General features: G+C 35.8%; 9 protein-coding genes across 16 annotated transcripts; 4 read left to right on the top strand and 5 right to left on the bottom strand.

The window, feature by feature from the left end:
* Positions 1–179: 179 nt before the first annotated feature.
* On the top strand, positions 180–2,391 carry LOC142624161 (uncharacterized). The gene is made up of 2 exons (XM_075797679.1): positions 180–236; positions 1,789–2,391. Exons 1-2 carry the CDS (start codon positions 200–202, stop codon positions 2,316–2,318), a joined length of 567 nt encoding a protein of 188 aa, XP_075653794.1. The 5' UTR covers positions 180–199; the 3' UTR covers positions 2,319–2,391.
* Positions 2,392–4,315: 1,924 nt separating this feature from the next.
* On the bottom strand, positions 4,316–9,607 carry LOC142626060 (small GTPase LIP1). 3 transcript variants are annotated; one of them, XM_075799834.1, is made up of 7 exons: positions 8,957–9,607; positions 7,554–7,645; positions 7,318–7,459; positions 6,202–6,506; positions 5,504–5,557; positions 5,270–5,400; positions 4,316–4,808 (listed from the first exon to the last, which is right to left on the bottom strand). In XM_075799834.1, the coding sequence occupies exons 1-7, from the start codon at positions 9,054–9,056 to the stop codon at positions 4,613–4,615; spliced, it is 1,020 nt and encodes a 339-aa protein (XP_075655949.1). In that variant the 5' UTR covers positions 9,057–9,607; the 3' UTR covers positions 4,316–4,612. The 3 variants fall into 3 exon arrangements, with proteins under 3 accessions (XP_075655949.1, XP_075655950.1, XP_075655948.1); XM_075799835.1 differs by having other exon boundaries at positions 4,316–4,852; positions 8,957–9,542; XM_075799833.1 differs by having other exon boundaries at positions 4,316–4,811; positions 8,957–9,542.
* A 3,517-nt stretch (positions 9,608–13,124) lies between these two features.
* Positions 13,125–16,955, bottom strand: LOC142623801 (putative WRKY transcription factor 51). 2 transcript variants are annotated; one of them, XM_075797258.1, is made up of 4 exons: positions 16,627–16,952; positions 16,361–16,507; positions 15,596–15,672; positions 13,598–13,697 (listed from the first exon to the last, which is right to left on the bottom strand). In XM_075797258.1, exons 1-3 carry the CDS (start codon positions 16,851–16,853, stop codon positions 15,636–15,638), a joined length of 411 nt encoding a protein of 136 aa, XP_075653373.1. In that variant the 5' UTR covers positions 16,854–16,952; the 3' UTR covers positions 13,598–13,697; positions 15,596–15,635. The 2 variants fall into 2 exon arrangements, with proteins under 2 accessions (XP_075653372.1, XP_075653373.1); XM_075797257.1 differs by lacking the exon at positions 15,596–15,672 and having other exon boundaries at positions 13,125–13,697; positions 16,627–16,955.
* Positions 16,956–49,067: 32,112 nt separating this feature from the next.
* On the top strand, positions 49,068–52,567 carry LOC142626057 (ras-related protein Rab7-like). 2 transcript variants are annotated; one of them, XR_012842444.1, is made up of 7 exons: positions 49,068–49,396; positions 49,558–49,584; positions 49,953–50,052; positions 50,167–50,313; positions 51,417–51,497; positions 51,574–51,733; positions 52,235–52,567. XR_012842444.1 is itself a non-coding variant. In XM_075799828.1 (7 exons), the coding sequence occupies exons 1-7, from the start codon at positions 49,338–49,340 to the stop codon at positions 52,296–52,298; spliced, it is 630 nt and encodes a 209-aa protein (XP_075655943.1). In that variant the 5' UTR covers positions 49,068–49,337; the 3' UTR covers positions 52,299–52,564. The 2 variants fall into 2 exon arrangements, 1 of the variants encoding a protein (XP_075655943.1); XM_075799828.1 differs by having other exon boundaries at positions 51,582–51,733; positions 52,235–52,564.
* A 3,548-nt stretch (positions 52,568–56,115) lies between these two features.
* On the top strand, positions 56,116–61,722 carry LOC142626409 (iron-sulfur assembly protein IscA, chloroplastic). Of its 2 annotated transcripts, none has more exons than XM_075800230.1 (3): positions 56,116–56,363; positions 57,782–58,000; positions 61,455–61,722. In XM_075800230.1, exons 1-3 carry the CDS (start codon positions 56,204–56,206, stop codon positions 61,595–61,597), a joined length of 522 nt encoding a protein of 173 aa, XP_075656345.1. In that variant the 5' UTR covers positions 56,116–56,203; the 3' UTR covers positions 61,598–61,722. The 2 variants fall into 2 exon arrangements, with proteins under 2 accessions (XP_075656345.1, XP_075656346.1); XM_075800231.1 differs by lacking the exon at positions 61,455–61,722 and adding an exon at positions 61,040–61,146 and having other exon boundaries at positions 56,131–56,363.
* Positions 61,723–62,621: 899 nt separating this feature from the next.
* LOC142626264 (uncharacterized) lies at positions 62,622–64,768 on the bottom strand. 2 transcript variants are annotated; one of them, XM_075800067.1, is made up of 4 exons: positions 64,363–64,768; positions 63,831–63,887; positions 63,412–63,516; positions 62,622–63,046 (listed from the first exon to the last, which is right to left on the bottom strand). In XM_075800067.1, the coding sequence occupies exons 1-4, from the start codon at positions 64,568–64,570 to the stop codon at positions 62,988–62,990; spliced, it is 429 nt and encodes a 142-aa protein (XP_075656182.1). In that variant the 5' UTR covers positions 64,571–64,768; the 3' UTR covers positions 62,622–62,987. The 2 variants fall into 2 exon arrangements, with proteins under 2 accessions (XP_075656182.1, XP_075656183.1); XM_075800068.1 differs by having other exon boundaries at positions 62,622–63,041.
* Positions 64,769–79,860: 15,092 nt separating this feature from the next.
* LOC142623463 (putative ATP synthase 24 kDa subunit, mitochondrial) lies at positions 79,861–86,009 on the top strand. 2 transcript variants are annotated; one of them, XM_075796884.1, is made up of 7 exons: positions 79,861–80,052; positions 81,226–81,319; positions 81,932–82,076; positions 83,438–83,548; positions 83,712–83,858; positions 85,032–85,154; positions 85,769–86,009. In XM_075796884.1, the coding sequence occupies exons 1-7, from the start codon at positions 80,014–80,016 to the stop codon at positions 85,830–85,832; spliced, it is 723 nt and encodes a 240-aa protein (XP_075652999.1). In that variant the 5' UTR covers positions 79,861–80,013; the 3' UTR covers positions 85,833–86,009. The 2 variants fall into 2 exon arrangements, with proteins under 2 accessions (XP_075652999.1, XP_075652998.1); XM_075796883.1 differs by having other exon boundaries at positions 81,220–81,319.
* Positions 86,010–92,866: 6,857 nt separating this feature from the next.
* Positions 92,867–93,921, bottom strand: LOC142624419 (uncharacterized). The gene is made up of 2 exons (XM_075797984.1): positions 93,835–93,921; positions 92,867–93,610 (listed from the first exon to the last, which is right to left on the bottom strand). The coding sequence occupies exons 1-2, from the start codon at positions 93,919–93,921 to the stop codon at positions 92,867–92,869; spliced, it is 831 nt and encodes a 276-aa protein (XP_075654099.1).
* A 294-nt stretch (positions 93,922–94,215) lies between these two features.
* LOC142625224 (serine/threonine-protein phosphatase 7 long form homolog) lies at positions 94,216–105,141 on the bottom strand. Its single transcript, XM_075798914.1, has 6 exons — positions 105,018–105,141; positions 104,325–104,406; positions 95,663–95,774; positions 94,796–95,559; positions 94,340–94,430; positions 94,216–94,227 (listed from the first exon to the last, which is right to left on the bottom strand). The coding sequence occupies exons 1-6, from the start codon at positions 105,139–105,141 to the stop codon at positions 94,216–94,218; spliced, it is 1,185 nt and encodes a 394-aa protein (XP_075655029.1).
* Between the last annotated feature and the right edge of the window lie 15,399 nt (positions 105,142–120,540).

The raw sequence follows: 120,540 nt of genomic DNA, 5'->3' as shown, positions 1-120,540 counted from the left end.
AACTAATCAAATCTCGGCCCTTCTTTTTAGGCACAAAGGAGAGTTGCAATTGCAAACCGACCTAGCTTTTTTTTTTTTTTTTTTTTATAAGCCGACAAAGCTAATACTTAGTAGTATACTGTATATATATACACGTAACATAACACCAAAACCCTCTCACAGCCCTTTGTTCTTGTTTCTACAGTGTCTTAAATTTCTTATGTTTCCACAAAGTACAAACTCTTCGTCCTCTGCTGGTACGTGTTGATCTTTTTTCAACTAGCCTTGATGAATATTTCTTTTTCGTATATATTCTTTCTTTCATATCTGTGTTTTGTGGATGTTTGTTTGTATTCTGAGTTTCATATATAGCCTGTGTGTGATCAGTATGTTTCTTGGTACCCAAGCAAAAACTATAAAGATACCTTCTTTTTTATGAATGCTTCTGGTAACAGTATAAAGACACCTTCTTTTCTATGAATGCCTCTTATAGCAGTATATATTTTTATATGATGTTTATGCATATATTATATAAAACACAATCGAATCTATTTGATCGTTAATGATTAATATTGCACTTGCACAGCTTCTGCCACAATGTAAATATATGTGGAATTTTGTATCTATGTATGAATTCTTTATGTTTCTCTCTCATTCACTTTCTTTTACTCTTCTTGGGGATTAATTTTATTATGTTCTTTATATAATACAAGTAATCACAAATAGAAACATAAACTTCTTCGGAAGCTTTTATAATAATAATCTTCGAATCTCTCTTGCATGGGTAGGCTTTGTGGTTATTCTAACCCTACACCACACTATCAGGGTTTAAAGCTTTATGGAATGGGTTTTGGGTGGGTTATGTTTCACCCCTTAAATTTTCTCTTTTATTTTGGGGGGTAAAATTAATCATGCTTGTTAGTTTTACTGGTTGCATTGATTTGCTACAACAATTTGGTAGGCTTAATTAGATACGTAGGTAGGCACTAAATTAGATTAGAACTGAATTTGGTACAACAACTGCAAAAAATTGGGTTGGAATTGGATTAATTGATCAAAGTTTGTGAAATCGATTTGCAATCTATTCTTAATAACACGACGAAATTTGGGATATAATAACATTAAATTTACTTAAATGAAATTTACTCGTTTGTTCACTTAAATTAGATTGTTGCATGCCGTGGCATGACATAAACAAAGTTAATGTTAAAGATATTAAAAGTTAAAACCCAAACCCATGATATTATTCATATCAAGATTCATGATATTATCCCAGTCCAAATTGTACTAATAATCCTAATCCTATTACTACGTATATATGCATATCTTGTTGCTGCCAATTATATATTATATATTATAATGATTTTGGGAGTAAGGTTGTGTTTGTTGTTGTTGTCTATGCATATAGACAGTAGAGGAGTTGGGTTCTACCTACAGATATGGGGTACTGCAAAAGGATCTAATCTAATCTAATTAAAAATAATTATTTGTCCAAGTAGTATTAAGATCTTAATTTGTGGGTTCAATTCACTAGCTCAATTTTTTGTCTTTGAATAAAAGATGTGTTCAACTCGTATTGTATTTATATTATAAAAAAAAAAAAAAATTGTAATCTTACTAGTATATGTTCTCAAAAATGGTACTCTCTCGTATCTCATTAATAATGGATCTCTTAATTAATGAGACATTATTATATAAGAAGAGAGATTCACAAGTGTGTTGAATCATTAGTTCATTACTCACTCCAAATTCGTATATTGATTGTGTTGTGTCTATTTGTTATCTAATAATTTTCTTATCTGAAAGCAGGCAAAACTCTTTCTTATTCTCAAGCATTAACAATGTCATCTTACGAGAAGAAAACCAAGACCATAAACAAGACCACCGAAAACATACCACAGCAGCAGCAGCAGATGCCAACAACTAGAGGAACAAGAGGGACAAATGAAAAGCGCACCTCAGTTGAGGCTTGGTCACCACCATACATGGATGGCAAGAGCAAGACCATAAACAAGACCACCCAGAACATACCACAACAGCAGATGCTATCAACAAGAGACAAGAAGCAAACCGAGAGCAAGACTTTAAACACACCACAGCAGCAGCAGCAGATGCTAACAAGAAGAGGGACAAATGAGAAGTGCACTACTTCAGTTGAGAATTGGTCACCATATATGGAAGGTATAATGCCAGAAAAACCAGAGCAAATGAGCCCAGAGATGGATGAGTTTCAGTATAGGAGGGCATTTCATCAATTTGTGGATGACTTCTTATATAATCCAAATAAGACAACTCGTCGGTTGCCAATTTTTGAACAACTATGCCCAGAGGAAAAATGAATATGGGAGAGCTTTATGCATTTTAGTCTTAGAGAGCAGGGAGCAATACGGACATGTTAACCAATCTAGGCACTTAATGACTCTTTAGCTCACGATAATTCTTTAGTGGAAAAAACTAAAAAGTTTAGCTTCGAACCAATATAGAGCTAAAGTTTGTCAATCTTTAGTTAGTCAGATGAATTTTGTATTTTTTGTGTAATACTCTATAGTGATGCAAATTTGCTCTACAAATCATATTCTATATTTCTATGTCAGGCAACTGGAATTCACTTGGAAGCAAATTCTTGCTCGTCATCAAGATGATTGTAAACGGTAAACCTATGCAAAAAGTTGTTATTAGCCAGTTCCTTAAATTCTTTCATAAAATAAATTAGAGAGAACTTTGAATCTTCAAGCTCCAAAATTACAGAATTTAATTTCAAATTAAAAATCAGAAAAGAACATTTTACATAACAACCGAGCTTTTGTTTGAGTCACAAAGCCAACTTTTACTCAATAAGTTACAAAATAAACTCTTGCCAGTTTGCCAAAACACCACTAAGATTAAAATTTAAAAGTAGGGAAAGTATAAGAGCATCCACATTCATTTTTTTCAATTCTATCATATTTTACCATCCAAAAAGCCACTTTATCAATTATACAATACTATTTTTCACTACACCCAGCATCCAAACTTCTATTTTCCTATTCTACTCATTAAAATAATATATTTTCACATTAAAATATATAAACCAACAAAATGTCTCTCAAAGAAACCCTGTTCCAAAAAAAAAAACCCAGAAATCCACCTTGTCACCACCACACCACCGGCTAGCAACCACCACCACAACCAAACTCACCACCAACAACAACCACAAGAAACAACTACCAAGAGGGGAAGAAACACAAAAAATTTCTACCACACAAAAAATCTTAACACTATCAAAAAAACCCAAATCAATCCACCTGCAAATCTTGACAACAAACTCAGCAAACCCAAATCAATCCACCACCCACCGATACACCACCTCGGCACCATCCCGAGACCCACGGCGGCTTAGTCACGGCGAGCACCCCGACCTGCCACATCTGCCTCCACATCAAACCCGAGCGCCACCAACCCATGAGACCCACGATCCACGGCGATCTCGGCTCCACCCCGATCCACCACCACGGCACCACCTCGAGACCCACGGCGAGCACGACACCACCCCGACCTGCCACATCTGCCTCCACATCAAACCCGAGCGCCACCAACCCATGAGACCCACGATCCACGGCGATCTCGGCTCCACCCCAATCCGCCACCACGACACCACCTCGAGACCCACAGCGAGCACGGCACCACCCCGACCTGCCACATCTGCCTCCACATCAAACCCGAGCGCCACCAACCCATGAGACCCACGATCCACGGCGATCTCGGCTCCACCCCAATCCACCACCACGGCACCACCCCGAGACCCATGACGGCTTAGTCACGACGAGCACGGCACCACCCTGATCCACCACCACGGCACCACCCCGATCTGCCACATCGAACCATGAGCTCCACCCAATATGAGACCCACGGAGGCTTGATTCAAGGGAAAATAGAGAAAAAAAGGAAAAAAGAAAAAGAAAGGGAAGACAGGGACGAGAGAGGGAGAAGGATTGAATGAGAGAATCAAAGAACTGAAAAAGAAAGAAAGAAAAAAAGAGATGGAAGAGATGAGAGTACCGGTGAGAGAGTGATAAGATAAAACAACAGTAAAACTAATAAAATAATAATATTCAGTTTTACAATGGAGCTACAATGCAATTTTATATTTAGAATTGCTCTGTAGCTCAATTGTTTTTTTTTTTACAATAGTTGCATTTTACACTTTTCAATGGAGCTGATGTTTTGGGCCTAAATTGTATAATAACCTTACATTTGCCATATGCCATCTTCGTTGCGGATGCTCTAAGTTTGCCATATTGTAGGTCTCAGCTTTATGACCATAAAGGTCAATTGGTACCAGAAGCACTCAAATATATATGTCAAGGTTCACTATATTCATTATCCAAAGTAATTTTTCACTTGTACATTTAAAAAATGCTTTACAAACAGAATTACTAAGAAAAAGAATTAAGAGAGTTCGATTACAAAGAATCACCTGTAGTTTCATGTTCAACAATTAATTATCATACACTTTAACTAATGGTATGACAAAACCCGCTCACTATGGGAGAGCCTGTAGATATAAAAGAATCAATAAAACGTTTAACCAGCATGGCAAAGAAATGGATTAACAGCTTATATGTGCAATCTTTGCAGCTAGAGGCAGCAATCATCACACGTTAATATCTGAGCGCTTTGATCTGGCATTACTGCTGAACTCTGAAGAGCCAGTCAGGGAAAATCTTGGGAGGCTGTAACTTTCTGAAACTGAAACTGGCTGCTGAGGATAAAGTGTGGGAGGTGGAGTGAGATTGCGTTGTGCTGGAAGGGGAGGAAGCACGTTGTATTTGTAAGGATCACCACTTAAGCTGCTGGCAGTAAATATATTGGTAAGCATGGCTACACAGGGTGACTGAAAACAAATTAAAAGTAGAAAGACAACAAATGATAAGTCAAAGAGTTCATGCTATAGAGAGAGAAAGCAGCATATCAAAAGAGTCAATCAGTAAGACTTGTAACTACCAATAAAAATACACTACCACACAAAACCCTTCATAGTAAAAGATTTCAGAGTTCTTGTCCTTTCCTCCATCTATTTGATGATTAAACAGAGGTAAACCCAAAGAGCTATTATAAACAAATAGAAATGTAATCATATAGAGTCTAAAAATCAATTACCATATTCTATCAAATGCAAAAGCTATAATTTTAATCAAGCATACTTCAGTACAAGATGATGCGGCTGACATCGATGATTATTGTGATTGTTCTATAAACAAGCTTTGAATTGAAAACAAATCAGAAATTGTAAGTGTTCGGCAGAGAGTACCTCGTATTCTTATAAGACTGATCCTCGTCACTTAAATCTTCATCTAAACGATGTGAGACTCTCTGCACTGAAGAAATAGACCAAGGAGTTTGTGCAGATAAGTCATCTGAAAAGTATCTTCTTCTGATTAGCTGAAACAAAGGGTTGACACAGAAGTTGGATGACATCCCAAAAAGAAGGGAAAGGAAAAGAATGGGGAGGGGCAAAACATACAAAATGAACAAGAATACAGACCGAACGAAAAAATTTCACCACAGCTTCCTTGTCATATCTTGCTTCTTTAGCAGCCTGCATATGTCCAACATATACACCATTACATGTATAATGTAGTATGACATACACCGTTACATAAATACATACATTGCATCAAATACTACTGTTTTAGTTTTACTACATGCTACACCTGCCTTTCAATAAAATAGTTTAGGAGTTAAATGACCATCAGGTCTTCCTAAATGAAATTATGCATGGAACCTTTTTTATTTTTAAAAATTGGTTGCAAAAGTCTTCCTAACAGACAAGATAAAATTACCCATAATTGAAAATGATAATAGGAGGATAAAGTACACTTTTGACTCTCCAATTTTCTTTTTCTTTTTCATTAATTAGTCGCAGTTCTTATAATTATACCATCTTGTCCTCCAATTTTTAACATCATTTCAAACTTGTCCTTCTGTCCAAATTTGTTAAGATTAAAATAAGACCATTAGTCCTGGAAGCTGACATTTCTTGTTTACATGGCAACCAAAAACACTTAATTTTCTGTATAAGAAGCCACACCTTAGCTAAAAAACATCACTCATGATACTCAATTATAGGGTCCATGTTGAAACCACTAATATAGCATTAGCCAAGAAGAAAGGAGAGAAAATACCCTAAGTTGAACAAATATTGATGCATGGAAACTTAAGAGGTTAAGTCCAAATTCTTACTGCAAGAAGGCCTCCACTGCCTGGAAAACTCTCAGTCAGCGGAAGTTCTTCACTGGATGGAAGCAAACCCTGCTTCTCAACCCACTGGCGAGCTGCATCTACAAGATTGCCACTGCTTCCTCTTGTACCCTCTTTTGCAGCAACATCAGCTTTGTTACCAATAACAATAAATGGGACAGGAAGGCCAAAGGGACCTCCAGATCCTAAGGGAGCTGAAAAGGTCCCATTTGCAGCAATCTCAGTTGCCCATTTCTGCAAGCTTGTTTTTGTCCTTCTCTGGGAGAGATCATGAACAAAAATAATACCTGCATCCAAATTTCATGCCAGAACCATAAGTAGAAACCATAGGATTGCCCTGTTTGCAATAAATATTGAGGCACCACTAGTTTCAATGGGAACTGAAATTCGGAAATGGACTTTGTCTCACCGTGGAATGATTTTTGTAACACTACAGTGATAATATCGGTATGCTGCTACTACTTATGAGAAATGTGAGATAATAAGAATTTTATAAATGGCTCCAGAAAGCTTCCTCTAAAAAGATAGACTTTTTATACTTCATCTTTGATTTTCATAGATTTACTTTCAACAAATTACCAAATAACTATGATCAAGTAACAAGTAAGAAGAATTTTCTAAATTATTTACTAAGTTTACTTTTCTACAGCATCACACTCAAGACTCAATGAGAAACCAATACTTAGTTGGGGCATATATGCATTTGTTACTCTTCACTTGATGTCAATACATTGGCAAATTGCAGGATGGGTCCAACTGACTAACCCATGGTTCTCAAAACTCGATTTTCATAGCGTGAAAGTCAAATATGGGATCATCACCATATAGAACCTGAAAGGATCAGGAGATGCAATAATGTCTAGTTATACACTGACTAGTGACAAGCCTAAGCAAGGTAGCGTATTTATTAACTAAACATATATATATCACTTATTGGAAACTACTATACTTTTGGAACAGTTTTTATCTTCTTCAGGTTTGACATACACATGTTCTTTTAGGACTTCTTTCTTTTTTTAGATTTGAGTCCTTTTGACATACACAATTAGCTATGAGGAGAATATGACATTTGTGAAAGGATGGAAATTCAGTAATCACCATTAATTTGTGAATAGAAAAGAGACCGGCAGTCTTTGTAACGATCATGGCCTGACACATCCCATAGTTCAACAAAGAAATCTCTCTCAGCATCACCTTTTATGCTACTTGAAGAGCTCCCGGAATATCCATAAGTAATGTGCTGGATAAAAGAAACAGCAATTACTCGGTGCAAAATTAAACTCCAGCACTATCTTAAAATTTCCTTGCAGAATTAAAAGAATATTAAATCTTACCTTCACACCAACAGTACACCCAATTGTTTGAGTAGGGTGAGTGGTGGAGGAACCTTTGATAATCAAATGAACAAGAGAAGTTTTCCCAACTCCTATCAAAAGGTTATGAATTGAAAATAAGTACCTAAGCATTAAGAGAAGTAACAAAAATAAATAAATAAAAGAATGCTATATGTACACACATACAAAAAGCAGCACTCATTTAGTGAAAGCAGATCATGGGTCTTCCTCCATTCATCATTGATTTACTTAGACTAGCATATCTCATGTTAGGCACAAGCACAAAATCGATTAAATGCCTATGAAAAAGCTGAAATTCAAATCACAGTCTGCATGCTTTAAAATAACTTCAAACTAACGCAGTTGCTCAGCATAGAGCCAATCACTGTCTAGTACAACCTAGTTCTGAAAACCAACATGCATGCGCATACATACAAAAACACACACACCTGGGTTATAAGCACCTGAAGAATTTGTATACTTCTTGAAATTATTAAGATCTACATTTCTAATCTTAATTTAAGGTAAAGGCAGGTAAGGTTTTGCCAAAAGTATGGCAACAGTTACCAAGTCCTCCCAACATACAATGAGAGTAGAGTTTTCTGGTAATCAAAAGAATAAACTCTAAGGCTGTTCTCATTGATAACAAGTCTGACTATATAATTCAATCAGAGTAAATTCTGTCATTTAAGTCAGTCATCCTACCCAGTGAGATTTTCAAGTCCATGCCAATGAGCTAAAGCTCAAATGGCAACAACTTTTGCCTGTATGAACAAGATGGAGGGTGAAATCATGCATTCAAAACCTACCATGTATTCTGTAACTTTCCAATAAGAAAAAATATATATGCCTGCAACCATCTGCTATTAAATACAATGATTGAAACAAAGACCACATACACTTCCAATTTGGAGTTTAAGAGTCATGGAATATCAAACCATCAATTAATATAGGTCTATAGTTTCATCTCTACAACCAATTTCATGGATCACCTAAGTTCTTGTATTCTTTTCTAAATGTCAGTAATCATCCGAGAATGAAATGAGATCTTGTATAATTACAGTGCATGGAAGTAAGAGTGAGAAAAATAAAAGTTCAATCAGTCTACTTAAGTTGCACTTCTTGATCCAGAGTTCAAGCGTTAATATAATCCAAATAAGCAAACTCATACAAATATTCACCTCCAATTCATCCAAATTGTTTCAAACAGAAATTAAGTCTCAGCAGCCCTATTCTATATATGGGGTTAACACATAAGGAAATCATTAAACATCCAACACACTAACACATTACCAGAACCATACAAGCATATATAAAACAACACATACCAAACGCAATCAAAATTGCCAGAACCAACATAGAGTTACAAAACAGCAAAGAAAGAAGATTAAATTAACAAGTACCTGAGTCACCAACAACAAGTACTCGAACCTGACCAAAAAGTGGTCCACCATTTTGCTCTTTGCTCTCCCTCTCCCTATCACGCTCCCCTCTCCAAAACATGTTTTCCTCCAAAAATCACTTCAAACTCCAAACAAAGCCAAACAAACAAAAACCCACCAACCAATTCGCTCTCCCTCAAAACTCACACATTCACAAATCTCCCCAACTCTAAGTCCCATCAAACAAACTCAACCTCCATGAAAAGCAACAATTTTTCCAATTGGGTACCCCGGATTCCAATCTCAAATCCATACTATGCAAAGATTAGCCCAAGATCTAAGCTAATTACAAAACCCATTACCATACATCCCCAAAAAAAAAAAAAAAAACCCAATAACCCCAGCTGCAACAAAATAGATCTGGCTACAAATCTTGAAGTGGGTCTCTTTGAAAATCACAAAAAATAAGAACTGGGTCAGTTAAAGAACAAGTTTAAGCTCACAAAACCGCAAAAACAAGAGGCGGGTCTTGCTCCAAATTGATGGTGGAGTTCAGTATGAAATAATAGACAATAAATAACAAGATTTGAAGGAATAGGAAATGAGTGGGTTTTTCGGTTCTGTTTTTTTTTTTTTTTTTTAGGGTCCAACAAAAAATGTTGGATACAAAATAATAAATAAAAAAAAAACGGTAAGCAAAATTGGTTTAGATCGGTGAGGCTCGAAATCCAACGTGGGTGATTGGATTTGCTGGAAAAGATGAACAACTTGGCAGGAAATGTGTTCACTCGCTATTGGTGCGTGTTGTTCACCTTATTAGAAGCGCGTGCATAATTTAATGGTTCATTCAATATTTAATATTAGTTAATAAATAAATACAGTAGGAAAAAAAAAAGTTTGAATTCAAGCATTTGTTTTTAAAAATCACCTATTTAATTGGAATTTGCTTTAGAAGAGATCAAAATCTAATCTGGTCATAAAATCTTTAATGCTGCGCTGCTGTATCAAAAATAAATACTGAGTGAACCAATTGGGTTGTCCGTTTGGTTTGCGCATCCACGTCCCCCTGCGTTTTTGGCTTTTTTTTCTTTTTCTTTTTTTTTCAAGTTCAGTGTCTCTTATTGTGTTAATGAGACATAAACAGTACAAACAAGCAAATAAACAGCGATTTTATTAATGAACAGTAATCAAAAATTTTTTTTTTTTAGTTTTCAGCAAAATAAGTGATATTTAAACGCATACAAGTGGTGTGAATTACCAATTGAGTTGGTTCGGAAATTTCATATGCAATATGTCTTTATGAGAGAGAATTGAGAATTAGGCTTTTACAATTATATATAGTAATAGAAATGATTGAGTTTTTTTTTTTTTTTTTTTTTTAGAGAGTTTCAATCTATGACATATGTTCCTAATAACAACTTTTTATTATCAGATTAAGACACCAATCGATTTTTAATGTATATGTGAATTGAACCTTAAATCTCTTATTTAATTATCAAAGACTTTACAAGTTGAGCTAATTAGAACCTACTATTAAGTTTTAATTAGTTTAAGGTAAGATAGAACGGATAGCATTATTTGTAACGCTAAAAACTAAATTAAAAATATATACATAAAAACAATTGGATTTTTTAAGTTTATGCGGCAACATTAAAGAAACTACTATCAAAAATCATTATATTGTGTAGGTTTTTTTTTTTTTTTTTTGTCTGAAACTTTTAGTTAAAATATAGTTGTCCCTAGAAAAGGTGAATAATTAAAAAACAATTCATAAGAAAATAATATAATTATTTAAAAGAAAAGGTTATTATGAAAATATTAAATTCTGTAAGGACGTGGTGTAAAACCAATGTTTTACCATTTTAATCACAATATGTCACATCATCTTATTATATATTTAAGAATAAGTACAGTCATGCCCAATTAATTTTAATATATATATATATATACACAACTAAATTGGGAGTTTATTGAGATCTTATTAAGTGCAGTAAGTGTGAGGACAAAGGCCCAAGATATGTTTTTGGGTCATGGGCTTGAGTCGAGGATGTTTGCTTGTCCAAGAACAGGTTGATGGTAATAATGATATCAAACTTAGAGCCCCGAAAGCAAATGTGGCGGATGAGGTGAATGTAAATAATCCGAGGAAGACTACCTTCTCGGCTGAGTGCAGCGAAAATCAAGTGGTACGTCATGTTAACTAGAATGATATTTTAGAAGGTCTTGGGGATGAAGATATGTTTAAAAAGGGCACAGAGAGCAAGAGAGGTAAAGAAAAGATCTTAGAGAAAATTGCTACCACCGCATTGAATACTCTATACCTAAGTCTCTGGCCGCATTTATGATGAAGTGATACTTGAGCAGTGATTTTTAGTCTTACAGTTGTTACCTAGGGACTTCCAAAAGAGGGAGATGGGACAAGTATCAAGGAGAGCAATCTAAGTCTAAAGGAATGAGGAAGGGACTATAAGAGAGGCAGAGAGCCTGTAACATAAGAGGGAGGAATTTTTGTAAAAGATCTTTAAGCAAGAATAAATATAAACATTTGGTTCTCGGCTTGAATCCGATGAGAAATTTCATCTTATAAAATTGTTCATCTATATTGTTTTGTGATCTTGGGCCATTGCCATTACCGTTTAAGCTCATTAGAATCAAGATTACTAGCCCACACTCTATAAATTCATTGTATTGGGTTCTTTGGGCTGACGTCCTCCTTCTTGCTGGGCCTAGGCTCAAATTGCGTCCTTATAGTAGGATGTATTGAATTTTAAGTAAAATACTAATGTAACAATCTCTTATTGAATTTTATGTAAAACTTGAGTTTTACACCTCATCCTCAAATTCAGACTCTATTATTAAATAGACGCATGACTATTCTGTGTTCGTTTGCTCGATTCTTTTATAAAGAGAAATTAGATTCAAATTCCCTTACCCTTATTGTTGTAACAAAAAAAAAAAAAAACCATCAGCAACTCAAACCCCTATTTATTTATTTTTAATGTGAGTACAAATCTCCTCACCTTTATTTGATGTAATTCAACAATAATTGTACACCATCATACCTAATCAAACCCAAATTTTTCTCAACCCAAAAAAATAAATAGATAAATAACCCCCATAGTTTCTATTAAAAAAAAAAAAAACCCATAGTTTTGTTTATTTAGGTTTGAATCTTGTGAGTTCCAATTAGCTTAACTGGTAAAGTCTCTTATGGTTGAATTGAATAAGAGATCTAGGGTTCAATTCTTATTTACACCAAAAACTGATTGGTGTCTTGGTCTGATTATAAAAAGTTATCATTAAGAGCAAACTCTGTAGGTTGAAACTATTTTGAAAAAAAAAATTTACAGTATTGTAAGGTTGAATTTATAATAATCATAAATTTCTTGGTTTAATTTAAAACTTTTGAATCTATAAAGTTTAAAATTACCCTTAAATTTTAGAGTTTAAAGATTAATTATCTTGTAAGTTGTTAATATTTTATTAGGTATTTTTTTTATACATATTAATTAGGGGTGAGAATTTTGAATCCTAGTTTCCTAGACATCTCCATTGAAAATGTCATTAAGTATTAGTTAATTTAAAAGTCATTGGCTTTAATTAGGTAAATTTAAAGGTCATTGGTTAACTGCTGTGTTCTTTTTCACTGCGGCATATTTTGTAGTCTTTTGTTTATGTGATGACCACTGAGCGATTGGGTCCAGGGGTGCTTTAATTTGTATACCCGTTTTATATCAATAAAGTTTCTATCAAAGAAAAAAAAACAAAAAAAGTTCACTAAATCTAATATATTTTTTGAAAGAACTGATGTAGCTCATTACCTAAAAATATTTTCTCTATTATTGTTGTTTTTTATTTTTTATAACTCCAATAATTAAGCTACATTTTCCTCAACCAAAAAAAAAAACTAAACTACATAGTACATAGCGGTGGTATGTATGTATCTTAATAATCAATTGACCTAGAATTTTTTTATTTTTATTTTTATAGAGTTTCAACCTATGACGTCCGCTCTTAATAATAGCTCTTTCTTATCAGACCAAGACACCAATCAATTTTTGGTGTAAGCGCGAATTGAATCTCAGATCTTTTATACAACTATGAGAGATTTTACCAATTGAACTAACTAGAACCCATAGTTTACCCAGAACTTTCAATTGTGCTCTTTTTTTGGTCTTAAATATTATTTTATAATGGTAGTATATAATTTTTTTTTTTCTTAAGTGAAACTGCAAAGTAGTACATAACTTCAATATACATAAAGTAAACCCATAAACCTGAGCTTATGGACAAAGTCTGGCCCCATTTGTTTTTTCGGGTACCCAGGAGCCTGAAGTGTCAGGCCCAAACTAGTGCAGTCAGATTCAAGCCCATAGTGGGCCCACCTAATGCCAAGTTGCCTACACAATAGCTGTTCCAAATTCCCAGCAAGTCCCTACTACTATTCTCTTTCCACATTATAAATTATACACAAAATGTCATTTCTGTCACACTTTGACTCTGGTGCAATACAAACACCTTGTCTAGAATAGTAACCAAGAAAAAAAAGTGGTGTGTTTTTCATGGCGTAGAAGAGTGGGATGAAGCTTGTGATGTCCAACCATTAGGAATCATGTAAGGCATCTGATTATAATAGACCATACAAGGACTTTCATGGTTGTGTGTTCCTTCATATGTTGTTATCACATAGCTTGAGTCATCTCTGTCCCTTTCGACCCTCTTCTTCACGTTACATCCTCCACTTGAACATTTGTAATAATTCCTTTAATTAAAAAAAAAAAAAAAAGATATTATCAATTAGAATTTTCTATCTCAAAAGATAAACATAGTAAAATTTCAAGTAGAAGTACCAAGTGCATGAGAGCCAAATATATTCCAAAAATAAACATAGTCAAGACTAAGGTTAATAAAAGGGCATAATCATATTGCTTGTCCATAGGATTCCCTTTAATTGGGCTATTTATGCAGTAGTTTTTAGTATTCTTACGTCAATTCATTACCACCACCCACTACTTCCAAGGTAGTTTCCTAGGAGTTATAGTCTTAGTATATGATAAGTGATGAGTTTGAACATTTAAGAGTAACATAAAGTCGTTACTTAGCAATCACGATTTTAGTATAAGGTAAGTCTTGAGTTTGAACATTCGAGAATAACAATGTGTTGTTGATTTGACTTGAAAACTGTGAACTTTTATCATCTGAAACCACTGGTATTCTAAGTGGACTCATATAATCAATGTCTCTTATCTGTGGTCCAGCTGCAAAATTTGTTTTTGAAATTTGAAATTTGAAATTTGAAAAGATGGCTTGGGTAGTGTTTGTATGCCTGTCTTGCTGTCCAATTAATTAGGCTCCAAATGGCCATGTAAATAGACCACATTCTTCCACAAAGATAATTCTTTTTGGACTAACACTTCACCATCATTCTCCTTCTCTAATTCAGCCCTCCCAATTCCTCCTATATTTCACCCCATTCTTTTACAAAGCTTAAAGCACATATACTCTAGTTGCTAATCTATCCAGGAAGCTTAGCCTCCTTACTCTGGACCCCAAGAATCATACTTAACAATTATTGACCCACCATTAATTTGAGATGCACTATATCCTGAAGTACTCTTCCAACAGAAAGTTCCAACCCACTGGGCAAGTGGGTAACTACCAACCAATGCAAGGCAGCTAATAATTATAAGAAAACTCCACTTGAGTCTTATAAATGACTGTAGGAAGGAATGAAAACTCCACTTGTAAAATTTAAGTACAACTTTTAAGGTGTTATCTATGGGTTTTTTTTTTTGTTTTCCTAATTAAAATTAACTATGTGGGTGAGGTCTTGAAACTTGGAAGTTGTAATTATATACAAATAAGTGCATTGGCAAATAAGTCACTAAGCTATATGGTTGTAGTGCATTGGACAAATCACTTGATTGAAATTAATTTGAGAATTGAAGGTACAATTAATCTAAGAAATTGTACCTAAATTAGTGAAAAATTCTGACACCAATCAAGTATTACACCAAAAATTCATTGACAAGTTGATGTTACTCTCTATTTATGTAACTATTTTTACATAAGCATATTAATAATAATTTCTTTTCAGCAGTGTATGAGTATAACTAGAATCGACAAAGCTATTGCGCATCCTGCACAACTCACCATTATCCTGAAGCTACCATGCTTTGCATAAATATAGAACTAAAAAAGTTGGACGACCATGCTTTTGCATAGGACTAGAACGGTGCAAAAGGTATGCAAACTAGAGTGATGTGTATGATTACTATGTTCAACTCAAGTTCAAAGTGTAGGGTTTATGAAGACCCAAAACTTCAGGTGAAGTTGGCTGGCTACAATTAATGAAACATTCACTATCATACACCTAATTATCTTAAGCATACATTGTACCACAAAAGTTATTGCTGTCAAGTAATCCAAAATCTAAGCACATGTGCTAATTAATATGCATAAGATGCATATCTTTTTGATGGCTAAGGAAGTGTATCTAAAGCTGTTATGTAAGAGAATTGTCCACTTGCTTGAAGGTGTTGATTGTGGTCTCAGACTCTTCCTTAATCAATTGTCTTTCGACACATGACAATTATTTTTTAAAAGGCAAATGGAGAGGAAAAATATTCTTTTCCTTTACTCCCTACTCATGTTCCTTACCTTCAGTATTGGAAGCATCTGTTTAGTGATATAATGATAATTATACAAGCCTCTTTGCCTCTTCTGTATGATGTTCCCTTCAATAGAGGCAGAAGAAATTACTCAGCTAAAAGTGTATGTCAGACAGTGGATGTGGGTGTCTTAAGTCCATATATATAGTGGCAACATCCAAAAGTATAGTACTAATATTATATCTAACAAGTTGTTATAAGAAACAATATCTTATATGTTATAGCCTAATCCAAGAATAATTCTTTTCAATTTTCAGATCTATTCTTAACTTACTGATAAATAAACAAACAAAATTCTTATGAGATAAGCAATGTCAGGTTGAACGGCTCCCATTGATCAACAAAAAGAAGACTCAAAGATGGCTTTTCAATCTCAAAGTGGATTAGCTACCCAGTGCTCATTATGCGTGTGAGAGAGACATAGGAGTGATGAGCCGCCTAATTAGCCAAAAATGCATATATCGAAGCTGGGGTCCATTGAAAGCATTTAAACCACGAGATCCACTGGTTATAACCCCATGCAATTAGCATAGATGACATCTACACAGATCCAATACATCACTGTTGGGAAGCTCTTTATATATCAAACCAATCCACCATTTTTGTTGAGAGAAAAAATACAGTTTATTATGCACATTAACCCATCTTTATCCAATTCTTTCACCATCTTAAGCAAAAAAAAAAGAGTACAACTATATACATAAGAAATAATAATAATGAATCATAAAGTTTGAAAATTCAAGAGTATATTTACCTTGGATTTGGGCTGTTTTTCACTGACTTCTTCCCATACTTCCTCCATTTAAATCCGTCATCCATTACCTCTAGCTCAGATTTTGTTCTAAATGCAACCCTATGACCCGCTTCCATCTTGTTTTTCTTAACCCCATCTTTGCATCTTCTACAAAAATTTAAAAACAAACAAAAAAATAAAAGGTTATTATTCTCATTTAACAAATACCCTAATATAAGCATGATAATAATTTTTTGAAAAAAAAGAAGAAGATTTGTATCACTTGCATGTTGTTGTTTCTTAATGTTGCACCAGTGGATCCACTAGAGCCCCCCATAACCTGTTCTGATGAGGCCATGCTTTGTGATGCTGAATCTTGGTCCACCCCATGATGATGATGATGATCCTCAAGCATCAAATACTCTGATAACTCAAAATCCAAAGACCAAGGTTCACTATTTCCAGTGAGGTTTGTGTTACTAAGGTTAGAATTAGGGTATTCAGGGTAGTCCATTGAGATAGCTAAGCAAGCAAGAAGCTGGAGATGGAAAGTGGTAGAGCTAGTGAAAGATGGGATATGCTTGTTAGGTGAGTTTCCAAAATAAATAATATATAAGAATAGAGAATATAGTTTATAGTACATATTATATATATATAGTGTTAAGAAAATTATGATATGTATCTTTTGCTTTTGTAGCTCTTTCTTTCATACACACTTTCGCGGAGAATTCACCGAAGGTTCTTTGCCATGGGAGCCACGTGTCACATCAGGAAGAGGGAGAGTGATGTCATGGTGATGACGTATAATCAATTTTATCATATGTACTGTAGGGTATTTGGGACCACATTGTAAATAATACTAGTTTTTTTTTTTTTGCTTTGGTAGGCGGCGGAATGTTGGTGAGCTAAGTGGTGTATTGCCACTAAAATTGTAGATAAGAAAAGCCATGATGATCAATACCACTACATCTCTTAGCCATTGGATTCTCAATTTTTCTTTTTACTTGTTTCTTATTAGACATTTGAATTTTCAACTCTTATAACTGTTATGGTCATGTTCTTTGTTTAGGTAAGTTTTCATGACAATCTTTAATAATAGTAAAAAAAATTATTATGATGTGATCTGGTTATGTGTTCATGACAATTCATTTTCTTATTAAAAAGGAAAAAAGGTACGGTATGTTGGTTGTTCACGAAGCATTTGACGAGTTCTCTTTGTGTGTATAAATGAGTGAAAAATTATAAGCCAAAATTATACCAAAAAGAAAGAAATTTGAATTGAAATCTTTTTTCTGGTTTTTTAGGATAATCCTAGCTATAAACATTGGTTGGATTTGGAATTGTAAGTATTTGTGCAGTAAATATATCTTCACCTACTAAATAATTAACTGGATTAAATAATTTAACAATTAAGAGAATATATGTTTATTATACACAATTAACATAAAGATTGATTTATGCTATGCTTATGGTTTTGAGCCTCTATAAAAATGTATGACTCTTCCCTCACACTTCCTTTAATATGAGGGGTTATTGTTTTTTTTTTTTTTTTGAGAAAGAATATGAGGGGTTATTGTGGATGCATGATTTTTGTTTAAATTAGATATGAAAAGATAGGAATATTATGATTTTCTCTATTTCACTTGAAACGAACATAGTCCATGTTCGAATTTTATTTTTTGGATTTATCATTAGCATGATATAAGATACATTTTTTTTTTAATGTTTGTAATATTTAATCTAAGAAATGAGATAAATCCATTTATAATAAAGATGATCTTTTTCTAAGAAGATGCGGGTTTGTTACAATCTCATTTTATATTAAGTGGATAATATTTCCCTATTATGATATTGGTCATTCGTAGCACAATATTGGCATGCAATTTTCTATTAAATTTAATCCATGTGTTCTAGGAGGTCAGAGGACTTGCACAAACTTCAGCCTCATGAAAGTTGTTCAATTTGTCAATTTTATATTCGTTATTGGTGACATGTTGGTCATTACATTACTTTCAGAATCATAGTCAGATTTTTTATTTGACCACTTAATCTAAACCATATATAGTTTGAATGATTCCCCTTTAAGATTGAAGAGCAATTAGGTGAAGAACCAATAAATGTTTGTTACCATCTCTTTCTCAGAAGTACCATATTGATACATAATGGCAATAAATAGTGTGAGTGAGATGTACGCTAACCCAACGGGCCATGGCTTGCAGTAGAACCTCTAATTTCTGAAGTCAAATTATCATGCACAATGGAAGGTTTCTGAAAACAGTTTATATACACATGTTATTATTTACGACATTATATGTGACTTAAAGATTTTCAAAGATCTCTTTCAGACTTGGATATTAGCCCTAAGCTCAAATTGCTTGAATGAAGAACGCATAATAGGTTAGAGTTCATGGGAGAAAATAGGCATTTGTTCCTAATTTACAAACTATGCAACAAAATGCCCTTATTTTAAAACTATTTAGCAAAATGTCACTGTTTTTAAAACTCGATTTTAACAAAATCAAGTTTATACATATTTTGCCACTTCAATTTTTTTTGAAAATTTAAGTGGAACTCGACATTGCTATTGTTAAGTCTCACTTAAAAATATACATAGAACTCGATTTTGAGAATATCGAGTTTTGCACATAATTTGATTTTGTTAAAATCAAGTTTAAAAAATAAGAGTATTCTGCTAAATAGTTTTAAAACAGATGCATTTTGCTACATAGTTTATAAATTAAGGGCAAATGTCAATTTTCCCAAGAGTTCATGTAAGGGGAGAAGGAAAAATGGTTAAGGAAAGAGGAAGCTTAGGGTATGTTTGGCCACTGTTTTTTTCCCTCTTATTTTCTATTTCCAAATACAATTTTCTATTTTTGAGACTTAAAAACTTGTTTGACAACCCAAAATGGACAAAAAACAAAAACTGTTCTCAAAACTCAATTTGTGAAAAAAACTGAAAACAAACAAAAAACTGTTTTCATTTTTTAATTTTCAAAATTCAATGAAAACACGTATTTAATTTGATAAATCTATCTCATTTAATGAGTTTGCATTAGAATTCAAATCCTAATAACAACATGTTTTATATTTTATATTTTTTTCTTCAAATTTTTTTTTTTTAATTTCAACTAACTAAGCATGTTTTTTATTTCAAAAATACAAGAAAATTGGTTTTTCTTTATATTCTCAAAACAAGTTTTTGAAAATAGAAAACAAAAATTGTTACAAAAAACATAACCTTAATTTTACTCCAACAAATCTCTTACTAATATATTTCAAATTTTTACTATCTACTGAATCCCAATCTCTTATACTTTTGGTTCATGAAATTTGGAGTAACTTCAATTTTGGCCTTTCAAATTTAACAAGTTTGAATTTTGGCGCTTAAAATTTCAAATGGAAACAATTTTGCCTCATTATCTATTGAGCTGGTTTGACTTTGGTCCCAAAAATTTGAGATTGGTCTCTTCTTTTGATACAAGATAGAAATTCTATTCTAACCTAATCTAAGTGTACATGTATGTGAAGCTCCCTCTTAGAAATTTGAATTCCAACAACTACCCCCACTCTACAAGAATTTTGTACTTATGAAATTATCATAACATCAAAGGTGCACAATGATTTGTTTTTGGTCTCTTAAATATTATGCTGTTTTGTTTTTAGTCTCTTAAATATGGTGTTGGTTTGATTTGATCCCTTAAATATATTCTTGGTTCGATGTGTTACCTTGATAATGTTGTGTGCCTCAAGATCCCATTAGTCACTTAAATAGTAAAATAGATTAGGGGACTAAACTATTCGTTTTATAAAAAAATATGGATGGACCAAATGTAGACTTTTTAAATTTGAGAATATCAGATCAAGTAGAACTTATACTAACCATAAAGTTTGAAATTTTCAAAAAGTTTCTCAGTTTATCAGAAAAGTTGAAAATTTTGAATATAATACATAAAGTTTCTCAGTGACATGTTTGTTGCGGAATTTTTAACTTGATTCATACTACATAAACAGTCTTTTGCTATCAATGAAGCCATCCCTAGCAAGCATCCCACAGCAAAAGAGGCCACCACAAAAGAGGTGCAGAGCTTAATTCGGCTTAATTAGGTATCCAAGGATTGAATGGAAAGCTCTATTCTCCCTCTAATTACTGAGAAGTTAAAACTTAAAGGTTAGAAGAAGAAAATAGAATTTAAATTTCAAAATCATTTTGTAATCATTTGGGACCGAAAAGCATAAATCTCTATTTGATTTGGCTTAGTCAAAGTAACACCTTTAATATATTAAACATCTAAATCATAAGATTACTTTACCATCTTTTTCATTCCTCAGATTCTAACAACCCAATAAAGCATTAAAAGATTACAAAGGAGAAGAAGAAGAAGATAACCATGACCGTTTCTATATATAGCTTTGAAGATAACATCTCAAATGATGCTATACAACCTACAATCAGCTCAATAAAATAATGGGAAAAGAACAAAAAGAAAGTATTAATCTCTTTTACTAGAGCTATAATAACAGTATATTTGCCAAGTTAAACATTTTTAACTTCAATCTTTTTCTTTCCTATACTTTTTTTTTTTTGTTTTTTGTCAGACTTGAAAATGACTCATATATAAAATACTGAGGGACAACAGGGCCCATGATATAGTAAGTGATAATAGCATAATATTCAGGGGGCACAAAAAAGTGGCAATAAGACAATAATGATAAAACCACATAGCTACACACTTTCCAGCTCTCTCTCATTGTTTCTTTCTTTTCCTTGTTTTTTGTCACACATTTTGTCTAGGCTTCACCAATGGTTATGGCCCATTCAGTGCACGAGTGAAAAGCTATAATTGACAGGATGTGTTGAAAAGGTAAGTTCATAGTTCATATCCCGGTACAGTCATTAAAATTAATTCAGTATTATAACATGAATCTATAAAATTTATACTGTTAAAGGCAATTTGCAAAGCCAGCAAGATTCTTTTGAGTATGTCATTAGGCTAGCTAGCAATAAAGACAATATTGCTTAGAACAATTTCATTCCCTAAAGCAATTCATGATAATTGGTGAGTGTGAAGCACGTGATCCAAAACTAGTGCAGTATCTTAACAAATATTTGGTCTAGCTAATAATCAATTCCCTCTTGGCAAATGACATATCTAATGCCCCCCCCTAGGGTGGCCACTGGCCAGGATTGGAGTCCTCAGTCCTAGAAGAGGCATGTACATGTTGGAGTGCACCAAATCCTTTGGATTGGGTTATGGGTTACATATCTGACAAAGGATATAAAGCACTTATTACAAAGAAAAAGTAATAAAAAGAAAGCTGTTCCAATTTCTTTAGCTAACTCTAGTAAAAAGTTAGAGTCGGCAACAGTTTTAGTAACATAATATATATATATATATATATATATATATATATATATATATATATATAAACACACATAAATTTTGCTTGTATTACCAATCACATAAAGTTAATTTATATGTGTATTACTAGTTATTAAAAATGATACTTGTGAGGTTCCGAGGACCCAAGAACCCGAAGACCCGAAGAAGGGAAGGTCGACATGCAGTAGGTAAGATGGAGCAAAGGAGTAAGGGAAGTTACCTGAAAATACCCGAAGATGATGTGGCATGGGCATTGCTGACATAAGGGTTACAAATATCCGAAGGTGGTAGGCTAATTTAGAGGGATGCATTAAATGCCCGGCAACAACCATTCTGGCCGCATTAATTGGAAGATACCAGTTCAATCCGTTGCATTAATGTGGATATGACCTGAACAGTGTTGAACGCAAAGTTAGAACTCTGCTCCATTACCGACGGACAGGTGTCAGAGGGAAAAACATAGTAGATTGTGAGGTGTAGGGCCATGATGAAAGGAGCAAATAGTATAAATAAGAGTCGGGACACTGTAGATAGGGGATTTTTGTTGTTGAACCCTCTCTACCAAATGTATTGTATGAGGACCTTAAGTGAATAAAGAAGCAGCAACGTTTTTACGCTAGTTTTATGAGTTTTTGGTCCTTACAATTGGCGCCGTCTGTGGGAACAACAACAACGTAACACATTCCATTTAGACGTGTATGGCGGAGGTGTATCTAGAAGGGGAGGAATCAGTAAGTTCAAGAAGCAGGGACGTAGCTGTGAGTCTCCAGCGTGACAAGGGGAAGGGACATACTTCGGGGGTGGTGAAAGCATATGATGGCGGTCAGGGGGCTGAGCAACGATCGTTAACTGAAGGGCATATGTCTCGCGACGATGTATTGCGACAGATGCAATCTGAGATAGCGTACTTACACAAGTGCGTGACTAGTAAGAAGCGAAGACGTAAGGGTAATGCTAGCTCTTCTAGTGATAGTTCGGAAGCAAACCCAGGAGGAATTCATCCCCCAATGTTTGAGCCTACTCGAAGTGTGACCCATGCCAGTGTGTCTTCGGGCGTTAGGGCAAAACAGCAGAAGGAGAGGAGGATGCCCGATACTGATGGGCTATATCGCGATGACGGGAGTGATGCAATGGGTAAAGCCCTGAGACAAATTGCCAAATCCCCTTTTGTGGCAAGGATAAACAGGGCAAAGCTACCTCGTAGGTTTTCTCAACCCATCTTTACTATGTATAACGGGAGGACTGACCCTGTAGAGCACGTTAGTCATTTTAGTCAGAAGATGGCCGTTTATTCGAATAATGAGGCATTGATGTGTAGAGTTTTTCCCTCCAGTTTGGGGCTCGTGGCTATGAGGTGGTTTGATGCTTTGGCAGAAGGTTCCCTGAGGTCTTTTGAGGAATTGACTAGGGCATTTGGAGCAAGGTTTATAACTTGTACTAGGATTCCAAAACCTTTGGATGCTCTACTGTCTATGTCTATGAGGGAAGGTGAAACACTCAAAACCTATTCTGACCGATACTGGGAAACGTATAATGAGATTGATGGGGATGTGGAAAGTGTAGCAGTGAGAACTTTCAAGGTGGGTCTTCCCACGGAGCATGGGTTAAGGAAGTCTTTGACAATGAAGGCCGCGATAGACATGCGTCAGCTTATGGACCGGATAGATAAATATAAACGGGTAGAAGAGGATCAGATGCAAAGCAAAGGCAAGATGAAAGGGTATCTGGAGAGAAAGGATCTTCGGGTAGGGGGGTTTCAAGGTATTCGGCCCAGACGAGACTTTACAAGCCATCCGAGGACCGCCGAGTCTCCTCTAGTTAACTCATTATTTAAGGAACCCGTGCATCACATACTGGAGAAAATTTGGCATGAGCCATATTTTAGGCCACCAAACAAAATGAGTGGAGATGCATCCACGAGAAACCAAAACCTTCACTGCCATTACCATCAGGATAAGGGACACACCACGGAGAAGTGCGAGGACCTTTGCGCGACCATTTGAATCAATTGATTAGGGCCGGGAAGATCAATCACTTACTGGCAAAGCCGAATGGGAATCAGGAACAACTCGATACTCGGAAATATTGGGGTCAGGCCCCTCAACCATCTCTAGGCACTATTAACGTCATCTTGACACAGCCGAGAGGAGACTATGGGAAACCTTCTCGGGTCATGACCGTTCAAAACAAGTGTGGGAATGAGGACATGGAAGAAAACCATCAAACAAACAAAAGAATGAGATCCTCGGCGACGCCTATTTTGGGCTTTTCTGATAAGGATAAAGAGGGAACGTTTCAACCCCACGATGATGCCTTGGTCGTCACCGTTCGTATCGGGGGATATGATGTGAAACGAGTCTTGGTGGATGATGGAAGTGGTGCCGAGATTATGTATCCAGACCTATTCAATGGATTAAAGTTGAAAGAGGAGGACTTGGAAAAATACGACCATCCGTTGGTCGGTTTTGATGGAAACCAGGTGATCCCGCGAGGAATGATTAGGCTGCCCGTGCAGGTGGAGGGTTCCGAAGTACAGGTAAACTTCATAGTTGTTATGGCATATTCTCCGTACACGGCCATTTTGGCTAGACCATGGCTGCATGTAATGGAGGCAGTTTCATCTACTTTACATGTGATGGTGAAGTACCCTATACGAGGAAGCGTGGGAGTATTACATGGTAGTCAAATGGTAGCCAAGCAGTGTCTAACGTCTGCCACTATTCATACAGGCCGAGGTTCGTTGGAAGGTGAAGTTCCTGGGACATCATAGCAATTAAAGGAGGTTGCTCGGGAAGTCGGCCTAGGTGAGGGTGAAGGCTCTGCCGAGCAGCTAACCAAGGTAATTATTGGGGAAGATGAAGAGAAATATTTTCAAGTCGGGTCCAATCTGCCGGTATAGGAAAGAGAAGAGTTGATTCAATTCTTGCGGGACAATATGGATGTTTTTGCATGGACGACTTATGACGTACCAGGAATTGATCCAGAAGTTATCTGCCACCATTTGAATATTAACCCCCATGCGACGCCTAGGCAGCAGCCTCGTCGGCGAGCATCTCAAGAACACGCCGAGGCAGTTAAAGAGGAGGTTGGTAAGCTAAAGCAAGCTGGTGCGATCAAGGAGATCTTCTATCCTGAGTGGCTGGCCAATACTGTCGTGGTAAAAAAGAAGAATGGGAAATGGAGAGTCTGTGTTGACTTTACAGATCTGAATAAGGCATGTCCCAAAGATCCTTTCCCTATACCCTGAATTGATCAATTGGTGGATGCAACTGTGGGGCACCCCCGAATGAGCTTCTTGGATGCATTCCAAGGGTATCATCAAATCCCTTTGTCATTGAATGATCAGGAGAGGACGGCTTTTCGTGCCCCTAATGGTAACTACCATTCACGAGTGATGCCCTTTGGTCTAAAGAATGCAGGGTCTACTTATCAACGAATGGTGACCAGAATGTTTGATGCGCAGTTGGGGCGTAATATGGAAGCTTATATCGATGACATGGTCATTAAGAGTAAGAGGACAGAAGACCATTTGATAGATTTGCAGGAAACCTTCTCGGTGTTAAGAAAGTATAAGTTACGCTTGAATGCATCGAAGTGTTCCTTCGGCGTGGGATCGGGAAAGTTTTTAGGGTACATGATTACTCATCGGGGAATTGAAGTTAATCCTGATCAAATTAAAGCTGTCTTAGACTTGCATCCCCCTCAGAATCCGAAAGAAGTGCAGAAGTTAGCTGGTATGATTGCAGCCTTGAACAGGTTTATATCTCGGTCCGCAGATAGGTGCCGCCCATTTTATCACCTTTTGCACAAGTGGAAAGATTTCCGGTGGACTAATGAATGCAACTTGGCCTTTGAGGACTTAAAACAATACCTATCTAGACCACCGATATTATCAACGCCCGAGAAGGAAGAAGTGTTATCTGCTTACCTAGCTGTCACAAATCACTCCGTAAGTCTCGTCTTAATACGGAATGATGATGGGGTTCAGAAACCAATATATTATGTCAGCAAGTCCTTACAGGAAGTAGAACAGCGATACCTACTTTTGGAAAAAGCACTTCTAGCTGTGGTGCATGCGACAAGAAAATTGCCCCATTACTTCCAAGCTCACACCGTTGTAATACTCACACAATTGCCTTTGCAAGCTATCATGAGGAAGTCGGATTACACGGGTCGTGTAGCAAAGTGGGGAACCAAACTGGGAGCTTATGACATCAAGTATATGCCTCGGACAGCTATCAAAGGGCAAATCCTTGCCGACTTCGTGGCCGAGTTCACGGAAGGTCAGATTAACCACGAAGGTGCCATGATGACAGTAATGCCCATTGGGCTGGAAAATGTCACTCCATGGGAAGTCTACACGGATGGGGCGTCAAATCGAAAGGGAGCCGGGGTTGGAGTTGTGTTAATATCTCCCGAGAAACTAGTTATTGAAAAGTCGTTGAGGTTGGGATTCCCAGCCACTAATAATGAGGCCGAGTACGAGGCTCTCCTGGTGGGCTCCCAAATGGTTAAACACTTGGGAGGAAAAGTAGTAAGGTTGTATTGTGATTCCCGATTAGTAGTAGGGCAAGTTAATGGGGAATTTGAAGCAAAAGATGAGCGAATGAAAAGCTATCTCAAGCGAGTTCAAGGGGTGTTGGGTTTGTTTGAAAGTTTCAAGGTACAACAAGTCCCAAGGGGACATAACTCTCATGCTGACTCATTAGCAATGTTGGCCACTTCACTGGGTTCGGAGTTACCACGTATGGTCATGGTGGAGGATTTACTGACTTCTAGCTTGACCAACGTTTCGGCAGTACGGGTTCACAGCGTTCATGTTGGTCCAAGTTGGATGGACTCAATTGTAACTTTCTTGCAGCACGGAATACTACCTGAAGATAGAACAGTTGCTGAGAAGGTACGAAGAAGCGCTCCCCGTTATTGGCTATCAGAGGAGAAAAAACTCTATAGACGTTCCTACACAGGGCCGTACCTGCTCTGCGTACATCCTGAAGCCGTGGAACCTCTGCTGGAGGAGTTGCATGAAGGTGTGTGTGGGAGTCATACTGGAGGAAGATCACTAGCTCATAGAGCCATGACCCAAGGGTATTGGTGGCCAAGCATGCAGAGAACCTCTCAAGATTATGCCAAGAAATGTGATCAATGTCAAAGGTTTGCGCCTAGCATACATCAACCAGGAGGTAACTTAAACCCGTTATCCAGCCCATGGCCCTTTGCTAAGTGGGGTTTAGATATCGTCGGACCTTTTCCTCGGGCACCAGGTAACAGGAGATGGCTCATTGTCGGCACAGATTATTTTACGAAGTGGGTGGAGGCCGAGCCATTAGCCAATATTAGGGATGTGGATGCGAGGAAATTCATCTGAAAAAATATCATAACTCGCTTCGGAGTCCCTCATACTTTGATTTCTGATAATGGGCTCCAATTTGATAGCAAGGCTTTCCGACGGTACTGCGTAGAAATGGGAATAAGAAATGGATATTCAACACCGTCCTATCCTCAAGGAAATGGTCAGGCCGAAGCAACAAATAAAGTCATCTTGGCAGGTTTGAAGAAACGTTTGGACGATGCCAAAGGAGGCTGGGTAGAAGAATTGCCTCATGTGCTATGGGCTTATCGCACTACACCCCGAAGATCAACAGGCGAGACTCCCTTTTCAATGACGTATGGAATGGAAGCTGTAATACCATTAGAGTCGGGCTTTCCCACTCTGAAGTCCGACCAGTATAACGAAGTGAGCAATCATGAGAAGATATATGATTGTTTGAATACTATTGAGGAAAGGAGAGAAGTGGCCAGTGTGAAAATGGGTAGTTATCAGCAAAAGCTCAAGCGGGCGTACGACAAGGGAGTTAGATCCAGACCCAGACCCTTGGTACCAGGTGATTTGGTGCTAAGAAAAGTAGTGGGGGTAGCAAGAAATCCGGCTTGGGGAAAGTTGGGTCCTAATTGGGAGGGGCCATATAGAATTACCTCAGTAGCAGGTATAGGGGCTTACCGTTTGAAAGATCTGGATGGAAGGGTGGTTCCTCGCCCTTGGAATGTAAATAACTTACGACGTTATTATTATTAAGAAAAGAGTTTCCTTTTGTGCTAAAGATGTGTGTGCATGGTTCCCATTTGTATCAGTTCTGCATTAACAAAAATACAAGTGTTAAACTGACCTTAGTGCTTGTTCGGCTCCTCGGGCCACAAGTCTAAGAGAAATTAATCACTTGCAAAAAGCATAAGTGTTAAACTGACCTTAGTGCTTGTTCGGCTCCTCGGGCCACAAGTCTAAGAGAAATTAATCATTTGCAAAAAGCATAAGTGTTAAACTGACCTTAGTGCTTGTTCGGCTCCTCGGGCCACAAGTCTAAGAGAAATTAATCACTTGCAAAAAGCATAAGTGTTAAACTGACCTTAGTGCTTGTTCGGCTCCTCGGGCCACAAGTCTAAGAGAAATTAATCACTTGCAAAAAACATAAGTGTTAAACTGACCTTAGTGCTTGTTCGGCTCCTCGGGCCACAAGTCTAAGAGAAATTAATCACTTGCAAAAAACCTAAGTGTTAAACTGACCTTAGTGCTTGTTCGGCTCCTCGGGCCACAAGTCTAAGAGAAATTAATCACTTGCAAAAACACAAGTGTTAAGCTGTCCTTAGCTCTTGTTCGGCTTCTCGGACCACCAGTCTAAAAAATTAAGCGCTTGCGAAAACATAAGTGCTAAACTGACTCTCGTTCTTTTTTGGTTCCTCGGACCATAACACAGGAATTATAAATCCAACAAGATCACGGCTAAAGAATCTTAAACATCTAAAGCAGTAGCATAAATAAATCATTAAGTCTCGTTGCTCGTTATCATATGGGATTTCATGCCTTCTCGCTCAAACGTCAAAAGGTTGAGTAATGAAGTTATGGAACTTAGGTTAAGCTTTTCGCGTTTCTTAAAATCACAAGTATAACGAACAAATTAAAGTAATATTATGATTTTTTTTAGTAAGCTTCTGAATGCGTATAAAGTGACAGGTGGATGGTAGCGCATTGAAATAAGACTTGTGTATGAAACAAAAGAGAAGGACTAAATATTAATTTCTTAACAAATACCCGTTACAAAATTGGGGCAATCATGTAGCCCCTTACATCCGTTAAAAAAAAAAAAGTAAGGAAACAACAAAAAGAAGATGATAGAATGACTAGGCAACAGGCTGCTTGTCCTTCCTTTTCTCTGGTTCTTTATCTTTTTTCTTCTTTTTTGGCTCTTCAGCCACATCACCCTCAACTACCCCTTCCACGGACTGAGCTGGGGGAGAAGGGCCTTTTGAGGCTGCTGCATCAGAAGGATCAGGAACAGGAACAGGCTCAGCTGGTTCACTTGGTGGCATGGGGGGATCAGGGGCAAGCCGTAATGCTGTAGGATAGTAAATACTATCTGGAGCTCGAAGTTCAGCATCGGCAGCTACCCCAGCAGCGTCCAAGGCATGACCCCATACCTCCAAGCAAAACGCCCTAGCAACACCTTTGAGTTGGGCGGCCAAACTATCCGAAGCCTTTTTCATTCCTGCATCGTATGCTGCTTGTTCCGCTACGGCCTGTTCCTGCTCCTTGGCGGCCAGTTTCTCTTGCGTCTGCTTAAGCTCAACGACAGTAAGAGCGAGTCTACTTTGAGCTTGTTTTTGAGCCTCAAGAGCAAGGTTTGCTTGTGACTCGTAGCTTTTCAGGGCCGACTCAGCATTCTTGTGAGCCTTTTCTACCTCGGACAGGTGAGTGAGGGTCTCTTTCAAGTTCAACTCAGCTTCTTTTTGTGCCCTCACTGCCGCCTCGGCATTCTGATCAGCTTTTCGGGCAAGATCCAGTGAGTGATCTACCCATTCCTCAGCCATAAATGAAGCTTGGACCGCCTATGATGTATTCGAGTAAAAAAAAAAAAGAGTTAGTCATAATAAAGAGTTAAACTCATGTATAAACTGTGCAAAGGCTTAAAAAAATACCTTGGCTAAGTCCTGCTTCAAAGACAAGAAAACCTCCCTCTTACGGAAGGATCGTAATTCTGCCATATCCTCTGGAAGGCATAGAGCATTCTCTAGACACTCGGCCACCAGGCTCGAGCTTCCCTTCTTGGGGTCCCTCAGGTTCGCGTCATCCATAACAGGGCTGCCCGAACTGAGAGTGAAGTTGGGTCGCCAGGCTGACGCCTTCTTTGTAGGCTCACTACTGGGGTCCTTAGACGAACCAGTAGGAGCAACTTTCTTGGAAAGGGCTTTCACAGCCCTGGTATCTTTAACGGAAGGGTCGAGATTCTCCCCTTCTTCGATTTCTATCACATGCTTGCTACTTTAGCCCCTTTTCCGTTTCTTATCTGTCGCCTCCGAGGAAAGTGCACGGGTAGTGGCTGGAGTGATCGGACGAGGTGGGACCGGAACCGCCGGTGAAGAGTCGCCTGCGTGCGCCTGCAGCAAGGCCAACAAGTCGGGCTCCTTCTCTTGAAAACCCATTTCGCTGGTTGACGGATTGGAGCTGGAAGGAGCGTCTGGACGGTAGAACACCTCAAAATCCTTCTCGGTCACCTCGGGAGGATTTGGCTCGGGCGTATCAACTCTTTCCTCGGCTACAAGGTTAGTAGCCTGGTCCAAGGGGGGATAAAGTAACTGGGCCGCAAGAGGGGCTGGAAGCTGTGCGTCTTGAGTTCCTGCAGGAGGAGGTGCGAGCAGTAGGAATCCAGGGGCCGCAACGTCAATCCGAGCTAAGCGTAGATCTCTTGCTCTGATTACGTTCTTCGAGCTTTGGAAACGTTTAGTGGATGGTGTGTACCCGAGGATAATGTGGGCTGCTCGGAGTTGTCCGTCCCGGTGGACAAATATCTCTGACCGAAGAATCCGGTTTAGATCAGCTCGATTTACAGCAGATAAATTCGGAGCAGTATGGAAATCGTCTGCAATAAGGAATGAAAGGGTTAGAATGAATAAGTTAAGCAAAGCAGAACATATGAAAATTTTGGCCATTCCTAAGTGCCAGGTCAGTCTTCGGAAGTACTACCTGGCGTCCCTTCTCGGGTTGGGCAGTGTAAGCCATCATGCCAGTTGCCCAAGACGACAAGGTAATCTTCGTCCATCCCTTTACTCGAATCGGGTAAGCAGGAGATCAACCTAACGGAAGGAAATCTACATTTCATGTAGTATTTAGTCCTATCCCCTTTTTGGCAGTTGTACACCCAGTTTACATCTTGCCATGTCAAATTGGTCCCCATCTTTCGGTTAAGCGCGTCTACGCATCCTAAGATTCTAAGGACGTTTGGGGAACATTGTGAGGGGGTAAGCCTGTAGTTTATTAAAAAATCTCTGGTTACCCTACCCATAGGAATTTCCATGCCCCCCTCGATGAACGCAATCATGGGAATTAAAACGAACTCAGGGGGGCGAGGTGCGAGTGGAATTTCTTCTTCCTCACAATACGTGATGTTTACGTCATCAGGGATCCTATACCGGTTTTTAAAGGCAGCCTTTGCCTCATCCGTGTTTACTAGCTTAGCATACCTACCCATTAATCCCTGCGGTAAGAGAAGAGAAGCAAGCAAATAGAGAGAAATGAAAGGAAAAGGAACACACCTCTGAAGATCGCTAAAAGATGGTCCTCGGGAGCTCACTCTTCTTTCAATCCTTCAAAATGCCAAAATGAGCCACATCCAGCCAAAGGGTGTGCTTTTATAGGGGAGGGGTAAAAGAAATAAGAGCGGTAACTTTCCCGCTCATAATTGAAAGCGGGATCTGAACCGTACATTACCCATCCAGCCGTAGAACGTGCGCGGGAAAAAGAAACGCCAGGTTCCATAAATGCTCCATCGTGGGATACGAGGCGCCAGACGCGGGTCATGGGGTAGCGAAAAGACGGCTATACGTGTGAAAACAAAGGGAAGGTAAGAAGCGTGTGTAAGGTGTTAAAACTTGGTTATTAACTAATCATTAATAACTCAAGTGTTAAAGGGGCTATTGTGAGGTTCCGAGGACCCAAGAACCCGAAGACCCGAAGAAGGGAAGGTCGACATGCAGTAGGTAAGATGGAGCAAAGGAGTAAGGGAAGTTACCTGAAAATACCCGAAGATGATGTGGCATGGGCATTGCTGACATAAGGGTTACAAATATCCGAAGGTGGTAGGCTAATTTAGAGGGATGCATTAAATGCCCGGCAACAACCATTCTGGCCGCATTAATTGAAAGATACCAGTTCAATCCGTTGCATTAATGTGGATATGACCTGAACAGTGTTGAACGTAAAGTTAGAACTCTGCTCCATTACCGACAGACAGGTGTCAGAGGGAAAAACATAGTAGATTGTGAGGTGTAGGGCCATGATGAAAGGAGCAAATAGTATAAATAAGAGTCGGGACACTATAGAGAGGGGATTTTTGTTGTTGAACCCTCTCTACCAAATGTATTGTATGAGGACCTTAAGTGAATAAAGAAGCAGCAACGTTTTTAAGCTAGTTTTATGAGTTTTTGGTCCTTACAATACTAATCATTTTTATTATCATGATAATTTGTAAATTTTTAGTAATAAAAATTGAAGTAACTTTAATGTTTTCCTTTCACAATTACTGATATGAGCTATTGTTGTTATGGGTGCATAATAAAAAATATTGGAGCATATAAAAGAGACATTGCTCTAATTACAAGCATTATAAAAATAAAACCATGAAAAATGTTGTATTCCGCACATTACTTGAAGATGTTACAAACTAGGTCCGCACATTACTTGAAAATATTACTATTATATTGTTGGATGTTATTAACAAACTAGGCAACGGAGTCTTGTCCAAAGGCAAATATTACTGGGTTCAAGGATTTACTCATGGAGGAAAACCTTTACTTAATTACTGAGGCAGGAGAGCAGGGACGCTTGCCTTTGTTGATTTTAAGCATGAAGGATAACAATCATCAAAGAAAACCTGCTGTTGTTTTTCTTCATAGTACAAATTAGAACAAAGAGTGGGTGAGGTCATTGCTAGAGGCATGCGCTTCTCGGGGATATGTAGCCATTGCCATCGATTCTCGCTACCATGGTGAACGTGCCAGCAGTAAAACCACCTATCAAGATGTGTGCATTTTATGCCTTAACTTTGTTTTTCTTGTACACAGTTCAAATTATTTTTTCCATATGATACTTATGAATCTTGCAATTCTTTTATATGGACTATGGGCTCATAAAGACAAGCTCTTGACTACAAAATAAGCTAAGATGTTACATACCATTTCCCATTTTTCTTCTTTGATATTTTGGAGCGAGAATAGTTTTGAAGAAGATCATATTTCTCTGACTGTTTGTTTCTGATTCTAAAACCAAAAACAAAAAAACAAAAATTATTGTTTTTGTTCCTGTTCCAATAAAAAATTGTTTATTCGACTAAAACAAAAAAGAAGTCCTCATGTGACAAGTAGACCGTTGTGTATTTATCATGGGTTGACGCCCTGTTGCCAAAATAAGACACTTTTCCTTTATGATAAGGTTGATTAGTATTTTATTCTCAAAAAAAAAAGGTCGATTAGTTTTGAGCTTGAATTTGCCACACAATTGAAATTGAAATTGAAAGTGAAATGAAAGCCTTGGTTCCAGTCAAAAGGGGGCTGGAGGCAAAGGTCAATTAAATTAGGGTACAGTATGGATGACCATATGATGACAAATGAAGGAGTTACTAGGAACTCCTATTGAGGCACATCCATTATTGTCCATCAAGTCATCAACCTTTTTGATTAGGAGAAAATTGATGCGGGAAAGTCCAAGGAAATGCAATTGAGGACCATGACCTTATCAGTAACTTTCTCCTCTCATGTCTAGATTCAAGCCCTTATCTGTTTTCAATATTAGATTAATGTTAGAAAACAGGAAGGAAACTTCACTTGACAGCAATGATGCTTGTCACTTGCATGTTCATTTCAACCCCCCAATAAAGTCAAGAATTAAAATTTTACTTTTTTTTTTTTTTTTTTCTATTTTGCTAATAATAAAATTTCCGCATGAAGTCTTTTTAGATCATTGTGTTTAGTAACATTTCAAAGAAGAAAGTTCTACGTACCCTCTCATAGTGTCTGGATACATGATTCACAGTTCCACACACAATTATAGCATTCACACGTACACTACTAAAGAAATAATGTATATATTTAATTCTTGAAATATCCTTTCCCTTAAGACTACGAGAGGTAGACCTTAATCGTCTGCTTGGATTAAAAAGGATGGAGAGAGAGTAGAGTAGAGTTAGCTGAAAACTACAGCAATTTTGAGATATCCTTCCCCTTAAAGCTACAAGAGGCCAACTTTAATGGCTTGTTTGAATTGTAGAGGAATGAGCAGGAATAGAAGGGAGTAGAATAGAATTTGCTAAAAATAGCTATAATTTGCAACTAATTCTACTTTATTCTCCTCCCTCTCCCTCAATTCAAAAGAGTCTAAGGGCAGGAATAAAAGGGAATAGAGTAGAGTTTACTGAAAAATAGCTATAATTTGCAGCTAATTCTACTTTACTCTCCTCCCTCTCTCTCAATTCAAAAGATTCTAAGGGAGATCGCTATCTCATGAATAGTAGCTAGAGAGATCAAAGTCACCAGAGACCTAATTTGTCCAAAATGGACAACCTATTTAGATTCCGTTAAAGGTGAAATGGGAAATGTCAAGGGATGGGACATCAATCTTTGGATCTTTTCTACCCAAGAGAACAAAATAGCAAAATGTTTAGTTAGGAATGCCCAATTCCAGGTTCACAAAGTAAAAAAAATAAAATACACAAATAATTATTTTTTAATAAATTTTAACTCAATTATTTATAAAATATCAAAATGGAACTCTAAGTTTTTTTTTTAATTATTTCTTAATGTTTCATTTTGCTAAATTTAAATATGATAATATGTATAATCAGGGACGGAGCCAGGACTTAGAGTTAGGGGGGGCGACTTTGCTGCTAGCTGTGTGCGGTGGCTTCGACCCTTGAGTCTATTTTTTTACTACTAAGGATTTTTGTTAAAATTTTTTTAAATGGCTAAGTTGTTTGTTCTAGGTAAAATATATTGATTGGACTTAATTTTTTTAGTTTTATTATATTGGTAATTTTTATTGTTGAGCTAATTTTTTTGAGTTTTTATATTTTGTTTTAGATTTAATCTATTAATTTTTTATGTCCTTTAAAAAGTGAAAAATGCTAAAACTACAAAATTTTTACAAATTGCTAATGTGATAAGTGGTTATTGATATATAAAAAGTTATGCAAGTGTACGAACTAATAAGAATTTGCTACCTTAATAGTTTGTATAAACATTGTAAAAACGTTTTTGGCTATAAGATTGCTCTAAAAAGAATTAATGGCATTATTAAAGGGGGCAAAGTGTAATTTTATTGAACAAAATTGTTAAACTTAGTACCTATTAATATAATAATATTTTTATAAAAAAAATTAGGGGGGGCCATTGCCCCCCCTAGTCCAATAACAGCTCCGCCCATGTGTATAATTGAAAATGCTCGTTCTATCGTTCTTGCAATAGAAATTGGTATATCAAGTATAAATGCAACAACTTTATAACACAAACTGGTAGGTTATTGAGCTTTTAGTCCTTACTAGTCACTATTCATTGGCACAATTAACAAAATTTTAACAAAGCTTTGAAATCTAGATGTTTCATAATGGTGAAGTACCATTTTCAATTGTAGTTTTTCATAATTTACGAATTCTTGCATAAAAAAACTTATTTACAAAAAAAAAGTATCATGAATTTTTTTAAAAAAATTCATGTGCTTCTTAAAGATCTAGAGTTAGACTAAGAAAATCAGCAAGTTTCATAAATTTCCTCTAATTAATAGAGCTATCTTTTAATTATGGTCTCTTGGTAGTTCCATCACTTATTTGAGGAAATTTCTTATTTTCATTATGAAATGTGCTTATAAACACATTCAACATACGTGGGTTTCAGTTAGCTCAACTAGTAAAATTTTTTACTAGTTTTATCGTTTTTGCAATAGAAATTGGTATATCAAGTATAAATGCAACAACTTTATAACACAAACTGGTAGGTTATTGAGCTTTTAGTCCTTACTAGTCACTATTCATTGGCACAATTAACAAAATTTTAACAAAGCTTTGAAATCTAGATGTTTCATAATGGTGAAGTACCATTTTCAATTGTAGTTTTTCATAATTTCGAATTCTTGCATAAAAAAATTTATTTACAGAAGTATCATTAGAAGTAAATGTCATAGGTTAAAACTATCTTTAAAAAAATAAATAAATAAATAAATAAAAACACATTCAACACAACGACACATGAATTACATATACAACACAACTATCTTATCTTCTTCTTTTTATTTATTTATTTTTTAAAAATCTCAAGAGTTTTCACAACACAAAAAAAAAAGCTCTCACCTACCTCTCTCTCTCTCTCTCTCATTGTAATTTTCTTTGCTTTCCCACCTTTGTCTTTGTGTAAAAGTCTCTAGTAAGACCTTTAGTAACTGTTTGGAACATAGGGTTAATCTTTAATAAAGGTAAGATTAGAGAGTTAAGTTTCATCCTGCTTGTACCTTTCATCCTCTTTTTGTTGAATTTATCTTTTTTCCGCCTAGTTTTAGGATTTCAATCTTCCCTCCTTATTAATCTGTCCATAAGCAAATTAAAGCGAACATTGCTATTTCACAACTAACATCGATCTTTGACCTCTCAGACTCCGTGTGTATTCTTGTTTTTCTTTCCCACCTTGTCTATATATATATATAGACTCTGATTAGTAGACATATACCTCTTTTTCTCCGTAGATGTCCTCCACCTTGATCCATTCCCACTTGCTCTTTTTCTTTCAGACATGTCAGACTAACATCCGACATGTCCAGCATCCAATTTTCTGCAATTTAAATCAAGGACATCATACTCTTTATATATATTCAAGTACATCATTTGAAGAGTAATGTTAAAAGATATTATATATTTTAAGACGTACATTTTTTTAAATAATATGTAATTGCATGTGTCACAAATCATTAAAAAAAAAAAACTTTTAAACAATAAAAAAAACGAATCATTAAGAAAATTTAAACATCTATTAGTATTAGTTTGTCAAAGTTCATTAATCACATTTATAACTATACTTTGTAATCATTTCATTTTATAGTAATCATTTACTAATTTTAGCATTTTCCATATTTGAAAACCAAAAGAAAATAAATTTCTGATATGATACCAAAACAAAAAAAAAAACAAAAAACCCATAAGCTATGACCAAGGCTAGTCCTAAGCCCTATTCTATGACCCACAACACAGGACAAAAAAAAACGCTAAAATACAAGCCTCAATGGTCCATTTGGATAGAACTTATTGTTAAAAACTGAAAACTGAAAACTGAAAACACTATAGTAAAATAATTTTTAAATGTGTGAATGGTACTACGAGACCCATTTTTAATAAAAAATGATTAAAAAAGTACATGAACAGTGCACGCACAATATACACACAGTATGCACATGAGCACTTGTCCCCTGCAGCAGAAAAAAAAAAAAAAAAAATGTGGACGCAGCAATAAGCTGATCCAAACCAGCACTCAATGTGACGTCCCTCAATGGACGACAGTCACGAGTCACGACACTCTAGAATGGCATGGATTCCTATTTCCTACCATCTGTGTTTAATTCATGAATGTGATTAAAGTGGGTAGAGATCCAAGGAACCCTTACCCACCCAAGTGAGAATTTAGGCACGTGGAAGAGATGGAACATGGGATGCCAGATGCCAGATGCACAGCACAATAATTATTTATTATATGCAACTGTTGAGAGAAACATTTTTTTTTTTTTATACATATATTGAAAATAGATTCTCAATTTATTCATAAGTAAAATTGTTTGTTGGGTGGGGGGGATCCAACTATTGCTCGATCGAACAGACTTCCAACTCCAAGTTGAAGTTGGCACTTTTGGTGAAGTCGGTCAAAGCTGAGATCATATATCCTTCATACATGGGCAGCCTAGCTAGTGCTACTTTACAGATTGAAAAGGGCATGTCATTTGGTGACTATTGACAATTAACCAACACATAGGTTATGCCAAGTTCTGTCCGCTTATCTAAACATTTTTAGGTTGTACGTGTTTTATATATATATATCTACAACTTTAGGACAAGATCAATTAATTTCACCAATTATGAATCAAATTGTTACAAAGGCCAATCCCCCAAAAACCCATGGAGGATATGGAAAGAAAACATGGAATAGACATGCATCTTCTTGGACATAGAAAGAAAATGAATACAAGACATTATTTAATCGTTTAAACTAAATTAAATTACTAATTTAGTATCGAATTATTGGGAAAAATTCAATTTAGTTCTTAAATTATCAATTGTGCTAATTTAGTGGCTCAATTTTAATATCAAGTCAATGTGATCCTTATTCGGTCAAATGAGCGAGAAATTGATGAAAATTAGGACTAAATTGACTTGATTTTAAAAATTGAAACTAAAATTGATATTTTCTTATTAATAATTCAATGATCAAATTAATAATTTAAATTTTATTAATTTATATATATAATAATAGTTGAAACTGAGAGAAATTCAAATTAGAATCCTAAATTAGAGTTTCAATTTGTGCCATGTGTCCTAAATTATTTATTCTTAAAGAGTTTTATTTTTTAATTTTAGAATTGAATGTAGAACTACATCATAAATATTCATTTAAGTAAGTTATTAAGCACAAAAATCAAAGAGTCTAGAATAAATGAATCGTAAAAAAAAATGTTTCGCAATAATAAATAAATGGACAATTTACATTTTATATCTAATAATATCCTTATAAAGATTTTTAAAGAGTTAACAAAATATAAAAATGACTATCAATAGTATTTAAATTATATATATAGGAATTATATTATGCATTTTATTGTATATCTTTAAATGTATCCATGCATATGCATGGGATTACAAGCTAGTATATATTAATAGGTAAAACTTAGAGAAAATTCAATTAGAATTTGAAATTAGAATTCAATTTTACACCATGTGTCTAAATTTATGTGGGAACCACACCATAATTATCTACTTAAGTTTGTGTCATGTGTCCATTTAATTTTTTTAATCTTTTGCGCCAAGTGAGTTAATAAGTGCAAAATACTAAGAATTTAATATTAATGAACTATAAATTAAAAAAAAATCAATCACATATACTTAATAAAAATCTCTATACATTCTATTTTATTAAAAATTATAAGAAAAAAATAATCATAAGAAGTATTAAATTTATGTGAGAATTTTAATATTTAACTAATTGCATTTTGTTTAAAATAATTTGACTAATTATTTATATTTTTATAATAAAAATTGTGTTTAATTTTAAATGCATCCATGTGTTTGCATGGGTTACATGCTATATATATATAATTGTATTTTAAATTAGAATTCAATTAGAGTCTAAATAATTGTGATTTTTTTAATAGTACCTGGACATTTGTAATTAATAATTTAAATTTTATTTTATTAATTTTAACAATCGTTGTGCTGGCAAATGTTCACCAACTTGACATTTGGGTTAAAATGAGCAAGACAAATGCATAGTCATATGCATTAGTTAAAATTAATGTTTATAAAATACGATATATAGTGTGAAACTATGAATATTGTCAATCAAGATCCTGTAAATATAAATTTAGATATCATCTTAAACTTTACTCTTGATTTAGACAAGATTTTAAAAATATGTTTCACATGCAAAATTTTATTTTTTTTCAAATTTATTTTTTCTTGAGAATGGCTTTACCGCAAGGGACATTTCAAATTAGTTCTCCCTATAACAGCATTCACATTGAGCTCAACAACTCGTTTATTGTCAAACTTTAGTGAGTGTTGAGAATAAAAGAAAGAATATAAATTGTAGAAAGTACTATAAATTATATAGTTTATGTATGTACTGTGCATCGGAATACATAATGAGAATGCCTAAAAAAAATTTAAAAAGAAAAAAAAAAAAATTTAGGGCTAAGTAGTTAACTCAGGGGGAGACAAAGAGATGCCTGATTGAGACTCAAATCAAGGACAATATCATTGCCTTTGATTTTAGTTCATCAAGGGTATGATACTAGGGTAATTATAGGATACTTTCGGAATACCATAAATGTATATCCTCTCTCCCATAATTGTGGGTCTTACTAATTAAATTCATGGTAGAACCCACAATTCATGTAATAGGAGGAGTACACATTTATAGTATTCTTAGAGTATTTAATAATCTTTCATGATACTAATACATATTACCAAATTTACTGCAAATGAAAAAAAAAATTATATATATATATATATATATATATATATATATATATATATTGTCATAGGTATTAACATAATCCCTCAAACTTGAGGTGGCATGGAAGAGGTCACATGGAGATCGGAAACAAAATCTTGGAGACAATTTGGCAATTGAGACCTAGCGAACACACCAACTAGTTGGTCTTCAGAGGAAACAAAGTGTAGGTGAAGACTACCTTGCTAGAGATGATGGCGAATAAACTGACGGTCAATTTTCATATGTTTGGTGCGCTCATGAAAAACATCATTGTAGGTAATATAAATGGCTTTGCAATTGTTAAATTGAGAAGCACCTAGACTCAAGAACCACTAAATCTAGAGGAGCTCAAACTTGTATTACAACAGACTTGGAATGCAAGATATCCAACATAAAAAATCGCTCCAAATTCCCTCAAACCAACCCCCCCCCCCCCCCCCCTTTTTAAACATTCAAATGAAGTTCATTAAACCCTTCTCATTTTTCTATCACTTCTGTCAAAAAAAACCCTTCTCATTCCCTTCCCTTTATTGTCCTCTCCTCTCCCTCTATCCAAACATAACGTTATTATTATTTTTTTTTAAATTAATATTATTCTTTGCCTTCCATTGTCTAATTTATTCATTTTTGTGTTCAAACCATATCCATTCCTTTTAGAACTAAGAGAGATTTTGTTAAGATTTAAGATTTTAAATGTTAGATGGTGCACAATTTGCTTGAAATTTTTGATCCTTGGCTTTTGCAGCTGGTCTGGAAGACTTGAATATTGACTTGAAATTCTGTGTTCAGATGGTGTAATCGTGTTTGTTGAGGCCTTTCTACCACCACCAAAAAAAAAAAAAAAGAAATTTGTTAGTGCATTGATTTTTGTTGAAATGTCTTGAACTTATAGAACTTCCTCTTCTTGTAATGCAGCTTTATGAGCATGCATTTCTACATTAGAACTTTGCGGGCGAGAAGAGGGACAGTGAAAATTCTTCTCTCCATAGATCTTTCAAAAACCTCTTTTCTTTTCTTTTTTCTTTTTTTTTTAAAGGTTAATTTATAAATTATACCCTCTAATTTTGACATTTTTTCAATTATTTCCTCCAAGTTTTTATTTTATTTTTTGAGTAGTTGACTTTAATATGTTTTCAATTTAAGTATTATATTTAGTTTCGTCCAATCTTACCATTAATTTTAGTACTTACTTTACTTTCTAGCTATACGACTTCATATAGTGGAATTAACAGTATGGATTGGATAGAGTTGGACGAAAAGAGTTCACTTAAAACAAATAGGGGTAAAAAGGGAGAAAAATCTAAAGGACTTAATTGAAATTGGTCAAAGTTAGAAGTGTAATATTTAATTTAACAAAAAAATCTCAACCATCAAATTAAGTCTTTTTTTTTTTTTTGAGAAAGATCAAATTAAGTAGAGAAAAAGAAATCTTTAGTCATATGAAACATTTGTGCCTGTTAAGTTCAATTTGACTCGGTTTTTATAGTAATTACATTACATGTTTGCCTTTTAGTAATGACATTACGTAACAGAGAGAGAGAGAGAGAGAGTTAGTTCCACATAACTAATTATTAAGGTGAAGAAACTAAGCTGTAAAAGTTAGGTACTCAAGAATGATTGACCTATCTCACAGTCTCACAGTCTCACAGATTTCCTCCTGCCTTTGACAATATTTTTGTTTTAGATTCTTGTAGTCTTTCTTTGTGGTTCTTACTTATATTAGTAAATGTTATAATTGTCTCTTTAGTAAATGTTATTTGCTTTCTTTACTTGGAAACTTTGGTGTACGTTTTTAGACCCCTTAAACACAACTATATTAACCTAGTTATTTAGCCAAGTGATTAACTTAGGTAAATTATGCAAATCTAGGTTAACACATATAAATCATATCATTGAAACAGTGCGGAAAATAAATAACACAACGATATGATAACTCAAGATAACCAAACCGAAAAAAACCTAGGGAGGATTTAACCTAACTATCCTCAAGATAAAACGAATCCACTATGAAAGAATTGAAATTTACACAATAAAGACTTAGACCACTAACATCCTATTACTACCTCGAGTAGGAAACTTACTACCTCGAGTAGGAAACTTACTACCACGACCACGTGACAGCTCCGAGTCTACAGACTACTTCTTTCTCAAATTCACAAGAAGTACAAGCACTCCCGCTTGTATATCTTTAAGCTCTTAATGTAGCAACTGAATGATCATCAAGTTTTTGACATAATCTTGATTCTTGATAACCCTAAGTATATATGAAGGCAAACACCTCTAGATCTCACAAGAGATTCACATACACAGCATAAACAACAACTATAACAACCTTGAAAACGTGGCTAGGGTTTTCCCTTTTATACCTAGAGCAAAACATAAAACCCTACACGTCAAACGGGCTTGAGCTGAATTGGAAAAATTCTGCAGAAAAACAATCTGCACGAGCTTTGATCGATCGACTCTAATTTTCGATCGATCAAGCCAGGCAAATTTACACAGTAAATCCTGCAGTACACTCGATTCCAACTTTACACATAAACATACTTTGAGTAAGTCTAAAAACAAGACTAAACATTTTGATCATGGTTTGCCAACATTACAAAATGAAGTTCTAATACATTTGAACCTAAAGTCTTAGAACCCAACATTTGGTTAGCCCAATATGCTAGAATAATCAATAATATATATATATATATATATCTCAATCATGGTTTATAAATCTATTCATTTAGCAGTTGAATTCTATTATCTTGCTTGTCTAGATAAATCTTTAAAAGTTGTTTTCCCTTGTATAATTAAATGGCTTCCCCTTCTTGAACATTTTATAAAATTAAATACAAATGGAAGTTCTTTAAATAATTCACAAAAGGCATGTGCAGGTGGTATTTTGCATAGTAGTTTAGGTTTTTGAATTTATGGTTTCTCTTATACTAGCATGAGACACAGAGTTTAAATTTATCTCTCTTGAAATTGATTATACTACTGTCATCATTTTTTTTTTTATACAAGATAGAAATTCTACTCTAACACAATCTAAGTGTATATGTGTGTGAAACTTCTTTTTGGAGACTTGAACTCCGACCCTTGCTTCCTACACTCCACAAACACTTACTTGTGGAGTGATTATTGCACCAAAGATGTGCGGTGGTACTACTTTCGTCATTTGGCTAGCCACTAATGGTGTATTATCACTGAATGTTGTCCCTTTAATTTATGATTGTAGGAACCTTATGGCACGAGCATGGACCATCCATCTACTTCATATATACCGTAAAACTAACAGATGTGCGAATGCGATAACAAAAAGGGGTTCCCAACAGTAGAGTAAGTTTATAACACATGCCCAAAATTTTTTTTTATCTAGCTTTTGTTTGGAATATGAAGCAACTTGAGACCAATAGACTGTGTTTTTTAGAGACTTATAAGCCTGTTGTTGTATAAACTTTTTAATATCTAAATAATAGCTCCCTTTTATAATTTAATAAAAAAAAATTGTTTATTTAGGAATACCCATAAATTATGGGAAAATGGGAGAAGAATAGAATCATAGGAAATAAAAATCTCGTAACAAGATATAATGATAAAAAAGTTTTTTTTTTTTTTTTCTGAGAAAGGAATTTGTATTCTTATCAAAAATCAAAAATTGTTGTGGATCCAAATAATGGTCTATGTTACAATTTACCACGTAGACACATCAACCCAAATATTCTTATATGGTAGCGTTACTAAACTATAATATTATGGGAAATATTAACCGTAACAGATTAGATCCCAAATGATTTATATAATAAGTTTGGACACATGAAAAACTACAATAAGTAGAATTATGCAGTACTTCAATTTGTAAGGATTTGTATATGATTTGTATTGTGAAAGTGTAGAAGTAAGAATATAAAAAAGAGTAATGGTAGGAGGAAAACTTTTGACACAATTTTGTCACAATTTGTTCATATAATTATGAGTTGTAAGTGGTAGAGTTGTGAACTCATATGAACTCATTACTTTTACTCCACTGCTCACAACTTGTCACGTGGGCAAGTTATGGCAAAAATTATATTAAAAGTTGTGATTCAAGTATTTTTTTTTTTATATAGAAAGTAGTTAGAATCTTACAATGGGAGATCTGATTCGTGAGCAACAACATGCAAGGATGATTTTTGCCAAGAAGGCCCTTTATTCAATAGAAGAGAAAGCCGACAAATAACAGTTATAAAGATCTGGTGGACGAATTTGATTTACATAAATGAGAGAAATTAATCAAATTATACCATATATATTTTCATATCAGAATAAGTTTTATATGTAAGACTCGCAGTTGAGACTCATTCTTATATAAAAAAGGGATTTGGTTAATAAGTGCCTTCAAGACATTTGTTAATAGATTATTTTAATAAAGTTTTAATGTAACTTTTACTAAAAATATTATTAAAAAAATTATTTTTTTTTTCCTTTTTCATAAAAGATTTATAAAAACAATTCCTAAAATTAAACCTCTCAGAGAATATGTGAAGTTTTTTTTTTTTTTTTTTTTCGACTTATGCACTTTTAATGGTAACTCTTTATCAGGCCAAGACACTAATTAATTTTTAGTATAGGCAGGAATTGAATCTCAGATCTCTTACTCAACCATTAAGACTTAATCAGTTAAGCTAACTAAAATCTAAAAAAAATATGCAAAGTTATGAACTATTACTCACAGTAAATTTATAAGAGCACTTGCAGCAGTGGAGCTAAATAGCTATATAGCTATATAGCTATTTTAGCTCCACCAAAACACAAAAAATACCCTTGCAGTAGTAGAGGTATAGGTAAAAAATTTTGCTTAACTGCTACAGTGATCATGTATCAATACATGAGCACTGTAGCTCAAAGCTAAAAAAAAAAAATAGTTTTTTATTCAGCTCCCGATTAAAATAATTTAAACTGATTATTTGCGTTTATTGTTTTATTCACGCCTCTCTCTCTCTCAGTCACTCTCATCTCTTCACCACTGAAGCTCCCAACTCTCTCAACTCTCATCTCTTCTCTTTCAACTCTCTCAAGCTCACCACCGCCGGCCCGTCACCGACCCACCAGCTGAGACCCACGCCGTCCGAAGCTCTCAACTCTCTCAAGCTCACCGCCGCCGAGACCCACCAGCTGAGACCCACCGTCACCGACCCACCAACTGAGACCCACCGCCGATCAACCCTCTCAGCCTCAGACCCACTCTGTCCCAAGCTCTCAAACCCACACCGTCACCGACCCTCTCAGTTGTGACCCATCGCCGATCATCCCTTTCACTGCCGGTCAGCTCAGACCCACCGTCGATCAGCTCAGCCCTTTCACTTCAGGTCAATTGTTTTTTCAATTTATTATTTTAGATGCAATAATTTTTTTTCTGTTCATCTTGTTTGTGTTGTGAGGTGGTGCATGATGGGTTGAGATTGATGGTGGTTAATCCCATTTCTGATTTTCTAGTTTTTAATGGTGATATGGTTTTGATTGTGAGCTTATGAACAGGGTTTTGACAAATACAGTAAAGATGAGTGTGTTATGAGTTTAGTTTAGATGGTGATAATCGGCTATGGTGATGGTGGTGATGGAGAATGAGGCGAAGATTATGGTTAATACAAGGTAGAACCTTGGTTTAGTTTGTTGTAGAGACTAGAGATAGAAGTATAATTGGAGATTTGGAAGTACAATTGTTGTTATTGGCAGTTTGGAATTTTTCTGTATGCAGGGAACTTTGTATTTTTTTGTGGCTTTTGATTCAGTTCATCCATGAATGGATAGAATGCATTTGTATTGGAATGTATTGGAATTTTTCTGTTTGCAGGAATTTGGGAATTTTCTATGTGCAGAGGGAACTTTACATTTTTTTTTTTTTTTGGCTTTTGATTTAGTCCATCCATCAATGGACAGAATGTAATTGAAAATTTTCTATTTGCAAGAATTTGTTGTGCGGTGGAAGAGTCGGTGGCGGTGGTGGAAGAATCGGTGGTGGTGGTGACGGTGGGCGGCGGTAGCAATTGCGGTGGCGGTGGAAGAGTCGGTGGTGGCGGCGGTAGTGGCAGTGATAGCGGTTGCGGTTAGTTGTAATTGTTGTTTATTGTAATGAATATATTATTTTATTATAGTGGATATATTATTTTATTGTGAAATTTATATTATTTTATTGTGTTGAAAACTAAAATAGATTCACTGATGCAGCATATTTTGTAAAGTATGTAAGTAAAATAAATAAAGTAACTTTTTGTGGAACTAAAAAATTAAATTTTTAACTCCACTGTTGTGGATGCTCTAATACAATAGATTCATATGTTAACTTTTATTTTTCTTTCTCAAAAGAAATAATCTCGATTCTCACCACGTTCGGAGAAATATTCCTTCAGGAACGTACGTACGTAGGTATGACCAGTTGAACATCATTCTATAATTCAACTTACCCCACGTGAGTGAGACCCAACTTATACGGCGTATCTATAATTCATTAATTCCACAATTTTCAGTGTTCATGTTTGCCTCGTGTGTTGAAAATTTTCAACTTGAAATTCAGTAATTCATACACACTTTTTAGTTTTTTGGGATTTAGAAAGGGAATTTCACAGTTTCACACTGTGACATTGATACAAAACAGTTTATGTCATCCAACATTAGAGATTTTTTTTTCAATCTTTCTGTTGTTGTATTATATTTATAAATGAGGTCCTCCTAGTCCTCGTCAATGCTAATAAACTATTGTAGATTTAATGATTATGTGTGGCTTCTTTAAAATTAATAAAAATAAAAATAAAACCTTTTTTCATTAGTTTTTTTTTTTTGGAGAAGAGACCTTTTTTTTATTAGTTGGGAGAAGCAAATGACTATCCTCTTATTGGATTAAAAATTTTCTCTCAACTTTGGTTCACCATATATATATATATATAGATACTAGATAGATTCAAGATACTATATAATAACATTTAATATTTTTTTTAACCGTTAGATTCTCTAAAAATCTACAATGTAAAAATAGTGTAACTTGAAGCCAACTCATATATATATATGGGTTGAGTTCAAGTTACACTTAGTGTAACTTTAAGCAATGTTACACTACTTAATATTTTTTTAATTAGATGCGAATATTGACAAATCTACCGTTAGATTACATTATCTTCATATATTTTTCATACTTGCTAAATTTCAAGTCGATCAAAGATTAATAGTCATGTAATCAATCAATTATTAAAATTCAAATTTTTATAGTTTAAAATAATACATAAAGGATGAGTTTATGGATCAAATGGTAAATAAAATTCGATTGATATGAAAATTGGCATGGATATTAAAAACATATAGAACATGTAATTTAACGGTTAGATTTTCAAAATATTAATTCAATAACAAGTTATTGGGTGGTGTAACATTACTTCGAGTTATACTAAATGTAACTTGAACCCACTATATATATATATACTCACATTTCAGACCGACCAAATAATTGCATTGGTTCACAGTCACTCCCTCATTATTTATCAATTTTATTCTGTTGGCTTTGAAAAAGGAAAAAAAAAATCTTAGGTAAACTAAATCATGCATCCAAGCAGTGTTGCACCGTCATCATGATCGCAGTCCGCATGGATGGAATTCTGTTTGGGCCATAGCCCATTGGCCCGTTTTCTTGATTCTAACACAATAAGCAGTATGTCCTGGCCATATATAAATATTGAGCCTATTTTTTCATCTTTTTCATATGACAAAGTATTCCAAATATTTTAACCCAAAAAAAAAAGTATTTCATATATCATTTGATGATCTATAGATTATTGAAAAAACCTTCTAGGCCATCCAATTGTCAACTTCAATGCAATTAATCATTAAACTATTGTATCTCAGCAAAAAAAAAAAAAAAATCATTAAACTATTGTATAACTCTAGCTCCCATATTTCCATCTATTGCCGACTAGACTGGGCCACAAGGATCAGAATTCCCATTTGACATCCCATTAATATTCTGGGGAACCATCCTAAGCTGACCAATTACCAGCTTCATTAAGTTTATCTTAAAACCCATGTGGTAGTACTGTATAGGCCATATGGACTTGATATTGCAGCTCAGTGTTAAGTGTTAACCATGGAAAATTATTCGTTAAAGTCATCACAAATTTTATTATGAAAAATTTACAAATTCACATATTAACTTTTAAAATATATTTTTTATATTTACTATGATTAACATTATTTTAACATTTTTTATAATTCACCAATTCAAATCAATATTCCATTAACTCACATAATGATGTGACATATACTAATCAACTTAATTAATAAATGAGACTCGTTATTCACAAAAGATAAAAGAATATTACTTACAGAGAATACTCAATTACTCGTCAAGATATGGACGAAAAAGTTTTACATAATAGGCAATATAGAGTGCAAAAGACTTCTAAAAAAAAACACATTGTCTGAGTTTATTTAACTAAAAATGTACATATTGATAAGCATGATGTCGCAACGTGTACTTATAGACGTATAAACAAATTATGTTGGCCTACAAATTTTTTATTGACTACAATTTTCTATTATACTAAACACCCAAAATTATGAAAAATAATTTCTATAAAACGTGTTGAGCATTAGGGTTACCACATTAGGCATGTTAATAAAAGCTTAATAGTAAATAGTTATTTTGTGGTTTCCATTGTTAATTATTCATGTTCTCTCATTTTTCCCTTCTTTCATATTTTTAATGTATTTTAATAATGATATGAATATTAGTCATTTTGTTGATTACAATGATAATATAATAAGGAGAAACGATATATGTCCACAACATTTTCACAACAAATATAATCTTCCAACCAATTGATAAATTGAAAACCAACTAAAATCTGTCCAATCTGTCAAGAAGTGCCAAGCATATTCAGAGCAAATAATGTGGAAAGCACGACTGCACGTGTGTCCCTTTGCATTGTGCAATTAGCTAGTCAACATGTGTTATTGTACCCAAAAAAAAAAAAAAAAGCCAGCTTCGCTGGCAGGTAACGTTGGTTTTGGTTGGCAAAGTTTCACATGTCTCTCTCTACTCTCTACCTGCATGATTGAAACATAGAGAAAAAAGCAAAACCCAGAACAGTGAAGAAGAAGAAGAAGAAAGATCAAGAACCAACTCAAAAGTCAAAGTCGAAAATGACTATCCCTTTTCTTTGATATCATCATTAAACCTGTGATCTTAGTTTCTTTTTACAAACTTTCCCAACCTTTTGAAGACACATTTGCTTTATATCAAACTTTAAGAGAAAATAAGCAGTTCACAACATTTTTGTTTTCTCTGTTGTTTAGTCTTGGAAAGAAGTTTCAGTATAATGGATGTGTCTACAAAAAAAAGAACCTTGCTAAAAGTTATTGTCCTTGGCGATAGTGGGTATGGTTCAAAATTCTTACTTTTCTTTCTTTTCATTTTTTTTTCCCCATTTTGTTTGGATGGTTTGAGTACTTTTAATTCATTATATTCTTGACATTATATTTAAGTTTCTTATGCTCCTTTTCTCCAAAGTCATGAATTTCTTTGTTGGTTATGTTCAGGGTGGGGAAGACATCTTTGATGAATCAGTATCCTTTACATAATAAATAAGTGTTTTGAGTAATAGTCCTTCTTTTGTTCCTTTATGCAAATAAGCTATATATCATATCATCTTTCGCAACCAACTGATGTCTATTGAGACTGGAAGAATTGCATTTATAACGCATATAGTGTTTTGACTACGTGATGTTAATGGCAATAATAAGAGAAATCGTGTAAACTTGTATTACCATTTGACACTATACACGTAAGCTTAAATTTACCGTTTTCTAAAAAAAATGTTAGCTTATGAGAAGATCGGTAATTTACCAACATGCACACATGCCTTACATTTGAGTTTTACTGCAATATTCAGTAACCATTGTCAGGCTGTGCGATTCATTAACTGCTTAATCAGATATGTTTATAAGAAGTTCAATCAACACTACAAAGCTACAATTGGTGCTGACTTTGTCACAAAAGAACTACAAATTGATGACAAACAGGTCACTTTGCAGGTAGATGATCAATGCATTCAGGAAAATTAGTCTTTTCCTTGACTTCTTTCCACTTAAACCAATGGTTTTTAGCAAGTTTTTCTAGCTAAATTGATTGAAGTAATTGTTTGGCAGATTTGGGACACTGCAGGACAGGAAAGGTTCCAAAGTCTAGGGGCTGCATTCTACAGAGGAGCAGAATGTTGTGTTATTGTATTTGATGTAAACGCCCATAAGTCATTTGAAGCAATGAACACTTGGCGTGAAGAGTTTCTCAAACAGGTGTGATGATGCCTTTCTTGCTTCATTGTCTTTCCATGTCTTCGGTGATCATTAAGAATGCATATTATGTTTGTTAGTGTGTAATCACTTAAAAACCTTTCTTCTAATCCTGAATATGCGCATATTTCAACTTAATAATTTCTATCCAAAGAAGGCTGTGGTGACAAAAGTAGATATTAAAGGGTTTAATATACGTTGAATTTTCTACTAATTTTTATGGGTAAATTTGGGGTATGTGCAACTAATGTCCTCAATTTTCAAGTCCTCATTTTTAATTCTTCAAATTTGAATTGTGTAACAATTTGGTCCCGCTGTAAACTTTCCATCCAATTTACTAATGTTGCTAATGGTTAGCTAACATGGATACACAAATTTAGATGGAAAGTTACACTTTTGAAATTTGGAGGACCAAAATTGGGGGAGCAAAATTGCGCATGCCCCAAATTGAGGGGCGAAAATTGAAATCTACACTTTTCTTGGGAGGTACCAAGAATCTTGTATCCATAGATTGTACATGTTGGTAGTTCAAGTTAATTATTCTACCATGATTTTAGTATGTGAGAAGAGTGGTGACATTAGATCCTGCCAAATACTCAAGCTGATCATTGGCCACCTGGAAGTTAAATAAATCAAAACTAGGAGTTTAAAAGGGGAAATCTCTTTAAATTTTCCATATTACGGAGCCAAAGTTCTATCTCAATGAAAATATTTCATGGCCAATCTCTGCAACTTTGAAAAACATCAAGAACCCCTCAACTTTGAAGTATGTTTAGTTTGTGTAAATATGGTAATGGGAAAGTATTATATTCTGTACCCTATCGAAACATGACAATGACTTGTATTTGCAACTTATAGTTCATGCGAAATTTCTCTCTTAACTGCCTAGATTATAGTTATAGATGTCATCTTTAACCCAAAAAAAAAAAAAAAAGGATTGCTTCATTGACTTCTGATGCAATTTTCTGCTACATGATGTGTGAAGAATCTAGATAATATGCAACCCAATGATTATAATGTTGGAGTTATTCTGTCTTGAGATCCATCTCTTTTTATTTCTAGCATAGTTGATTGAATGATATACACTGATCCTCATTTAACTCCAGGCAGATCCGGATACACCCGACAACTTTCCCTTTATATTACTTGGAAATAAGATTGACATGGACGGTGGAAACAGCCGAGTGGTATGGACATTGATGCATCTCTAACACTAGTTAATTTTTTTTTTTTTTTCTTGAGATATAACCTAAAGGCAACCAGTGGTGCAGGTTACAGAAAAGCAAGCTAAGGAATGGTGTGCTTTCAGAGGAAATATACCTTACTTTGAGACCTCAGCAAAAGAGGGCTACAATGTAGATGAAGCATTTCTGTGTGTTGCAAAAACTGCACTGGCTAATGAACAAGGATGTGATCTGGAAACGTAAGTACTACCCCGGGGGCAATCTTCTATTTTTTAACCTCTGTACAGCTAGCTGTAAAAATTTCCTCATTAGATATATGTATTCCTTAAGCATAATTGCGTGAACTATACAATCCATTACTTTTTACTTTCTAGAGCTTACAACTAAGTATCAAAAGGCACCATTTGATAGTCATGTCGATACTGCAACAAGCTTCTAATGAGCTGATTTAAGCTGACCTAGTGATTTACTTTAGATGCATTCTTCATTTGTTTTATTCTTTGGTGTTACATAATAAGAAACTTAGCTCTTTGCCTCTTTCATATATACCAAAACTTCAAACCAGCCTTCCTTGCATGGCTTTTAATTACACATTCAGTTTATAGGGTTCAGATTTCATTTTTGTAAAACTTCTTTTGTTGCTTTCTATTTTTCTTTTGTTTCTTTTGGATAATGTACAAAATTACAGTAGCTCCTCAAGCTATTTTTCTCATGAGCAGCTTATATTGTATATGTTGCAGTTACTTCCAGGGTATCTCAGAATCTCTATCAGGCACTGAACAGAAGGGATTTTGTGCATGCTAAAGTTGTTTGCCAAGGATTGGATATATCTAATTCAAGCTTCTGGGGTTGTTATATATTATTCTTTTATTATTTTTGCTACTAATGACAATTTGGGGGAGGAGGTGTTTGATCCTTTTCATGTATTCTAGCATTTGCCGTTTATAATTGTAAGGTGTTCATTTTGTTACTTCAGAAAGAAATCAAGTTCTTGTAACATGAACCCTTCTAAAATCCAGAACTCAGTATACATAAAAATATCCTTGTCTGCAAGGTGTGAATTAATTCAATACAGCTAGCTGCTTGGATGAAATATTGTTAATTTTGCTCTTGTTTTCCTTAATTTTCTTTCTTTTTTAGTTCACTTAAAGTTAATGTATATGCTTTACATTTGGTTGGCATAATTGAAACATAAGACCTGCTAAACTCACCATCATAACTACTTATTGTTAGATTAGTTAAAAACTTCAAATGACCACAGGAGTCTTCTTTTTCTTCTTGGGCATGAATTTGTCAACTGAAAAGTACAATGGCTTGAAACAGTGGCTTTGGTTTCTATTGGAAGGTTTTGACTGATATCACTGATCAAATGCACATTAGCAGCAGGCTGAAACAAAGATTGGAAGGATTAGTATATATATGTACAATCCAATCCTAACTTTCTAGTTATGTTGTGGAGAAATATTTGCTAAAATGTCAAATTTTATTAGTCTCAAAATATGCAATCCTGAATCTAGATTCTAGGTCCAATATTATTTTAGATAATAGTACAATATACTTATTCTTTTTTAATAATCAAAAAGTAGTTCACATAAGAGTTAGGATACCTCTTCTGAACAAAAAATTACTAATTCAAATTTTCTCAATCACTCACTTAAAAGAGTAACGAAAAAATATATATGAATTGGTCAGTTGTTATGTTCGTGATAGTTAACAGTTAACACGTCAATTTATAAAAACACATTCTCTTCTCTGCCTAGAAAAATCTTTCTATTCTCATAGTAATAGTAGCCTCAAATAAATAACATGGTAGGGGGACCACTCGAGCTCAACCACCAAAATCTACGTTGACCGTGAGATCTACTTCCAGCCTTTCTGGAACAAAGTGACAAACAGATCTTGAGCTTTCAACGGCCAAGATCTTCTGAGCATTTTCTTTCATCTTCCGCCTAAAATTATCACACACACACGTAACTACTTTTAATTATTATATCAATATTTTCAAAATCTCATTGGCGATTACGTGTTTTATCTTCCTACTATAAGGAATATACTAAATTTCATCAATTGCACTCACAATAAGATTTTTAAATTTTATTTTTAATTACTATCCTATACATCCTGATAAACCAGAGTTTTATTCACAACCTAAAAATTAAATTAAAATTTTTTATAGATCTGATAATCATTGTTCCCTAGTATTTTTTAAGCATGATGGGTATTAATTAGAAAAATATGAATAAAAAGAAAAGAAAAGAAAGCATGATGGGTATTAATTAGAAAGGATTAGAGTTCTTAAAGTATCTTCTCCAAAAAAAAAAGAGTTTTTTTTTTTTGTTGATAAAAAGATACTTTCATTAAAAGAAAAAAACAAAGTAGCCAAAGTCGGCTAAGAGAATAGAGTTTATGTGCGAATTAAGGAACATCCTTCTTTCACATAGAAAGACCACTAACATATCTAGTATATCTAGCAAGCTTCCACCTCTGCCACAAAATGGGGAAGAGGAATTTGTTCGGACATTGAAACTAAAACCATCCCATGCGAATCACGAACCATGAAGTTCTTAAAATCCTAAATACTTATGGTTCAATAAATGATTCACATCTTGTTATAACATTATCAATCTCCTTCCTTTGTGTGTGTTTGTTTCTAAAAAAAAATTTGACCAACCTTATTTTAATATAAATTTTAGATATAAATAACATGCTAGCTCTAAATCATTCTTTTTAAGGGCAAAACTTAGGTAAATTTTTTTAATTAATTTAAAATATATAATTGCATTGAATTTAACTATCCTAAAAAATATATAAATACGTGTGCTACATTAATTAATACAATAATGTGTTTGAATTTAATTAGTGAAACTAATACAACACTTAAGAAATTATACACAAGCTTCGTCTCTTGTTAATTATAAATCATTAGGAATTAGGGTTTTAAGCACTTCGTAGGAGTGGTGTGGCCTTAACCTAATACGTAATGTTAAATGCAAAAACTTCACAATCTTCTTCATAAATTATTAAGGTGACCAATTGTGATTAATATTACATCCAGGAATAGCAATTAGGTTAGGCAAAGCCTACTCATAATTAAGTGTCCTATCCCCTCCTGCAAAGGGCAGTATCTTGGCTTGTACTTACCCTATTCCTAATTTAAAATATGTAATAATACAAAGATTGATATTTAATAACATAATAAACATAATTTTAACCCAACAGCAATGATAGAATAAAGCCAATCTTTAACACTAAGTCACTAATATAAATAAAATAAATTTCACATCAAATTGTTTAGTAATACAATATTATAAAGTCCCTTGCCCTCGTCCTTGTCCCCGTCCTATTAATTCTTCACAAGACAGGGATAGGTCAAGGTGAAACCATTATCCCTATTCACATCATTTTTATATAGATATCTAAAGCCATAAATTTTGTATTTAAAGTAAACATAAGTTTGTATTGATCAATACACAATATTATTTTTCTAAAAAAAATAACTTAAAATTTTAAATATAATTGAAAAACCTAATATACTACAAATTATAATACAATACAGATTATACTTGAGTCTTGTAAGGACTCAATTAATCAAACAGTTCCAGGCCCACTAAGAACAGTGAGATGTGTACAGTTCAATCAGACTCAAATCAACATATTTGTAAGAAAGTGGATCAAACAACAAGGAAGGACTTGTCAAGAGGATGAAAATATGGAAGATAGACCATGGAATCTAGATTATGGACGTAAATGTCTTACTACAAACTTGCCCGAGGAGGCAAATAATGCACAAAAAAATACACTGTTCACTTTCTTCTCTCAATATTTCTAGTTCTAACTCTTCTTCTCTTTCTGGTATTCCCCCCCCCCCCCCCCTTTTCTTTGGAGATTTTCTTTCCCTTATATACTCATCTTTACTTCTCAGGCAAGTTTGTTGTAAGGCATTTACGTCCATAATCTAGATTCTCTAGTCTATCTTCCCTATTTTCATCCTCGTGACAAGTCATTCCTTATCGTTTGATCTACTCTCTTACAAATATATTGATTTGGGCCTGGTTGAACTATACACACCTCACTGTTCTAAGTAGGCCTGGAACTGTTTGATTAATTGAGTCTTTACAAGTCTTATTCTTTTCTTTTCTTTTAGGATTTATCTACATATTTAATGATTAACTAAATACAATGCAGATTATACTTGAGTCTTATTCTCTCTCTTTTTTTTAAGGATTTATCCTCATATTTAATGATTAACTAATCACAAGTTAACATCATTCCGCCATGAATAGTTTTAGAAATTCAAATTAAAAAAATATATATATATTTTGTATCAAATGATATAACGTCTTACTAATCACATAATATCATTTTTTTAAAGAGAATTTTAACCTATGACGTAAGCTAAAACTTTACTAATTGAACTAACAAAAACTCATTGACACGGTATCATTTGATACCAAACATCTTCTAAAAAAAAAATAGCAGTCCAATTGTTTTCAAAAAAAAAAAAAATATATATATATATATAAATATAGATATAGTAGTCCAATTAAGTTGTGAACTGTGTACGTAGTAGCTGTCTTTAATTTTTTTTTTTTTTTTGAGAAGCAGCTGTCTTTAATATTATCGTGACCTTAAACAAATTTACATTCTTTCATTTACAAAATATAAGCACACACCAAAAAGATTTAAAAAAAACGTTTCTGTTCTCTCGAATGGCGTCCTCTGCAATCACGACTCGTTGCCCCTCTATTCTTCGTCTACCAACACCACGCCCATTTTCAAGCTCAAGCTTTTCATCTCCAAACTCTGTTTCTTTTCGATTCAATCTCAGCCGTCCAAAACCCATTTCAATTCGAGCAGTTTCGGTTCCAGGTTCTCCTTCTTTTACTTTTACATGCATGTACTTTGAAATGATATATATATTTTTCATTTCCTTCATTGATTTTTGCTTGTTATGTTATTTAAATCTGAAAAAAGTATGTGATTTTTTTTTCTTTATTTTGCTTATTTGGTAAGATATTGCATGCTTCACAGATTGTTTAAATGTTTGCTCTTTGTTTTTGTTTTTTGATGGATAATATAGGGAAGTTTAGGGAAGTTTAGGTAAGTGAGCTTGTAATTGGATTTAGTTTGCTTGAAGCTGAAATGGGTATTTAGAAAAATTGTGTAGAATATGTTAAAGTGTCCAACTTTCTAGGAATTATTGCCCAATGAGAAGAAGAATCTTAATATCCCTTTATAGCTTGTTAATTTGTATGATAGCTTTTTGGCTCTCTTTCTAAATCTAACTTGAACTGCTATTTGGGTTCACCACAAAAAGTTAGATGGTAACACTAACAGGATTCCACAAGTTTTGGTGGTTATATTTGTGTCCTCAGGGAAGCATAAGTAAGAGAGCTTGTAATTGGAGTTAGTTTACTTGAAACTGAAATGGGTACTTACCAAATTGTGAAGAATATACTAAAAGTGTACAGCTTTCTAGGAGATGAATGTTAATCCATTTATTGCTTGATAATTTGTATGATGGATTTTTGGTTTTCTTTTTCAAAATCTAACTTGAACCGCTATTTCGGTTTACCTCTATATGGTTTGGCGGTTCTGTGTGCCATTGGGGAAGCATAAGTAAGTCAGCTTGACTTAGTTTGCTTCAAACTGAAATGGGTATTTAGCAAATTGTGTAGAATTTACTACAATTGTCCCAACTTTTATAAGAATTCTTGCAAGTTAATTTTTATGATGTGTTTTTGGTTCTCTTTCTAAAATCTAACTTGAGCTGCTATTTGGGTCTACCACAAAATTTAGATGGTTACTAGATTTGACAAGTTTTGGTGGTTATATGTACCATTTGTGTTAGATTTTCAGTTACATAGGAAGTTATCAATTTTAGGAGCGTGTTCTTCACATGTCTAACAGTCTAAGGATGAATGACTCTTTATGATTCTTATTTGTGTAATAAATGGTACATATATGACACATTATACTCTTTCTTAGCTTAGAAAAGAATTGCAGATATGTAAGAATATCACTTAACTTTTAGTTATATGACTTGTTTGAATTCCTTGAGAAAGATTCATCTTGTACTTCATAGTACATATGCTCCATGTGGCTGTGTTAATTTCATTCTTTGCATTCAGTTAATTGGATTAAGAGCGTCTGCTGCATCCATCTTTCAGTTAATGAGATTCTCACATACTTGGGAAATCATCCAGCATTGTAATTAGAATTATTTTAAAGTTTAAATTGCTTAATGTATATTATTATAATCATAATAAGTTCCTTCCATGTTTTAGTTGCACCAACATCCGAGGGCATCGCACCTGCAGTTACTCTTACAGATAATGCACTGAAGCACTTGAATAGGATGAGGTCTGAGCGTAATGAAGATTTATGCTTGAGAATTGGTGTTAGACAAGGTGGATGCTCTGGCATGTCCTACACAATGGATTTCGAAAGTAGAGAAAATGCCCGACCAGATGATTCCGTCATTGAATATAATGGCTTTGTGATCGGTAAGCCATTTTTATCTTATTTTCTTGCTTATGTAATGATGTACAGTTTATACAATTTGAGCCATAATTTATATCATAGTACAGGAGGGTATCTATAGTGGTGTCACTGTGTCAGTCTGTGGAGATAACTTTTAGTAGACTGGTAGCCCATGCAAGGAAGGGTGTGCACCCAAAAACTGGCATGCTTTAAAATTTGAGTGATGCTGTGTTATGATCTACTTGCAAGATATGTGTTATGTGCTGCTTAAATTTTAATCTTAAAAGAGACTAAAATTTCACCTTAATTCTTAAGATTGACAAGGACATCAAATTATAAATCTAACTGTAATAAAGCCATCAATTTTCTAGGTTTTTTTTTTGCTTTTTTTCACTAGAGCTTGTTTGGTAAAATGAAGCCCTAAAGTATTCAATTCAGGAAAAAGACATTCTGTGAATGTATACAACGAATAGTTAGATAAAATATAGATGTAGGCCGATATGGCTGATAAGTCATTAGGATATATATTACAATTAAAAGGTTTATGGTTAATGGTTATATGTATTTCGTTCTGTTAAATTAGGGGTATAGTGAATTTGGATATATTTTCTGATTTCAAATTAGGGTACTAATGTGGAAGGGACGTTTAGAATGATAGGTGAGGCTTTATTTGAGAGAAATTTAAGAGGAAATTGATGAGAATGTAGAAGTAAAAATAGAGCAGAGACGTTTATTGAATAGAGTCAATTTTAGATGGATTTTTGTGTCATGGGTAGGGTGATCAAATGGATTGCAACACAAGTAGAATTTACAATTAGTAGTAAGAGCCATGCTTCCACTAGAGTTATTATTGCATCTGCCTTTTGATCAAAGGTTTTACATCTTACATAATTAGTCATGTTAATTAAATTTTTTATAAAAAAAAGAAAAAAAAACCCTTAATATCTAATCTAAGACTTGAAAGTAATTCTTTAGACTCCTTTGTGTCCATTGTACATGAAGTAGTCTTTTTGTAATATAATATTTCTTTACTTAAAAAAAAAAAAAAAAAAGACTTGAAAGTGAAACTAACTTAAGAGAAAAACAAAACAAAACAGTGAAAATGATACCAGATCTCTTACAGGCAACAAAATGTTTGAATTATCATTAATCAATCTTCCAAAGACTTTTTATGGGTCCTATCATTTGCAAGTTTTATATGATCCCTTGTTATTCATATTTTAATAACTAACTTCAGCATCTTAGATGTTGCCAGTAATAACAACTTCAGGCAGAGTATTCAAATACCTCTTTTTTTTATTGGTTAGTTTACCTATGAATGTAGCGAGTTTCAGACTCAACTTTATTCTCGCAATGGAACCGGGAACTTTATTCTCGCAATGGAACTGGGGAAAGTATACAGAAAAGACAGTTCTTTTTCTACTATATTAGTATTTTCTATTCTATTAGTATCAGTTAGCGATCTCTTGTAGGGTAAGGGGGTGCTGTTTGAGCTAAAGCTCATTGGCTCAAAAACCAATATTTACAAATAATCTCTAAGCTGGAGTGTAAAGAGAACATGACACCCATCATGTATTGGATGCCAAGGTCAAAGCACTGTCACATCATAATAAAATATGTTAATCAGAAGCAATCATAACTTCAGGGCAGAGTATGTCTTCCAATGCTAACATTTACAATTGCCTTAAAGTTGTATATTAAAAAATTTATCACATCTTTCACGTATGGTAGTTCAAGGTCAGAGCACTAAGGCATCATGTCATAATGACATAAATGTGCTCTATTGAAATTACTATGTTGGGAACTAGATCTTGCTTGGTATCTCTCTTAAATAGAAAATGTATAACTTTGATGTTGTTAATTAGCCACCAAACTGCTAAACCTAATTCCTTCAAAAGTAATATCACAGGTGAAAACCCCTCCCCTGTCCCCCCCACCACCAAACAAAAACTTTCTTAGGAAGCTGGGAGCATGCTCTTTTTGTTTTAGCTGGCCTCATAGGTGCAATTCATGTTACCTGAATTAACAATTTCTGAAGAAAAATGATTACCTTCCAGTTTGTCTTAAAACTTTGTGTGTGGTATGTTAATAGCTTTTAAGTGTGTCATGCTGATATGGATATTACGGGATGAATTAAGGTCCATCTAACACAGATGACAAGCATTTTTTTTTTTAATAATAATAATAATTTATTGGAAAAAAGGCTAGTTGGTACAATAGGGATGTTGCCTAAGTGTATAACAGTTTGTAGTTTCCCATTTATGCAAGGTTGCATTAATTTTATGTGTCTAGTGAAGGGGTGTTTTTGTCGCATTATTTTACCATTTTTCATACTAATAAAAAAAATGTTGTGTCTAGTGAAGGGTGTATGTGCACTTTAGAAAAAATTCAGGCATCTAACCAGATGTCAATAATATAGTTGGAAATAATTGAAATCGTATACCTGAAAATACAATTCAAACAGTACAGTTAATTCGGAGGAAAGCATGAGACACAATTATAGGGGACAGATGAAAATGAAGTGAAACAAGGGGTATTGATGCCAAGACCTCAATTATAGGGTTGATTCTGGATAAAAATTTGAGGGCTGGTAGCTGGGTGTAGAGAATACTTTTTATCTCTTTGGATTCTTTAGTACATTTACCTTTATAATTAGCAGTGATAGTATTGTTCAATATGATAGAAGTCAGATCTAGCTGTCAATTATTGGGAGAATGATGTCCACACAATAAAGAATAATCAACTCAACCGAAGCTATAATGGCGCTTAGGCAAGATGATCATCAATAGATGAAGCATGAATGGTGCTGTGACCTCTTGCAAATTGAAAAAAAATTAAAATAATAATAAAATAAAAGAAAAGAAAGAAAAGTCCAAAAGAAAGGCAAGATAATCATCTACATGAAGCATGTATGTGTTGTTTTGGATTTTGTAGTGATCTTTGATAATGATTTGGACAAGCACCACCATTATCACTGGCTATAAGTTCAGGATTGTATCCATTTCAATGCTAAGACACCTGGGAAAACACTAGTTTTAATGTCCTTTTATTATTTCATGCAGATGTGAGCAAACTGAGGTACCGTATGGGAGGTTTTTACAAGATGTCATGATTAATAACTATGAAGAATGTGGGTTGCCTACACTTAGTGCACCATTGATCTCTTCTGTAGTAATAGCATTGAAATTAATATGACAAACAATACAGCATTGCTTTACTCTGATTTCTGGAAGTCAGTGTGTTTTTCATGTAGAGGAAACTTGATGCACCTGAGTCGTGTATTGAGACAATCATGCCATTCATCAATTTAAAGTTTCTGATGTGATTTGATTAACTGATAACTGGCAATCCGAATACCAAATTGCTTAAGAAAATTTTAATTCCAAAATGCCTCTGCACGCTCTACATAATGTGAATGTGATAAGAGTCCAACACCTTAATCCTTCTAATGCGTATATTTATTTATTTTTTTGGCAGTTTGTGATCCAAAGAGCCTTCTTTTCGTATTTGGGATGCAGTTAGACTACAGTGATGCTCTAATTGGCGGAGGCTTCGCCTTCAAGAACCCAAATGCTACGCAAACATGTGGTTGTGGAAAATCCTTTGCAGCAGAGATGTGAAATTATGTGTAAAACAGCTGTACTAAGAGTAAATAGATCATATCAATAACTTTGAAATTGTGTATCAACTTTTTGCAATGGATTAATTTGCCAGTAATGTATAATAAAAGCATTTTCTCCCTCAAGCCTTCCAATTAGTTAATTTTTATATTCTAATGTATTTGATAGTTCCATAAACTGCTGCCAATTTCTGGATTCACATCATATAGTTGCATCCTAACTAAACCACAATTTCGGCAGGCTTGCAAGGCTCTTTAACCTGGATAGTACTTTTTTGAAATCTGAATTTGTTTCTTCAACACAGCCTTAAAACACCACGATGTGGTAGATAACATTTATTGCTAAATTCCGCCCCCACCCTTGATGTAATCATTAATGCTCTATCATGTATAACTGTTTCCAGTTCCATAAATTATATGTATATCTGTTAGTGGGATTTCAATTTCTTTATCTCTTATTCTGGAAAAAAAAATTGCAAAGTCTTACTGCCACTTCCTTGTCCTCAAGGAGACTCCTAGTCCTAGCATAAACTCATGCTCGCATGTTCGATTTGCTGCCTTCATTGGTCTTCATAGAGCATTTATGAATCATCTTAATTTGCGTTTTAAATTGATGATGTTATATTAGTTTGAGTTTACATCTTAACTAAGCTTTGCTGCACGTCTTTGCACAAGACTAGGGAGTATTTCAACCATTAACTTTTCTTCTTGCCATACAACAATGCAAAGATCTGACCTTTGACCCCCACATAATAGATGGTCCGGCTCCTTTGTAGAATAGATAGATAATTACATTGCAGGGAACCTGGTGCCACAAACACATCTAGCCATGTAAAAACTCTTTACAGATCTTAAACACAAGTTTCACCATAACTGTTCAGACTCAATTTTAGTTTATAACAGGTTCTTCTGCTACTATCCAGTCCACAACCCACCCTTGGAAGAACTTTGATAAAGCTATTCAATTCTTGCAAAAGAATAAGAAAAACAGGGAAAAAAAAAAGAACAAAAGTGGGAGGATGACTGAGAATTTTTAAGTCATTGTAGGAACAAACTGAAATATCCGTTAACAAAGAAGCAGCAGCTTTGGCTGCCAACAAATCAACTGTACAGACCAATGTTAGAACTAAACATTACTGATCAAAACTTCCTAACTAAGAAATATTGCTAATCAAACTACGACATTAAGAAGCCAGGTTTTTTCAAAAAGCAACAAGCCTCGTGATCAGCATTGTCCTTGTACATTCTTACAAGAAGTCATTCTCACCATAACATCAGTTGCAATTGACTTGGAAAGCAAATCCTCATCCTTAATGCACCTAGCCTCTAGCAATCCATTGTTTACACACAGCCACTGCATCACATCCAAGAATAGCTTCGAACTTGTTGGTCTATAATATGGAGCAGCAAAAGCACAAGGTTGTTGCAGTTACTGTATTACTCTGCTGTCCTGAGCATTGAGTTTAAGCCAATTCAAAAACCAACATCATTGTACAAACTTCTTCTAAATTTTGTGATCGGACCAAATTTAGTTTTCTCATTTGATAAAATGTGGGTTGTAACAAAACCTACAAAATTTTATCTCAATTTGTTGTACTTGAGGTCAAAGAACATTTTTGGTTGCTTGATTAGGGAGGTGGTTATAAATTCATCAAATTATCTTTTCAATGAATTTCCCATTATGGGCTGAACACCAAATTTCCTTTCTTAAGTTACCATATTTAAAACAAAGTTAATCAAAATTCAAAGGATTGTGTTTCTCTTGTTTTGTTATTAATAAAATGAAATTATAAAAATGGGAATGTAGCAACGTACCATCTTTCTGGTCGTCTTTCTTCTGCTTTTTAAACGGTTCTGGAGGGCAATTCGTGGCAATCTTCTGATCACTATAATTATATTTGTTGATATTTTCTTGCTTGGCTGCATGCAGGTCCAAGATTTTACAAAAACTGTAGGAGTTTTTTCTTTTTTCTCTTTTTGAGATGTATAAATATAACTCATATTATCAGATACCTGTAAAGGTTGAACAAGTAACCAAACCTTCCAACCCTTATTCGAGAGTGTGGAAATGCCATTTGGTACAAAGACCAATGGCTTGTAACCATAAGATGGTTGCCAAGAAAAAAATAATATTAAAAGAACAAGAAGACATTACAAAATGCTAACACTAGTGTCATAAAAAATAATAAACGTTTCAAAATAAACTTAATTTAAATCAAACTCTAATAACCTACCCTTTGGAATACGGTTCTCTTCTAGCAGTTGTGCCTTGGGCTTCTCTTTTGTCAAATCTGCATGTTAAGCCATTTTAATTAGTAGTTGGGAAATCTATATTTAATTTTTTGTTGGGAAAACTGATAGATAGAGGCATAGAGCAAAGAGAAATTTTCTTAATCCTGCAGCTGAAACTTGAAAGTACTCTATAATACAGCTATCCAAAAACAACTCTATTTGTGATCTTTTTATTGCTTGCTAGGATCTTTACAAAGAACTATACATATTCAATAACTCAAAAATATAAGAATGAATTACAAGCCAAAACTTGTTCCCCCACTTGTTGTAAGCAAATAAATAAGAACAATCTACAAATTTTTAGTTTTTGGAACCCATATTAATGTATGATTTGGTAATTGATAAACAACAATAAAAGGCACCACAATAGCCAATAATATTTATTATATAAAGTAACTCAGTTTTTAAAAAAAACTCTTAACAATCTACCATCTCTCCTAGTAAGTTTTCTTGTCTAATAAGTAATAAGATTACCCTTTGGATTCTTTTTCTCTTCTGATAACTTTGGATTTGTATTTGATTGGTTGTGCACAGTCGATATCTTTGCAAGGTTGGGATTGTGTGGCTCTTCTGGTACATGGCTGGAGACTATTCCTTCATTGCAATTAGTGCCCCGTTCGCTAACATCCTTTGGCTGCTGCTGTGGCTGCTTCTGCTGCTCTATTGGAGTCCGAATGGGCATTCTAGTAGTATGGTTGTCCTTTCTGCAGGTTGAATATTTATAAATCAAAGAAACTATGAAATTTCTTTCTAGCTCCTTCAATATTTATCTGAATAAATGGTGCTGCTTATGAAAATTGAAACAACACATGTAAGAATAATAGGTCAAAGCATTCTAAAACTTGTTGCTAGGTTCTTCAAATAAGAAGTGATTTCCTCTTCATAAGATTCTCAAAGAAAATTCCATGATGAATAAAGAAAAATAATGGCAAGGGGATTTATGCTGCGTTGCTAATTAAGTACCATACCTGTATCCTACCTGGAAAGGAATAAAGCTTAAACCATGGAAAGGGGATATATGCTACATTGCTAATTAAGCTATATTTATCTATATCCTACCTGAAAATGAATAAAGCTCAAGCTGTCCTTTCACTCCTTTGGTCTAGTCAGTAGTCTAGTCTAGTCATGAAAAATCACATTCATTACAATGAAGATCATAATACAGAACCTTACTTTGATCATTTAGCTTAGCTTCAAATTCCAGTACCTTCTTTCCTTTGGTCTACTCGTGAAACATGCCATGCTTTACAAATAGGGGTAAGGCTTCTGTCCAGTGGAAATTTCCACTGGACACGTCCGGATTCGGATACATGTCCAAGAGTGGACACGTGTCCACCGTCGAATGTGTCCAATGAAAACTTCCACTGGACACAAGTCACACTCTACAAATAGAACCTTACTTTCATTTTCAAGATCCAATCCCACTTTCTATCCAATGATCTATAAAATTTTAAGTCAAAAAGTGCTTCACGACATAAAGGATCCTCTTCATTTACTTTTGAAATGAAAAAAGGTTTATTTTAAGGTGAAGTTTTAATACTGTACTTAAATAAGGTTAAAGCATGGTGTCCTGTTATTTAAGATCAGTTTACATTCCACTATAAATGGACCCTTACATTTTCAAAACAAATTCAAGGGATCCTTTTTCTTTGTTCACTATACTATCCTTGAGATTAGTAATGAGTTAATGCAATGCCAAATGTAGCGTAAAGGCATACCATTTTAATTGAATTCTAATTCGCTTTCACATTAGGAGGAAAAGTCTACAATTTCACCCTTTTTGGAGGGTATGATACCTCTACTAGTAACAAGGTTACACATAATAGTAACTTTGTCACACCCATTAGTAACTCATGTCACATCCAATAGTAAATAATTATACAGTTTTTAAGTTTTTTTATTTTATTTTATTTTTTCACGTTAGATTGTGAGATGATCAAATAATATAGTGTCTATGTTGAATCCAACGGTAAGTTCTATCATGTTATATGATAACCCATGTTTTAACTTTTAATATTTGTTTTGATCATTTTGGATAGGCGGTAACAAGGTCACATATATAATAGATTTCCTAGTAAGTAGTAACTCATGTTACACTAAACAGCAATTTCGTGATTGAATGAAGCTGGAGTGATGAGTTAAATCATTTCATTTTAGCTTTACTTAGAGTACTTTTAGAATTCGCTTATTTTATTGAAACTGAAAACTTCTTACTAAAAGTATTATAGATAAAAGTAAAAATTAACTGAAATAGTACAATAGGATCTATGAATAATATCAAAAAGTGCATGCGACTCATGAATAGTAACAAAAATAAACTAAATAATAAAATAAGTTGGCAAAAATAATTTATTCCAAATGGACACCAATTAAGAAATTGAATTTGGACTTTTTTGGAGTTAGTGAAGGAAAGTTCAATTATTTTACTAACTAATCTTGTAAGTACTCTCCAATCTCCATTACTGCTTGGAAAAAAGGGACTAAAGGATCTTAAATTTGTTTTTTTAGGTAGAACAAAGGATCTTAGTTGTACTATATATGGTTTCTTTTATAAATTTGGCATGAACTTAAAAAAATATATTAATAATAAACTGTAAACATAAATTGGTACTCAACTTTGATTTTCTGTAAAAATGCAACTTGAAGAATAACTTTAGGGCTTGTTTGAATGGAGTGGAGAAGAAGGGGGAGTGGAAGGGAGAGGGAGTAAAGTAGAGTTGACTAAAAAATAGGCTAATTTTAGATCAAATATACTCTACTATATTTTACTCTCCTCAATTCAAACGGACCATTAAGGATCACAACTATAAAATGGATAAGTGTGGGGGGTAAAAACTCCTAAATAAACATTTGGGTTTTGGGCCTGATTGGCTGGTACCAGTTTGTTTTTGATTAGGGCCTCCAGGCCCATAAGTCAATCTGCACTGAAAGGGTCCGAGGAGTTGTCCGAGGAAGAATATCTCCTCAGACGGGCCCGGCGATGACCCTGGAACTTGCTAAACGGGTTAAAGGCAGAATTCTAGAAAAAAAACTGATGGATAAGAGGGTGATCCAAGTACCCTCTAGAAGCAAGGATGTGAGAGAAATATCTAAGAAAAAGGCTGCTACCTCCACATTAAAGACCCTGCACCTACCTCCCTGGCTGCATTAATAGGAAAGTGACCTATGAACAGTAGGATTCAGCCTCCCTACTATTATTTGAAGACTTCAAGAAGGTGGTGGATGGGATAAGGACCCAAGGGGAAGATTTGTATGACACGTGGATGAACTAGTGAAGGAGAAGTATATAAGGAAACGAGAGAGGAAAGAGAAAGGAGATCAACACTTTCTGCTGAGAGAAAACAGGAACCAAGAGTTGTAAACTTTGGCATAGAAAGAGAATATATATATATACAAATCGTCCTCGGCTGTACGTCCGAGGAGGTTTCTTTGTTGTATTCGTTCACCATTTGCATAGATTATGGCGCTCTATCCTGCTAATTAAATTTTCAACATCTCGAACCTAGATTTCAAATCCACACTATACAAATCTTATTGCATAAGGCTCATTGGGCCTGAGCCCAACACTTGTTTTTGGGGTCCAGGTACAATTGTGCACTTACAATTGGCACTGTCTGTGGGAAATCTAGCATTGAAAGAATTGGAACATCATGGCAGGTTTAGGCTCACACCATGCAGAATCTCAGGGATCGCAGCCCGAAGGTCTTTTCGAACGTTTTGAGCGCCAGAGGGATCGAAAGGGAAGTGTTCATACCGTATATCCTGGCGCGAGTCATACGCGCGATGGAGGCAGTGCCACCCATGAGGATGATGCCAAGGCCATGCAGATGGAGATTAACCACCTCAAGAAGAAGTTGTGTCGTGTCAGACAAAGGCGGGCTTCACCCCCATCCAATCCTTTTTCAGGGGAGTCCCGGGGAAGCAGTTACAGTTCAAGGTCTAGGACCCCCCCAGCGAAACCTTCTCTTGCGAAGAGGATAACCTACCGAGTCGTAAGCATAGGAGGCTTCCTTCCAGGGGCTTGGGGAACGATGCTATGAGTCGAGCGTTACACCAACTCTCCAAATCGCCCTTCTCACGCAGGATTGAGAATGGAAGGCTCCCCAGGCGGTTCACCCAGCCCACTTTCACCATTTATAATGGCCGAACCGACCCAGTGGAACATGTGAGCCACTTTAATCAGAGGATGGCGGTGCATTCTTACAATGAAACCTTGATGTGCAAAATCTTTCCTTCTAGCTTGGGACCTGTTGCTATGAGATGGTTCAATGGACTAAAGTCGGGGTCTGTCGGTTCGTTCAGGGAACTTACTAGGGCATTCGCGTCTCGGTTCATTACATGCAGCAGAGTTCCTCGACCGTTGGACTCGCTATTATCCATGGCCATGAGGGAGGGTGAGATGTTGAAAGCATACTCCGACAAGTATTGGGAGATGTTCAACGAGATAGATGGAGATTTTGACGAGGTGGCGATTAATACTTTTAAAGTGGGCCTTCCCACTGACCATGACTTAAGGAAATCCTTGACCAAAAAGCCCGTACGGAGTGTACGTCGCCTCATGGACCGCATTGACGAGTACAAAAGGGTTGAGGAAGATCAACTGTAGGGTAAGGGTAAGGCGAAGGTTATCCCGCAGGATAGGAGGGATTTCAGGTCGGACAGGTATCACAACAATAAACCGAGGAGAGATTACTCTGGGCAGTCTGGCTCAGCCACTCCTCAAGCAGTTAATACTGTATTCCGAGAACCAGTGCACCAACTACTGGAGAAAGTCCGTAAGGAACCCTACTTCTGATGGCCTAGTAAGATGGCGGGGGACCCTACGAAGCGGAATCAGAATCTTTTTTGCCAATACCATCAGGATGTGGGTCATACTACCGAGAATTGTCGGACCCTCCGGAACCATCTGGAACAGCTTGTTAGCGAGGGAAAATTGAAGCAGCACCTGTACCAACCTAACGGGCAAGGCAGTCAGTCCGGCTCAAATAATCAAAAGAACAACTTATCTCGACCGCCCTTGGGAATGATTAACGTTATCTTCGCTGCACCTGGCAGGACCGGTTCCTGTCCTACCAAGGTGATGGCAGTTTCACACTCCCAGGCTGAGGAGTCAGGCTCGAAGCCGAAGAGGATTAAAGGGAATGTGCCTGTCTTGGGATTCTCGGAGGAGGATAAGGTTGGGACCATCCAACCCCATGATGACGCCTTGGTGGTCACTTTGAGGATAGGGAATTATGATGTCAAAAGGGTGATGATCGATCAAGGCAGCGGCGCAGATATTATGTATCCCAACTTATTCAAGGGGCTAAGGTTAAAACTGAAGGATCTCACTCCTTATGACTCTCCACTGATAAGTTTCGAAGGGAAGGTTGTCATACCAAAGGGACAGATTTGATTGCCTGTACAGTCGGGCTCGGAAATGGTAGGGGTGGATTTTATTGTGGTTGACGCATATTCCCCATACACGGCCATCCTTGCCAGGCCTTGGTTACACGCTTTGGGTGCTGTCTCCTCAACTTTACATGTTAAAGTAAAATTCCCCTCGGGGGGATTCATCAAAGAAATTCTTGGCAGCCAAGCAGTGGCAAGGCAATGCATATCGGCTGCAGTACTTCATCAAGCCAAATCAGAGTCCTCGGCCTTGGTTATGAAGGACTTATAGCAATTAACGACTCTGGATCCACCCGATGCGGTGACAGCAGAGGAAGCCATGTGTGAAGATTTGGAGAGATTTCTGATAGCCGATGATCTTGAAAGGTTCTTTCAAGTTGGTATACGTTTACCACACCAAGAGAAGATGGAATTGGTGGAGTTTTTGAAGGACAATATCGATGTCTTGCCTGGGATCCCTATGAGGCTCCGGGGGTTGACCCAAGCTTCATTTGTCATCATTTGAATGTCAACCCTGCCGTTGTTCCTAGGAGGCAGCCACCTCGGCGTTCCTCCAAAGAGCATTCCGAGGCTATTAAAGAAGAAGTGATCAAGCTCAAAAGGGTTAAGGCTATTAAAGAAGTTTTCTACCCGGAGTAGTTGGTGCATACAGTTGTGGTGAAAAAGAAGAACGGAAAGTGGAGAGTATGTGTGGACTTTACAGATCTAAATAAAGCCTGCCCAAAGGACTCATTCCCGATGCCACGCATCGATTAGCTTGTGGATGCCACGGTCGGACATCCTCGGATGAGCTTTTTAGATGCTTTCCAGGGTTATCACCAAATTCCATTGGCAGCGGATGATCAGGAGAAGACTGCTTTCATTACTCCAATAGGGAATTATCACTATAAAGTGATGCCGTTCGGATTGAAGAATGCAGGGGCTACTTACCAAAGCATGATAACCAGAATGTTTGAGTCGCAACTTAGACAGACCATTAAGATATATGTGGATGATATGGTAGTGAAGAGTAAGACAATACCCACGCACGTGAAAGATTTGGACGACACCTTTCAAATACTTAGAAAGTACAAGCTACGCCTTAACGCCTCAAAGTGTTCTTTTGGGGTGGGTTTCGGAAAGTTCCTAGGCTACATGGTGACTCATAGAGGGATAGAGGTGAATCCGGCGCAGGTTAGAGCCATCCAAGGCTTACAACCACCTCGGAATCCAAAGGAAGTTCAGAAATTGACTGGAATGACCACCGCCTTTAACAAGTCTATCTCTCGCTCAACTGAAAGGTGCAAACCTTTTTTCCAACTATTGAATAAATGGAAAGGATTCCAGTGGACCGAGGAGCGTGATTTAGCTTTCCAGCAACTTAAGGAATATCTTTCCCGGCCACCCATTATGTCTCAGCCAGAGGTTGATGAAGTCATGTTTGCATACCTAGCTGTGGCCGTTTATGCAGTCAGCCTGGTCCTTATAAGGGACGATGGCGGGGTACAGATGCTGGTCTATTATATCAGCAAATCTTTGAATGAAGCTGAAGTGCATTATTTGCCTTTAGAGAAGGCAATTCTGGCTATAGTCCATGCCATGCGGAAGCTTCCTCACTATTTCCAGTCCCACACTGTGGTGGTTTTGACCCAACTGCCTCTCAAGTCAGTATTGCGAAGTGCTGACTACTCGGGAAGGGTAGCTAAGTGGGGGACTATTTTGGGAGCTTTTGATATCAAATACATGCCACGCACCTCGATGAAGGCCGGGTTCTCACGGATTTGGTGGCAGAGTTCGCTGAACCATTATTAGAAGAAACTGCGAAAGAATTACACATAGGTGAAAAATCAGTTGGCATGATCACAAGCAAAGGACCACCGATTTGGAACGTGTATGTTGATGGGGCAGCCAACCAAAGGGGATCTGGGGTTGGACTTGTTTTGGTGTCCCTTGAGGGGATTATCTTTAAAAAATTGTTGAGATTAGCGTTCTCGGCCACTAATAATGAGGCCGAGTACGAAGCGTTCTTGGTTGGTATGAATATGGTACGAAAAATGGGCAGAAAGGACATTCATATGTTCTTCGATTCTCAGTTAGTTGTAGGCCAAGTAACGGGAACCATGGAGGCTAGAGACCCAAGAATGCAAGAGTACCTGACCCAGGTCAAATGTTTACGATCCAAATTTGATTCTTTTATCCTTTCTCACGTCTTTAGAAGTGGAAACATACATACGGACTCGTTGGCCACTTTGGTGACATCCTCGGCTCAGCTTTTGCCTAGGATTATCCTCGTTGAAGACTTGCTAGAACCAACTCTGACCACTGCAAGTGCCGTCCACATCCATCTGATAAGGCCCGGACCTAGCTGGATTGACCCTGTGGTATCTTTTCTAAAAAGTGACACTCTTCCCGAGGACAAGTCTGAAGCAGATAAGATTCATCGAAAGGCGCCTCGTTTTTGGCTGTCCGAGGATCAGAAATTGTATAAACGCTCCTTCTCCGAACCATACTTGTTATGTGTACACCCTGAGTTAATGGAGGCACTTTTGGAAGAATTTTATGAGGGAATTTGTGGAAGCCATACTGAGGGAAGGTCCTTAGCCCATAGGGCTCTGACCTAGGGATATTGGTGGCCCAATATGCAGAGGGAAGCTTAAGACTACGCGAGAAAGTGTGACTAATGCCAAAGGTTCGCTCCCAACATTCATCAGCCTGGGGGAGTCCTTAATCCTTTGTCTAGTCCTTGGCCTTTAGCTCAATGGGGATTGGATATAGTAGGGTCTTTTCCGAGGGCTGTGGGAAACAAAAGATGGCTACTCGTGGGAACCAACTACTTCACCAAGTAGATCGAAGCTGAGCCCTTAGCAAATATTAGGGATATCGACTCCAAGAAGTTTATTTGGAAGAATATTATCACTAGATTTAGGGTACCCCACACACTTATTTCAGATAATGGCGTTCAATTTGATAGTAGAGCTTTTAGGAAGTATTGTGATGACATGGGCATCACAAACAGATACTCCACCCCAGCTTATCCTTAGGGAAATGGGCAGGCTGAGGCCGTTAACAAAGTCATAGTCAGTGGACTCAAGAAGAGGCTGGATGACGCGAAGGGTAGATGGGTAGAGGAGCTACCACATGTTTTATGGACGTATCGGACTACGCCACGCAGATCCATTGGACAAACACCATTCTCTATGACTTATGGGGCCGAGGCGGTGATACCTTTAGAATCTGGTTTCCCCACGCTAAGGACGAGTTCTTTTAGTCCAGAAAATAATGATGGTCTCCTGGAGAAAAGCCTGGATTTAGTTGAGGAACGGCGAGAGGCCGCTATGGTCCAAATGGCTTATTATCAGTAGAAGCTTAAACGAGGGTATGATGCCCATGTGAAGTTAAGGCCACTAGCGCTTGGGGATCTGGTGTTGAGAAAAGTTGTGGGTACTGCTAAAAACCCAACATGGGGAAAGCTAGGACCAAATTGGGAAGGACCCTATCGGATCATCTCTGTAGCAAGCATAGGATCATATCGACTAGCTGATCTAGATGAAAAAATTGTACAACGCCCCTAGAATGTAAACAACCTACGAATGTATTATTATTAATAAAAAGCACTTTTATCGTTCGTGATTCAAATTATTAATATGTGTTTGGGCTTATTTCCTACTATTTCTAAGTGTCAAACAAAAACTTGGTCATGGATGGTCCTCAGACCACATACCTTGTGGAAATTGATATCTTACCAAGTATCAAACAGAAACTTGGTCATGGATGGTCCTCGGACCACATACCTTGTGGAAATTGATATCTTATCATTTGTTAAACAGAACCTTAGTCATGTCGGGTCCACAGACCTTCTACTTTGGAGAAATTAACATCTTAAGTTATTATTTCTAAGTGTTAAACAGAAACTTGGTCATGGATGGTCCTTAGACCACATACCTTGTGAAAATTGATATCTTACCAAGTATCAAACAGAAACTTGGTCATGGATGGTCCTCGGATCACATACCTTGTGGAAATTGATATCTTATAATTTGTTAAACAGAACCTTAGTTATGTCGGGTCCACAGACCTTCTACTTTGGGGAAATTAACATCTTAAGTTACTATTTCTAAGTGTCAAACAGAAACTTGGTCATGGATGGTCCTCAGACCACATACCTTGTGAAAATTGATATCTTACCAAGTATCAAACAGAAACTTGGTTATGGATGGTCCTCGGACCACATACCTTGTGGAAATTGATATCTTATCATTTGTTAAACGGAACCTTAGTTATGTCGGGTCCACAGACTTTCTACTTTGGGGAAATTAACATCTCAAGTTGCAATTTCTAAGTATTAGATAAAAACTGGGACATGCATGGTCCTCGGACCACATGCCTTGTAAAAATAGGCATCCTACTTGTTCTAGAAAGGAAATTTGGTTATGTCGGGTCTTTGAATCCTTTACTTTGAGAACATTAGCAAAAAAAAAAAAACCATTTGACATTAGTGCTGAGGAGTTGGTGAAACACTTGGATTGCTTTATGTTCCAAGTTAAATTCTGAGTTGAGTTTTTGATTGTATATTGTTGTTTAACATATGTTTTATTCGTGGGTCCTGATTTACAAAATATAAGCTAAGTATGTGTGCTTTTATTTGAAGTCATGACAAATTAAAATATTGCAAGTGGTGTTAATTGTTCCATTCATTCATTTTTTGTGCTGATGAGCATTATTATACTAAAAATTGCAAGGTAAATGAAAATCAAACCAAACAGTTTGTCATTAATTTCTGTCAATGTACATACAAAGCAAAAATTCAACAATTTGTTACACGATAAAAAGAGAAGTCCTAAATAGCCTAAACCCTAAGCCTTGGAAGGGGGGTTCCGCTCGGAAGTGCTGGCAGCTTTTGTGCTTTTTAGCTCCATTTCAAAGGAGGACTGGACTTGTTTTCCCTTGTCTGTTGCCACTGGTGGAGGGACATTAGGCTCAACGCTTTGGCTCGTAGCCTCCTCAGCACCTTCACCCTGTTCCTTCTCTTTATTAGAACTCGAAGGTTCTGTAGGAGTAGGAATGGGCTCTGAGATCTTAGGAGGCAGCATGGAAGGTGCTATCTCAAGGGCAGGGGCGACAAGAGGAAGTTCTTCTATCTCCTGGATGTCTAGGGGAAGCCAAATGTTTTTGGGCTTCCTCAACTCGGAAGTTGAGGGAAGCCTTGCCACTTTTAAGGCTTCCTCCCAAACTTGCTGGCAGTACCCTCGGCACAGCCCGGTGAACTCCTCGGTTAGCTGGTTTTCTGTCGCCACTACCCCTTCCTTGTAAGCAGCCTTCTTTGCAGCCTCCATGGAGTCCTTGAAGGTACGAGCCTCGTCCTTCATCCTGGCAAGCTCCTTCTTCAAGTTGGAGTGTTCTTGTTGAGCTTTGGATAACTCTTCATCCCTTTGACGAAGAAGCTTGCGTTGCCCCTCCACCTAGGTCTTCATTGTCCTCAGGCTGGCCTCGGCACCATCTTTTTCCCTTTTTAGCTCCGCCAGCTGCGTGGTTAGCTTTTCATTCTGCGCAAGGGCCTGGCCTAAGGACTTTTCGGTCTCCAGCCTAAGCTCCAGTTCAAGTCTAGCCTTCTTTCGAGAATCCTCCACCCACTTCTCGGCAGCAAAGACTTCCTGGATGGCCTGTGGCAAAATATCAAAATATTAAACGTATAAAAATGTCTCCTACAATAAGGTGTGATGAAAAAATAAGGTGAAGATAAGACTCAAATACTTACCAAGGCCAAGTCCCTTTTTAGCGAAAGGAACAGATGGGGCTGGTTCATCTTGTCCAGGGCTTCCATGTCCTTGGGTAGAAGAAGGGGACGTTCCAAGACATCGGCCAGGTGGAGAGCATGGCCTTATTGGAACGCCCTAATTTTAGACTGGGAAGGGATTGGTACCCCGTCCAGCATAAGCTCGAGAGACCAGTTAGCCGGTGCACGGCGCACGGCGCACCTCGGCAAGGTCCCTGTTTTCCCCGCTTTTTACTGAAGGGGCACGTCCCTTGCCCTTGTTGGGTTTTTGTTGCTGGGGTTGTTGTTGTTGTTGTTGTTGTTGCTGTTGTTGTTGTTGTTGTTTCAGCTTCTTCTGCCTCTCCTCATCTGCCTTCTTGGCCTCACCCTTCCTTTTCTTCTTAGGCTCCGCAACGGGAGGCTTAGAATCAGAGGGAGGAGGGGGTGGGGGCAAGGACGGAGGGACTTGCGACCCACTTGCTCCCTTTTGGGAGACTCTCGCGCCCTTTTTGTACATTAATTGCTTTAGCGCGTCTATTTCTTCTATTTCTTCTTCTTCTTCGGAACTGGAGTCAGGCTAGGCAATCACCAAACCTTGTATCCCCGAAGTCTCGACGGGTGCATGCTCGTCGTCCGAGAGAATAACAAATGGATTCCCTCAAGGCCTTTCGACGTCCTCGAGTTGAAAATTGTCTATCTCTTCGTCCAACGAATGGTGCGAGGATGCTTGCTCTTCTCGGACGGCGGTTGTTTGGGATTGCGCCGAGAGGGGAATTGCTGCGATAGGGCACGTGTATAGAATGGTGGTGGGATCGTCGGGAATTTTGCGGTCGGAAAGGAAGCCTGGTCTAGCTACGTCTATCCTTCTGCGTCGCTTATCTCCCGCGATGATGGCGTTTTCAATTTCTTGAAAGTCCACCGATATGGGGTCGTATCCCAGTATCAGGTGGGCAGCTTTCAATTATAGGTCCTCACTGACGAATACTTCGGAGTGAAGGACATGGTTCAGGTCGGCAACGTTGCAGAGGCTGAGGCGTGCACGTACGTGTTGTTTATTTGTGAGGAGAAACATCCGAGAAGAAGAGTATGGTCAGACTAATGATAAACATCAAGACAAAAAGGAACAATATGCAATAAAAATTAAAAATGGTAAAGGCAACGGGGTTGAATCATAGGTTAGTATATCTAACTCCTAAGGATTCACACCTGGTTCTCCCAATACGACTGGGCAGTGAGGACCGTCATACCAGTTTCCTGAGGTGATGAGGTAGTCGTCCTTCATGCCTTTGTTGGATTTGGGAAGACAGGAGATCAGTCTAACTATGCTAGATCGGGATTTAATGTAATATCCTACATTTTTGAGTTTGTGGCACTCGTACATAAAGGCAACGTCGTGCCATGTGAGGTTTAGGCCCATTTGCTCGTTCAGAGCGTCGACACTACCTAAGACCCTAAACACGTTGGGTGCGCACTGGTCTGGGCATAACCTATGGTTACGAAGGTATTCACTAGTCACATTTCTCATGGGGAGAGTCATCCCACCTTCTATGAAGGCAATCATGGGAATAATGACTTCTCCGTCTCTCCTAGCACTACCTACGGCTTCTACTGGACAGTATCGCAAGCCTATGTTATTGGGAATATGGTACTTGGCCCTAAAACCCTCCATACCGGCGGCAGAATCCACCAAACACTTAAATCTACCCATTTAGTGAGAACGAAAATGAAAGTTAAAGGAAGAAAAGGAATTTAAATGGTGGCCGAGGACAGAAGCCGAGAAGGAATGAACAAAGAAGAGCGAAAACTTACGGGAGTTGGTTATGCGATTCTTCACAAGCTTCTGGAGAGAAAAGGTGATGATTGACACTTTGATCCGATTGATTTCTGAAGAAATGAATGAAGGCGCGGGTTTCCAGGCGTTTTGACGTACGGGGGGCGGCCTCGAAATTAAATTTGTCCCCCTCAAATTTTCAGGGCTAACCTGGACCATTGGATGTTCATCTCATCTTATTGTTGAAAGGACCCATACATGCGTGGTGGTTTACAAAGCGTGTGGGAGGTACTCTGGTTGGATCAAAACTCTATTTCTCTCCTCGGATTAGTGGGAAAAATAAAGTTTTGAGGGGCCATTGTGGGGGGTAAAAACTCCTGAATAAACATTTGGGCTTTACGCCTGATTGGCTGGTACCAGTTTGTTTTTGATCAGGGCCTCTAGGCCCACAAGTCAGTCTGCACTGTAAGGGTCCGAGGAGTTGTCCGAGGAGGAATATCTCCTCGGACAGGCTCGGCGATGATCTTGGGATTTGCTAAACGGGTTAAAGGCAAAATTCTGGAAAAAAACTGATGGATAAGAGGGTGATCCAAGCACCCTCTAGAAGCAAGGATGTGAGAGAAATATCTAAGGAAAAGACTGCTACCTCCACATTAAAGACCCTGCATCTACCTCCCTGGCCACATTAATGGGGAAGTGACCTATAAACAGTAGGATTCAGCCTCCCTGCTATTATTTAAAGACTTCAAGAAGGTGGTGGATGGGACAAGGACCCAAGGGAAAGATTTGTATGACACGTGGATGAACCAGTGAAGGAGAAGTATATAAGGAAACGAGAGAGGAAAGAGAAAGGGGATCAACACTTTCTGCTGAGAGAAAACAGGAACCAAGAGTTGTAAACTTTGGCATAGAAAGAGAATATATATATATATATAAATCGTCTTCGGCTTACGTCCGATGAGGTTTCTTTGTTGTATTCATTCACCATTTGCATAGATTATGACGCTCTAGCCTGCTAATTAAACTTCCAACATCCCGAACCTAGATTTCAAATCCACACTTTACAAATCTTATTGCATAAGGCTCATTAGGCCTGAGCCCAACACTTGTTTTTGGGGTCCGGGTACAATTGTGCACTTACAATAAGTATATTGTCACAACATGAACAAAATTGATTTGCATATCTGTTTAAGATTGTTAAATTACCGATTCTCTCAAAAGTTTAAGCTGTTAGAGAATGGTGAGTTTAATCGGTTAACCATAATTCTAACACTCCCCCTTACTTGTGGACTTAAACTTCCCTTTAGTAAGTGAGAGCCCAACAAGTGAGAATTTAACATTTTAGATGGGAGAGCGAAGACAGGGATCGAACTCAGGATCTCCTGCTCCTGACACCATGTTAAATTACCGATTCTCCCAAAAGTTTAAGTTGTTAGGAAATGATGAGTTTAATCACTTAACCATAATTCTAACAAAGATATTAGCAGGTAATTCACTGTTGATTTAGTTGTCTTTTGATGAAATTTGAGATATTATCTATAACAATGCAATGTAATTTTCTTACCTTAAAACATTCTTTCCTTTTTCTTTTTTTTTCTTTTTTTAATGAATCATTCTCTTTTTATCTTTTCATGGGTTGGGATTAACATATATATATATATATATATATATATATATATATATATTTTTGGTTTGAGAACCAGGGATTAACATTTCATTTAAAGTCAACACTTTATTTATTTATTTATTTATTTATGAGATACACTTTTTTTCTTACCAAAAATAAAATTAAGAGGATAAGGAGCATTAAACCAAAGTTCTCTTCATGATAATAATAATAATAATAATAATAATTGGTAAATCAGAGAAAAAATTCAATTAAATTTCAAATTAGAATTCAATTAAAGTCTAATTTTGAGTCATGTGTCTCATCTAATCCAAATTTTAGAATTTTATACCAAGTGAGTTATTTTAGTGTAAAAATTGAATTTTAATTAGAGTTTAATTTTGCGCCACGTGTCCCATTTAATCTAAATTTTTAAATTTTTGTATCAAATTAGTTAATTTAATGTAGAAAACGAGGAGTCCAATATAATAAACCATAAAAAATATAATTATATAAATAAAAAAAATTCAAATTTAGAAGTCATTTATATATATATATATTAATAGGTAAAGCTTAGAGAAAATTAAATTAGAATTTGAAAAAATAATCCAATTTTGCGCCATGTATCTGAATTTATGTGGGAACTACACCATAATTATTCACTTAAGCTTGTGTTATGTGTCTACTTAAGTTTTTTAATCTTTATGTCAAGTGAGGTGATGAGTGCAAAATATTAAGAATCTAATATTAATGAACTATAAATTTTTTTAAAAAAATCACATATACTCAATAAAAATCACCACATGTTTCTCAAAAAAAATAAAAAATAAAATAATCACTACATAACAAAAATCGCCACACGTTTTATCTTATTAAAAATTAGAAAAAAAAAGATCATAAGTAGTATTAATTTTAGGTAAGAATTTTAATATATAATTAATTATGTTTATTTTTTTTTAAAATTGACTAATTATCTATATTTTATGATAAAAATTGTGTTTAATTTTTTTTTATTCGGAATTGTGTTTAATTTTAAATGTATCTACATGTATGCATGAATGCATGTGTTACATGCTTAAAAAAAATTAATTTGATTAATTATTTATATTTTTATAATAAAAAATTGTTTAATTTTAAATGCATTCATGTGTTTGCATGGAATTATATGCTAGTATTACTAAACTATAAATTAAAAAAAAAAATCATCGCCTAAAAATTTAAATGAGATGACACATGAAAAAAAAAAAAAATCTATCAACCAAATCTTCAACATAAAAATTAATCATCTCCAATTTCCCTCCCACTTCTTAGGAAAAAAAAAAAACCTCGTTTAAACTATTAAGCAGTTTTTTTGTTTTGTTTTTTGAGAAGGAGAAAACTATTAAGCAGTTAGGACCGTTGATATGGGATAGTTGAATATGAAGAAGATCTAACGGCGTTTATATAAGGAAAACCTACTCAGCTATCACACACTCACACAGTAACATTTTTTTTTTTCTTTTTTCGCTCTCTCTGTCTGTCTCAAAACAACAAAAGCTCAGCCCACACAAACACACCCTATCAACCAAAACAGCTCGAACAAGAAGAAGCACCTCAAAACGACGCCGCTGAGAGTCTGCTCCGATCATGGCCTTCTCGTCCCGCCTTTTGTCCAAATCCAAACAGGTCTGTCGCTCACTTCCTCCTATTCCCGATCCGAATACCGATATTCCTATCCCCGTTTTGCTTTACTCAAATCTTCGATTTCGTGGACCAAGTTTTTTTGTTTTCAAGTCTTGAATCTGTCTGGATACTCTGAAAATGCTAACTTTTTAGGGATGCCAAAGAGAATCGTGTATTAGATCTGCGAAATGATGACTTTTTGTTTCCATTTTCTTACTAACCAAACAGTGCGCTAGGGTTTCTTTGTTCGATGGATGATAATTGTGGATCTGTTGGGTGTGTAGAAGTTTAGGGTTTGGAGTGTAGGAAATGGTGGATTGTTAGGATTTGAAAATTGTGTAAAAGCATGATTTTTTTTGTTGTTGTTGTTGATGTTTGTGTGTGTGTGTGTGTGAGTGGGCTTATCAGTGTTAGAAATTGTATGTGTGTAGCGAATGGATAAAATAATCGGCATGGCAATGATAGTGTAAAGGCAGAAATTGATATTTAGTTGGATTCATCCTTGGGGAATGAAATGAATAAAAATGAAGGGTGGTTTGTGTTAATGTTTTTTAATTCGAAAACAATAACAGTAATGTAGGTGTTCGTAAAATGGTTATTGTGTGTGTGTGTGCGCGCATTTGTTGTAGTTAGATAAGGTGGCGTGAGGAACTAAATTATGTTTATGTGACCTATTGTTTTGAAAAAAATTACCTTTGTTTGGAGAGAGAGAGAGAGAGAGTAAAAGAAAAGGGAATATGGGGGAGAATGTACTAAAGTTTAGTGCATTCTGGCCACCTTTCCGTCTTATTTTATCTAATTCCCATCTCCCACAGTTCTTAACATACATGTAAGATGATAATTGACTACAATGTAGCGTGTTTTGATGCAAGTGGACAATCCCCCCCCCCCCCTCAAAAAAAAAAAAAATCCCACATTCCATTCTCTTAGTTGGTGATGTTTTGTAAGATTTGGCTGCAGTTTTGAGTAAAATTAATTTGCTTCTTATTATGGAATTTAAATTGCAGAAACCTCCAATACTTTTAATTCTTTCTCTCACTCATGTCAATATATGTACTATGTGTATACATGTTTGCTTACTATTTTATAGTATTTGGTTCATGCAATGAGTTGACTTTATACTCTATTTTTATTCTTACTTGTTCTTTCTCACTTTTTCTTTTCTTGTAGATACAGTTTTGTGGTAGCCAAATCACCTTTCAACAAACACATGCTATTCCAGCCCGTTGCTTTGCCAAACAAGCTGATCGCCCTGCTCTAAAGGGAGATGGTAAGTGAATATGAAGGTTTCTTCTTGTTTCCATCAATTATTAGTGCTTTTAAATGCATATTGGTAGCTTTCCATCACATGGCATGTAACTGCATGTGTGTATTTGCATAAGCAGTCATGTGCACACGTCATGTGTGTCTTATTTGTCAGTCCATGCTTATAACTTGCATGTGTTAAGATTTCTAGGATTTTTGTTGTAAATATTGAACACCACGTATTCATGCATGTTAAAGATATCATGTCTTATTTGTAAGTCCATGCTTATAACTTGCATATGTTAAGAATTCTGGGATTTTTGTTGTAAATCGTGAACACATGTATTCAAGTATGTTAAAGATATTTCTATGATCACGCAGGATGGTTACTGTAGAAAGTTGAACCATGATATTAATATTCATAATCATTTCATGGCTTCTACTGTTTGGGACCGTTCTTTTGATGGATCTGTCAAATGTTGCTATGCATGATGATTGTCATCATATATTGACGTATTAATGATCCATTACTAATAGATTTTTGTTTAATTTTTGGTACATGTTTTTTTCTTTTATCAATGAATTCTTTGCCTGCATGAACTTTAAACTGACAAATGATTACATTTGAACCCGAAAGAAATGTTGAAGGGCATCTTTCTTGAGGTTAAGAATAAATTTGAGGCAGCCATGGGGATACTTCGCAAGGAGAAAATCACTATTGACCCGGAAGATCCAGCTGCTGTTGCTCAGTATGCCAAGGTCATGAAGACAGTAAGAGAAAAGTAAGTATTTGTTTTCTTTTACCCTTCACCTTATTTCACCATAATTCTTCTAATATGTATCTACCTCTTACTGTTATATTAAAACAATTGCTATGCCTGTTTATGTGCATGCATGCATTAAATTTTTTTATATTTGGTAATTAGTTTATGCAACTAGTGGATCTTTTGGGGGAAATGTTATTTGAGTCTAAGCTCATCAGCATGCATTTGTTAATTTTTCGAAATGTTTCTGTTGTGCAAATTTCAAGGGGGTATGTATATAATAGTGATATGTATGTATGTATGTATGTATGTTGCTATTCATGCATCTTGTACTACTGCAAAATTGGAGGAAAAACATATGTAAGGAGTGGCAAGTAAATTGTAAAGGAAGCTGGTAGAAAAGGAACAAAACTACTTTTATATTTTGGGGCTTGTGGCAAACAATAGTGCTGGGAAGGGTTATAAAAATTTCTATAAAAAAAGGGTGAAATCAATTTAAGAATGATGATAGGATGCATCTTAATTAGACTTAAAAGGTTTACTAATTATACATTAATATCTTTTTCCTAAGTATTCTTAATTCCCAACTCCAGAAGCATCTACAAAATGCTATCATTAGTTGTGCTCATTTTTTACACGCTCTTAGAATTTCATTTGAGGCTTAACTCATGCTCAAGTTTTTTTTTTTTTTTTTCCTCACAATTCAATTGTAAAAATAAAATCTTGCAAAAGTTTGATGAGACCATAGGGATAAATCATTTTTCCCCATTCATCTGAGCCATTGTTGTTGGATAATCTGAACTGTTCCATATATTATAGGTAGCTTTGTTCTCTTGCATCCTCTTCCTGTTTGTATCTATTCCCCCCTTTTTATTTCTTGTTCAGGAAATATTGAACATGAATTAGAATATTGTGCCTTTTGATTGGGAACCCTTCATTTCACGGTTATCATTTGAATTGGCTCAAGATGGAACAGTTATGCATTGTTTAAAACTTATTGGTCCACACTCTTGAAATTTAAACCTTTTTAAAACACACACACACAGTGATAGTGCCAACTCAAAAGTGAAAATTTGGATTTCATGATTGACATTAAATATGTTGATAAATTTGGGCATTCCTGTCTTGGCTGCATTTATGGAATATCACATGCATAATGATATTATATAATACATTAGATTTGATTAATGATACTAGTAAGCATCCTGTTAATAGTGCGATTAACATCCTTCCTCAACTGCTTATATATCACTGTCCAAGAAGCGAAGAATAAGTTCATATCTCCTTGGTGGGTGAATCACTTTCATTTTTATGCACTTGGTGTAACCTATATTAAGTATGATGAATTCGCCTATTCATTTCTGCTGTGCTTTCTGCAGGGCTGACTTGTTCTCAGAATCCCAAAGGATTCAGTTCACCATACAATCACGAACTCAAGATATTCCTGATGCACGATCATATCTGTTGACATTGAAGGAAATACGAATGAAGTATGTGATATTCTGTTATTCACTGTATTGCATCCTCTACTTTAGATATGACCAGTGCGGCTAATAAGTTTTCCTGGTGAAAGCTATTTGTAGGATTCTAAATACCTTTATTTCTACATCGCATGTTATTCATGCTTACATACATGTATATTTTTTGTTGCAGGAGGGGTCTCACAGATGAACTTGGTGCGGAGGCAATGATGTTTGATGCACTGGAAAAAGTTGAAAAAGAACTCAAAAAGCCCCTTATGAGGAATGACAAGAAAGGAATGGCTGTTCTTATGGCTGAGTTTGATAAAATCAATAAGAAGTAATTGTCATCTTAACCTATTTGAACGTCGTACCTTTTTTTTTTTTGGGAATATCAGTAACTTTTTAACTTGATCTATGTTGCATGTAAAGTTGTTCCACTTAGCTAGCTATGAAGTGTTTGCTAGGTGTACACAGGCTTTGTTGAGTTTTGTAGTAAGATCATCTTACTTTCCATTGGTCCTTAGGATTATGTGGGCTCATCAGATCACTGATGTGTATACCAATGTACTTATATGTTCTTACTGTTTTTCATGGTTACATCATACGAATTATTAGTGCTCTGGTTCAAAGAGGAGTCCCTGGGAGAGTTGGCATGTCCGTAGCAATTAAAGTAGTTCCTCCTGGGAGGATATTTGTCTTTAATATATGATTTTTAGGAAAGGGAATGAAATTTCTAGATATAAAGCATTGTCGTACCGGCTATATTAGTGTCTTACACAACATTTGAATTTTTCAATGGAGTGAAAATATAGGATTGGTTTTTGTATGCAACTCACTTTTTCATTTTTTTTTAATTATTTTAAGAAAGCAATAAGAAGTCTTTCTTTTTGGATAGCTCAAAATAATTCTTTTGTTTCTTCATGCAATTCTGTTTGCTATTCTGAGAAAATTATATGATAAAAGAAATATATCAAAGTGTGTGAACCCATGCACTTTTATTTCTATTCATTTTCACTGGTAAAAGGTTACAGGTTGATTAATGAAGTTGGAGTTTTCATGTGAAATATAGCATAGCTTGCTTTATGTGATCACTTATTCAACATGTTTATCTGTTAAGGACGAGTTTAGTATGGTTCTATTATTCAGTTAAATTTGTTTGTTTGAATTAACTTCTTTCTCCTTTTAGGCTTTTTTTTGTGTTCCCTTTTACTTTACAAGGTTGTGTGAATATAGAGGTGAATTGCTTATTCCTTTTTTGAAGTTTTTCACTCTTTGAATTATTAACACTAGGATTGTTGAGGCCTACTGGTAGTTGTTCTGGTTGATGACTTGTCTGAACTCTGGGCCATACATTGTAGCCGTTTCTGTTTTACCTACTGTATTTAATTATGAATGGTAGCAAATCTCAGATTTTAGTGATGGTATCTCTGTGGTACTTTTTTGTTGCTTCTCTAGTTGAGGTGATGTAGATTTTATTGCTTTTTTTTTCTTCCTTCCCTAATCTTCCCAGGCTTGGAATTCGAAAGGAAGATTTGCCCAAGTATGAAGAACAGCTAGAACTCAAAATTGCCAAGGCACAGCTAGAGGAATTGAAGAAGGATACTCTTGAAGCAATGGAAACTCAAAAGAAGCGGTATGTTGATGCTGACAATCTTCTTCTAGTCACTTTTTTTCTTTGAAAGTCAATTTCTGGCAGACCATTCTGGGTCTCCTAGATGATTGGGAGATCAAAATTTCTGGGAATTCTTTGTGAGCCTTGACTCTTGCTTGGGTGAAAATTTAATCTGATCCCGTTGTTGATTTTGATAAATAGCTATGAATATGGTTTTGTGCAAAAATGGATTTTACTATTGAGACCTCCAGGGTAGCACAATTGGCTACAGACCATGTCTCTCTCTCTCTCTCTCTCTCTCTCTCTCTCTATATATATATATATATATATATATATATATATTTGTTGGAAAAGAGATTGAGAGGAGAGGATTCTTCTGATATAATGTAATGCTGACCATGTTGAAATTTAGTGAGTCTAGTGCTGATTGAGGTGGTTTCTATATGAAGATTAGTTTTTTTTTTATTTTTTTTATATCCAGGGTGAAAGGTACTCAGTAGACCAATGTGGCGAAGTTAGTTTAACAATATTACTGGAAACCACATTCGTTATATTATTTCTGTTTAGTAGGCATCTCTGCAGATTATTAACCTTAACTGATTTGAAATTAATACATGGTCTTGGTTTGATTTCAGGGAGGAATTCAAGGATGAGCAAATGGTTGATCCAAAGTCGTTGGATATCCGAAACTTTATCTAAGATTGAGATTTGCCTTTTACTTGGTTGTTTGGGGTTAAATAATTGTTTGGGCAGAGTGAAAACCCTCAATTTTTGTTTGGGAAATGGACATTGGAGAGTGAATCTCCATTTTTCTTTGTGACTCTTGTATACTTGGATATGGATATCTGGTCAATGAATTCAAAATAAGTTTGTGTAATACAAGATTGCAAATCTTTTATAAATCACAGGATTTGAGGTCCAAAGGATTCAAATTAGGGCTGTCCACGGGTCGGTCTAAGTCAGGTTTGTGCCCAACCCGGAACCGACCCGCCAAAATCGGGTGGAGAAAAAATGCACCCGCCGCCGACCCGCCGGAGTAATCGGGTCGGACGGTTCGGGTCATCAACGGGTGGCGGGCGGGTCGGTCGGATTCATAGATCTGAGAATACGACGAGAAAACGGTGAAAAAAACATAGATCCGGCGAAGAAACCCAGATTTTGGTGAAGTTTTCCAGATTCCGACGAAGTTTTCCCTTAGATCCGGTGTTATTTCGCAAGATCCAGCGAAAATCATACCGGATTTGATAAGATTTCACTAGATCCGATCAAAATCTCACCGGATCTAAAGAAAATATCGCCGGATATTAGGTTTTTTCGCCGAAATCTAGAAGAATATCGTCGGATTCTGGAAAAATGTTACTAGATTCTAGAATTATTTTCAGATTCTGGAAATCTCTCGGTCGGTTCGGTTTTTTCGGGTTTTAGGGGAGGAAAATCGAAACCGACCCGCCGGAATCGGTTTCTGGTGATGAAGACCCGCCGGCGATCTGCCAGAGCAGTCGGGTCAGCCGGATTCGGGTCGGATCCGGTCGGTTCTTCGGGTGGGTCGGGTTACCGGATCCTTCTGGACAGCCCTAATTCAAATCCCATGATTTGTAATTACATTTTTTGTGAACCTGTTATTTAGGAACTCTAGAAAGAAATTTTGAAATCTCTAGCAAAGTAACATATGGATAAATCGTTGCCTTAGTTATTCACTAATCCCATTAGCGTAGGGTTTGAGCTACCTCTAGAAATTCATGCTTTGAGTCATATTACCATACTAGCGGGTACACTGGTGTTAAAGACCATAACAGTTACTTCCAGTTACTACTTTTGTTTTGCATATACGGTTCTATAAAGGTGTTCAGCAACATTAATGGTACAAATCTCACATCTAGGGACTGTCTTTTAAGATTTGCATCACTAGCCTATATTTTTTATTAGACTCCAGGAAGCAATAGAGGGACTTATTTCAATTTCATTTCCACACAACGTATAAAAAGTAGACTTTGTGTAGTAGAGCAGTAAGGTTGGCAAGGGAGCTGTGCATTTTTCAGGTCGAGTTTGAAGGTGAATGTAAGAATGCGATTTCTGCTATCAACAATTATTAAATAGTTGTCCACTAAATAGCATTTAAGACTTTAAGTTCATGAAGGGAGCCTACGTGTTTATCGGACATTCTCAATTGGTTTCAATCTTTTTAAAATGTCTGAGCTCTACGTGTTTGTTTAAACCCACTAGCCGATGAATAACCTTGTTACTCCGAGGGCAAACAGCACATTCTGCAAGAAGGGACAAAACAATTCTACTGAGCAAAGGATGTTAAAGGATGTTGATGGCAGCGAAAATAGCAAATTAGCCATTACTTTCCAACTATATAGTTAGCAGGTCCGGTTCCCAAACTATATAATTTAGTAACATCTCGAGTCTTAGAGGCTCGATTTTGGGCCTATAAATCGAGTCTTTGAGGCTCGGTTTTTCCAGTTTGATGTGACGTTTTATCCACGTAGCGTCCATCTGGAAATCGAGTCTCTAAGACTCGAGTTTTATACTGAGTATTAGAGACTCGATTCCTATCGGAGAGTCCACGTAAATGCCACTTAGATCTCAAGTCTTAGAGACTCGGTTTCCTAAAAGAGAAACCGAGTCTCAGAAACTCGATTTTTAAATAGGGTCTTTTCCCAGTCAGAGGTCCCATCTGTCACTTCCATGTCTGGTCTGTAGCTATAGCTGTAAGTCTCTCGGGAATCTACAGTCTAGTCTAGTCTGTAGCTGTAGCTATAAGTCTCTCGGGAATCTTCAGAAAAAAGAAGGCATGGTCTCCATGTCTGTATGTCTTCAGAAAATAGGTCTCCTGTAGGTCTCTCGGGAATCTTCAAAAAAAGAACTGTACAGGAATCTAACCATCTCCATATTTCTTCAGAAAAGCAAAACCATCCCATATTCAATGAATGTCCAGCAAAGCAAAACCATCTCATACACATTCAGCAAACATTGCTCCTCTCTCAACTCTCACACAGACATTGCTCCTCTCTTCACTCTCATACAATCCTAGTAGCATATTTGCACATCCTCATGTCAGGTAAGGGTCTCCTCACTCTCTAGTTGGTTGTTTAGTGTATATAAGTGCTTTAAAAAGTGTTGCTTTTATTGAATTTGTCATGACATTTCATGATTATTTGTTATTTGTTTGTATTAACCACTATATATATAAATATTTTTATATATATTTACATACATATATATATATATATTTATATACATATATATTTATATATATATATATATATATTTTTTATATACATATATTTATATTTATATAAATATATATATATATATTTTTTTAGAAAGTGAGGAGAAAGATATATATATATATATATATATATTTTTTTTTTTATTCATGATCTAGGAAGTCTTTTTGCTAGCTTTCGGTGAATTTATCTGCTTCATTTTCTCCATAATTTGTATTAAATTTGAGTTTGTATATCACATCTGGTGTATTTAACTGTATATTAATGCCTTGATTTTGAAATTAGATGATATGTCTAATTTTGATTGCTCATGATCATATTTACATTAATGTTTTTTTTTTGGGTCTGATGAACCCTTCTCTATGTTATTTCATTAATAGTAGTGTAATAGGGTATGCCATGAATTTTCTTGCACTGGAATGATGATGTTACATAATTGCACTCATTCATTTGCACATCCTCATGACTTTTGTTGTTTGATTTGATATTTTTATTTATATTTTTGTTAGAACTGAGTTGAAATTTTGTAATGGGTGTGAGTTTTGTCTTTAGTTTTTTTTATTTGTTTGAGTACGAAATGATAATGATTGAGTGTTTTTGTATGTGATGTGGGGTGAGTATATGCAATTGTGGGGTGAGAAGTTGTAATTTTTGTACTTTGAGTAGATATTCAAGGTTTTGTAATTGATGTTAAATAAAAGAGATAAAATATGTCACTAACATATTATACTTTACTCTCTAATAGGTTCACAATCTCTGAAGAATATTGATATAAATGTATACTATGGTGGACCCCTTGACAATCTTGGAGAGATTGACGGATTCCCATTTAGAGGGCCGGGTATTGAATGCTACTACATGATGATACATCGTAAGTTGAAGACGTTGGATGATTTGAAGAGGAAAATAATGCACTCATTGAATTTGAACCCTGCTTGGTATGACATCAAGATTATTTATCGTTACCCACAAGAAGTCCTTCATGAACGGATAAATTACGGGTATATGGCGATCAAAGAAGACAAACATGTAAAGATGATGTTTAATAGGATCCAAAAAATGCCCCAAGTAAATGCTGCTGAGTTGTACGTAAGTTCAGAGCCGCTTGTAGAAGTTGATACTGAGGTGGTGCAATAAACAACTACGGCTTTACAATTTACAGCCCTAGATGATGGATGTACTACAATGGGAGGTTATACGCTCCCATTTCAAGATCATGTTGCCAATATTGGTGAACCCCTCCATTCTCAAGAGACACATTTAGAGGAGGAAAAGATCATGCCGCGAATAATGGTGAAAATATTGATGACGTGGATGAATACGAAGAGAGGAGTGAGCGAGGCGACTTTGAGAACGATATGGATAACCATGAAGTCGTTCCCAATTTTGAAGAGGAAAATATGGAGTACCATGATGAAGGTGATGCAGACGATGATATTAGCATCCAGTATGATACAAATGCGACCACTGCCTACAGACGTCCTGCCGACTCATTTTACGCAAATACTTGGGAAAATATGGTTGATCCTTCACGTCTTCAGATACCATTTGTTTCTACTTGGGAAGATGGGATGCATTTTCATAAAGGGTTGACTTTTGCAAATAAAGAGGCGGTGAAGCGTGCATTAATAATATATGCAGCAAATGATAATAGAAATTTTATAATCCGGAGGTCAACCAAAAGTAAATTGTGCGCTGCATGCATTGACGATAATTGCAAGTGGTACGTTGGGGCATTCATGAAGGTTAAACTTAATGGTCTATGGATGGTCACGTCTTATGTGGGTCCACACACTTGTATACCTTTTGGCCCGCGAAGAGACGGTAAAATAATGGATTCTAATTTTGTTGCATCAGAAATTGTGGGAAAACTGCGACAAAATCACACTGCTCATATGCAAGATCTCTGGGACATCATACATACTAAGTATAAACATGAGCTTTCTTACTATAAAGTATGGGACGCAAAACAAAAGGCAATTGCTAAGATATTTGGGGATTGGGAGGAGTCTTACCAAAGGTTACGAAAGTTGTTGTTGGCATACTTGGATCAGGATTTGGGTACCCAATACAACTATCACACCATACCTAAGCCATACGAGAATTCTGCGTTACTGTGCTATGTATATTGAGCATTTGCTCCATGCATTCCTGCATTCCAATATTGCAGGCCAGTGATCAGTATTGATGGGACTCATTTGTATGGTAAATACAAAGGGGTTTTGATGATTGCAATGGCAACCGATGCCAACCAAAAGGTTTTTCCTCTTGCCTTTACTGTTGTGGACAAGGAGTCAAAGGCTAGTTGGGGGTGGTTTTTAGAGTGTCTCAGGGCTTCGATTGAGCATGTTATACCTGCCAACGACATTTGCATTATTTCTGACCAACATAAAGGTATCAAAAATGCCATTCAACAGTGGCCTAGAGGGAGGGACGGAACAGAATAGGTATATCACCGATATTGCCTTTGACATGTTGCTAGCAACTTCAACAGACACTTTGATGACCCGATTCTAAAGGCATTGGCCTTGAAAGCTGGATATGCGACCCATGAAGCTAAATTTGAATCCATAATGCAAATCATTAAGGAGGCCGAGATTAATTTACTGAAGGGTGTAGACCCTACTGATTGCCATGTTGCATGCTGTATGCCATACACATATTTAATCAGTGAGGATCTAGACAAATGGACCCAGTCACATGATGGTGGAAGACGTTACGGGGCAATGACAACCAATATCTCTGAGTGCTTTAATGGGATACTTAAAGGTGTCCGTGGTTTGCCCATTGCGGCAATAGTTGAGTTCACTTGGTCCAAACTTGTTGCATATTTCCACGATCGACATAAAAAATTACTTCTGATCTCTCTCGAGGTAAGGTGTGGAGTGAATATGCAATGGAGATCTATAACAAAAATGCACAGAAAACTGCAGGTCACACTATGAGGAATTTTAATCATGAAACTGGTGTATATCAAGTGCTTACCCCGTACAACGACCATAGAGGTGGAGGGGGAAACCACAGTCATGAAGTGCACGTATTTGATAGAATATGTGGTTGCGGAAAGTGGCAAAACTTGAAGATCCCTTGTTCACATGCAATTAAAGTTCTTCAAGGTCTGCACCTCGATGCGACCAGCTATATTGACCCATGTTACAGTTTGAACAATGCCATTCACACATATTCACATCATTTTGTGGTGCCAAAGTCAGAGTCATTGTGGAGGGACGTTCGCGAACCACGGTGGGTGCCTGACCCACAGCTGTTGTGGGCCAAAGGTCGTCCTGTGGCCTCAAGAATAAGGAATGAAATGGATGGGGTACGACGAGAACGGGGAAGCCAGAGGGAAGATTCGGACTTGAGGGAAATTCAACCGAGGCAGCGATGTAGAGTGAGTCATCAAGAGGGGCATAACCGTAGAAGCTGTCCCAATTCCCGTGGGGCTTCGACAAGTGGTAGTGCTACAAACTAGGCAAGTGCCCTCACTGTTTTTATATAATATGCTCTAAATTTCATTTGGTTTTTGTTCTTCGCATTTGGAAACTAACGATTGTATTTTCATGTTTGTCAGGCGAGCGGAGACTCGATTGAAGTTTTGGCAATGTACGTGGGACTTGTGGTTATCTTTTGTATGGACAAGTGCTGAATGTTGTTGTTGAATGTTGTGGTTATCTACAAGTGTTATTTTGTTTATTGTTGAATGTTGTTGCCGAATGTAGACTATGTTAATTTCAGTTAGTTTTTATCTTCTGTATTTTGTTTATTGCTGAATGTTGTTGTAATTGAACTATTTGCTATCCATTGTACTCGTTACATTAGTTGCGTTGTGCAACTTTTGCCTAGCCAGCAATGAATAGTAACTGTTTTAATCCGATTGTTTGCTTCTAATGTAATCTCCCTTTGATTGGTATCATATGCTTGTATCTAGTTGTTTACCGCTGCCCATGTGATGTGTTCTGGATCTAGTTTACTGCTGTAGGGGAAGGGAAAACTAATTCTGGTTTACTGCTGCAGGAGAGTAGCTGCAAAAAAAACAAAAAACAAAAAAACAAAAAAACAAAATCCCAGTGTAAATCGAGTCTTTGAAACTCGATTTACATTGGGTGGCATATGCGTAAATTGTGGCAAGACGAATTTAAAAAAGCGGCTGCAAAGGAAATCGAGCCTTTGAAACTCGATTTTCTTGGAAATAAAGTTTCAAAGGCTCGAGTGCCACGATTTTAAAAAAAAAGCCACTAAAAATCGAGCCTTTGAAACTCGATTTTCTTTGGAAATAAAGTTTCAAAGGCCTTTGAAATTAATATTGCTTACCATCTTCTACACCCGCATCAATGTCATTTTGGCCCCCTCTGTACTCGTTCCCATCACCTAGTTCCAATAATGTACGTTAAAACCATATTGAAAACAAAAATAATATCATGAAGTAATCAACAGTAGATTGAACATTAAAAGAGGAATACCGCTGGTTATAAAGTGTGTTGTTTCACATTAAGCTTTGAGTTACCTTTTTTGAATCTTATGTCGTCTCGTATAATGAGGAAGAGGTCTTGCATGTCCTTCGTCAGATGCCTCGGGCCTAGCATTGTGTCCATGTTTGTGCCCCCCTGTCCCACAAGGAGGTGCCTTTGATATGCGTTTCGGCCGACCTTCTGCCACTGCAGGTAACCCAACAATCTGCTCAGCCTGAACATGGCGTAGGTCGATGGCTGAAGAAGGGCCAGTAGATGTACTGTGGGAGGGTGGCTCCTGCTGCATGTCAGGTGAAGTTGGATCAATACCCAGGTCAAAGGATGGAATGGGTAACAGCTGAGGAAATGACCGTGGAGTGGGTGGACGAATGTTAGACCCAGGACAAGGATGTGGGGTGGGTGTCAGGATGGTGGGGCGAGGAGATAGATGTGGGGTGGGTGAAGGGATGGTGGGGGTAGGGGATGGATGTGGGTTGGATGAAGGGATGGTAGGGCTAGGGGATGGATGTGGGGTGGATGGAGAAGGATCGAGGGTAGGGACAACCTGAGGGCTAGTAACAGGCGGACGAGGGCGACATCCAGTCGGGGTTGTGCTTGTGCTTGGGCCCTCAGTAGTGCTTGGGTCCGCAGGAGTAGGTGCCTCCTCATTCGGGGCCTCAAGGATAGGAGGTTGTACACGTTCAATTTCATGCACTGCCGTCAGGACCTCAGTAATGTCCTTATGGTCCTCCGTGCCCACTGGGTGACGCCTCAACAAACGTACGTATACTTCAATCTGCACATGGAAAAACCACACATATTAGTAATGAAATACCAAATCAACAATACCAATCGATAATAAAATAAATGTTGGTTCAGAATTGGTTTTGCTAGTAATAATTGCAAATTATAGGGAGACCAAGTGCTAAGCAGAAAATGTAGTAACATATATCATGTTATCTAAACAGTGGTTTCATGCTATTTCAGTACGGTAAGATGTAGAAGACATTAAGAAGTTACCAGTAGAGTCACTATAGCACCGGGCCTATCTATGAACCTCCGAGTTATCCTTTTGAACCAGTCGTGGTATTCGTGCTGTGGAGGCATATCACCAAGCACTGCTTCACAACGTCGTTGAAGGCGATTACCCCACTTATCGATATGCACAGCATGTTTTCGCGTCCAATCAACACCGACCTTCCCTCTCAAATCAATGCCATGAAGCACTGTGTCAGTGTCAACATTGCGGGGAATTTCTTGGATCATCCCAAATTGACGAACGACATGATCTGGGGTATGTTTTTCTACTAGGTGGAAACATACAAGCGGCACCGTTGCCGTCCACACGGCCCTCCCTACAACGCACCACGACGGAAGGTCCTCTAACTCAGCTTCATATGGCTACCACACCACCTACAACAGCAAAAAAACAAGTACACAACACATTAGACAACAATGTTTATATTTCAAAGCTCACCAAACCTATATATTGTTCTTAAACATGTAAAACAATGCATTTTCATACCTGGCCTAGCAACATTGAAGCTATTTGCTCGCGATTCCTGTCCCTAAAGATGTGGGCGGATCTATTTTTCTTGTTTGGGACCCATAACCACCTACAATCAAGAACAATAGATCAATATCTACAACTTTCGTACTGAGATAATTCTAATGTTAAAACTATAATGTAATCACATATAACTACTGAGATAATCTTATAGATATTTACTTAATTAATAATATCACTAGAATAAGAAACAGTCCTTATAAAAAACAAAGCACATACAAGCCACATGACAATCACAAAATTAGAGTATATTAACGTAATCATATATATTGAACCTCTATTTGAAATTTACGCAATGTTGACATAAAAAATTGCTAGAAGCCTTTAAAATAAATAAATAAAATCAAGTTACATGATTGTGGGCTTAGGTAATGATCACATAATGTATATGACGTGCATGAGGTAAAGACTTACTTCAGGGACAGTGGACCAAGCACTGGAGGACGATAAGCATCCACTGGCAAGCCACGCTCAACTGCCGGACACAAATAGGGGAACCTGGCCCATGCCCAATACTGGAGCAACAGTAAGCAACCACCAATTTGACTGGTGTCCTCGCTTGCCCTGCATAGCTTTTGGTACAACCATGCAAGGCAAGCACTTCCCCAACTGTACCTTCGTGGGTTACGAAGGTCTTCCAACTGCTGCACCCACATTAGATGCACCCTATCGCCGAATTTGTCCATGAATATTGTGTCCCCCAGTAGCGCTAGGATGTAGCATCGTGCGTACTTATGCAGCTGGTCCTCTTCAGCATTAGGTGGCAATGGATTAGCAACTTGCTTCAAAAGCCGGTTGATGAGAATCCTCTGGCCAGTAAGTTGCTTATGGTTGTCTTGATTTATAGGTTGAAAGCCAAGGAAGTCCCGACACACATCCACCCAAGTTTTCTGCGTGCTCCCTATTATAGCGTCACCATCAACAGGAAGCTCGAGAAGAACCTCCACATCCTGCAATGTGATGGTGATCTCACCATGTGGCATGTGGAAGGTGTGAGTCTCGAGCCGCCATCGCTCCACTAAGGCCGTTATCAGACCATGGTCAATCTCTCTACCCGGGACCCAAAGGAGTCCCTGCAAACCAACTGCCTTGATGATGTTCCTGACTCGATTGTCCACCATTGGTTCTCGATTGGAGAACTCTGAACTACAGCTACGGCAAGTAACGAATCCTGGATCCTGCACAGAATAGAACCATGGATTAATATATAACAACAAATGCATGTACATTGTATGAATCAAATGCATGTACATTAGTTAAATCTTTAGTATTGTGTTTTACCTGCCCATTCCAAATAGCTTCAGACCGATGCTTGAGCTGCTTTGACAACACCGACCTGTCAATGGGTCCAGGCTCTGTATAGTCAATCCGCCCAGCATTTGCAGCAGCCATACTGCACAAGAATGATAAGCAGTTAGTTTGAGAAATGAACACACAATATGCTTATGGAACTAGGTATGAGTTAGAGTAGCTAAAGCCAATTTGTACAATGAGAATTTAGTAAAAGATGAAAGACTGAACCAAAAGAGGCCAATATGAAGACAGAGCTTTTTAGAGTTAGGATTTTATTTTTAAGGTAAAGTTTTGAAGCAAGAAAAAGAGTAGTAGTAGCAATTAACTGCAACCGAACCAGATTAGAATTAATAAACTAAGATGCAAGCAGATTAATAAACTGTAAAGTGCACGTTTTCTAAATTTTTATATGGATGTAATGCTTTTTATGGATATAATGCTTTCTATGGGTATTAGTCATCTCGTTATATGGATGTAATGCTTTCTATTCTATAGCGAAGAAGAACAAGTTTTCTAAATATTGACCCATGTTATGAAACTTTGGACGTGTGATGCCAAGGAAATCCTAAGTGCGATGCCTAGAAGAGTTCAGTCATACTTGGGACATTCGACAGCAAAACAAGTTTGCCTAGTCATAATTAAACCCCAAAAAAGTAATTTGGATAACCTGATTGTGGTCTTAGGTTGATTTGTCCTTTATATAGAATATACATTTTCACCTAGAATGCATTGATTATGAGTCAAAATACTCGTCTTCTCACTTTCCCCTTTCTCTGACATTTTTTGTTCCTATTATGAATCAAAATTATTGTATACAACAAACGCCTGATAATAAAAAAAAAAAAGAACTTGCCATAAACAGGATACAAACATTCAACAACTGACAAGAACAGATCACACTAAAACCAGAAAACAACCCAGATTGTTAAAACTCAACCCCTTAGAAAAAAAAACACAATAATTCCCACACAAATCCAGCAAAACCTCTGTTCATAGAAGAAAAATTCAAGTGGTCCCATCCATATACATCAAGATAGCCAGAGAAACATCAAAAAAAAATTGAGCATGCATTTGAACATCCCATGGAAATTAAAAAGAACCATTATTTTATATAACTTCATAGAGAAATCTATCACAAGTCATGGAACAATAAAGTAATTGGAAATATGGGGATTAGGAAGAAAAACCTACTAAATGATCTTAGGTTGATGGAGGAGAAAAGGAACAGTGGATATTTGTCTAAGGAAGATAGATAAAAAATGGTGGAGGTGAAGGCAACCTTGGAAAAAACAATGTATTGGAGGAGATCTCTTGGAGAAAAAAAAATCATTATTCTTATTGTGGCTAAAAGAAGGTGATAAAAAAACAAGCTTTTCCCCTGGTTCCTGATTCTCATCATTGCCGTACTTTTATTGCAAATATAACAAATATGGAGAGCAACTAGGTTACTCAAGATGCAATCCAGGGGGAAGTGGTTCAGGCATCGTGTGGGGATAAAGCTCTGGGTCTTCATGGTTTTACAATTGCTTTCTTCAATCACTGTTGGGTGGTGGTTAGAGTGGAGGTATTAGCCAATTTGCAGCCTTTTCATGACTGTGGTGTATTCAAAAAAGTGCTTGAATGTGACTTTTGTGTCTCTTATTCCTAAGAAGGGAGGGGCCTCAGATCTCAACGTTTTCAGACCTATAAGTGTAGGATGTGTGTACAGGATATTAGCTAAAATTTTAGCAAATATATTGAAGGAGGTGTTAGGGAAAGTAATTTCCCAATTATATAATGCAATTGTGCAGGAGAGGCAAATTCTGGGTTCAGTTCTTATTGCGAAAAAATGCGTAGACCACAGAGTTGTCAGGCAGCCCTGGAATTTTAATTAACTTTTTTTTAAGATACACTTAACACTAACCTGAATTTTTTTGTATATGATCCATGAATACACTTACACTAACCAGAATTTTTTTGTATATGCTCCATGTTTTTGTATATGCTCCATGAATACACTTACACTAACCAGAATTTTTTTGTATATGCTCCATGAATACACTTACACTAACCAGAATTTTATCTAGGGCTTATTGAAATATAATTACAAGTTTGGGTAGCTACTCTGTCGCTGGTGTCAAGAGAAATCAATTAAAAACAAAACCCATAACATTCTAAGAAAAAAAAATCCTATAAGAAGTTCAAGGAAATCCAGCAAAGATTAATAAAATAAAATGGGTGTACAAAATAACAATAATTGAAACAAGATACATAGGATTGGCATAACAATTTAACGAAAAGAAACCCTTCAAAAAAAGAAAAAAAGAAGTATACTATATGAGAATACAACACCAATTTGAGGTAAAAACTACCAAAGTGGGGGGGGGGGGGGAATCAAACTCTCTTACTCGTTCAAAAAAAAAGTTAGGAACACAATTTTCATGAAAAATAATGGTTTTATTGTGTCCTTGCACTAATTACACACTAGCCTACATCAATTCAATTCACAAGCATACCAACACGGCCAAAGCAAACCCAAAACCCCAAAATCCCAAACCAAACACACACAGAAAATACCCATTCTGAATAAACCCAGATTCAACCCAAAATACATAGCAAACTTCTAGCAATTTCGGAATAATCCATGAACAAAGAAAAAAGGAAAAGAAAATTCACTTACCTTACAAGTTGTTCTCTCAATCAAGGTTTTCTCTGTGAGCAAGAGGGAGGTAGTGGATGCGCAGAGCAAGATAAAGGGTTATCAGATTTTTCCCACTGAACTTTGTACAAAGCACTCACCTTTTTTTTTAGTTTTGAGAGACCGCATAGACTGAAGGAAAAGGGTGGAGACTGAGTGAGAGAACAGTGGTGAGTATGAAGAGGGTGAGTGAGTGAGAGTGGAGAGGGTGAGCAAGTGAGAGAGGCTGAGGTTCAGTGTGTGAGAGTGAGAGGGTGGGTGAGAGGGAGAGTGAGAGCGTGAGAGTCTGCTGTGTTAGAGAGAGGGGAGAGTATCTGTGTAAGAGGCGTTAATTTTGAAAAAACCCCAAATTGAAATCGAATCTTACAAACTCGGTTTCCTGTTTTTCCACGTGGATCAACCACGTCATACCCAGATGGCCACGTCACATAAATTGAGTCTTAGAGACTCGATTTCCAGGTGGACACCACCTGGAAAAAATGCCACATCAAACTGAAAAACCGAGCCTCAAAGACTTGATTTATTGGCCCAAAATCGAGCCTCTAAGACTCGAGATATTACTAAATTATATAGTTTGGGAACCGGGCCTGCTAACTATATACTTAGAAACTAATGGCTAATTTGCTATTTTCGCCGTTGATGGCCAACTTCAGTTGCTACAGAGAAACTCATTGTTTGTTGTTTCCTTATTTTTACTTAATTGGGTTAAGCTTTTAGTTTTATCTTTTTACCCTGTTGAGCTTTCATTCATTAGAACTAGAATGAGAATAAAAATTAGCAATTGTCAAACCATATCATTTAAATAATATTTTATTGAATTGGTAAGAAAAAATAAGATGATACTCGAAATTGATACTTTTCTGAATTTATTCGCCACTATAAACTTTTGAGCTTGGAAATGCACGTGGGGATGGGAAAATGAATGTAGCTTATGCAAGCATTAAAGTAAAAGAAATAAATGCACGTAGAGATGAGAGAATAAACGAATGCTTGGGTAGAGAGTTATAGATTCCACTAAATGGCTTCAGAACCATCCTTATAAGCTTTCACAAGTCACAACCAATTGAAATGCTACAAGACGAAACCCATAAGGTTAAAATTTACCTTCTTGATACATATTCTCTATTTAAATTCACCTTAACACAGAATGAGATTTCCAACTAACAAATTAAGAATCAATTATATAATAACAAAAATGTTTCACATAATTTTACCTCTTCCATCAAAATTCAATCACAATCCGAATGCATAACAAATTAACAATTTATTGAACCATTATCTAAATGCAGAGATTGAACAATAATAGGGAATTGAAATTTAGTAAACACACTGTTTATATAATATGAGATATAATCTTCTCTAAATTACACATTCCGTTGTGAAAATTTATTACTAAGGACAAATATATATATATATAAATAAAAATAAAAGCCTATGCTATACTACTACTAATAATAATGAGGTGAGGCATACACATTTTCACCCGTGAATGAAACTAGACTCTCCACATAAGGTATAGCTTGTGAAGTTATGAAAGATTTTGGAAGATTTGTAAATGGGAGATTTTTAAAAATTTCTTGAGAAGCAATGTTATAAAAGACCATTGTCTGGTCATCGTGACGAAGTAGAAGAAGAAGAAGCTCTCCGTTTTTTGCAAATCCAAGTGGCCTAGTCCTACATCAATTTGTTTGGTCAAAGGCACAACTGGAAAAGGAGTTGCGTTCTTATTAAACCCCACAACTGGAGGGGTCACCTGTATCTTAAAGGCCGTCCTTTCATCATCATAAAAGATGAAAGCAAGACACTCACTGAAGATAGCAAAAGGAAAATTCAGAAGCTTGTTATATTTTGGCATCCTTGCAATTCGAAATAACTCCTGACTCATATCAAAGGCTATTAATTATTACCTCATAATCGGTGGGGCCCTTGATAGTAGCGTGCCAAAAATATATAAAATCCATTCATGTATTTTTCATCAAAATTATTCTTGAAGATAATGTTCAAACAATCAAATTTGGGGTTGATTATTTGCCTCCATGAATCAGTACTTATAGTCTGTTTGGATTGAGGGAAGGGAGGAGGAGTAGAGTAAAGTAAAGTAGATATAACATAAAATTAGCTTATTTTTAGTCAACACTACTATGCTCCATCCAAACAGGCTATTAGGGTGTAAATATGAACATACAAGCTGATCGCTCCGCGACTCTAACTTCCACATAACTCGCTCCGCGACTTTGCCGCATGCAATTTAATAGAAAGATCCTAGGCATTTCATACCGATATAGAATACAAATTATAAAAGGTTGTAGTTTTTGTTTTTGTTCATTGCTTAGGTTTGTCTTAGGAGAGAGACTTATAACTCGCTCCGCGACTCTAATTGCCGCATAACTCGCTCCGCGACTCTAATTGCCGCATAACTCGCTCCGCGACTCTGCCGCATGCAGTTTAATAGAAAGATCCTAAGTATTTCATACCGATATTAAATACAAATTATAAAAGGCTGTAGTTTTTATTTTTGTTCATCGCTTAGGTCTGTGTTAGGAGAGGGACTTATAACTCGCTCCACGACTCTAATTGCCGCATAATTCGCTCCGCGACTCTAACTGCCGCATGCAGTTTAATAGAAAGATCCTAGGCATTTCATACCGATATAGAATACAAATTATAAAAGGTTGTAGTTTTTGTTTTTGTTTTTGTTTTTGTTTTTTGAATTTATTTGTTGGTGTCGAGGAACATGCATGGACAAAACACAAAAAACTACAAATTAAAGAGCACAACTCAACAAACATCTCCATTTATCGGTGCAAAAATTTCCAAAAGTCTTAGTTTACATCATTTTTTTTAATTGCTGGTGATCTGTGTATTAAAATTTGAATTAGCGTGGTCTTGGCATTGACTCTACAATTCCATTCCACCACTCTCAAAATGATGGTAATTAATTCTCTCATCTCTTTTCCACATTTCTAATTGTTTTATTTTACTTTTTAAAAATTTTCATTTATTTGATTGCACAATACGAGTTTACTGAGACGAATTGATAGATCATGTCTAGAGTCTTAGGCACACAACAAATTTGAAACTCAAGCAATATTTTATGACGGGGCTAGAAGTTTTTGGAGGTGGTGATTAAGGGAGACGAAAAAATTGGGGGATGGAATCACAGAAAAGGAGTTTTTATTTTATTTTTTTAGGTTTATAGGTCGCCTTTCATTCATATATAAAGGTTTTTATGTTTTGCTCTTTAATCTATAATGTTACTTCAAGAATTTTGATGAATCGTAAAACCTTGCTCCAAATCATTAACTAAGACTGTTGGAAATAATTATTGTAACACATAAATACTCTTTAAATATATAAAGCTTTAGAAAAAAAGTCACAATGACATTCAACTAAAATGTGACAATTACCGCTCCCCTTGGTGCAATGACAAGTATAAATACTTGCGGGGTGTGGGGGGGGCAAGGGCTGGGGTTCAAATCTCTAGGAAGGAGTTTCACACACATATACACTTAGATTAGGCTAGAGTAAAAATTTTATATTGTATAAAAAAAATGTGACAAACAAAAATTCTTTTCAAATAAGCTTTATTTTATTTTATCTACCTCATTCAAATAGGATTTATTTTTATTTGCTCATTCGAATAATTGAACCATTTTTTCCCCTTTGCAAATTTCATTTGTTTTCATTCATAAAGGGCCCCTAAACACGAGTGTAATGCGCTCATAGACTGGTATTATTATTATTATTATTATTATTTGGATAACATAAACTAGTGTTAGTTAAAACACAAGTGATGTAAAACATAATAAAAAAGTGGTCAAGCAAAAGGAATCACTACAAAAAATTGGACCTATAGTGGTGTTTGTGAAACTCCACTATAGGTCCATTTGGGCTATAGTAGCGTTTGCTATAGTGGCGTTTGTAAACACCACTATTTTACCGTAACTATAGACCTATAGTGTCGTTTGACAAAAATGCCACATAAAATGCTGCTACATGTCAATTTTTTTTTTTTTTTAAACTTAGACTATAGCAGCATTTTAGAAACACCACTATAGGTCCATACCCTATTATGGCATTTGTAAAATTGAAATTTTATTTTTTTTAAATTAAAATTAAAATTTTAATTAAATTAAGAACTTCAAAAAAAAAAAAAACAATCACAAACCCAGAAAATTCAAAATCAAACACAACATACTCACAATACAAACACAACATGCTCCAAAATACAAGAACACAAACCCATAATCTCATCTCCTTCAACAAAAAAAACCCAAATCCAACATCAAATCCATTCAAGGGACACAAAGCACAAGCTCAAGAACACAAACCCAGATTTAAACATAAGCACAATATCAACGACACAATAACAGAAATACAAGCATAGATCCAAAAATATGCAAAATCAAATCCTAAATCCAAATCAAAACATTGACACAAATATTGCTAGAATATCCACTTCATTCAAAATTTCATTTCCTCTATTTTCTTACTAGCCAAACAGGAAAGAACCAAAAAAAAAAAAAAAACACTAGATCTACTAACATAAAAACACCAAAAAATAAAGAGAGAGAAATAAGGGAAGGGAAAGAGGAAGGGGAAGGGCTAACCGGCATGGATGGCGGGGGCCAGATGCGAAGAAACCGCTACAAAGAAACAAACAAACAAAGAAGAAAAATAAAATAAAAAAAATAAAGAACAACGTGACCTTATGAAGAAGAAATTAAGGAAGAAGAAAGAACCTTAAAAAGAAAGAGGAAAGTGGGGCTAGGTGAGATATTTCAAATTTAATTTATTTATTTTTTTGCTGGACCTATGGTGGTGTTTGATATACGCTCCCATAGATCCCTTACAAGATTAGAACCTATAGCGGTGTTCATAAAATGCCACTATAGGTCATTTAAAAACAATCCTACCGAATTTTACAAAAAAGTGGCATATTCTAAGAATATTTTGTTATAAAAATAAAAAATATTTAACAAAGGACCCTAAAGCGCCACTATAGGTCCGTTAAAAAAACAATTGAATTTTTTATTTAAGACCAGAACCTATAGTGGCGTTTATGAAATGCCACTACAGGTTTTGGTCTTACAAGGGCCTATAGTGGCATTTGTGAAACGCTGCTATAGCCCAACCAAAAAAAGAGGAACCTATAGTAGCGTTTTAATAATGCCACTATATGTCATTTTTTAATTTTTATAACAGAATATTATGGGAATATGAAACTATTTTAAAAAATTGAGTTGAGCTTTATTTTTTTTTTTAAATGACCTATAGGCATGTACAAACGCCACTATAGGTCTTTAAAAAAAATAACTAAAAAAAAATTAAAAGGACATATAGCAACGTTTCATAACGCCACTATAGGTCTTTTTTAAAAATTAAAAAAAAATATATATATATAGTGGCGTTTAATGAACACCACTATACTATAGGCCCTTGTCTTACAAGGGCCTATAGTAGCATTCATTAAACGCCACTTTAGCTCCTTTAAAACACATGCAATGTAATTAAAAATATTTTGAGACTTGAATCATAATGAAAATGCGACCAGTCAAGAGAAATATATATTTGACACTTTGTGGTCATACTTAACTAGTAGCCACTATTAAATTCATACAACTTTTTGCCAAAAACTGAATTTGTAGGTCATTGCACATGCATAGTTGAATGGCATAGCGCTAACTAAATTTGTAGGTCTCTCCTCACTCTCCAAAACCTTTACACTAATGATTATTAAAAAACACAAAACTTCACATTTATTAAATTTTTGTAATTAACCAAGCCTTAACCAACTTTTTATAATATAAATAGGTCCGCCATAAACATGCAGTGCAAGATGTATTCCCAAGAAATCAATAGCCTTTGAGTACGTATTCTCTGAATCTTCTTGTTCTTCTTTTTCTTTTTTTTGGCTGAGTATTCTAAATATTCTTCTTCAATTCTATAATTATTCTATTTCTGTTTTTGTACACATTGCCACCATCGCCACACACACCATCGCTGCCACCACCACCACCACCATGAGCAACACACAAAACCACCGCAAAACCCACTGTAAACCACCAACAAAAACAAATTGCATTTATATTTACTCTCTCTTCCTCTTCCTCTACAAGCCGTTACCATTGCCGCCACCATCGCCACCACCAACGCACAAAACTACTGTAAACCCCAACAAAAATAAATTGCATTTCAAATTTATCCACTCTCTTCCTCTTTCTCTACAAGCTGCCACCACCACCAAACCCACCTTAAACCACCAAAAAAAAAAACACCACTGCCAAACCAACCATTACTGCATTGTCATCAACCCCGGCCTATAATGCCACCCAATCAAAACCTACTCTCTCATGACACAAGAAACCAACAGGCGGCGAAACATGCATGAACACAATTGGTTCTTACTTTGGAGACTTTTACCTAATTATTTTAGAATGTTTTGTTCTTTAAATAGAAATGGTTAGGTGCGTTGTCTGCAAGTATAGGCAGAAACTGGTATGTGTTGAAGGTCGTAGGTTCGGTGAAATTTTTCCTGAGAATGACACGAATTTCAAAGCAATGGCAGATGTTTGGGGTATAAATTGTGTTAAAAGACATGTTCTTTCTGTAGAGGCCCACGAAAGACCAGAGTTGGTTCTCTCTTTGATGTTTGAAGTGAATCACAGATTAAGGGATCGGCTCCATGGTGTCCATAGCTATGTCCAACAGCTAGAGCAACAAGTGGCACAATTACAAGGTTGGCTTTAACCTGGGCCAAATCCCTACCCATTTCCACACTATCAGCCATTTCCCTCCCATTTACATTTCCCAATCCTTATTCCACACTATCAAATATATATTTCTTTTGACTAGTCGCATTTTCATTATGAATTAAGTCTCACAATTTTTTTAATTATATTGCATGTGTTTTAACTAACATCATCATCCTATCAAAAAAAAAACTAACATTATCATATTACTTATTTTGGTAAAAAATTGTATGAATAGAATCAACTTAGCACGACTGCAAAGTGTCAAAATATATTTTCTTTGGATTGAGCACATTTTTTATTATGCCCTTAAAATATGAGCATACATTTTTTTTTTAATTCAATAGAGAGATAAATTGGATCTTAAAAATTTTCAATGAAAATATCAAACTAATAAAATTAGTTAAGCTACAATTACTATGAGATTCTTAACAATATGAGCATACATATTTGCTGTGGGAAAAGATGATTGATACATTAACCTACCAAAATTGGGAAGACTTTATCAAATATATCTGGCCTTGTCACGTATATATTTGTCTATTTGGAGCTAGCGCGGGAGAGAAAACTGCCAGCTTTTTTTAAAAGAAAAAAAAAAAAACAATTTTTCTATGCACATTTCTTCTCAAAAGTTTATAATTACGCCACTATAGGTCATTTTTAAAATTTTTATAACCAAATATTCGAGGAATATGCCACTATTTTAAAAAATTTGATTGAGTGAATTTATTTATTTATTTTAAAGGAGCTAAAGTGGCGTTTAATGAACGCTACTATAGGTCCTTGTAAGACAAGGGCCTATAGTATAGTGGTGTTCATTAAACGCCACTATATATATGTTTTTTTTTTTTTTAATTTTTAAAAAGGACCTATAGTGGCATTATGAAACGCTGCTATAGGTCCTTTTAATTTTTTTTCAGTTATTTTTTTTTTAATGACCTATAGTGGCGTTTGTATAGGCCTATAGGTCCTTTAAAAAAAAAAAAAGCTCAACCCAATTTTTAAAAATAGTTTCATATTCTCAGAATATTCAGTTATAAAAATTAAAAAATAAAAATAAAAATGACATATAGTGGCGTTTTTAAAACACTACTATAGGTCCCTCTTTTTTCTTTGTTGGGCTATAGTAGCGTTTTACAAACGCCACAATAGGCCCTTGTAAGACCAAAATGTTATTTATTTTTTTTTTTTGATAGGATGATGATGTTAGTTAAAACACATGCAATGTAATTAAAAATATTTTGAGGCTTGAATCATAATAAAAATGCGACCAGTCAAAAGAAATATATATTTGACACTTTGTGGTCATACTTAACTAGTAGCCACTATTAAATTCATACAACTTTTTGCCAAAAACTGAATACAAAAACAAATTGCATTTTAAATTTACTCACTCTCTTCCTCTTCCTCTACAAGTCGCCACCACCACCAAACCCACCTTAAACCACCAAAAAAGAAAAAAACCACCGCCAAACCCATCATTATTGCACCGTCATCAACCCCGGCTTGCAATGCCACCTAGTTAAAACCTACTCTCTCATGACACAAGAAACCCACAGGTGGTGAAACATGCATGAACACAATTGATTCTTACTTTGTAGACTTTTACCTAATTATTTTAGTATGCTTTGTGCTTTAAATAGAAATGGTTAGGTGCGTTGTCTGCAAGTATAGGTAGAAACTGGTATGTGTTGAAGGTGGTTGGTTTGGTGAAATTTTTCCTAAGAATGACACAAATTTCAAAACAATGGCAGATGTTTGGGGTATAAATTGCATTAAAATACAAGTTCTTTCTGTAGAGGCCCACGAAAGACCGGAGTTGGTTCTCTCTTTGATGTTTGAAGTGAATCACAGATTAAGGGATCTGCTCCATGGTGTCCATAGCTATGTCCAACAGCTAGAGCAACAAGTGGCACAATTACAAGGTTGGCTTTAACCTGGGCCAAATCCCTACCCATTTCCACACTATCAGCCATTTCCCACCCATTTGCATTTCCCAATCCTTATTGCACACTATCAAATATATATTTCTTTTGACTAGTCGCATTTTCATTATGATTCAAGTCTCAAATTTTTTTAATTAAATTGCATGTGTTTTAACTAACATCATCGTCCTATCAAAAAAAAAACTAACCTTATCATATTACTTATTTTGGTAAAAAGTTGTATGAATAGTATCGACTAAGAAAGACTGCAAAGTGTCAAAATATATTTTCTTTGGATTGAGCACATTTTTTATTATGCCCTTAAAATATGAGCATACATTTTTTTTAATTATATAGAGAGATGATTTGGATCTTAAAATTTTCAATGAAAATATCAAACTAATAAAATTTGTTAAGCTACAACTACTATGAGATTCTTAACAATATAAGTATACATATTTGCTGTGGGAAAAGATGATTGATTCATTAACTTACCAAAATCGAGAAGACTTTACCAAATATATGTGGCCTTGTCACGTATGTATTTGTCTATTTGGAGCTAGGCGGGAGAGAAACCTGCCAGCTTTTTTAAAAAATTAAAAAAAAAACTTTTGTATGCACATTTCTTCTCAAAACTTTATAATTACGCCATTATAGGTCATTTTTAAAATTTTTATAACCAAATATTTGAGGAATATGCCACTATTTTAAAAATTTGGATTGAGTGAATTTATTTATTTATTTTAAAGGAGCTAAAGTGGCGTTTAATGAACGCCACTATAGGCCCTTGTAAGACAAGGGCCTATACCATAGGGGTGTTCATTAAACTTTACTATATATATATATGTGTATGGTTTTGTTTTTAAATTTATAAAAAGGACATATAGTGGCGTTATGAAACGCTGCTATGGGTCCTTTTAATTTTTTTTCGGTTAGTTTTTTTTTTAAAAGACCTATAGTGGCGTTTGTATAGGCCTATAGGTCCTTGAGGCAACAGGTCCTTGAGGCAACAGAGGAGGAAGAGGCAAATGTGATAGTGGATGACATTGACCTACAACCCCAGCCCTTCAACCATCCAGTGGCAGAGGCAGAGGAGGTGGAAGAGGCTGAGGCAATAGTGGTAGAAAAGGTTGAGGCAACAAAGGTAGAGGAAGAGGCAGATGTAATAGTGGATGACATTGACCCACAGCCCCAGCCCTTCAACTATCCAATGACAGAGGTAGAGGAGGTGGAGGAGGCTGAGGCAACATTGGTAGAGAAAGCTGAGGCAACAGTGGCAGAGGTGGTACAGGTAGAGGAGGCAGAGGCAGATGAAACAGTGGATGACATTGACCCCCAGCTTTAGCCCTTCAACCATCCAAAGGTAGAGGCAGAGGAGGCGGAGGAGGTTGAGGCAATAGTGGTAGAGAAGGCTAAAGCAACAGTGGTAGAGGTGGCTGAGGTAACAGTGGTAAAGGAGGAAGAGGCAAATGTAATAGTGGATGACATTGACCCGCAACTCCAGTCCTTCAACCATCCAAAGGCAGAGGTAGAGGAGGTGGAGGAGGTTGAGGCAACAGAGCATCCGCTAGGATTTTGGGACTTGGGAGTAGGTATTCCATATAAGGGTACATATTTTGGACTATAATGAAGGTGACCTAGTTAGACAATAGATGGTTTTGATTTTAATTGGATATATTAGCATTTTACCATTTTCTCTAGTAAAATTTGTATAAGCGGGCTAAGATGGTTGCTGATTTGCTGTGGTTATCATCTAGCATCCACTGCTATGATGATTTGGTGTGATTGGGTTTAGGGGTGTTGTAGCAGGGGTGGTTTTTAGTTGTATATTTTGTCTATTATCTCGGAAATTTCCATTCAGGAAATCACAAGACTTTGACCAAAAATCCTTAAACTATCAGCAGAAATGAAATCCACCAGATTATGGTAGTGGTAATTTCTGGTGATAATTCACGCTGGTGATAATTTCAGCTTTCCATTAAAGTACAATACCACTCTAGAGCATATACAAGAAACTAAGAAAATAATAAATTCATTTCCCATTAAATTTTTTATTTTTATAAGTAAATATTCTAGTTAAAGATTTGAAACACAAAACAGAACTTGTTATGTAACACATAGATGCCAGATGAATGTCCACTAGGAGATAATACAAAAATCAATTTCTCAAAAAATAAAATAAAAAAAGATAATACAAAATCACATAAGAGCATACAGTTTTAGTTTACCTTCTCACCACCACTCAACAGAGAAACGTTTCTATCAAGCATATTAGCTTTAAAATTACAACGCCCAAGGAGTCCCTTTATGTCATCACTCCTCCAATCCTTTGCAGCTTCTACTGCTGTCTTAAGCGCTGTTTTATTCAAATCAAGTGTCTCAGCCTAAAACAGAGGTAGGTCAGTGTCAGTTAGCACAAGCAATAAATGTATGCTCATACTTCAAGGGCATAATAAAAAATGTGCTCAATCAAAAGAAAATATATTTCGACACTTTGCAGTCGTGCTTAGACGACACTATTCATACAACTTTTTACCATAATAAGTAATATGATAATACTAGCTAATACACATGCAATGTACTTACAAATTTTGAAACATGAATCATAATGAAAATGTAGTCAGGCAAAAGAAATATAAATTTGGCACTTTGTGGTCGTACTTAACTAGTAGCCACTATTCAATAACAACTTTTTGCCAAAAACTGAATTATTAGCTAGTGTTATGTCATTGCACAATTGAATGGTGTAACACTAACTAAATTTGTAGGTCTCTCCTTGACGAAAGCAAGAAAAGCTTTTGTGTAGGAAAAAACAGAGAGAGAAAACAAAGAGAAAGAGAGTGAAAAACTGAGAATTATATTGCAACACTAACAAAATAATACAGAGGGTAATGCTCTCTATATATATAGAACCAGAATTAAGCTTAAAGCCTAATATTCTAACCAACTGACAATAATTTCGTAAAGATAGGAGTTAGTTGCATGCATTGAATTTACACGTGATTAATGTGCAATTTATAGGAAAAAAATCTAACTCTCATAGCTTTGAGCAACACAGGGAAAGGAAGAAGATGATCCCAAAAATACTTGCCACACTGAAATGGTGTCATGTTGCTCTATCTCTAGTATTTATCTTTTAACAAAAACGTCATTGTATTCATTAATGATATGCGATGTCGCTTTGTGTAAAATTATGACCGTTGGAAAACTAGCCGTTATCTTCTGTTTCTTCTACTATTCTTCTATCACCCCCCTCAAAACCTTAGGCATGATAGTGGACAAGATTTTGGAACTCAGATAATGAAAATGAAAAAAAGAGGGCAAACTTTTGGTGAAGATATCGACTAATTGATCATCAGTGGAGACATACTTGACCTGAAGATCACGGCGAAGGACACGCTCTTGAACAAAATGATAATCGACCTCAATATGATTTTTTCAAGCGTGGAAAATAAGATTAGTAGCAATGGCTAACACAAATATGTTATCACAACAGAGCTTAGTGCCAGTGGAAAGAAAGATGCCCAAATCCTTTAGTATTTGCTTAAGCTAGCACAACTCAATAGCTGTGGAAGTAAGGGCTTGATATTCAGACTCAATAGAGGATCTAGGAACCGTGGCTTGCTTCTTAACACTCCAAGTAATACGGTTATAACCCAAATATATCAAGAAGCCGGAGGTAGAGCTTCTGCCTGTGGGATCTCTAGCCCAATCAAAGTTTGAGAAGGTTGAGAGATGAAGAGGACCAGGCCTAAGATGAATGCCATAGTGTTGAGAACCATTAAAATACCTCAAGATTCTCTTTGCAACAACAAGATGGATGTCAGTAGGAAATGGCATAAATTGAAAAACTTGATGAACTGCAAAGCTAAGATTAGACCTGGTAAAAGTGAGGTAATGAAGAGAACCAACAAGGCTACGATAAACATGAGAATCAGCTAGAAGTGTACCCTCATCTGGCACCAATTTGACATTGGGAATGGTCTCCAACCCATTCAGCATTAGAGAAAGCTGATAGAGTGAAGAGGGCCAGGAGAGAAATACACACCATCATGAAGAGTACCTCTGAAATATCGCAGCACACACTTAGTAGCTTCCAAATGAATAGAGGTAGTATAATGCATAAATTAACAAAGCTGATGAACACTAAATGCAAGATCAGGCCATGTGAATGTCAAGTATTGCAGAGCTCCCACAAGGCTGCGATATTTAGTGGGATCAGAGAGAGTATGGCCATCATTAGGAACCAATCATGTAGAAGGGCAACGAGGTGTCTTGACAGGTTTAGCATTATGCATATTAAACCAATGAAGAATATTAGATGCATACTTGGACTGGGTTAAAGTAAGACCATACTTGGTCCTTGTAATTTGTATACCAAGAAAATAATTCAAAATGCCCAAATCCTTAAGCTCAAAAGTAACTTTGAGAGTAGAGACAAGATTGGAAATCTAAGAATTGTCATTGCCAGTAATGATAATGTTATCCACATAAAGTAATAGGAAGATGACAATGGCATGAGGCATAGATGAACAAAAAGGAATCAGCTTAAGAAGTAGTGAAGCCCAAATGCAGAAGCTGAGTGATAAACTTGTTAAACCAAGCCTTGGGTGCTTGCTTCAATCCATTAAGGGACTTATGGAGTTTACAAACATGATAAGGACTTAAGGAGGTTGCTACATATATACCTCATCCTTAAGGTAGCCATGAAGGAAGGCATTTGAAACATTAAGTTGTCTCATAGACTAAGCAATGGCTAACACAAGTCTAATAGAGGCAGGTTTAACCACAGGACTAAATGTCTCTTGGTAGTCTATGCCAGGTTGTTGATGGAATCCCTTAGCCATAAGTTTGGCTTTATACCTAGAAATAGTACCACCATTGTTCAGCTTAAGCTTGAAAACCCATTTGTACCCAACGAAATTGACATGAGGTGGTGGAGGAACCAAAACCCATGTCTATTGTCTTTGCAAAGCCTGAAACTCTTCATCCATGGCTTGACACTATTGAGGGTACTGAGATGCAATCTTATCGGTTGGAGGTTTAGTATAAGTATAGTCAATGTTAGCTTTGTAACAAAGTTTAGGTTTAGAGATTACATTCTTGGACCAAGTGGTCATAGAATGAGTGTCAGTATGTAGGACAAGTGGTATTGGGTTCATAGATGCAGTAGAAAGTGGTGTTGTAGTAGGTAGTGGTTCGACAGGTGGTGTTGGTTCAAGTTCTACAGAAAGGGCTGGGTCTGCAGTAGTGATAGGTGTTGCTGATGGGTGCTATAGTAGGAGATGGTTGTGAAGCAGAAGGTCTATTTGTAGGAAGAGAAGAGAGGTATGTTGTACGGATTATAAATTCATTTTGAGACGAGTTGGAAGAGGGATATGGACCAAGAATAGAAGGAAGGTTTGTTGAGTGGAGATAAATCATATTAGATAGCCAAGATGAAGAACACAAGGATGAAGTGGACTAAGGCAGTTGTGAAGTAAGTGAAGATAAAGGGAATTTAGACTCATTGAAGAGAACATACCCAGAAGTGTATAATTTTTGAGAAAGAGGATCAAGACACAAATAACACTCGGAATGAGTAGAATAGCCAAGGAAAATGCATTCAGTAGTTCTAGGGTCAAGTTTGTTGTTGGAATATGGCCTAAGGTATGGGAGCAAGTACAACCAAATATCTTTAATTGAGAAAAATTAGGAGTATGATGATACAATTTTGACCATGGAGACTAGAATTGTAGTACAAGAGCATGTAAAAGGTTGATAAGAAAAGAAGTAGTTTGAACAAAAAAGGACCAATAGATAGAACGGAGAGATGTTTGTGAAAGTAGGGTAATAGTAGTTTCAATTAAGTGCATGCGCTTCCTTTCTACAAGTTCATTCTGTTGAGGTGTGTATGGGTAAGATATTTGGTATTGAGCTGTGTCTCAACCATGGCTTTGAATTGAACAAATCTAGCAAGAAATTCAAATTTGTTAGCAAGCAAATAGGGCCATATAAATTTGGTAAAATGATCAACAAAAGCAACATAGTATATAAAGTCGTTTACTGAATCTACAGGAGCTGACCACATAGGTCCTGTATGACAAGTTCAAAAGGTGAATGAGCAACATAATGGGAAGTAAGAAAAGGTAATCTTTGAGTCTTTCCATGAAGACAATGTATACAAGAACACTTATTTGCAGGAATGGTAATACTAGGAAACAAGTAATGCAAAATTTGATGATAGGGATGACCTAATCTGCTGTGCCAAAGCAGCCAGCTTGAATTGCTAGAAGCAACATGATTGCAAGTCTTATTAGGTAAAAGAAGTTTTGTAGCTTGATTAGTATAGATTAGATAAACACCATTTTCACTGTGGCCCTAGTAAAGCACCTTCCCTATGGCCAAAGCCTAGATTGAAAGGACATTCTCATCAAAATAATAAGAACAATAATTGCCATGACACAACTTATGAGTAGAAGATTACCTATTTGTGTGATAGGCAGGTTCTAACCATTACCAACATTGAGATGATCTTGGCCATTATATGGTTTTGGAAAGGAAAGATTATTGAGGCTAGCTGTGACATGGTCTGTGGCTGCACTATCAGCTAACCATGGTTGGTCTTGAATCATATCTGCATTTGTAGAAGTGACCATTACTGTTAGTTTTGTAGGTGGATGTTTGCCTCGATAAGCATAATCCATCCTATGGTAGCAGTTTATAGCAAGATGACCAACTTTACAACAGATTTGACACACAGGTCTTTCTGGTCTAGATGAGGACTAATTTTGTGGAAATTGATTGAAATGAATAGAGGCTTGAGACTAATTGTATTGCTGAGAGTATTGATTTGATCCTCTACCATGACCTCCTCTATTATTGTTTTCCTACCTCTACCTTGATTGTTAGACTGGCTTAAACCATTGTAATTTCAAGATTTTGCAGCAGTATTCACAGCCATAGCAATAGAATCTTTAATCTCAAAAACATCATTGGGAGATTCTTCTTTAGCACTTAGCATTATGGCTATCTCATCAAAACTCAATTTTGCACTTTTGGTTTATATAGCAGACCTGAAGGCACTATATTCTATAGGCAGTCCCTTGATTGTTATGTGTAGCAAGTCTTCATCATCTAAGAACACTCTAACTGCTATCAATTTATCCCTAACAACTTTGATTTTCTGAAGATAAAGATAAAAAAAATCAGATCCCTTCCAAATGTTGTTAAGTTCTCCCTTAAGGTTCATTACATGTGACCTTGATATTGAGGAGAAACGATTTTCAAGAACTTTCCAAACCTTCATTACTGAATTGCATCCAACAGTAAGAGCCGGAATTGGAGGTGTGAGTGTGGAACTTATAAAGTTCAACAACGCTTTCTCGTTGGGTTTCCAAATCGAAACTCTAGATTGACTATAGAAGTAAGTGGACGGGAAATATCCTTTAGAAACCTATTTGGAACCAATTGAGCCTCATCAAGCAATTCAAACACTGAATACATTTCTAACACCATTGTGATTTGGTGTTTTCAAACAATATAGTTCGTATTATCTTGCTTAACTGTCATCATGTTCACCATGTTGGCAAGCAAAAGTAGAGGTTGATTCATTAGATTCAAGGAAGTTGGAGTAGAAGGAGCCATTGTAGAACTCGAAGTCGAAGAAGATGTAGACAAAGCCATAGTTGGAACTGTAGATGAATCCTGCTCTGATACCATGAAAACAATATTTGAGAATGTAGAGATTCACAGATTGAGCAAAGCAAAGCTATTGAGTAAAACAAAAACTGAGCAAAAGAGAAAGAAAGATAGTGAATCAAAGGAGAGAGTGAATGGGAAGAAGAAGATAAGCTTTGAGAGAAAAATATAACTCTATGATTGGTTACTTTTCTTGGTTAATATCTGTGTATAATGGAATTATATATATAGACTAATTACATAAAATATCTAGGATCATAATGATAAATATCTCCTAACAGAAACTCTAACAATCTAATTGAATTTCCCGTGTCCTTATGACTTTGTAATAGATTTTGAGAAAGCTCCAATCAGATACGAACCAATGAACAGAACACACCATTTGGTTTAATTCAACACAAGTGCGCAAACTTAATACACTGCATTTGTATTACTTATCACATGTGTGTTGTAACGGTGCTGTTGGACTTTTCTTCTTCAATGAACTCTCTTCGTTAACAGTGCTACAAGAATTGTTTCATGACTTGATTTCATTGGGGACAACATCACCCTTTCCTAACTTGGCTTTCATGCCATGATAAATTACTAGTTCTCCAAAAGGTTATGCTATTACGAAATGGTTAATTGTACGTTTGCAAATGTGGATAGTTCTGATGATAGTTGCTTGCTTCTTTCAGTAGTTATTGGTATAGTTGCTTGCTTCTTTCAGTAGTTATTGGTTTGATTGTTCACGGGCTTGTAGATCACATATGTGACTCCATCCTTTTTTTCATTAGCTCTCTTCATTTTTGTAATTATTATTTTTTAATTCCTCTTTTTATACTTTTTGACTACTTTGTGCTTTTCATGCATATTGTAGTGTCTTAAATAAGCTTTTTCTTACCTATCCAAAAAAAGAAAAATCACCAAACCAATAGTCTAATACTCTCCCCCCAGGCTTCCCCTTAATAAGTGGGGCACAACAAGTGGTATTTTTAATTATTTAAATAAGAGGTAGAGTAGAGATAGAGTTCGACTTTAGGATCACTTGCTTTGATACCATGTTCAATTATTAGTTGTCCCAAAATCTTAAACCGTTAGGAAATTGTGAATTTAATCACTTAACACTATTCTGACAATAATATTTATTTATTTTACTTGTGTATCCCAATTATATTTCGTATCCTATTAAAAATGGTATATCAATACAGCCCTATGGTGTCATACCTTTATCAATATTGCCCTATGGCGTTCCACTAATTTCTCTTGGTGACGGTGTTGGCTTGGGGTTTTAGATTATAGACAGACAGAGTAGGGTTTGAGAGAGAGGTTTTGAAATGAAATGTTAGAGATTAGAGACTCCAATAGTGGTACTGTGGTAGACTGGTAAGATAAAAGGAGTGGATGATGGGTCAACTTTTTACCGGCTGATAGGAGTTTAACGCAATGACATGACCTTGAAACTTACCATACCCATTGGGTAATAGATTCCCATACCGACCCAATAATCGCAAGTATTACCTTACCCGATAAGGATCTGGACATCAAGGGTGGGTTTTTACCCATATCTAAATCTGGCGGTATCGATATTACCCGACCCAACCGGCATTTTTAAATATAATAATCTATATATTTATCTACTAATTTTTGGGCATATGCCTTTGGTTATTGAAGTTTCAAGAATAATTGGAAATATAATAAATAAAAATAAAAATTACATCAAATCATAGTACAAAATTTTTAATCAAAATTTAATATATAAGAAAACATTTAGTGTCTTTTGTTTCAAAATTAATTCACCAGCTTTAAAGATGAAGATGGTTTCAACACAATTTATTTTATTTTGTTTCTAAAAAGAAAAAAAAGAAGAACAGCATTTTATTACACATACTTCCAAATCTAAAAGTACATCTAATTGGCACCGATAACTAAACTAATAATATCAAAGTACAGTTTCATAAGTGTGATTTAATGCCCACCCTTCATTTAAAAAGAAAAGAAAAGAAGATGAAGAGAGATTGATGCCGCCATTGAAGAAACACTTATTGATACCTACTTGTTATAATCTAGGGCAAAAATGGCCAAATGCCATCTTTGGCTGAAATAAATTGTGTTCTACCATTGTTTAAGAAATAATTGGTGATTTATTACTGTTTTGAAACTCAAGTTCATGAAACTCGAGTTTATAAAAATCAAGTTCCAAAAAAAGTGATACAGTGGCACAAGCTGACTTGGAATTATTGAGGACAAATTTTTCACGCCACATGGCTTTATTTCATTGGCAACTGCACCACATCAATATTATCATGGATTTTGAGATAGTCTCTTTTAAAGCCCAAAAGAGACCATATTTACACAAAAAGGCGTCAAAGCCCATGGTTCAAGCTCATAGCACATTATCTCATTTTTGGCTCATGATCCAAGCTCATGAGTCTCATCGGGGGAATTTTGGGAGTCATTGGTTTGGAGGGCCAAGAAGTATATTCAGTATAGCTCCAGTGGTTCAAAGTTGATAAAGAAAAACATGTTGCTTGACATGTGTTCCCCAATTCCCTGACTCTCTGATGGGTCTATGTGCAATAGGTAGTATCTGGTAAGCCTCTTATATCACATAACACTTAAAATGATAAAACTCTCCATGCTCTTTACATAAAAATTAATGTTCATCATATAATATAAGTTTAAAAATACAATTATATTATTTCATATAAATTATATTATTATTTTCATTTAAATCAATCCCAAGTACTTGGCTAAATCTATATTAATATCTCATATCTAGCATTAAATGCTCTTCTTGCTCTCTAAGATTTGGTCAAAACACAAAAAGACCATAATTACATCTCTAAAATTTCTTCAAATATCAACCAACTAGTTCATTACTCACCAAAATTATATTGTAATAAAGTCATAGACTAACATACAACTTTCCAAAAGATGAAACTTAGCCAAAAATACTAGCAATAGTTCCAGTAGAAACTGCCTTAACTCCAGCAAAAGGTGCAACAGCTCCTGTAGAAACTACAACAGCTCTAGCAGAAACTACAGTACCTCCAATAGCAACTGCAATAACTCCAGCAACAACTTAGCTAGTTGACATATGTCCTAAAATGACATTACTTGGCCATTAATGGTTAATCCTAGCAACTACCTGCTATACCAAAAGAAGTAGGATCCCATAAAAGAAATCCTACCATTTTAAGTTAAGATCCTTAGCCTCCAGCTACAGTACTAGAAATAGGCAGGTCCCATAAAGGTTATCTTACCATTTTCAGTCAAACCATGAATTTAATGCTAAATATTTTCCTCTAGTAGAAGATATCATTCAGATGACATCATCCAACAGTGTCAGCTGTTGCAGCAGCTACTGTTGTAGAGCTGTGACAACAGTTCCAACAGCATTAAAGTCTCAAAATTTCTTCTTTTAGCCAAAACTAAAAACCAACTAAGGAAATCATTTGTTTTGCCAAAAACCTTTCCTTATTTGCTAAGTTTTCCCTTCAACTAATTCAAACTTAGTTACATACTTGGCTCTAAATAAAGAGGACCAAGCAACACACAACTCACCACACCATTATACACTATCCATCCCTCTCTCATTCTCAATATTCTGAAACTTCATTCATTTTGCTGTCATATCGCTAAATATCTCTATCTCTTACAAAATCTATTTTCTTAGATAACACTTATTACACACACTACTACCCATCTCTCCCACACTTTAATATTCTGAAACTTCATCATTTTGCTGCCCAAAAACACATCTTTATCTCCTTTATTTCTTATACAAAATCTCCCTTCTTAGAAAGCAACATAACCCATGACATAACACAAAAAACCACCCCAATAGCAACTATAATCTCATGTATTTACTATATTTAACCTTCATATTATTTATCTCATACTTCCATATATTTTACAAATACATTCCATACAAACTATCCATACATACTACTCATATATATTTCTAATCTATCTTACAAATACCATATCTCACAAAACATATATATTTCTTACTATCTCCATACATCTTAAAAGATATCAAACACTTTTTTAAGAACATATTACAAAAGCCCTTCTCATGAAAGACATATGAACATCAATACTAAGGCATTTCTCCTAAAAGGCACAAAGACTTCATATTAAAGTCATTCTCATTTAAGACATACATTTCTAATGCATATAAAGTTATTCTTATAAAAGGTACAAACTTATAAAATTAAGAGTCCTTCTTATGGAAGACAATATCACTCATACTTAACTAAAAACTAAAAGAGCATTACATGGGAAAAATTATTTAAGTGCATGATAAAGGAGATAAACTTAACCAACCTATGCACATGGCTAGACATATTCTCTCTCCCTCTAGCTGCACCTATTTTTCCCTTTCAATCATGAAGTCACCATGAAAGGACTCATGATATCATACCACACCACTGGACTCATCTTATCATGTTGTTGAAATGTTATAAGTCCACTGCTGTTATACGGCTAGAGCTACAAACTGTGATGATAAGTCACTATATTTTTATCTTCAAATTTATATTATTAAGTATATTTTATTCATTATTATTATACCACTCGACTAATGTCATTATACAGTTGGAATGTCATCAGCTCACTAACGTTATACGACTGAAGCCACAAATCATATAAAGAATAAAGTGATGCTATATAGCTGGAGTCAGAAGCATAAAAAATAAGTCAATGTTTTCTCCATCTTTGAAATTATATTATTAAGTATATGTTAACTCATTATCATTGTACCGCTGGATGCAAATTACTTCAATATTACCTTACTATTCAATAAACATGGATTCACTAATGCTTCATTAATAAACATATATATTAATAAATTGAATCCATATTACTGCCGGACATATATTATTCAGACATAAAACCACTGCTGGACATATACCATTTGGACATGAATTACCGCTGGACATATATTATTTGGACATGAATCACAATTGGACCAACTAATTAACATATATTATTCGGACATAAACCACAGCTGGATACAAACTATTTGACATACCTTATTTGGACATAGACCATTGCTAGACATACCTTATTATGTTGAACATGAACTATGAACCGCAGCTGGATATGGACTATTTTGGACTCATCCCATTACTGGATATATAACACTTAATTAATTACTTTCTAATATTGGATATCACTTAATAAACATAATAATGATGTTTAACTAATCATTTAATAAAAGCTATTCAATTATATATGCTGTTCATTTATTTCAACCATTATCTGCTTCTAAGACTTTAGGCTTTATCTATTTTGTAGGTTTAAAATGCACCGGAAGCCATTGGTCTATGCGGCCCAATGTTAAGTTCCGGATTGGACTCCCTGAAACATATCCGGGTCTAGCAAAGTCACACCTCCAGCAAAAGACACGTGGCTACGTACAAAAACCGCCCCCGACAGGAATTAAAAAAATGTAAAATGTCATTGGAACTCGAGTGGTACAAATTGGAGTTCTATACAAGGTGGAACTCACTTTCTTCAAGCACTCACCAACTCACTAACACACACACACACATTCTCTCTCTCTCTCTCTCTCTCTCTCTCCATCACTTATGCTTATGCATGTGGGACACGCTAAAGTAAAAAGATGAAGTGAAAGAAGAAAAGCTGAAAGACCATAAATCTTTATGGTACTTTAGATTTATAAACTCGAGTAACACATTATATGGAACTTGAGTTCCACAAACTCGAGTGGCATTTTTTAATTAAAATAATTCAGGTCAGCGGGTGCATATCCACTCAAGTCAAATGTGGAATGAAAGACCAAAAAAAAAAAAAGCTCATAAAAATCCTTCAAGGGAAATTGGC

The sequence above is a fragment of the Castanea sativa genome, chromosome 2 (genome assembly GCF_040712315.1).
Source record: "Castanea sativa cultivar Marrone di Chiusa Pesio chromosome 2, ASM4071231v1".
NCBI classification, from domain to species: domain Eukaryota; kingdom Viridiplantae; phylum Streptophyta; class Magnoliopsida; order Fagales; family Fagaceae; genus Castanea; species Castanea sativa.
Note: the sequence above shows the minus strand (reverse complement) of the source record. Positions and strands in the feature narration are given on the sequence as shown.

Coding starts and splice junctions, on each gene's coding strand:
- LOC142624161 (XM_075797679.1), top strand. CDS start 200: ATGTTTCCACAAAGTACAAACTCTTCGTCCTCTGCTG. Junction 237..1,788: donor AAACTCTTCGTCCTCTGCTG/GTACGTGTTGAT, acceptor ATCTGAAAGCAG/GCAAAACTCTTTCTTATTCT.
- LOC142624419 (XM_075797984.1), bottom strand. CDS start 93,921: ATGCCTCCACAGCACGAATACCACGACTGGTTCAAAAGGATAACTCGG. Junction 93,611..93,834: donor GTGCTATAGTGACTCTACTG/GTAACTTCTTAA, acceptor TTCCATGTGCAG/ATTGAAGTATACGTACGTTT.
- LOC142626057 (XM_075799828.1), top strand. CDS start 49,338: ATGGATGTGTCTACAAAAAAAAGAACCTTGCTAAAAGTTATTGTCCTT. Junction 50,314..51,416: donor GTGAAGAGTTTCTCAAACAG/GTGTGATGATGC, acceptor ATTTAACTCCAG/GCAGATCCGGATACACCCGA. Junction 51,734..52,234: donor CAAGGATGTGATCTGGAAAC/GTAAGTACTACC, acceptor TATATGTTGCAG/TTACTTCCAGGGTATCTCAG.
- LOC142626060 (XM_075799833.1), bottom strand. CDS start 9,056: ATGTTTTGGAGAGGGGAGCGTGATAGGGAGAGGGAGAGCAAAGAGCAA. Junction 7,460..7,553: donor GGTGTACTGTTGGTGTGAAG/GTAAGATTTAAT, acceptor TCTTTTATCCAG/CACATTACTTATGGATATTC. Junction 6,507..7,317: donor TTTCTATTCACAAATTAATG/GTGATTACTGAA, acceptor ATTTGGATGCAG/GTATTATTTTTGTTCATGAT.
- LOC142626264 (XM_075800067.1), bottom strand. CDS start 64,570: ATGCCCATTCGGACTCCAATAGAGCAGCAGAAGCAGCCACAGCAGCAG. Junction 63,888..64,362: donor AGAGAAAAAGAATCCAAAGG/GTAATCTTATTA, acceptor CTTAACATGCAG/ATTTGACAAAAGAGAAGCCC. Junction 63,047..63,411: donor GAAAGACGACCAGAAAGATG/GTACGTTGCTAC, acceptor CTCAATGCTCAG/GACAGCAGAGTAATACAGTA.
- LOC142626409 (XM_075800230.1), top strand. CDS start 56,204: ATGGCGTCCTCTGCAATCACGACTCGTTGCCCCTCTATTCTTCGTCTA. Junction 56,364..57,781: donor TCGAGCAGTTTCGGTTCCAG/GTTCTCCTTCTT, acceptor TCCATGTTTTAG/TTGCACCAACATCCGAGGGC. Junction 58,001..61,454: donor ATATAATGGCTTTGTGATCG/GTAAGCCATTTT, acceptor TTTTTTTGGCAG/TTTGTGATCCAAAGAGCCTT.
- LOC142623801 (XM_075797257.1), bottom strand. CDS start 16,853: ATGGACTACCCTGAATACCCTAATTCTAACCTTAGTAACACAAACCTC. Junction 16,508..16,626: donor ACATTAAGAAACAACAACAT/GCAAGTGATACA, acceptor AAATTTTTGTAG/AAGATGCAAAGATGGGGTTA. Junction 13,698..16,360: donor AAAAACAGCCCAAATCCAAG/GTAAATATACTC, acceptor TTTTAATTAAAG/GAATTATTACAAATGTTCAA.
- LOC142623463 (XM_075796883.1), top strand. CDS start 80,014: ATGGCCTTCTCGTCCCGCCTTTTGTCCAAATCCAAACAG. Junction 82,077..83,437: donor ATGAAGACAGTAAGAGAAAA/GTAAGTATTTGT, acceptor TGCTTTCTGCAG/GGCTGACTTGTTCTCAGAAT. Junction 85,155..85,768: donor ATGGAAACTCAAAAGAAGCG/GTATGTTGATGC, acceptor GTTTGATTTCAG/GGAGGAATTCAAGGATGAGC.
- LOC142625224 (XM_075798914.1), bottom strand. CDS start 105,141: ATGGCTGATAGTGTGGAAATGGGTAGGGATTTGGCCCAGGTTAAAGCC. Junction 95,775..104,324: donor TGTGGCGATGGTGGCAATGT/GTACAAAAACAG, acceptor ATTCTTGTGCAG/TATGGCTGCTGCAAATGCTG. Junction 95,560..95,662: donor AAGCTATTTGGAATGGGCAG/GTAAAACACAAT, acceptor TATTCTGTGCAG/GATCCAGGATTCGTTACTTG.